At 56.5% G+C, this 140,201-nt stretch overlaps 1 protein-coding gene across 1 annotated transcript; it reads left to right on the top strand.

Moving 5' to 3' along the window:
* The first annotated feature begins 21,911 nt into the window (after positions 1 to 21,911).
* Positions 21,912 to 96,648, top strand: SORL1 (sortilin related receptor 1). Its single transcript, XM_056108188.1, has 49 exons — positions 21,912 to 21,950; positions 22,044 to 22,232; positions 38,803 to 38,919; positions 41,716 to 41,841; positions 44,972 to 45,133; positions 45,387 to 45,454; positions 47,034 to 47,214; positions 49,006 to 49,107; positions 49,757 to 49,926; positions 50,723 to 50,915; positions 51,910 to 52,027; positions 52,117 to 52,190; positions 54,920 to 55,008; positions 59,093 to 59,271; positions 59,599 to 59,785; positions 60,535 to 60,663; positions 60,892 to 60,977; positions 63,832 to 64,004; positions 65,109 to 65,240; positions 65,494 to 65,585; positions 66,514 to 66,760; positions 67,363 to 67,501; positions 71,943 to 72,116; positions 73,169 to 73,282; positions 74,277 to 74,399; positions 75,629 to 75,748; positions 76,023 to 76,148; positions 76,359 to 76,466; positions 76,895 to 77,026; positions 77,119 to 77,250; positions 77,433 to 77,567; positions 77,941 to 78,093; positions 78,974 to 79,123; positions 80,436 to 80,567; positions 81,958 to 82,084; positions 82,173 to 82,342; positions 83,995 to 84,107; positions 84,214 to 84,318; positions 84,776 to 84,848; positions 85,556 to 85,638; positions 86,236 to 86,332; positions 87,984 to 88,168; positions 88,958 to 89,077; positions 89,769 to 89,933; positions 90,863 to 91,037; positions 91,414 to 91,520; positions 93,135 to 93,327; positions 95,189 to 95,401; positions 96,432 to 96,648. The coding sequence occupies exons 1-49, from the start codon at positions 21,912 to 21,914 to the stop codon at positions 96,497 to 96,499; spliced, it is 6,585 nt and encodes a 2,194-aa protein (XP_055964163.1). The 3' UTR covers positions 96,500 to 96,648.
* Positions 96,649 to 140,201: the final 43,553 nt, after the last annotated feature.

The following is a 140,201-nucleotide window of genomic DNA, read 5'->3' as shown; positions in this document are numbered from 1 at the left end:
TGCTCCCCACATTGGCCTCCCTGATGCTCATGGCGTCCAGAATCTTTTTCCTGAGGTCCTTGTGAGTCTCTCTTCTCAGTCCACGCCCAGCCCTTCCTGGTTGGCACTGAAACTAGAGGAGGTTCGGTTAAGCATCTGAGACAGGAAATGATGTACCGAGCTCAGAGACACGGCACTTGCCTTGTATGTGTGTGTGAGGGTCCAGGTTTGGTCCCCGACGCATAACCTCAAATAACCACTTAGTCTAGCTCCCCTCCCTAGAAATCCTTGTATGGTAACCCACATTTCTTTCTCTTTCTTTCTTTCTTTCTTTCTTTCTTTCTTTCTTTCTTTCTTTCTTTCTTTCTTTCTGTCACACCTGGAGATGCACAGCAGTTACTCCTGGCTCATGCACTCAGGAATTACTCCCGGCAGTGCTTGGGGGACCATATGGGATGCTGGGAATCGAACCCAGGTTGGCCGTGTGCAAAGCAAACACCCTACCCGCTGTGCTATCACTCCAGCCCGGCAAGCTACCGAGAGTATCCGATATGCCAGACACAGTAACAACAAAGTCTCCAATGGAGACGTTACTGGGCCCGCTCGAGCAAATCGACGATCTTTTTAAACAATTATTTATTTATTTTACTGAATTACAAAGATATTTATGATTGAGTTTCAGGCATATATTATCCCAACACTCATGCCTTCACCAGTGCCCACTACCCTCCATCAATGTCCCCAGTTTCCTGTCACGTGTTCCCTCCATGCGCGCGCTCGTGCACGTGCGCGTGCGCACACACACACACGCACACACACATACGCACACACACAGAGTCTGCCTCTGTGGCAGCACATCCCTCCCCCATTGTCCTGGCATTCCCTTCCCTACCTTACCCCCTCACCCCTGTCCCTGTAGTGAGCTTCCTACTGAAAATCACTTCTCTTGCATTCTGTTTCTGTGGCCACGGGGCCACCACTGATGTCCCCCTCTGTGGTTTCTTTCTAGCCCCCCTGTGACAGAGATCACCCTGTCTGCTCCTCTTCACTCGACTTTCACAGTTGTCTTTTAGTCCCCATTGACTGTGCCCTGGCCAGACGCCCAGGACCCCCCTCAAATTGCTTCATGCCTTTGGCCTTTCTTGGGTTCCTCATAACATGGTGGTGACCCACATTTCTGTGTTGGGCCGCCCCAAACTGTGTGACCCAGTCTTGCCTACCCAACACTCAGCCATTGCCCCTCTCCCTGCTCCCTGGGCTCTAGCTCCGCTGGTTTACACTTTATTTTTTAAATTGGGGGGGCGGGACACCCAGCAGAGCTCAGGGGCTACTTCCTACTCCTGGCAGTGCTTGGGGGACCCTGAGGCGCCGGGGATCAATCTCGGCCTCCTGCAGCCGAGCACATGTGCTGCCTGCCACCCTCTGGGTCACCTTCTACTCCTGCAGCCTGTGGGAGCCCCACGTCCAGTTGTCCAGCCGGGCTGAATTGCTTCCTGCTGCCCCTCTCTGGCTGGCTGGCTGTAAAGATCTCTGAGCTCTGCCGTATGGCGGCAGAGGACCCAGGCTGCTCCATCCCTGATCCTGTCCCACCCAGCAGACTGGCTGTCACACCCACAATTTGCCTCCAGATGCCATCTTAGCGCACCAACAGCCCTGGCCCAGAGACTCCCAGTTGAATTCCCAAGTGGATTAGTGCCATACAGAGATGTCTCTGGAACCCAACCATTTCACGATCACGATCACGACCACCCTGTTGTTCGTCGATTGCCTCGAGCAGGTGCCAGTAACGTCTTCTTCGTCCTAGCCCTGAGATTTTTTTTTTTTAAAGTGCCATAGTCAAGGCTTTTTCAGGGTTAGGAGAATGAGACCCATCATTGTTACTGGTATTTGGCATATTGGGTATACCACGGGGAGTTTGCCAGACTCTGCCGTGTGGGCATGTTACATTTGGTAGCCTGCCAGTTTGACCAAATTAGGAATGAGATGATAAGATGTCGCGCGGCCGTGAATGCGGGAGCTGAGTGTGATAATCTCTGGATCCTGGCCGTTGTTTTACGATCTAAAAATTTACAATTGCAGCCGTGCGAGCTCTCATGATATTCAAAATGAGCAATAAAAGGTAAAAGGTAAAGGCCCTCCCGTTGTTCATCCATTTGCTCGAGCGGGCCCAGTAACGTCTCCATTGGAGACTTTGTTGTTACTGTGTCTGGCATATCGAATACTCTCGGTAGCTTGCCGGGCTCTCCGAGAGGGGCGGAGGAATCGAACTCGGGTCGGCCATGTTGGCTGCGTGCAAGGCAAACGCCCTACCGTTGTGCTATCGCTCCAGCCCAAAATGAGCAATAGAAAAGAAATTATCTAGTGTCTGCCCCTGGCAGGTAGGTTTGAACGGTGGTGGGAAATTTCAAGCAAAAGATAATGCCCCAAATTAGAGAGAGCGTATTGGGGAAATTGTCTACCCATAGAGGCAGGGTGAGGACTGGGATGTGGGTGGTGGAAAATGTGCACTGGTGGAGGGATGCGTGTTCCATCACCGTATGGCTGAATCTCAAACATGAAAGCTTTGTAACTCTATCTCAAATTAAAAAAAAAGTAATGTGGAGTTCATGCCCAATTCAATCAGCTTAATCAATGGCTGAACAAATGGCAGCGCTCCTACATTACTGAAAAAAAAAAGACTCTGAGCTCAGTCTAGACAGGTGCTTCCCCAGACCAGCCCAAAGTCTGAAGTCCTCCTCTCTCTGTGGATTCCCGTACCTCATCATCATCATCAGTTAGTCATCTTCGAGGCAGTCCTGGGATGGGTCAGAGAATTACTTCCTGCATCCTGGTGACCCCTTAGGAAATTGACCTGGCTGGAGAACTTGGACTTTTCTTCCCGCCTCTCTTTCCTGACTCCCATTTTCCCCCTCCACACTCTACGGTGAATGGTGCTGGACCGTCTTCTTCAAATCAAATCTGATATTGGAGGAACTAGTCAATGTCTGTCATGCTTATAGCAGCGAGAGTGGACAAAGTCCAGTGTCCTGCTGGGATCTGATTCATTCCCATGCTGACGTTCCAGAGGTGACCACAGGGTCATGCGGCAGTGGCCACTGAGCACAGAGTGGCTGGGAGTCATCTTACCTAGAGAATGAATGCCTTGAAGGTCGTGGTCACATGCCCACGTTTATTGCGATTTTAATCTCATTTCTAACGTGGCATAAAGGGTTCTGTCTTCTGGAAAATAACTGAAATACCAACAGCAAAGGGAAAGCTATTCATGAACTCGGTAGGATTCACATCACTAAGGAAACACATTTCTAAAGGATCTACAAGCATCCTTAAGTGCTGTTAAGTACATCTTCCCCCACACATACATGTTTTTCTGGGCTTGATTGTTTTGGATTTAGCGCTCTGGGCGTACTCCTTGCTCTGTGCTGAGGGATCACTCCTGGTGATGCTTGGGAGACCATACGGGGTGCTGGGGAACCACCCCAGGCTGGCTGCCCGCTATAGCATCTCTCCAGCTCCATCTTTTTTCCTTGTTCAGTGTCAGGGATTGACATTCATGCAAGGTAGGTGCTCTGCTGCCAACTCACATCTCTGGCCTGCTGAAGACATGTGAGATGGGCACGTAAGTCCTCAAAAATGTATTAATCCTTGTTTCATGTGAGGAAACAAATTTTTTGGAAAAAGAAATGGAGCCTTTTCCCTACAGGACTAGTAAAGAGTTGGGAGTCGGGGCTGTGATGTGACTCCGCCGTAGAGCACTTGTCTGGCACGCCTGGCATAGAGGTGGGGAAAAGCCAGGAAGTGACCACGTTTCTGACGACCTTGCAGAGCCCAGATCTCCTGCAGGCCAGCTACTTCTCGTTTGTCTTTGTAGAAGGCCGTCCTGGGTTGAGACAAGAAGGGAGGAGACACAGCCTTGGGAGAGCCCTGCTCTGTGACACCCTGTACCCACAAAACCTTCTAACCTCTGGGAACGAGCAGTGCTGATCCTACCTGGAACTGGATCCCCAAGGGCAGTGTCCATGATGAGAAAAATATGCACAAGGAGCTCTGGGTGGGGTCAATCAAGGAGGACTTCCTGGAAGGAATAATTTCAGGTGATGGTTTTGATAGCACAGTGCTAGGGCGTTTGCCTTGTGCGCAGCCAGTCCGGCCAAGCTGGGTTTGATTCCTCCGCCCCTCTTGGAGAGCCCAGCAAGCTACCGAGAGTATCTCGCCCGCATGGCAAAGCCTGGCAAGCTACCCGTAACGTATTCGATATGTCAAACACAGTAACAACAAGTCTCACAATGGAGATGTTACTGGGCCCGCTCGAGCAAATCGATGAACAACGGGAGGACAGACAGACAGTGAGGGTTTTGACAGTCTGGATTCTGAGGTCTTTGGTTCTGGATTTTCAGATGGATTGTGTGAATGTGAGAATATGGGGAATGATAGAAAGATACACACACAATCCGTTTCTCTGGAAAAATTTGGTTTTATCAAAGTGGCTGAAACTCAGGGGATGCAGTGTGGGAGTGAAAGGTATTTTTACTTTTTGGTTTTTGGGGGTTGATGGGGGCCCCTGGCGGTGTTCAGGATCACTCCTGGCGGTGTTGAGGCGACCCTATGTGGAGTTGGAAATTGCACTAACTGTCCGCTGTCCCTCCTGTGGCCTCTGGGAGCACAGATGGAGGTGAGGACTAATGGAGATGGGAAGGTAACTGTCCACTTCCTGAGGAAATGCTCCCTCCTGCTTCCTGCCCCCGTCACTCCCTGTCCTTTGACAAGACTCGGTTTGAAGCCAGCCAATAGAGCACTAGCTCCTGGCTCTGAGATGGCCAGGCCAACCTCAGCAGTTAGCCACTGTCCCTCTCTGTGTCCTCACCATCTAAATTCAGAGATGTCTCCCAGGCGGACTGGACTCGCCTTAGCTTTGGTCTCCTTCCGCAGCTGGCCCCACGGGACAGATGCCTAGGGTCCCGCTGAGCCCCGATGCCAGCTGTGTCTACATCTTGACGGGCCTCTGGGGTGGCCTTCTGGCTCGTCCTAGGGTAAGCCTTCCTCAGGAAATTTCACAAGCCCGCTCAGCAGGCACCCCCGAGGGAAGCGTGGCGTGATCACCAGCTGAAGCAACAGCTGGTTTGTTCCGCCTCGCTGCAGAAACTCCCACAGGGATCTGGAGCGTTTAACCAGGCGTCAGGTGGGGAAAGCCTCACCATGTTCGTCCATTCTCCTAATTTTTATTTCTTTGCTCGGGCCACATCCTGGTGGTGCTCTGGGAACCATGCAGTGCCAGGAATGGAACCCGGGACTCCCTCATGCCAACCATGGCTCAACTCTTTGAACATCACTCCCCCGCACCTCTGCACCCTGTACCTCTGTTTCCTTCCTTTATCTATCCTTAAGATGGACAAGGGTCGGAGCCATAGTGCAGTGGAAGGGCATGCGGCTGACCCAGGTTCAATCCAAATGGTCCTCTGAGCCTGCCAGGAGTGATCCCTGAGTGCAGAGCCAGGAATAAGCCCTGAACACCACCAAGTATGTTCCTTCTTCCCACCCCCACCCCCCCAAAAAAGATCCCCTTGGGTTAGCAGGTACAGCCCACAAACAACTGTTCTTTTGCGGCCTTACCTACACATAATCTCATCCGGCACACCTTGATCTTGTCCAGTTATTAACACTTGGCTTAGCTTTGCGCTCCCGGCTCTGCTCTGTTCTCTGCTAAAACGTTTTAATCCCCAGTCTCATTTCTCACCTCTGCTTGAAAAAAAAAAAAAAAACAGGAAGAAAGCAAAAAGACAAACACCTGCCCAGCCAGCCTCTGGGTTCCTTGCTAAGAGCCTTCCCCTCCCCAAGCAGATGTGACCTTTGCCTTGTCACTCTGAGGTTTGAGGTCTAGTTCTTGAGCAAGCCAGAGCCACGTTGGGGGGTTCTCATCACCCTGCTTTTGAAAGCCAGGGTTTCCCCCCATCCTGCAGCCTCATCCGTGCTAAAGAGTGGAAGAGGAGCGGGAGAAACGAGGTCCTCAGAGGTGCTAAATATATTTGACCTGCTTTGAGTGTGCTGGGACCAACGGGCCGGGGGGGGGGGGGGATGTGTGGAGGAGGGGGGGATTGCACAGCTCAGAGTACTGTCACCACCCCTTTCCGGCTCCGGAGCCCTGGCCGGCTACACGGCTTCCTTGCCCATCTCTTGGTACAGCCTCGTGTTACAGTCAGTTCACTGTCTTGCCTCCTGAGGATGACTTCTCTTCCTGCCTCAGGCTTCTTGAATCCCACGGGCCACTTTACGTGACTGCAGACTGCAGTGCCGTGGAGACTGTCCAGCTAGGCCAACAGACAGTGGCCCAGGCCACTGAAGGCTGTGACAGCAGCGAGTCCGCTGCCTGCTGCCGCCACTGAATTTATAAGTATAAATGGATCCTTAAAGGCCTCTGCTGCATTTAAGGGGAAGAGTAGAGAGGAGCTGGGTTAAATACAAAAACCAACCTCCCCCCCACACACACACACGCTTCCCCCACCTCCCTTCCACACCTTCATGTCCACATTGAAGACATTTGACACTAGAACCGGCTACTCAGGACAGTGTCAATTCCTTTCCCCGCCAGGAAACATTAAAGGAGAACGAAGAATGTCCACTCGGGCTGGATTCAAGGATGGGCAAGCCGAGAGAGAAGGCATCGTGCTGTGGGCAGCGCTTTTTCCAGGCCGCATAGGGACTGGCAATTAAGAGCACATGGACTTTGGAGCCAAACAGACGCCACGGCGAGCATCAGCTCCATTGTTCTTGCTCAGTGAGACCCGTGGGCACAGCCCTGCACCTCGACAGAGAGCTCTAATGAGGGTTAAATAAGATGCATGGAAGCGACGTGTTTGGCATGGGAGCTGGCACGGAGAGAGAACTCTGTAAATACCAGCTTCTACATTTAGCCTGGAGTTCTATTCAGACGCTCCTTCCCGTCCCGCCCTCACCCCAGGCCCAGGCACTGTGCGGGTCTCCTCTGGGGCCACCCCACTGAGCTTACTTTTTTCGTGCCCTGGCTCCAAGCTGCAGACCTCCAGCTCGCACGAGGTGGGCAGTCACGGCTGGCACTCAGATCTGTCAGCTGGTACCCTTCTTCCCACCTAACAGAAGTAACGTACATCCTCTTCCTCCTTCAAGCTGGGAGACTGGTGTTCAGAGGGAATCTTTTCTGGCATGGCAAAAACCAAACAAGCAAAACCAAGAATGAGGATCTATGGACCGGAAGGAGCGTTGCCATCTTTGAGTCTGGGGTTTATACTTTGTTCCAGGGCATCTGGACAGGCACAGGCTGAGCTGAGAGGGATGCCTTTGGGGACAATTTACTCTTTAGGATCTGAAGTGAGGGCTGGGGACCTGGAGCGATAGTACAGGGGGGAGGGTGCTTGTCTTGCACACGGCTGACCTGGGTTTGACACCAGCATCCCATGTGGTCCCCAGAGCACCGCCAGGAGTAATTCCTGAGTGCAGACCCAGGAGGAACCCCTGAAGGTGTGCTCCACGCTCCCTCACTCAAAAAAAATCCCCAAAGAACCTGCAGGGGGGGGGGTGAGAGGTTGATAAATTGATTTTGGAAGGAAGCTTGACAGAAGAAATGAGCAAACACCATGAGTTTTAAAATATAGGTGCAGAGATTGGGTAAGGGCGTGGGTAGAAAATCAGTGGAAATAAGGAGAGGTAAAGGATAAGATTAAAAAGAGAAACAAAAAAGATGAACAATGCATTTGGGGAGCCAGGATGTGACTTAGCAATGGAGCACAAACCTCTTCGTGAGAACGTGGCATCTCTGGTGTGGCCAAAACGAAAGTAAAAACGCATTCATGGTTTTGGTAGGGCATTTTCTTGTTTATGTTGACTATTGTAGAGCAAGAGATAAAGACAGCGATTGCCTTTTTTTTTTCCTGAAGCACCTAATTAGTCTAAGATCACATCTATAGAGGCTTGAAAATCGAGGTTTATGTTTTTAATGACTGAACATAATCTGATTCCTGCCCCCAATGTCTTTGATGAGTACTTAGTCTTGCTTAAATACTTTCAGTGCCAAGAAACATAATGCTGAGAGAGGCAACTCCAGCCCGACCTTTTATTTATTTCAATACATTTTAAATGGAAGTATAATTATCTACAGTATAATTGACCAGACCATAAGCATGGAGTTTGATGAGTTTTGGCAAATATACCTAGATGGCCAATGGCTTCTTCAAAATGAAGAACTTGGGGCTGGGGAGACAGTACAGTAAGGTATGCGCTTGCCTTGCATGCAGCTGACGAGTTCGATGCCTGGCACCCCTAAGGTCCCCTCAGCCTGGCCAGGAGTGAGCCTTGCATACAGAGCCAGGAGTAAGCCTTGAGCACTGCCAGATGGGGGGAAAATGTAGAACTTCCCTAGGTTACTTTCAAGTAGACCACCTTCTGCCCACTTCTGCCATGATTCTAACATCTACTCCCATTGAGAAATCCTACCTGTTTCCAAGCTGCCGACTGGTGGAGGAACTGGGTGGACGTGCTCTTGGATGACTGTTTCCATGGAAGGTAGTCTTCTTGAGTGTTCGCTGTATTGCTGCATGATCAACTTCAATTCCTATTTATTGCTGGGCAGCATCCTCTGGATGGCTTGATCTCAGTTTGACCTTGACAAACATTTGATTGGTTTCCAAATCCCCCCTATTAGCAGTAATGCCAGAGTGGTCATTCTTAGATAAGTCTCTTTGTAGGCCTTGAGTTTTTTTTGTTTGTTTATATGTGTTTTGGGTTTTTTTTGGTCTTTTTTGGGTCACACCCAGCGATGCTCAGGGGTTACTCCTGGCTCTGCATTCAGGAATTATTCCTTTTTTGGGGGGGTGGGGAGTCACACCCAGCGATGCACAAGGATGCACAAGGGATTACTCCTGGCTCATGCACTCAGGAATTACTCTTGGCGGTGCTCGGGGGACCATTTGGGATCCTGGGAATCGAACCTGGGTCAGCCACGTGTAAGGCAAACGCCCTACCCGCTGTGCTATTGCTCCAGCCCCAGGAATTATTCCTGACGGTGCTCAGGATTTGCTCGAGCGGGCCCAGTAATGTCTCCATTGGAGACTTTGTTGTTACTGTGTCTGGCATATCGAATACTCTCGGTAGCTTGCCGGGCTCTCCGAGAGGGGCGGAGGAATCAGGAGATCATATGGGATGTGTGGGGGCGGGGGACTATAAACTGGGTCAGCCATATACAAGGCAAATGCCCTACCCATTGTTGTACTATTGTTCCAGCCAAGGCTTCATTTTTTTATGGAACCTTAGGATCATTAGAGAGGCAAATATCTATAAGAAAAATGTCACTTTTCCTGAGCTAGACCATTTTATACTTCACCTGCAACATATATGAGATTCACTTGCTCCCCAGGTCACCCCAGCATTTGGTACTGTTAGAATCAGAAGATTTTTAACTGTTTTAGTGAAGGTGTAATATATATAAAATTATAAATACATACAAAATTATAATCCCACTATAATGTGATTATTAAGAATTAAAATGTATGCTCAATCACTGAATAGATACTGCAAACATCTTTATTTTGTGCTTATTGATCACATACATTCTTTTTTCTCTTACTCGGTTTTTTTGGGGGGGGAGGGGCCGGCACACCCAGCTGTACTCAGGGCTTACTCCTGAATCACTCCTGGTGGTGCTGTGATGCCTGTACGTGATGTCAGGGACTAAACCAGGGTCTCTGTGCGCAAGGCCAGCTCTTTATCCATTATACTATTTCTCTGCTCCCATATCGTTCCTTCTTTTGTGTTTGTCTGACTTTTTTGCCCAGCACACAAAATTATTGTCTTTATTGGGCCAGAGAGATAGGGTAAAGGTATTTGTTTTGCACGAACGTGGATAACTCAACCCAGGTTCTGTTTCCAGTACTTCTTGTTCCTTCAAACATCACTAGGAACAGCCCTGACCATTGCTAGATATGATCCCAAAAAGCAGCAAAAAAGTTTTATTATTATTTGTAATTTGTATGTTTATGAGCCCTTTGTCAGAATTAGGTATTTCTCCCAAATTGAGGCTTGCCTATTCATTTTGTTAATGAAGTCTTTTGATAATCATAAATTTTAATTGTAATTAATTACATCAACCATGTTTTTTCTTTGTTGCCACAGTTTTTATGTTCCGTTTTATTATTTTTTACAATTTTTTTTTTTGTTCTGGGACCACAGCCTGCTATGTTCAGGACTTACTTCTGGCTCTAAGCTCAGGGATCACTCCTAGCAGGCTCGAGGGATCATATGGGAGGGCGGGGCTGGAGATTGAACCTGAATCAACTGTATGCAAGGCAAGTGCCCGACCCTCTGTACTATTGTTTCATCCCTCTGTCCTGGTTTTAAGTCTTTGTTCACTCCTGGCACTGGAGAGATATAACAGTGGGTAAGGTATTTGCCTTGCATTGGCTGACCCGGGTTTGATCCCAGGAATCCCATATGTTCCCCTGAGTAATTCCTGAGCTCAGAGCTCAGAGCCAGGAGTAAGCCCTGAGCACAGCTGGGTGTGGACCAAATGTTTGCATATGTGTATGTGTGTGTGTTTGGGGGGAGAGGGGGCTGGAGTGATAGCACAACGGGTAGGGCGTTTGCCTTGCAAGCAGCCGACCTGGCCAACCCAGGTTCAATTCCTCCACCCCTCTTGGAGAGTCCCGCAAGCTACTGAGAGCATGTCGCCCGAATGGCAAAGCCTGACAAGCTACCCATGACGTATTTGATATGCCAAACACAGTAACAAGTGTACAATGGAGACGTTACTGGGCCCGCTCGAGCAAGTTGGTGAACAACGGGAGGACAGTGACTGTGTGTGTGTGTGTGTGTCCACTCCAATTCTACAAATATATTCTCATATAGAAATCTTTGCCCATTCCAATTCTAGAAATATATTCTCATGCGTTTTCTTCTGGACGCTCTCTTTATAGTTGAGCTTCTTTTACATTTGGGTTCATGATTTACCTCCAATCAACTTTGTATGTGATACAAAGTAGAAGTTCAGATTCACTAATTCCATATAAATATTTGATGATTCAAGTACTACTTCAAAAAACCAAAAGGCTTTCTTTTCCCCCATTGAATTTCTTTGGTGTCTGTCAGAAATCTCTTGCCTTTATCAATGTATTTCTGAACTCTAGGGGCAAGGAAAGGGTGTCTGGGACCTAGGGGTGCATGCTGGCGACTGGAGGGGTGACTGACTGTTTACCTGTGGATATACACACGTTTTCAAGTTTTCTCAACCAGAGCACCACCCCAGATCTGTGCTCTTGCCCCAGAGATAGCAAATACAAGCATTTGGGTTGCTCTAATCTCAATCAATGCAAGTTCTTTTTTTTTCTTTTTAACTAATTAGCATCATCAATGTTAAAAAATGGATTTTAATTAGTGACTTGTTAATTAGCTTAATGAGTACTAGAGATGATCTCTCTGGTAGTGAATTCAGAAGTATTCCAGACATATGGCCCGTCAGAGGTATTTTACGGATGCCCCCATCCATGCCCCAGGCAGCTGGAGGAATACACCTGCTCCAGCCTCAGAGATGGGTGCTGGGCCCCGAGGGTTCTGGAACATTCCTCATGCATCTAGGAACACATTTTTAGTTAGGGTGTGAAGAGAGCATTGCCCAGGAGGGAAGCTGCATTCCCCACTTGTTCATTTCAGTTGGTCACGGGCAACCAGTCCCACTTTGTTTTTTTTTTAATTTTTATTAGTGAAACACCGTGAGGTACAGTTGTAGACTTACAAATTTTTGTGCTTGGGTTTCAATTATACAATGATCAAGTACCCATCCCTCCAGCAGTGCCCATTTTTCATCACCACTGTTCCCAGTATCTCTCCCATCCCCCCAACCCCCCCCCCCCAACCCGCCCTGCCTCTGTGGCAGGGCATTCCCTTTTGTTCTCTCTCTCTTTTTGGGTGCTCTGGTTTGCAAAAGAGGCATTCAGTGGCAATCTTGTTCGGTCTATAGTCTACTTTCAGCATGCATCTCCCATCCTGGGAGGATCCTCCCAACACCCTTTATTTGGTGATCCCTTCTCTATCTGAGCTACCTTTTTCCCTAGCACGTGCAGCTGGCCTCCAAGCCATGGAGTAAACCTCCTGGTACTTATCTCGGCTATTCTTGGGTGTTAGTCTCCTATTTTGTTACTTTATGTTCCCCAGATGAATGCAATCTTTCTATGTCTGTCCCTCTCTTTCGGACTCATTTCGTTTAGCATGATACTTTCCATGTAGTACCACTTGTATGTAAATTTCATAACTTCATCTTTCCTAACAGATGCACAGTATTCCATTGTGTAGATGTACCAAAGTTTCTTTAACCAGTCATCTGTTCTCGGGCACTCAGGTTTTTTCCAAATTCTAGCTAACCAGTCCCACTTTTGAGAGACCTGAGGATTCCCAGAAGTCACCTGTTAACCACAACTAAAGGCACCTTCATTGCTTTGAGTATTCAGGGACCCCCAAGGATTTGAGTCAGACATGGGACAGAGACCAAATAGCCACTTCTCTTTTTCTGAGTCACCATATTGCCCGTGCACCTCTTTCACGGATGCTGGAAGCTCCTCCCCTCTGTGACAGGGGATGCCCAAGCAGGAAGTTGAGGGCCAGTCCCACAGATGCTCGACCATCAACCAGGCCAGATGGTTTAAAGCTCAGGCAGGAGGTCAGGGGTTCGAGAGTGCTTGGAGTCAAACTCGGGTCCTCACCTGCAAGGCCAGAGCCAGGCGCTCTCCCCAGACCTCCGGCTTCCCTTATCTGGAATCACTCATGGTCTAGGAGTGACTGGGTGTGTTGGTTCCGGGGCTGGAAATGAACTTTGACCCGAGCTGGGGCTGCCCCGTCAATCTGGGCAGTCCTCTGCTGACCCACTTGAGAATCATCCTGGCCACAAAGGGCCTTTCCACAAGAACTTGCAGTTTCATTCTCATTCTCGGGATCTGAATCTCCTCTGCTGGGTTTGGGTGGAGTGGCGACTTAAGGGAATTAAAGGCTCACTTTGGGGGCCAGAGTGATAGCACAGTGGGTAGGGAGCTTGCCTTGCACTCAGTCAACCCAGGTTCAATCCCCAGCATCCCGTATATTCCCCTGAGCCGGGTTCGATTCCTCTGCCCCTCTCGGGGAGCCCGGCAAGTACCGAGAGTATCTTGCCCACATGGAAAAACCTGGTAAGCTACCTGTGACATATTCAATATGCCAAACACAGTAACAACAAGTCTCACAATGGGGACGTTACTGGGCCCGCTCGAGCAAATCAATAAACAACAGGACAGTGACAGTGACAGTGACTGCCAGGAGTGATCACTGAGGGTAGAGACAGGAGTAACCCTTGAGCATCCTTAGGTGTGTGACTCCAAAAACCAAAATCAAAACAACAACCCCAAAACCAAACGAACAAAAATTGAAGAAAAAGAGAGAGAGAGAGAGAGAGAGAGAGAGAGAGAGAGAGAGAGAGAGAGAGACTGACTGTTTGGGGCTCATTCCTGGTGTTGCTCAGGGATCGTTCCTGGGGACCATTTGCTGAGCCACGCATAGACCAGGATGGGCCCTCTAGAAGACAAGCACTTTAAGTCCTGTACTAAGTCTCTGGCCCTAGCATAAGGGAATTAGACATCAGTGGTGAAGTCAGTGCCGCTAACCAGGACCAATAACTGCGAAAGGCATTCGGAGACTCTCTCTCTTCCTGCCCCAGGTGTTCATAAAAGGAAACGGTAAATCCATTCCAAGTTGGGGTCAGGGGCGGCGTCACTATGGCTGTCTGAGATCTGGGGTTTTCTTCAAGGGGTTTGGACAGGAGAGAGTGCTGATCCCAGGGCCTTTGCTAACCCTGGGGTTTCTGATTCGGTGGCTAAGAAAAGTCGGAAAAAAAAAAAACAGCCTGAGATTTGCTTTAATAGTAATGTGTCCTGGGGAGGGAGGACAGAGATGCTGACACCCCTGAATGAAATCCTGAACAGTTGCCGAGTGGCCAGACAGATTCAGCAGCATCTAACTCGCCTTTTCCACAGCCCCATGGGCAGCATTTAATGAGAGATTATTCCCGGAGGTGCATCATTTCGTTTCATTTTTTTGTGTTTTGTTTGTTTTGGGTTTGGGGGCTTCCGTTTCCAGTGCTTAGGGGGGCCCTAGATGGTGCCAGGGTTTCGGAGCAGGGCGGGCTGCGTGTGAGGCAAGTGCCCTACCTCCTGGGCGATCTCTCCGGCTTCTTGAAACCCCCAGAAGTTGGATTTTCATTTCACGAAAGATGAAAATCTAGCTCTGAGAAGAGAGGAGAGATGATTTGGTGGGTGGGCTGGGGTCTGGGGGGGTGAATCTAAACCCTGGGGTGCTGAATGCTGGTTCAGCCCAAGCAAACTTGTGTTGGTTTCGAGGGACCTCGGCACGATTAAATCAGATTAAATCAGGAGGTACAAGAAGGCTGGAGGTGCACGCAGCCGACCCGGGTTCGATTCCCAGCATCTCATATGGTCCCCCAAGCACCACCAGGAGTAATTCCTGAGTACGGAGCCAGGAATAACCCCTGAGCATCGCTGGGTGTGACCCCCTCCCCCAAAACCAATAACAACAAAAAAAGAAGGCTGGAGCTCTAATTGCCATGCGAATTAAAAATGAGGTACCCAGAGGATGGCCTGAGCTGGCCTGGGGAGCAGGAACCACACACCTTGCTGTGCCTGGCAGACCATGAAGGATTGGGGCGTCATTATCTCTGAACAACAGCCGCTGAGAATTAAGAATAGTCCTAATTAAGAATCTGCACTTCCTCAGCTGTTTCATTTACATAACGTTAGAACAGAAAATACCTAAACCCACTGTTAATGCAGCCCCCAAGTTCTGGTTTAAATAACTGCAGAAGGGGCGGGTTTTTCACTGAGCCCTCTGGGGACCTGTGGGTCCTGGCCCCGTGTCGCCCCCAAGCCAGGACATCTCTCCCGCTCACCACCAGTTCTGTGGCTCTGCTCTGCGCTCTCACCTGCAGTTCAGTAATTTATTTGGTGTGGAAGATTTCAGAGAATTTGTTTAAGAGTACTGCAGAAATATCTTTTTTTTTTTTTTTAAATGCAGGGCCTCATTAGAGAGGTTTGGAGCTTGGGGCCTGGTGGGAAGGATCATTTTAATAGGGGTTAGTTAATGCGTCCTGTCATTGGGTCCCTTTCCAGCCTGCGTGGACACAGGACAGACGTGTGTCCTGACACTGACCCTCTCCTGGCCCTTTCCTGGAGGCTGAGGTGGGCCAGCAGGAGGACAGTGCACCCTCCCCAGTGAGGGTCCTGTCCATCACTCCCAACTCTCCCTCTGTGTCTGTGTCAATGGCTGGGCTCGCTTCCTGACTCAAGGCTCGCACATGGGGCAGACAGGACCTCAGCTGACCAGGCACCCCTTGGCATGGATGCCAGCTGGGCGGTCCCCTCTCAGAGCAGCCATTTGAACCCCTCCCTCAGAAGCAAGGGCCAATGTGTGATGTAGTCGGTGGGGAATAGTCCAGAGGTTACGGCTTTTGCTGTGCGTGCAGCTGACTCCAGTCTGGTCCCTGGCACCTTCTGTGGGCCTCTGAGTACCATCAGGTCTTACTCCTGAGCACAGAGCCAGGAAAAGCCCCTGAGCCCCATCAGGTACGACTCAAACCCTTTCCTAGCCCAGAGGATACATCTGGGTTCGTGAGTGAACCTAGAGGATACATCTTTTTCGTTTGTTTTTTGGTTTTGTTTTTGTTTGGGGCCACATTTGGTGATGCTCCAGGGTGACTCCTGGCTCTGCACTCAGGAATTACTCCTGGAGGGGTTTGGGGGACCTTATGGGATGACGGGGATCAAACCCAGGTTAGTCACATGAAGGGCAAACGCCCTACCTGCTGAACTATCTCTCTGGCCCCAGGATATCATCTTAAAGTGCAAGATAGGGTTCTAGGGTCCAAAGACATCAGCTAACTTAGAAAAGGAGGCGGGCAGAGAGATGCTACAGGGGTAAGGCATCTGCCTTGCATGTGGCTGACCCACTTGATGCCCCATGGAAAGTGACCCATTTGGGCAGAGATATCGGTCAAGGTGCAAAGGCTTGGGGCTTGTTGTTTGGGGTACCTGGGCAGACTCGAAATTTTAGTTAGTGCCCGTAAAGGGGAGCCGGACAGAACAGGACACTCCCCAAAAGTGCCACTTTGGCATGTGAATTCTTCATAGCTTAAAGCAATCAATTTCCACTTTTACCTCAATGGCCTAAAAGAATTCAGAGGAGTAGAAGAGAGAGTACAGCTGGCAGGGCACTTGCGTTGCCCAGGGTCAATCTGGGTTCGATCTCTGGCATCACATGACCCCCTGCCCCTGCCAGGAGTGAAAGCCTGGAGTAAGCCCTGAGCAATGCTAAGTCTCTCTCTCTCTCTCTCTCTCTCTCCCTCTCCCTTCCCCTCTCCTTCTCTCTCTCTTTATCCCCGTCTCCCCCACTCCACCCCTCCCCTCCCCACCCCTCCCATCCCCTCCTCTCTCTCTCTTTCTCTCTCTCTCTCTCTCTCTCTCTCTCACACACACACACACACACACACACACAGACACACACACATTCAGAGAGGGCTCTGACTCAGAGATTGACTAACAGAGATAAACTTTGGTTTTTGGGCGTCACCCAGCTTACCCGGGAGTGCTTACTTCTGGCTCTCTGCTCAGGGAGCACTCCTGGAGGTAGGGGGACTCAGGGAGCCATAGGGGGTACCAGCCACCTCACCTGGGTCAGCAGCAATGCAAAGCAAGCATCTTATCCATTGTATTATCTCTCTGGCCCCTGGTTTTGGTTTTGAGCAGTTTCTCGGTGGCCTTTGCTATGTGCAACGCCTGCACTCAGCCCTGAGATAACCTTTACATCTGACAGCTAAGCTGAACGGCTAGAGAATCCTCCCATCTGTGATCCGGCCCCCTCCCCAATCTCGTTCTTCAGACCAGGGGTGCATGAGTCTCAGCTGCCCTGCTTTTTCTGAGTCTTGGGTCTCTGAGCGACCCTGTGTAATGATATTGGATTCTCTCCCATTCTGTCTCACGTCCAAAGAACCTCAAAGGGAAGAAGGAAGTTTCTCTCTCTGCACAGGGAAATGAAAAAATGAAGTTCCAGGTTCCTGGTGGGACCGGAGCAGTGGAGGGGGGCCCTCCACATCCGGGTGGGCATCTCCTCACGTGCCCAGAGTCCCAGCGGGCTTCAAGGCACTTGGGGAACCAAACCATCGAACACTTCAACTGAAGGAGGCCCGGTTGCCCCCCCCCCCCAACACACATACAGACCCACCCCCAGGGGCTAAACACTGATGTTCGTTCCATTATGAAGACTCAAAGGGAAGGTGAGAACCCGCCTTTGATATGTAACTCTTCCATTTCCAAAGACTCTTCAGCTCCAGCACCCTGGCAGGCCTGGCAGGAGCCACGGAGAGCCCAGTGCTTCCAGACTCCCAGGGAAGAAGACTTCCCCACCTTGGCTTTTACATCCTGTATGTCACAGTCCTTTTTCCTCCACACACTCCGCCAGGCTGCGTCTTGTCTTTTCTTGTTACAAAAATTTAAGACGCAAATTCAGGCAGGACCCCCGCAGGTGCCAAAGGGAAAGGCTGCCTTCCTTCCCAAGGGGTCCTGAACCCAAGTCCCTGTGGGGGGATGGGGGTGTCCCCTGGAATGGGGATCCACAGCTCTCTGGAAGGCAAAAGGGGCTCATCAGGGGGACCACGGGGCTCAGGGGGCTAGAGTGCAGAACTACTGGTTTTGCTTCCTGGAGGCCTGGAGTCCCCCAAACTCAGCCTGGAGTGACCCTCCCTGAGCATTGCACCCATGGGTGAGGCCCTGAAACAAACAACCAAAAGGGCTCGGCCGGGTGTGTAGGGTCCACACCTGTCCCACAGCCCTCTCGAAGGACCCGGCTAGCAGGCTGAGTGAGGTCCCAGCTCTGCAGCAGGCCCCTGGGGACTGAGCAGCGAGATAGGGGGAACCCCCCAAAAGCTGCTCCTGGCGTGCCCTGACCGCACCCACAGGATCCCCCCTGCCCTTTGCTCCTTCTAAGAGACAGACGCAGAAGTCAGCCTAGCGCCATGCAAATGTAGCTCAGAGCCCAGCACAGCTTACTATTTCCAGGATCTCTTTTTATTTTGAAGTTAATTTATTCAAGAGTGAGAATATAAGTTCCTTAGTCTCTATTCTGGGAGCAATTGTGTTTTGAACCTCATGCATTATCCTGGGCTTTGTCCTTTCCCCTTTGATTTGGGGCTAACTCCTGCTTGGCCCACAGGAGGACATGTGACCCATGCAAAGCAAGTGTTCAACCCTTCCACCCTCTCCCTAACCCTTTTTTTGTTTTTTCCATTTTTCATTTGCTTGGTTGGTGCAGGGATGGACTCCAGGGCCTCCCGCATGCAAGGCATGAGATTTACCTCTGAACCTCTTCCTCCGGGCTTTGTCTTTGATCATCCGCGGGAGATAGTTTTGTTGTTTTTTTTCTTCTTTCCTTGGAGGATGGAGGGTATTTCTGTTGCAGGGCAGCAAAATTTTCCATCCTCAAATATGTCTCTTTAGCATAAGGATTATTTTGAGATGGTTATTTGTGAGCAATAGCAGACAGAGGAAAAGCTCTGAAAACTCAGGGTTTTTTTTTTTTTGGTTTTTTTTTTGGTCGGAGATGTCTCCCTGTTGGAGAAAGCCTCCACTTGGAAGCACGCATCACCCCAGCGCCTCGTACCCACGGTCACCGGCCTCCACCACTCCTACACCTTTTCTCCTTAGCCGAAGGAGGGAGTTGAAGCCATTTCATTCAGTTGTCTCCTTTTCCTGGGCCTCTGCTCTGCCTACAAGAAGTATAGGTGTCACAAACATTTGATTGGTTTTCTCCTGCTTTTCTGACTCAATATTAAAATTTTGTTTTCATCCCCTACACTCTTTTCTGTAGGTGGTGAGGTAGATGGTAATTATTTTGGTTAAAATGGTGAGGGAAGAATGTCCCCCACTGCCGACACATATGTGTGAGTGGGGGGCGGTGAGAGGGGAGCGCAGCACCCTGGGGGTCTGGCTTGGATGCAGAGGTCAGCTTTAGGACAATGCAGTGTGATGGGCAGAGGCTGGCAGGACCTTTCGGGATGCCCTTAGCCAGTCCCAATGCTCAGCACAAAGCCCAGATGGGTGGCACCCCTCCATCCCTACACTGCTTTCCTTAACAACCCCCCCACACACCCGGCGGCTTCCAGGTACCCACTTATCCTGGGCCCTGGGGCAGAGATCAAAGCAGGACAACTGTGTTTTGCGCTCCTGTTGCTTGTAGTTTTAAGAGGAAGTGGTTAGATATATAATGTGCTCAGAGAGGAAGCATCAGCGTCTGCCCAGAAACAGAGCCCCAGAGCCAGCCTGTCGGTTTGGGGGTTGCTGAGGACCCTTGTGTGTACCAGGAGGGTGAAGAGAACAACCCAGCCAGGCCTGGGCTGGGGGCCGGGGGCATATCGGGGCCATGGGAAGGACCTTGCGGGGGGGGGGGGTGTGGTTGGAGAAACTCCAGCTGGGCTTTGAGGCTTCTCTGGCCCCCTCCCTGCCCCTTCCTCCTCCTCTTTTCTCCTCTCTCCCCTCCCACTTCACCTCCTTCTTGCTCTGTGGTGCTGGGTGCATCTTAGGCAATCTTGTTCACGGGAGCTGTATGCGGGACTGTGAGCCTCGCCCGTTCTGTTCTTGGTTGCACTTGTTGCTCTGTGTGTGTGTGTGTGTGTGTGTGTGTGTGTGTGTGTGTGTGCATGCTCATTATGGGGGATCAAACCCAGAGCCTGCTCCCTGAGTCGCCCACTCCATTGCTGAGTCCCCCTGCTGCTGTTCTAACTGTGACTCTCTCTGCATAGGCCTGGGCAGTGTTTTCCTGCAGCTCCCCAGGACAGGGGTAGGAGACGCAGGAGGAAGTTTGCCGTCTGACCACAGGTCCCTGGCTTCTTCCTGCAGAGCCTGGCACCCAGCGGCCCGTGCCCAGTGGTTCTCACTAGCACATCAGAGCGAGGCCACACCAGTGGAGGGGCGCTGCCGGGCTCTGCCCGCGTGCCCACCCCAATGTGGCTGCTAGTTGGAGCCAGGGAGGAAGTGGCCGGTTGTTTACAACCCAGATCCGGCGATGAGTTTAGGAAAAAAACCCCTCCTTGCACAATTCAGTCCGGGGCCCTGGCTCGGGCGACTGGCTTCTGGAGACTCTCTTCCCAGACCCTGGGTGGGCTGGGTCACTTGGACCTGACTTGGGCCACCAGGTCTCCTTGCATTTCATCAAAGAAGAAGCCAAAGCCCAGGGTGCCCACGGGCTGGACCCAACTCGAACGGGAGCTGGGTTGCAGAGTTGGGACTTGGAGTCTGAGCCCAGCGCTCGGCACCCACCGTGAGGCTCTGAGCCAAGGCCTGTGCATCAGTTGGTTCTTTGATCTACAGGGTCTCATCTGAGATAAATAGATATCCTCGTGTCTAGGGGAAGCTCAGACAGGACATTTGGCCAAGCTCCCACAGTCATCAAGGAGGTCTTCAACCCCCAATTCTGCATGCTCTCCACCCTGCCCACGGTGCGGGGGACGCATGGGGTCTGGGGGTCACTGATTACCCACCTGGGAATGGCTGGGGTGTAGAAAATGACCCCAGAGGAGGGCTTTCAAGGGGTCCATGAGGCACATTTGAGCATTCTAGAAAGTTTTCCAGCATCCAAGTTGAAAGCAAAACCAAGGTCAAGAGGCTGGTCCTTCCCAGCTGACCCCCATTTGAGGAACTGGGGCCATGGGAATTTGCTGTGGTAACTCTGACGTTTGCTATTGTACAAGAGTTTCCCATGACCTACGCCTGAGAGCTACGGGAATTGAACTACTGTCTGCAGTCACTGGGCCTCGGTTCCCCTGGGTGGGGGGCTTAGACGGGGCAGAGACAGGCCAGAGAGTGGGCTAGAGGCTGGAGCAGAGACTTTGCACATCTGGGTTCCCTGCCTCCACCCCAACCCTCTGAGCTCCAGCACCTCTAATGCCACCCCAAACAAAAATCAAACGAGTGGTGATGGGGGAATGTCAGAATGTCCCTGCAGCTGGTCTCCTGAGGTCACATCGGAGGTGTCTGTTCTGGCTCCTCAGGGTGGCAGCCCGCTGTGACGCAAAGTGACAAGAAGCTACCTGGAAAGGGCCCGGCTGTTCCCATAGCCCGGATAAGGTACTGCCTACCTTGGGTGGCCTCGGCAGCCGGCCAGCCAGCAGCCACTGGCCACTGGATCAGATTCAAAGCCAGCAGGGACCTGCCAGCCCAGAGGAAGGTTAAAATGTGTCCTGGCCCCTCTTAAGTCTGCCCCTGCAGGAACGCCATCCTGGCCCCTCTTAAGTCTGCCCCTGCAGGAACGCCAGCCCAGAGGAAGGTTAAAATGTGTCCTGGCCCCTCTTAAGTCTGCCCCTGCAAACTTGCCATCACGTAAGGGTGGGGGGCCACAGACGCAGGATAGATGCCCATTTTGCAGGAGAGTCGGGCCAGCGCCGCTGCCCCTGCCGCCAGGTCCCTTGGCAGGGTCACGAGCAGGCCACTGTTCTGGGGAGGGGGGTTTTCTGTGTCCCCGACCCGGGTGCTCCGGGAGGTCAGGGCTGCATCCTCCTCTACCTGTGTGATGGCCCAGGTGCGCGGGGTCCAAGGGGGTCCTGGGGACTGGACCAGTAAGTGCGTGTGCGTGTGCGTGTGCGTGTGCGTGGGTAGGGGGGACTGACTCCGCAGGTGTGTGTGTGCGTGGGGGGGACAGCGCATCCGGGTGCCGGGACCCGCTGCCCCCTCCCACCCGCCGCTACCCCCGCGCGCCCGCGACCCGGCGGGGCTGGGGGGCGCGGGGCGGGGCGCGCCGGGCGCGCACGTGACGGCCCGGGCCCCGGGAGCGGCGCGCGCGCTGCACATTCTGTCCTGGCGGCGGCGCCACCACCTGCGGCCGCGCTCGGCCCGAACATGGCGACACGGAGCAGCAGGAGGGAGTCGCGGCTCCGCGTCCGGGGGGCCCGGGGGGCGCCGCCGCGGCCGCCGCTGCTGCCGCCGCTGCCGCCGCTGCTGCCGCTGCTGCTGCTGCTGCTGCTGCTGGAGCTGCCCGCGCCGGGCGCTGCGGGCAGCGGGGGCCGCGCGCCCACACTGGCCGGCGGCCACGCGCCCCGGCCCCAGGACCGCGGCTTCCGCGTGCTGCGTGGAGACCCGCGCGGGGACAGTCGCGCCGCGCCGCTGCGGAGCCGCCGGAGCGCTGCCCTGCCGCCGCAGCCCATCCAGGTGTACGGACAGGTGAGCCCGCGCCGCAGCCCGCGCGCCCCGACGCTTGTTGTCGTGCTCCTGCGCCGCCCGCCCGCCCGCGCGCGCCACCTCCTCCCGGCTGGCACCGTCCTGCCCTGCCCTCCTGCCCGGCCGAGCCCGCGCCTTGCAGGTGACCGGCCGGCGGCCGGGCGCAGCGCGAGCAACCCCGCAGCCCCCCGCAGCCCCCTTTTCCTCCCCGCGGCGCGTGCCTGCGCCCCCGGCCCCGGGCCCCGCAGGTACCAGCCGCCCTCCCGCGAGCGGCGCGGCAGCTTCTTGGTTTTCACGTGCGGTTCAACGAACGGGCTTTATTTCCCTCCTGCGAGAACAGCCGTAGCACCGGCGGGGCGGGCACGGGAGGGGCTTTCCACGCGCAGCGTGTTTTAAACCCCAGTTCAGGTGGGCAGACTTGGCATCTGTTCGGAGCAAGGTGTGTGCCGTGCGTGTGTGTTGTGTGTGTGCGCGCGCGCGCGCGCACACATGCGCGGGCACTGGATTGTTTTTTGGTGCGTGTGTGTGTGTGTGTGTGTGTGTGTGTGTGTGTAGGGGGGGAGATGGTGCAGGTGTGAGATTCCATCCGTTGCCCCCCACCCCCTCCAAGATACGGACTTTATTTTGGACGGGAATTATTCCTCATGGCACCTGGGGATCCGGAAGCCTGCAGGAATCTGGTGGGCAATATTATTCAGCCAGTGATTTATTTCTACCCAGGCAATGGGGTTTATTAGATCATAAGTAACATGGATTTCACTTTTATGGCCAGACTTACTGCTCTGAAATTGCAAAACCGAGTTTGTGGCTTAGTATCAGCCTTGGCAAAATTAATTTGACGGTGATACCGCCTCGTGAGACTTCCAGCCCTGCAGTTCAGATTGGCATCAGCAAAACTGGAAGGTCGGGGGTGGGGAGGGGGGGACGACACCAGGACACCGGCAGGCCCGGGATACACTCCGTTCTGGAGTCCCAATGCTCCCGCTGCAAGCAGGGAGGATGGATCCAAGTTCTGCTTCTTTCCCCTGATTTTCCTCTGACCCTTTCTTCAGGAAATAAGTAAGAATTCGACGCTGACCCCGCGGAGCCAGGAAGGGCCCTATAAACCATCTCGCCCCATTGTGTGCTTGGCTGATGAGCAGAACAGAAGCGGGCAGGGGAGACAGAGCTGCCCAGAGTCACTGTGTGGCGCCGAGTGCCTGCCCTTTCCCGGCCATCTGCAGTGTCCTGGTGACCTTTGGGTGTTCGCAGGACTGTCCCGTCTTGAGATAAAACCTCTTCAGTGATGCTCAGTGACAGTAAATCATATCGATGGCCATCAAGCGGGCTGGGAGACTTTGTCTTCCTCCCGCCCCTGGACCCTGGGCACGAAACTCTCGGAGACCATGGCCTGTTGGGGTTCCCGTGGGGGGTGCTCCCCAAGCCTCATCGGTGACTTCGCTTTTGTATTGTGGACAGGAGCCCGTGAGGGTCCGCCTGTGAGCGCACAGTAGTCTACTAGAATGCTGGGTGAGGGTGGAGTGGGTGAGTGGGGGGAAGAACAGGAGACCCCTCCCGCCTTCTCCATCAGCTGTGGCCCTGAACCCCTCTCTGTGGGCTGGGGGTAGGGAGGGGTAGAGTTGCCTCTCAGCAGGCCTTGGTTCCCAGGAACGGCCTCCTGGTCTCTGTTATGGCCTTTTCTTCCTCAGGGTGCAGAGCGTACCTGGAGTTTTGGTGCATGTTAGACAACCTGCGTTCTCTCTGGGGGGGCCCCCTCACCCTCAATGCCTCCAGCTTTTACTCCAGGAAACCAGTCAGGCCGAGTCTAGTGCAGTAGGAGGCTGGAGAACTAACAGCAGAGCCCACCATGAGGTCTGACACCCCCAGCACCTCCCCCAAAGTGGGGGTGTAGAGCTCTTGGAGGCAGCTCTGAATTGCTAAGGATTTGAGTGGGGGGAGAAGAAAGAACTTCCTGGCGGGGGCGGAGGATAGCACAGCAGGGAGGGTGCTTGCCTTGCACACGGTCAACCCAAGTTCCATCTCCGGCGTCCCAGAGGGTCCCCCCGAGCACCACCAGGAGTGATTCCTGAGTGCAGGGCCAGGAGTAATCTCTGAGCATGGCTGGGTGTGACCCCAAACCATCCTCTGTTAAAAAAAAAAAGAAGAACTTCTTGGCACAGGGCGTTTTGTTCTCTGCCCCTTGGCACTGCAGGGATCGGTAGCCGGGAGCACTCCTGTAAGTCCTCGCTGTGTGGGTCACCTTGGAGCACAGGACCATTAGTCTCTGTCCCGGGTCAGCCCTGGCTGAGACGGCCCCGCTGGGTCCGAGCAGCGCTGCCTGCTATCCACAGTGTGAGCGCGCCCTCTCCGTCCATCCTCCGTCCATCCTCCGTCTGTTCTGCTCACGACCCTGAGCCTGGTTTCACTCTGCGTGCCTCCCTCTTGAACTGTGTAACGTTCTTACCAAGAGCGCCTTAGTTGGAGTGTGGTTCCCCTTGGAGAGGGGTGTGCAGGTGGGAGGGGAGAAGAGTTCAGCGCCCCCCCCCCCTTTTCTGACAGTTTGCTCTTTTCATACAGAAAAACAAGTAAAAAAGTATTGGAAACCCCCTTCTGGCAGTGCTTGGGGACCGTCAGGGCCACAGCCAGAGAGACTGGGGGTGGGAATCCCACACACCCCATGCTCTCAGGAGGGGCTGAAGTTCACAGTGGGAGACCAGGACTGCAAAGTGCTCAGGACCCCCTCACGGAAGCTGGGAAGCATGGGAGGCAATAAACCAGCCGGGCGGCCAGCGGAGATGGGTGATAAGGGGCGAGCAGCTCTCTGTCCCTCCCTCCCTGCCCTCTGCTCTGTGAGCTTGCGGGGGGTAGCTGGCAGTGTGGATGCGGTGCCTGGCTCCGGAGCACTGGGTCCCCGTCTGCTGGGCCTCTCTGCCCTATCACGCAGGCCCACCCACCCGAGCTCCAGTGTGGGGGCCTGGTTCCCACCACGGTTCCCGAGGGTTCTGATCAAGAGCGTGAAATGGGACGTTGGTGGTCACCGCTGTTGGCTGTCCACCTCGGGACTTTGCTGCTTTCATTCCAGCTTTAGAAGTTCAAGGCTCCCCGCCCCAGTCCTCATGTGCCAGACCCACCCGTGCCTCTGCCCACCCTTTCTCTGGACTCATTGCCTCTTTGCCTGGAAAATTCTCCTTTCTCTGTCTCCAGCTGGTCAGGAGCCCACCTGCTGTCCAGTTTGATGTCCTGGCCAGGGGGAGGATCTCCCACCCTGTGCCAGGGCTGTCTCTGCCCCCTTTCCTCCCCAAGGCCCGGATCTTCGTCCTGGCCACTGCGGACGTGGAGTTGGTGGTCAGGCCCACACTTTAGAGGAGAGACCTTCGTTCCTTCTCTCTGAGGGTCCCTGCACTGTTTGGGGCTACTCTCGCTCCTGGACATGCTGGGGCTCGAACCTGGACCTCTCGCATGCAAAGCCTGCTGAGCTCTTGTCGACCTCTGGTTTTTAACTAAATATTTCTTGTTTTTAAACTTTTGGCCTGTACACACTCAGGGGCTACGCCTGGCTCTGTATTTGGGGATATTCCCAGGGCTACTTAGGGACCCCAGCAGTGCCAGGATCCGAACCAGGGTCCCGGCCTGCAAGAGAGGCAGGTGCCTTAACCTTGCTGTCTCCAGCACCCCCTGGGGTCACTGTGAATGAGGGCCAGGGATTCTGTTGGACAGGATTCTCTCTCTTTCATTTTTCATTTTTATTTCTCGGAGTGCTAGGATTGAACCCAGGACCCCTCCCAAGCAAGGCAGGGGCCCTCCAGCTGAGCCGCCTCCCGGGCCACCCCAGGACTCTCCCTTTTCGACCCCATGATAATGCTGACAGCATTGTTCGGGGGAGAAAAAAAATCCTCTGGAACGAAGCTCAAAGCCTAACAGGACAGACAGGTTATTTTCCTGCCAGTGAACTCCCTATTCATAACGCCGCTGTTTTCAGAGACCTGGGAGTATTCAGTGTCCTGATTTGAGGCTGAAAATAAAGTGTCTGTTACAACACAGGCCTCCCCTCTGGGGAGCTTGGGGGGGGTTGGCGGGGGGAGCAGACCATTCTCCCATCTGGAGAGCCGGACAGAGCCCGTTTGACTCCAGACTCTGGCTTGGCAGAGCCAGAGTGAGTGAGGGCAGACGCTGGAGTCTGGCGGTTTCCAGCAGGTAGGATGGCCAAGCATCTCTGCGTCCCTCTTGGCGTCCCGTCGGGGACTCATGGTCTGCATGCTGTATTGGGTGCTCTGACTGCGAGTCGGAAAAACTTGCAGGTGTCACTCAGCCTCTGTGACAATGAGCAAAGTCGGCTCTTTGCTCAGTCGGACACTCTTTCAGCCTGGTCAGTGCCCGTGTGTGTGTCTGGAGAAGGCCAGAGGGAAAAAGGAGGCAGGAGAAAGACAGGGATGTGAGGAGATGCCAGCTGTCCTCTGGTTGGCTTACCCTCGGGGGTGGAGGGAGGCGTGGGGGAGAAGAACGTTTGAAAAAACATTTGCAGGGCTGGAGAGATAGTTCAGGGGTTAAGGCGCTTGCCTTGCGTGTGGCCGACCCTGTTCAGTACCCTGCCTGCAACCCCCCCAGATGGTCTCCCCCACATCCCCAAGCACAGCCAGGAGTCATTCCTGAGCACTGCCAGATGTTGCCCACCTCACCTCCCAAAACAGAAATAATGTTTGCACAAAGGAGTGGAGAGTGAGAAGAAATATCGCTACCCCCCTCTTCATTCTCCTGTTCTCCCAGGGTCCCTTCCCTGTCAGGGTCCACCTCCCCCCCCCTTTTTTTTTAAAAAATGCTTCCAGAAACTTCCTGAAACTTGAAATGAGTGGCTTTCTGTTACCCAGCACTCCAGATATCCTGAATAATGAGATTAGCTCCGAGACACACGCGTAGGACATTAGGACTCAGGAGGAGGGGAGGGAGAGAAGTGTCTGGGTATCAAAGAAATTGGGAGTCAAGGATGTGTCCCCACTGAGAGATCCACACTCCCACGTGGTCTGTCGGGAGGCCCGGGGTTGGCCCTGGGCACTTGGCTGGCCCCGCGGCACCCAAGAATGGGGCCAGGCCCCTCAAGCTCCTGTGTGTGGCCCCCACACAATGACAAGAAAAAAACAATAAGAAGAAAAGGTACTTCTCCTGCACACCAGTGGAAGAAAATTGGATTTCAGAGCTTCTTGGTGGGCTTGGAGGGCTGCATGGGGCGGGGTGGGGGGGCTCGAGCGAGCAGGGTTCTGTAGCATGCCTGGCATCGGGGAACGGGCCAGGGAGCAGCTTCGGGACTTGGAGAGACCAGATGGGGCCCAGAGCAAGGGGTGAGGCACCGGAAGTAGCTGATGCTTTACAGTTCCACGATGTAGACTCTACCCTCTATTCCATCCAAAAGAAAGGGGGAGGCTGGAGTGACCATCTTTTATGTAGGGTGCTTGCCCTGCACCTGGCTGACCCCGGTTTAATCCTCAGCACCACATACGGTCCCCTGAGCACCGCCAGGAGTGCTCCTTGAGCGCGGAGCCAGGAGTTGGCCCTGGGCACTGCCCGGTGTGGCCCATCTCCTCCACCCGCTAGGGAGAGCGGAGAGACGGTGGGTCTGGGTTTTAACTCGCCTTCTTCTGAGACTGCTGTCTTGATGGTCTGTGAGAGGGAGTTAATGGCATGCTTAATAAATTGCTTTGAGATCTAGAATCCAGTCGGCAGATCTTACGGCAGCTGACACCCGAAAGCAGAGGATGGAGCTTGCAGGAACAGTTCCCCGCGTTTGGGTCTGTTCCTCCTCCTCCTCCTCCTCCTCCGACAGCCATCTTTGTCATGTCATTGTTCACGGCCAGGACAGAGATGGACGGTGCCTGGCTCTGCACTGGGCACGCTCACGGCCAGGCAGGAGGACACGCTCAGCCGCTGGAGAGCAGGTGATTTAAAAACCAACCTGTTTTATATTTAGCCCGCCTTTTTTTTTTTAATTTTCGAAAGTGTCAGTTTACCTTCCGAATTAAATTTTCTTAGGCAAATATTAAAATGAGTTTGCATTCTTTGAGCAGCTGGTATGTGAAATGACTGGCATAAATGTGTTCAGGGAAAGCCAGCTTGGAGCTGAGAAATTTTGACACGAATTCCGAGGTAGGAAGTTGGGAATGGTCCGCAAGCAGGAACCTTCTGCCTGGGCCCTTTTTGCTCAGGCTTGGTTGGGATGGGGACCTGGCGGTCACTCCTTAGCCGTGGGGGTATTGGAAGGTGGTCACGCTGCAGGGCTGGGCTTTCTCTTTGTTGACCAGCAGACCCTTTCCCTGGGCTGCCCGAGGTAGGTGGGGTCCCGTGAGCCTGGGCTTTGTCAGTCTGGCCACGTAGATGCAAAAATCAATTTCCCCCAGTTTAAGATGAACCGCAGTTAATTTCGACCTAATTTATTGGTTTATCGACCTGTGAACCTTGGGCCTTCGAAGAAGTGGCTGATGCGGCTATAAATCAGGGGGGCCCTCTGGGTGCAGCTGCAGCTCTGGTGAGACCCCACCCCCTGAAGGGGGATCTTACTGCCCCATGGACACCGCCCTGAGCTCCGTGCTGCGGTCCCCAGGAACGCTGGGTCTCCGAAGAGCCCTGATGCAGAAAGGATGCCAGAAAGACAACATATTGCCCCCTATTGGTTCCTGGCGTGTGATCATCAATTCCATGACAGGGGCGCGGGGGTGGACTTGGCAGGTGTCAGGACCTGAGTTCCAGCCCAGCCCCCACCCCCATTACGGCTCCCTCCCACCCCCCTGCAACCCAGGACTGTAAGGTGGCCCTTGTGAACCCCAGCTCTGGGCCAGAGCATGGACCTACTGATCTGGCCCAGTAGTGTCACTGGGAGTAGTTCCGGGTCCCTTCAGAAGCAACCACAACCCCCGATTCCCCTAAAGGAACAACTGAGACACACACCCCTCCCCCCCACAACTGTCTGACTCTTCAGAAAGGGCCTGTTTGTCTGGCCTGGCCACGGGTCGTCTCACACGCCTTCCCCCTGCTGCCATGCGGCCCTTGGCTGCTGTCCAAGGGAGCACTGTGACTCTCCTGGCTTGGGGACCCTCCTTCCCCCAGGGGTCACAGCCCCGCAACCCCAGGAGAGGAGTCACAGCGCAGATGCCTGGCTCTAGGTTCACGCCGGGCGGGAGCTCGGGAGGAGCCCTGTGATGAAATCCCCATGGTTTAGTTTTGTTTTGGGGGCCACACCGGGCAGGCTCAGGGCTTCCTCCCGGCTCTGTGCTCAAGGACTCTTCCATCAGGGTTCAGGGTGCCAGGGATCGAACTGGGGCTGACCGTGGGCCAGCCGGTTTCTTCCTGCAGTGAGAAAACAGGGGCTCCTTGCAGGGTCCCCTTCGGAGGACGCTGGGCTCCATCTCTCAGTGCTCGGGGCTAGAGGCTGGCGGACCCCGATGGCGGACCTTGGAGAGGCCCATGGAGGTGCCGGTGGACCCTCCCCTGCCCACCCTCCCTGCCATGTCCTCCAGGGAGTGCCTCTGCTTTTCCTCCCGGCCACCCGAGACGGCCTGAGGACAGGCCCCTGGGGCGTGTGGCCGGCCTTGCCTGCCCTCCCTTCTGGGCAGCCCTATAGCTTAGCATGCCTTTGCTGCCTGCTCTTGGCTGGGGCCGCCCGGTCCCTTCAGGATGATTTATCTGCAGTCCCCTGAATTAGATTAAAAACACGCTCTGTGCTCTCGGGAAGGCTGGCTGATGTGATCGTGTCCGACTCTGAGTGGCAGACAAGGGCACGAGGGCCATGTCGGGGTGACCAGCGGGGGTCAGAGCTGGGGAGGGGCCAGTTCATTCTTCCTCCCGACCCTCCCCAGTGATATGAAAAATAGAAAGGAGGTAACGAGAATCGATTCCTTTCTTCAGGAAGCCGCTCTCTGCTTGGGTTGTTTTGTGTTTGCTAGGCTCAGGGCTCATTCCTGACTCTGTGCTCGGGGCTCACTCCTGGTTCTGTGCTCAGGGCACTCTCTTGGCAGTGCTCGGGGGACCCTGTGGGGTGTTGGAGATGGGACCCAGGTTGGGCGTGAGCAAGGGAAGTGTCTTACCCCCCCGCCCCCGACCTGCTCGTTGAGTAGAAAGCGGGTCCCTAGTCTCCAGACTGAAGGGGACCTGGGTGCAGGTCCTTGAGGTGAGGGTGGTTTGCAGGTTTGCTGGGGGAATGGGGGGGGGACTCCCGGATTTGTAATGTTAGTGGGCACAGAGGTCAGATCCCTCCTTCTTGGATGTGTTGGGAGCTAGATACGGTCCTGCTGAAAATTGAAGTGAAAAGAGCAGCTTTCTGGTGCAGTCCTTGACTTGCGGGTCCGGCTTAGCGTGGCTCTGTGAAAAGGCTCCCTGGTGCCCTCCGCCCAGCACCAGCACCTCGATTCCAAGATCAACGCCGTCCTAGCACCAGAAAGCACCTCTGTCTGTTCTCTCCTGCCGGGGATGCCCTGGCTTTGCATGGGGCCGAGGAGTTAGTTCCTTTATTCTTCATGGGTGCTCAGGGCTGGCTCTGCCTTGAGGGGTCCCTTCCGGTGGTGCTGGGGGACCGCATGGGGTGCCAGGGATCGAGCTGCAGAGGCCATGGGCAAGGCAAGGCCATGCCCTGCCCGCTGTCCTTTTCTCCAGCTCCTGCTTTTTTTTTTTTTTTGCTCGTTAATTTACTTTACAATCCACCTAGGAGGGAAACAGTGGGCGATTGTCTTTCCCTTCCTGGCTTGTGTTGCTGAGCTTGGTCACCGTGGGGACTCTCCATTTGCGCCCCAGGGCCTGGTGTGGTCTTAATCTCATGACGGAGAAGCATCCTGTGGCACGCACACCCCAGGGCTTCCTCCTCTCAGCCGGGGATGAGCGTCTTGGGTCATGCCCTCCTTGCACGCAGAGGTGCAGAATCCTTTCGAATCCATGTTTTCATGTCCTTCAGACGAGTGTCTTGGGACTGTGATGGGAATTGTTTGGGGGTGGGAGCTCACACCCAGAGGTTCTCGGGGACGATGCCCAGCGGTACTGGGCACCGTGGTGGGGGGGGATCCCAGCACAGACCCTGCTGGCTAGTCTTGCACTCATCTCCCCAGATGGGGAGACATTTTCACCCTGAGGAAGTATCTTGCCCAGAAAGGATCTGGGAGGTGGGGTACCGGCTCCTTTCTGGGGAGACTCAGGTGCTGCTGCATGCTGGAGCCGTCTCTGGGGCGGGGGTCTCCCCTCTACTGACCCCTAGGATGCTCTCAGGACAGTTCCTTCCAGGGGCGGGGCTGGCCCCCTGGCTGGGGAGAGAGACCGGGTCTGGGGGGTTGTCTCAGCAGGCAAAGTAGCAGGAGGTGGGGACAGAGGGAAGGAAGGAGTGGGGGGATCGTGCCCCGGACACCAGAGTGTGTGAATGTGGGAAGCCAGAGTCGAGCCAGCCTGGAAACAGGAGCTGGTGCCCCTAGCCCTTAGCCCACCCATCTCTCTCACCCGATGGCGCCAGGACAGATTTGCTCCTAGCCAGTCGGGCCACGTGCCTGTGGGATTTGGCAACGGGAGTGTGCAGGGGCGGTGGTGAGGGAAGGGTTACTGCAGAAACTGGGCCTGGACTTTTTTTTTTTCTCTTTTTTTGGGTTTTGGGCCCTACTTGGCAGTGCTCGAGGGCACTTTTCGGTTCAGTGCTTGGGGGTTGCTCCTGGCAGTGCTTAGGGGACGCTGTGGGGCTGGAGAGTGAAGAAACTGTGTTGCACCAGCTCCCTGGCCCCGCAGTCTTTTATTATAATAATAATTATTAGTGTTATCATCATTGTTGTCGTCATCATCTTGGTGTGCGCCTCCCCCGGCCCCCCCCTTTCCAAGATCTGATTCAGGTCTGGAGTGTACCATGGGGAGAGCGCTGGCCTTGGCACGCGGCCAAGCCAGTTTGGGTTCCATCCCCAGCACCCCATCTGGTCCCCCGGACACTGCCAGGAGTGGTCCCTGAGCACAGAGCCAGGAGTCAGCCCTGCCTGTAACTGTGGGGTGTGGAGTTCAAATGAAAACAAAAACTCCACAAAACAAGAAACAAAAAAAGCAACCAACCCTACATCTGCACAATGGGGTACTATGTAGCTGTTAGAAAAGACAAAGTCACGGAAATTCACATGCAAGTGGTACTACATGGAAAGTATCATGTTAAGCGAAATGAGTCAGAAAGAAAGGGGTAGACATAGAAAGATTGCATTCATCTGGGGAACATAAAGTAACAAAATAGGAGACTAACACCCAAGAATGGCCGAGATTAGTACCAGGAGGTTTACTCCATGGCTTGGAGGCCAACCACACATACTAGGAGAAAAGGGAGCTCAGATAGAGAAGGGAACACCCAATAAAGGTGTTGGGCGGATCCTCCCAGGATGGGAGAAGCATGCTGAAAGTAGACTATAGACCAAACATGATTGTTACCCTTTGCCTCTTTTGCAAACCACAACACCCAATAAGAGAGAGAGAGAACAAAAGGGAATGCCCTGCCACAGAGGCAGGGTGGGTTGGGGGGTTGGGGGGGTGGGACAGATACTGGGATCCGTGGTGGTGGGAAATGGGCACTAGTAGAGGAATGGGTATTTGATCATTGTATAATTGAAACCCAAGCACAAAAATGTCTAAGTCTACAACTGTACCTCATGATGTCTCACTAATAAAAACTAAAAAAAAAAAAAAAAAGCAACCAACCCCAAGGCTGATCTCACCCAGGACTCCTGTGCGTTGCCACTAAGCCCAGCTCTTTGCCTCAAATCTTTAGAGGAGAGAAAATGAGGGGTGGAGCTTGGATTGGGGAGGGCAGGGTGGGGGAAGGAGCTGGGGGGGGGCACAGTGCCCTGTGCCCGGGTAGCACAGGGGGCATCATCTCATTCCTGAGTTCACGCAGCTCCGGGGGCAGGTCCCGTACTCTCTCCCCCCCTGAATTGCCTTTGGGCTTGGCTTGTGGTGCCCAAGCTCAGACTCAGCAGCTGAGCCTTGGGGAGTGAGGCTGGGCCTCCTTGGGCTCGGGGACCAGAGCTCAGCCTTGCGTTCTCCCCGTTGGCAAGGCGTGCCACCGCCTGGTTTTACAGCCGGTGTCTCTTCACGGGGGCCCGTTGTGTGAACAGCGGCTTAGCCGGGTAGAGAGCCATTTGGCGATAACCGACGGAAACCGCGAGGGACCGCGCTCACTGAAGGCTTAAGAGGGAAGCAGGGTGCCCATGTTGGGTGAATGGGTCTTTCTAACCGCGGGGGGATGGCGAGATGGACCAATGGTTTCCTGCTACCGGAGAGTATCTTGGGGCTCAGAAAGGTGACGTGAGGGGTCCAGAGCTGCGCAGTGAGGAGATCATGGCAGCCAAGATTCAAACCAATGCTGACACCTCTCAGAAGAAGGGCTGTGCCCCGTTTGCCTTTGGTGAAAGTCTGGTGTGCTTGCATGCGTGTGTGTGTGTGTGTGTGTGTGTGTGTGTGTGTGTTGGTGGTGGGGGTGGGGTTCCTGGCTATACTGCCCCCTGAATTCTCTCCTTACCCCACCTCCACACCTACTGACTTCCTGTACAGCTGACCTTGAACAACAGGAATTTGAACTGCCTGGGGCCACTAATCTTCATAAAGATTGTCTTGTAAACAGACGCCCTTTGGGTGCTGGAAAGATATTACTGCGGGGAGGGCTGTTGCCTTGCCCTTGGCCCAGGTGCGTTTGGTCCCTGGCACCCCATAGCGTCCCCTGAGTCCTGCCAAGTGTGATCCCTAATCAGCCCTGAGCACTCTGGGTGTGCCCCCCACAGACTGTAGCACTGCCTTCCCGTTGTTCATCGATTTGCTCGAGCGGGCACCACTAATGTCTCACAACAAATTATGAGAACTTGTTAGTGTTTTTGACATATCGAATATATCACGGGTAGCTTGCCAGGCTTTGCCATGCGGGCGAGATACTCCCAGTAGCTTGCCGGGCTCTCCGAGAGGGGTGGAGGAATCGAACTCAGATCGGCAGCATGCAAGGCAAAAGCCCTACCCATAGTGCTATTGAAAGTTGAAGATGTATAAATTTCCAAAATCTACCGTTAATTTACATTACCAATGAGTCGTTGGCATAGAATAAGAGTGTGCTGTTACTCTTAGGGTTTTTTTTCTGTTTCATTTTTACTTTTGTGTCACATCCGGCTATGCTCAAGGTTCAGTTCCAGCTTGGTGCTGGACTTGATCACTCCTGGCTGCACTTGGGGGACTAAATGCAGTGCTGAGCATCCACCCGGTGCCAGCCACATGCAAGGGCCCCCACAAACAACATCAAATAAATAAGCAGGTGCCGTTTTCAGTGTCAGGTACGATGGAGACAGACATCCCGGTGGAATGAAACGGTTTCATCTCTTCCCTTTAGTGTTTTGTTTAGCTGGGTCTACGGCAAGAGCACGACACAGAATACACAGAACATACAGAGAACATAGAACATACATGTTACCCGGCTGTGTCTTCAGTAAGGCTTAGTAGTAACAGCTACTTCTGTTCTCAAGTTGGTTTCCCAGGCTACACGGAACGCTTGGCGGGAGCTTTCCCAGTGGCCGTCAGGGCACCCACCGGCACGCCAAAGGCATTATGCAGTGCCAGGCATGGTGGTCCCCTCTCCCTCCCCCCATGCTGCAGTCTCCCCGGGCCACCTCTACTTTTCCGACTTATTCCAGTGGGACTAGCCCCAAGCCCCTTCTGTCCCCTGGCCCTATCTGACCCTCCTGCATCCCTTCCCCCTAGTCCCTCCTAATCCCATCCCTTTCCCCTAATTTTGCCTCTGTGGGTTTACTCCCCACCCCATGAGCTGGTCGTTTAGCTTCTCTTGGTGGAATTCGTGGATCCCTGTTGGGAGACAGTGCAGTGGTCAGGGCATGCTCAGCACACACCTGACCTGGGCTCCACTCCTTCCCCCTCTCATAGCCCGGAGGTGCCCGAAAGGCCTGGGCTGCAATAGTGCCACCTCCTGGGGTCCCTGCATGGAGCTACCCACTGGCCTGGTTGGCTGCGAGTCACTAGTGGAGCCCACAGGCTTCCTAAGCCCCACTTAGGGACCTCCTCCTCCACCCCACCCACCCCTAAAGAAAGATGATGCCAGGACCTCAGATCTCTAGGGGGCTGCTCTTTCTCCTCCCCCACCGCAGCCCCCCCCCCCCACACACACCTGGCATTGTGCTGCCCTAAGTGCTCATGTTGTTCATTAGAAGGCCGAGAGGGGGCGCTGTTCCTCATGACCCGGCAGAGCCACAGACCGGGACCTTGAAATGGGCTAGCCTGAGACCCTCCCCAGGACCTCACCGTCCTGGCTTGGCTGTGCTGTGGCCGGTCCACCTTAGTGTGTTCTGCCTGCACGCGGCCCCGGCCCCCGCCCTGGCTTGACCGCACTGGACGCCATGTCTGAGTCTCCCTCGGGGCTCTGCCTCCTTGCAGGACGCGGGCATGGGTTCAGCGGGCCTGCGGTCCCTCCTCTTCCCGCTGTCCCTTCTGCCTCTTACCCTCCAACCAGCAGAGTCGGGTGATGACATTCCCCCAGGGAGCTCCTGGAACAGCCAGGCCTGCAGTCTGCTCCACGACAACCCGGGGTGCCCCCCCGGGGAGGGGTGCGTTGGAGTTGCCGGGACCCACCAAAAGGGAAGCTGAGGGTGCGAGCTGACACAAGCTGGCGTTAGCCAGGGGAAGGAGGATGTCGTCACCCTCGTGGTGAAGAGAAAAAGTGTGTGAAACGCGCCCCTTTCCGTCCCCGGGTCACATTCCCTCTGTGTTCTGTTCTGTGAAATGGGCAGGTGGGAGTGTGTTGCCGAGTCCTGGCCGGGTTCTGTGGCTGCAGCCTCTTGAGCTTCAGGAGAAGTCCGAGTTGAACAAGTTCAGAGCAGGGGGGCTTCTTTCTTTCTTTCTTTCTTTCTTTCTTTTTTTTTTTTGCTTTTTGGGTCACACCTGGCGTTGCTCAGGGGTTACTCCTGGCTCTGCACTCAGGAGTTACTCCTGGCGGTGCGCAGGGGACCATATGGGATGCTGGGAATTGAACCCGGTTCGGCCACGTGCAAGGCAAACGCCCTACCCACTGTGCTATCTCTCCAGCCCCCAGTGGGGGGCTTATTTCTTTCTATTTATCTTTTTTAGGGGGTTGGAGGTCACACCTGCTGGTGCTCAGGGATCATCCCTAGTGGTGCTGGGGGGGGACCCCATAGGGTGCTGGGGAATGAATCCAGATCAGCTGCAAGGCAAGTGCCCTCCCCGCTGTAGGATGGTCCTGGCCCCCCCCGCCCACCCCCGCCCCCCGCAGGGATCGTCGACATTTCTCCTCCTCCCCGCAGCCCCTCCTCCCCCACCCCGGGGAGCGCCCAGGGACAGCGATCTTTCTTCGAGTACCCGAGGGCAGGAAACGGCCCGCAGGGTGACCTAATGCCGAGTGTGAGTGTGTGTGGGTTCCTGCACGCGGATGTTTTGGGGGAACCTTGTTATTCTTGGACCTGGGCATCTGTCTTGGTTTTCCACAGGCCGGTCGTGACACCCGGGGATTTAGCGGTCACCCCCGTCCCTGCACTTGAAGGACAGAATATTTGTTTTAAACTTCATGGCAGAGTTTTAAAAATGCTTCTTTGTATTTCGCTGCCAGCGCGGCCGAGAGAGGAAGCAGGCTGCCTTATTTGTCCTGCTGTGTGGGTCCCCAAAGAGGCTGGGGCCGGGGCTGCCCGGAGAACTCAGTTCTCTGCGTGTCAGGACGGCCTGATCTTTGGGTCTGGCCTGTCTTTCTTTGGGGGGGGGTTGGTTTTTCCCTTAGGGGGCCACACCCGATGGTGTTCATGGTTTACTCCCGGCTCTGCACTCAGGGATCACCCCTGGAGGGCTCGGGGGGACCATGTGGGGTGCCAGGGATTGAACCCGGGTCAGCCCTGTGTGAGGCAAATGCCCTACCCACTGTGCTATTGCTCTGGCTTCAGGTCTTTTTATTTTTTTTGAGGGGTGGTCTGGGAGGAGGGGTGAGTTCTAGTGGGGATTCCTGGGGCACTTGTGCTAGTGGCCCCTGGCTGTCCCCGGTACCCCCAGGCCCAGGCTGGATGGAGTAAGGGGAGGCCCTTTGCTACTTCCACTCTGGCTTGCTGGCTCTGTTCCTGTCTCGCCGGGAAAGAGGGGCATTTAGAAATGGTGGGGCTGGAGCTATAGCACAGCGGTAGGGTGTTTGCCTTGCACACGGCCAACTTGGCCGACCTGAGTTCGATTCCTCCGCCCCTCTCGGAGAGCCCAGCAAGCTACCGAGAGTATGTGGCCCGCACGGCAAAGCCTGGCAAGCTACCCGTGACGTATTTGATATGCCAAGCACAGTAACAACAAGTCTTACAACGGAGACATTACTGGGCCCGCTCGAGCAAATCGATGAACAACAGGAGGACAGTGCTACAGTGTTAGCAAAAGCAGGGGCCAGAGCAATAGGACAGCGGGTAGGACACTTGCCTTGCACGTAGCTGACGGGGTTTAATCCCGACACCTTGTATAGTCCCCAGAACCCTTCCCCAAGGAATGCTCCCTGAGCACAGAGCCAGGAGTAACCCCTGAGCATCGCCAGGTGTGGCCCCAAAACCTCAACAAACAAACAAAAGCAGGGGCTGGAGTGATAGTACGGTGGGTAGGATGCTTGCCTGGCATGCGGCTGACCCAGGTTCGATATCCAGCACCCCTGGACAAGCCAGGAGTCATCCCAGAGCACCATCAGGCGTGGGCATCCTCCCCCGCCCCCCGCTCCTCCAAAAAAAACCCACAATAAACAAAAGCAAAAAGGGGTCTGGAGAGATAGTAAGTGGGCAGGGCGCTTGCCTTGTATGCGGCTGACCTGGGTTCGAAACCTGGTACCCCAAAGGGTCCTCCAGACCCTATTAGGAGTGAGCCCTGAGCACTGCTGGGTGTGGTTCCTAAACCAAGACCCACGAAAACCAGAAGCAAGATGAGAGACCGGGGTGCTTTACAGGGCGCTTCCTTTCAAGTGCGTTCTGAGTTTGGGGCTCGCGTGTAATGAGACGCAGGTGTGGGGGCGGAGCAGCAGCGAGCGCTCCCCGCCTTGTCCTCAGCCGCCAGGGGAGCCCCCCTCCTTTCTTGAGGAGCCCGTGGGGAGCTGGGGTAGGGCGCGGCAGGGAGGGGGAGGTGAGGGGCTTTTTCTGAGCCCCCGTGCTTGGCTTTGGGCGTGCCGGGGAGGGCGTTGCAAGCCTTCTGCTCTAACTCTTCTTCATCCTCAGTCTGTCCTGCCCAAGTGTTGGGGGGTTGAAGTGCCCTGAGGGTCTGTTGGGGGTCCTGGGCGGTGTGGCCCCCGCATCCCTGCCAGGAGAGGTTCTCCCCGAGTGTGGCTGAGCGCCCTCCGTGGAGTCTGCAGCCTCTGAGGGCAGTGTGGCCTGACCCGCTTCCCCACAGCGTCCGGCGCTGATGGGACCCCAGAGGCTTTGCTTGTGCCGCGTTTCCGGCTGCAGTGGTTGAACGTTCGCTCCAGAGAACCAGAGGTGGTGGGACGTTCTGTGGCAGGGATGGGGCGCTCACCCCCCACACCCTGATCCCGAGCAGAGAGCCTTGATTGAGGAGGGGGAGAGCGGCTGCGACCCGCGCCCTCAGCCCTGCCCGTCTCTTCCAGGTGAGCCTGAATGACTCCCACAACCAGATGGTGGTCCACTGGGCCGGGGAGAAGAGCAACGTCATCGTGGCCTTGGCCCGGGACAGTCTGGCCTTGGCGCGGCCCAAGAGCAGCGACGTAAGTATCTGCGGTGACTCTATCGCCCTTTTCTCAGCTGTGGGGACTTTCATGCCAGAGAAAATATGGGGTCCTGGGGAGCAGGTGGGGAGCATGATCCAGTAGAGAAGAGGACCTCCCCGCCCCGCCCCTGCCATGGTCTCTCCCCTCTCTGACTGGACACAGGCATGTGGTCCCAGGAGTGGGGGCGGGGTGGGCTCCCGCTCCTATGTCTGCCCCACAGAACGCTGGCAGGGTGCCCTTGGCTGAGCCCGACAGGGGCTCCTTGCCCGCCCCAGGCTGCCCGGCAGACCTGGGTGGTTGAATTGGATTTTCTGGACTTTGTTCCCACGGGGGGATTTTCATGATGTTTCTTCACTGAGGTCCGATGGGGGCAGCATTGCTGGGTCACCCGTGGTGGTGACAGACGTGCCTCCCGGCTCACAGCACTCTCAGCTGGCAAGACACGTGTGGATTCGCACACATCAGACTTACTCCACATATGCACAAACACGTGTATGTGTAACTCAATCCATGTGCACACACAAGCGCACTTGAGCACAAATGTACACGTGAACGTACAGAGAAGCACACACATGAACACATGAGTACATGTGCATGTACACACGAGCACACATGCATGTGCACAGGAGCACACGTGCGCACAAACACATGTATACACATAAAACCACATGCACGCACACAAAAGAACACACGAACATGCCACATGCGTACGCACGAGCACACATGCATGCGTACACACGCATGCGACCGTCAGCACACACGAGCACACACCATGTACCCATGCACACACATGCACTCTGCGCACAACACAATCTCTCCCCTCTTTCTCGGAGCGGGCGGCCCTGTGGGACGTGGTGTCTTGGCTCGGGGTAGAGCTCACGGGGTCACCTGGGTTTAATTTGAACCTGGTGACTGATGCTTGTGTCTGAGAGAAGCTAGGAGGCCGGGGTTCAGTGTGACCGTCCCCCACGCCAGGACCGCTCTGCACCCCCATTCTGGGGCCATCTGGGATGGTCGGTCACTCAGAACTGAGGGACAGTGGGGGAGCATCTCAGGAACAAACTGGTGGACGCTGGCAGTGAGAGGCGGGCCTGGGAAGGAAGATCAGCACTGAAATGAAGACAGTTGGGGCCCGGGGATCATCCCTCGGGGCCTGAGCTGGCCTGTCTGGCTGCGCTTGGGAAGGAATTGACGATGAACCCTGAGCTGTTATGATGGGAAATGAAGGATGACTCAGAGGCGGGAGGGGTGGCTGGAGTGGCAAGGACCGAGCAGGGAAGGGACGAGAGGAAGGAACGGCTCGTAGGGGAGCCGTAGGAGCTGAGCGCTGGGGACCAGGGATGGAAAGGGGCCCGGTGTGGAAGCAGCGGCCCCAGCAGGCTCGCACTCACAGGCAGAACCACACACACAAAAGTATCCTGCTGGCCTGGCCCTCACAATCAGCTCCTGCCACCTCTCTCTCTCTCTCTCTCTCTCTCTCTCTCTCTCTCTCTCTCTCTCTCTCTCTCTCTCGCGGAGGTGACAGGCACCCCCCCCTCCCGACTGCTCTCACCTACCTGGGGGCATCCCGGGGTCAGAGGGGCCTGCAGAGGCGCCCCAGGCAGGTCCAGCCACTAGACAGGTATGGGGCTGGGGACACAGCTGGGGATGTCTGCGGAGCAGCCCTGGGCTCCTGACGGGGGCTCGGAGTGAGCTCGGGCTCTGGCACCAGAATGCCTGGCTGTGTCCATTCTGCATCTCTGGGGGCAGTTTGAGCCGGGCCCTGCCACTGGCCGGCCGTGAGCTGGGAGCCCCATTCTCTGGGTGGGGGAGCCCCTGAGACCTGCAGAGTCTGCCCTCGCCAAGTGTCCTGCAGGGTGACCTGTAGGTGAGTCATCGAGTGTGGGGGATGGGCGCACAGCAGGTCACATGCGGGATGAGTCTTCCACGTCCTCCCCCTCCTCCTCTCCTTCCTCCCCATCCTCCCCTCCCTCCTCCTCCTCTCCCTCGTCCTCTTGTCCTCTTCTCTCTCTCTTCTTCCCCTCCCCTCTACCTCTCCACCTCCCCTCCTGCTCTCTCCCTCCCCCCCTCCTCACCCCACTGTGGTTTTGGAGCCTTGGGGACAGGCTTTAGAGCTGTACCGGTCTCAGGCCTCTTTATCGGTTAAGACCATGATCCAGGAAGCGGCTCTCGAGGCTCAGTACCACCCCCCTGCCCCCCAGCCCCCTCATGTTCTTTGCAGGGAGGGAGTCGGTGTCACGGTGAGGTCAGGGAGGCTGATGGGGCAGAAAAACAAAGTGTTCCGGCTGGGTAGGGAGCCAGGTGTGTGTGTGGTCCCCGGGGCCCTACGGCATGTCTGTCTCTCGGCAGGGAACCAGCCCTGAGTCTGAGTGTGTCTGCCTGCATGGTGCTGGCGTGTGCCCCTGTGCACGCGTGTGCTTCCTGGGGCAGGAGGGAAGGGAGCCGTGCCCTACCTGCCCTTCCCAAAAGCAGGGTTCCCCGGGGCCACTTGGCGAGGGTGGGAGGAGGGAGGGGTGGGGGGGGCTCTGCCCTCTCACCCCCGCGGGGACCCTCACCACTGCCCATCGCTGGACCCCAGGCTCCCCTCTGGGCTGCTCCTGGAAGTCCCACGAGGGTCCCTGCCTTCCTCTGGGATGTGAGAACAGAACGAGACTCAGGTGACCCGGGGACATTCCTGCCTTCTCCCAGTGCGTCCACACTCTTCCGCTCCTGCCCCCGGGACTGCTCGGCCTGTGTCCCCTCCTGCCCCTGGGGGTGAGGGGTGGACGCACACTTACCTGCGTGTCCCTGCAGGTGTACGTGTCGTATGACTACGGAAGGTCCTTCGGGAAGATCTCGGAGAAGCTGAACTTTGGTCCAGGCAACAGCAGCGAGGCCGTCATTGCCCAGTTCTACCACAGCCCCGCGGACAACCGGCGTGTGAGAGGGCTTGGGGGGACATGTGGGGATGGGGTGCCCGGGACCCCGGAAGCTCTGAGTCTCTTGGAGTCTGGTGGCTGAGCCCTGCAATGGGGGGCTTGGTGATGGCTCTGTTCTCTGCGGGCACGAGAGTGAGGCCGTGGGCAGCTGAAGGTCGAAGGTCGGGGCCAGAGCGCAGTGGGCAGGGCGGGTGCCTTCCTCATGGCCGGCTTGGTTTGATCCCGGCACCCCTGATGGTCCCCCAGACTTAAGTACACCTGCTGCTTTCAAATGCCCCAGGTGGCAAACTCCCTCACCCGGCCCCATGGGACCAACACAGGGTCCATCAACTCTTCCAGCAGACCCTGATCATTCAGTTTAGCAGCCAGCTGGTGCGTGTGCTGGTCTGTGTGAGCACGTGTGTGCTGGTGTGTTTGCAAGTGCATGTGCTGATGTTTGCATGTGTAGGCTGATGTGTGTGTGCATTCGTGTGTGCTGTCCTGTGTGCATGTGCTTGTGTGCTGGGCTGTGTGTGCACCCGTGTACGCTGGTGTGTGAACACAAGTGCCGGCCCACGCGCATGCGTGTGTACATGAGTGTGTGTGTGCACACGTGTGCTGGTGTGTGCATGTGCGTGTGTGGATATATGTGCGTTTGTGTATGCTGGCATGCGTGTTGTCTTGTGTGTGCACATGGGTGTGCTGGTGTGAGCATGCGTGTGTGCTGGCCTGTGTGTGGCTTGTGTGTGTGCATCACGTGTGCACAAGACGTATGCGTCCACGGAAGAAAAGCCAGACTTCAGCGGCTGCTGAGCCTCCTGGCTTGTTTTCCCAGCTGGAAACTCAGCCGAGAGGTTGGCTCTGGACTTGAGACCAGAGGGGTGGGAGTTTGAGGGCTCGTTGGGGCCCATCCTCCTGGAGGGTTTCTGGGAGCAGCAGCTTCTGAGGGGAGATCTGTGTACCCTGCTTACCCCTTATCAAGGCTCATAGCGCATAGGGCTACGATGATGCCGTGCGGCCCCTTGGGCAGCTTCTCTGACCTGGCAGCAGGGAGGGCTCTCGCCCTGCACATGGCTGACCCGGGTTTGATCTCCCGCACCCCAAAGGGCTCCCCCAAGCGTTGCCACGAGTGATCCCAGAGTACAGAGCCGGGAGTAAGTCCTGATCACTCATAGATGCCCCCCGCCCCCCCTCCATGGGGATAAAAGATCCAATAAAGTAAAAAATCAGGCTGTTTAGTGAAAAGATGAGAACTTTCATTTTTGGAGGTTCCTGGGTTAGAAGCAGACAGACCCCGGTCTTTCTTCTCCCTGTTCTGGGTTCTAACCCAAAATCTGGAAGTAAGAGTTAGGAGGCAAAATCTGGAAGTAAGAGTTGGGAGACAGTTTTGGGTGTTTGGTTTGGTTTTGGCCTGCCGGGCAGAGATTCAAAGGCTTGTTTTGCAGGCTTGGCAAGTGCCTGAGCATTGTACTATCTCTCTGGCCCGAGGGCATTTGAGCCCTAAGTGAATTTCCCACTTCTTGGCTGAGCTGAAAAATAATGCACTTGAACTGTGACATGTTACCTGGGGCTGGTGATGCAAATGAAGAGGTGGAAAGGGCTGTTTTCCTCTGCACGCAGTTGGCCTCAGGGCCCAGATTTTATTTCCCCAGACACCGCTTTCAGCCCTGAGAGGAAGGGCCTCTGGGACAGAAGCGCTTGCAAAGATTGCTGGGGAGATGGAATATTCCAGAATGCACTTGAAAGCACGCGCGCGCGCGCGCGCGCGCGCACGCGTGTGTGTGTGTGTGTGTGTGTGTGTGTGTGTGTGTGTTACTCAGTGGTACTCGGGGGCTCCCCTTGGCACAGTGCTTGGAGGACTCTCCCTGCTGGGCTCTGGGTACCCTGTGCTATTGAAACTGGGCCTATTGCCTGTGAAGCTCACTGAAGTGCCCTCAGCCCTCTGGTTCTGCAGAAGCACCGTGCAAGCACCGTGCAGGTCAGCTCTGTTGGCCCCAGGCCCTGCCGCCTTTGGGAGGGGTGTGATGTACCTACCCAGCAGCGTCCAGCCCAGAAGGAAGCACAGTGGGGTGGGGCCAGAGTGTGAAGGGGGGACCCTACTGGGGGACTGGCGTGCGGAGAGGGAGCTTCTGGGGGTCTAACTTCAGAGGTGACTTGGTAGCTTTGCGTTCCGCAGGGGCGGGGAGCATGGGGGAGGGGCCAAGGGAGAGGCCTTGAGCCCCCAGGATCTGAGAAGGCAGGAAGCCAGGATTCTAGCGAACGAGAAACCCCGGAAAGTGCTCGGCCGAAGATGAGGATGAGATGGTGAGGCCCACGTGCTATGGGGCTCCACACTCAGGCCCGCTGCTCCCTGGGGGGGCTGGATCAGCCCCAGAATCAGCTCTAGCAGTGATCAGCCACAGAGCTCTGGGTGGGGGCGGGTGGCCGCTCGGGCACATAGTGGTGCCGTGTGCACGCGCCCAGCTGCGGAGCATGACACTGGACCCCAGACGGCAGAGTGGCTGGGACCAGGCCCAGGGAACACACCGGGCATCGGACTTGCAGCCAACACTTGCCAGGCAGATGGCTCCTGGTCCCGGAGTCATCCCTCAAGTGCTTGTTCCTAGAAGTACCAGTTGGAGCCCAGTGGAAGGATAAACTAGTCTTTGGCTGTTACTGGTGTGTGTGTGTGTGTGTGTGTGTGTGTGTGTGTGTGTGGTGTATGTGTTTGTATGAGCCTCTAGGCATTGCTGGTGTGTGTGTGTGTATGTGTGTGTGTGTGGTTGTGAAATGTATGTCTTAGTATGAGCCTCTTGGCATTGCTGGGGTGTGTGTGTGTGTGTGTGTGTGTGTGGTTGTGAGATGTATGTCTTAGTATGAACCTCTTGGCATTGCTGGGGTGTGTGTGTGTGTGTGTGTGTGTGTGTGTGTGTGTGTGTATGTGTTCCTATGAGCCTCTAGGCATTGCTGGTGTGTGTGTGTGTGTGTGTGTGTGTTTGTGAGATGTATGTCTTAGTATGAGCCTCTTGGCATTGCTGGTGTGTGTGTGTCTGTGTGTATTTGTGTGTGTCTGCCCTTTCACACCCCAGAACCCTCTGTCTGTGCTTGTGGCCCCGGGGGCCGCGCCCCGGCCAGCCCTGGCTCTCAGCAGCCCCCTTCTTTCTCTCCTGCAGTACATCTTTGCCGACGCGTATGCGCAGTACCTCTGGGTGACGTTTGACTTCTGCCGCACCATCCAAGGCTTCTCCATCCCCTTCCGGGCCGCCGACCTGCTGCTACACAGCAAAGCCTCCAACCTGCTCCTGGGCTACGACAGGTCCCACCCCAACAAGCAGGCGAGTGGGAGTCCCACCCCATGTTTTCTCCTCTGCCTCCGTGGCTGAGCTGTGGGGTTGCCCCTCAAACATCGACACAGAACTGAACGGGTGTCAGGGATGGACCCAGCTGGCAAACCCTCGGGGGCACCCAGCTGGCCCAGCCGCTCTGCTCTTGGGGCTGGCCTCCTTCACGACCCGTCATTGGTGCCGGTGGGTCTGTCCACCTGGGTGTACGCTCACGAGCATGTCTCTTCCTTTTGGGCTCTTGCAGCTCTGGAAGTCGGATGACTTCGGCCAGACATGGGTCATGATCCAGGAGCACGTCAAGTCTTTCTCTTGGTGAGTTCTGCTTCTGCTGCACCCACCACCTCGTCTCCTCGCCCCACTGCTGGTGACTTCACGGGCTCCTCTCAGCCCCCACCCCACCCTTCTCTACTCTTGCCCCCAGCGCACAGTTCAGAAAACACGTTGTTTGCAATCACCTGGTGGGGGGTGTTTTTTGGAGGGCCACTCCTGGTGGTGTTCGGGGCTCTACGCTCAGGGATCACGCCTGGCGGGGCTTGAGGGACCATGTGGGATGCCGGGGATTGAACCTGGGCAGACTGCATGAAAGGCAAGTGCCCTCCCCGCTGTACTATCGCTCCGGCTCTCTTTTCTCTCTCACTTTCTGTTTGCTCTGGTGGGGATTAGTTCTCCAAAGAAGCTGTCTCTGCAGGAACGGAGAGTCTGTTAGTGCAGGAGAGGGGGACTGATCTGCCCTGGGGACATCCCTGCCCCCTGGCTCTGCTGCCCTTTCTCTGGTGCTGCCTGTCACGGTTTTTGCCTGCTGGCTGGGCTGCCTTGTCCCCGGTTTTTGTGTTAGGAAACCCAGCTGTGGTCTGGGGGATCACCTCCACCGAGTCTCACCCCGAGGTTCTTTGCCCCTGTCTGTCAACGGCTTTCCGTGCCATAAAGCCTTTGTAATAGCATCCACAGGGCCCAAGCAAGAGGGCGCCAATCAGCGTGGAACCCTGCCAGATAGACAAGACGGAAAGACAGACAGGCAAGATGCCGCCATCCAGGGCATCTTTCCTCTCTTGAGGCAGCTCAACCCAGCGCAGTCTGGGAGAACAGGATACTAGAGTGCGCCAGAGCCCCGGTCCACTCCGCCCACGGTGTTTGAAACTTGGGGAGAGAGGGAGAAGAGGCCTGGAGCTGAGTGTGGCGGAGAAGCCTGTGGAGTGTCTCGGGGGTGGGTCCGGGCTGGGGGACCTTGCATTGGAGATCCAGGGTGAGGGGCCGCTGGCCTTGCAGTTGGGCTCCTGGCCCAGGCAAGGACAGAGGGGAGCGAGCAGCCGCCCGCGTGTTTGCAGGAAAGCATTTGTGAGAGATGGAATTTGTGGGTCGGTCAGATGGATCCACGGGGGCTGGTTGGAGACGACAGCCTGGGAGAGACAGAAAGGCCAGCGCTCGGCTGCCACAGAAACGTGGCAGCACGTGGCAGGTCCTCCCCATGGACCCCTCAGACTCGAGCCGGGAACCATGCTGGGTACTGCTGGCTGCGTTTTCCTTTCCCTTCTCTTAAGCCAACCCCGTTTGCCCCAGGGTCTTTGAAAACAAGGGTCACAACATCAGACACAAACGGCGATTCTTGGTACTAGGGCCATAGTGCAGCGGGGAGGGCATTTGTCTTGCACGTGCCGATGTGGGTTAGACCCCCGGCATCCCTTCCTGAGCACTGCCAGGAGTGCTGCCTGAGCGCAGAGCCAGGAGCAACCCCTGAGCATCGCCGGGTGTGACCCACAAAGCCCGGGGACAGGTGGGAAAACCTGAGGGTGTTATTGGAGGTTTTGTTCCCATTGGGTGGCCGCGTGAGCGGGACTCCGTGTCCCCAGTGGGGAATTGTGGGAATAATATCTGCTGTCCCCGCCCCCCGCAGGGGCATTGATCCCTATGACAAGCCCAACACCATCTACATTGAACGGCATGAGCCCTCGGGCTACTCCACCGTGTTCCGGAGCTCCGACTTCTTCCAGTCCCGCGAGAACCTGGAGGTGGTCCTGGAGGAAGTGAGAGACTTCCAGATCCGTGACAAGTACCTGTTCGCCACCACAGCCGTGGTGAGTCGCAGGCGCTAAGAGGGCTTACCCGGCTCAAGTGCTGCGATCCAGCAGTGAGATCCGCCGTCTCTCGGGGAGCACACAACACCCCCCAGTTGTACAAGACCACAATTGCCCCTCTTGCTCTCCAGCGCCCCCTGGGGGTGGTGTTGCCACTGGGAAACCAGTCTGTGTCATTTCCACCAGCCTTGGGTTCGGGTACAGTTAACGTTTGTCGAGAAGTGATGTCTCACCATGGTTCTATTTTTTTTTTTTTTTGGTTTCGGATGGCCACACTCAGCAATGCTCAGAGCTCCTGGCTCTGTGCTCAGGGATCACTCCTGGTCGCCTCCGGGGACCCTATGGGATGCTGGGGATCAAACCAGGGTCTGTTCACTTTTCTGGGCCAGTTTTAGCTGGACTGTCTTTTCATGTTTAATACATGGCCAGGCCTCTCTCTAATGTTAGGGCTTGTCTTTTTGCTTCCTGGATGGTGTCCGGTTCAACCCAGAAGCCTTAACATTTTGATCAAGTCCAATTTATCTCATTTTCCCCTTCGTTAGTGATGCCAAGAAGCCAGAGAGATTTACTCCTGAGCTCTGAGAATCAGGCTCACGGCTTCATTTGCGATTATGGTTGGACTCTGCTGTGAGGCAGACATCTGGCTTCATTCCTTCACTCACAGTTACTCGGTGGTGTAGGGAGCACTTGTTGAAAAGACTTTGTTCCTTGTGAACCCCTGACACCTTGTGAATATCAACTTGCCGTAAATATAAGGGACTTCACCGGGTACTTTCATAGGACCCTCAGCGATTTCAGCTGAGGTTTCCTCTCTGTAAGATGCAGTGTGATGTGCGCTGCATCTCGGGCTCCAGGCTCTACCAATATTATTGTTAATATTGCTATAATTTTTTTGGGGGGTTAGGCCACTCCTGGGGATGCTCAGGGGTGACTCCTTGCTCCACACTCAGGCATCACTCCAAGTGGTGCTTGGGGCACTGTATAGGTTGCCGGGGATAGAACCTGGGTGGGCCTCGTGCAAGGCAAATGCCTTACCTACCGTCCTATCACTCTAACCCATGACTGGTTTTTTGGCGATGCTGGGGAATCCAGGGCCTCTCAGATGCAAGGCAAAATCTCTACCCCTGAATTACACCATACACCGGGGCCCCAGAAAAATATATTCTCTCTATATTTTGCTTTTGGACCACACACAGCAGTGCTCAAGGATCTCCCGGCAGGGCTCAGGGACCCTATGGGGTACCTGGGGATTGAACCCAGCTTGAGTTCATCCAAGGCAAGCACCATGACCCCTGTACTATCTCTCCGGCCCCAGAAAACATATTGTTGCAAAAGACCTACATAAGCAGTATATCGTGTAGAAAAGAGAATGGATAAAAATATCACCAACTATCAGTGCAAATTTGACGATCCCTGTAACCCCAAGATATTTTGTTTGCACGGGTGTGTGGGGGTCTCTGGCTTCCATCTCCCCCGGACCCAGCGCTCTGGCCTCACCCCTTACTGCTCGTCTCCTGCCGGTGTCCTGCCTCCTCCCTTCCCTCCCCGGCCCGGCCTTTCCCATCAGACCTAGTCCGTCTCCGCTGACATAGCGTGACGCCCACTGAAGGCTTCAGGGTCTTGCAGGCCCTACCCCGGAGAAGCCAGTGAAGGCGGACGCCGCGTGCGGGGGCCTTTGCCACACCCTCTCCTTCCTGGGGCCTCTGAGGCTGTGGCCGCCCTGCTGCCCGCGGGCTTGTGTTGGGTGGCATCAACTGGGCACTGCTGTTGACTTCTCTCCCCTCTCAGCAGAACCTTCTGGGCAGCGAGCAGCAGTCTTCTGTCCAGCTCTGGGTCTCCTTTGGCCGGAAGCCCATGCGGGCGGCCCAGTTTGTCACCAGACATCCTATTACTGTGAGTGCCGGGGTCGGGGACTGGTGTCTGGAGGGCCCCTCTGTGCTCCGTCCGGGTTCACCTCCCGTCCTCACTGCTGGGCGCAGAACTGCCCGGGAGCATCCCTGGGCTCCCTGTGGAAGGGCTGGACAGAGAGACTGGCCAGGGTGCCTGTAGTAAGGAGCAGGAGGTGAGGGGCCCCAGCGCCGGCTCAAGGGTCCCAGGAGGCTGCAGGTGCTACGATGTCTCACCGTCTAGAAACAGGCAGGAGGGAGAGCCTGGGCGGGTGGACAGGCAGGCCGGGGCAGGCGGTCCCGACCTGTGACCAGGTCACTGACCGTGGCATTGAAGACACAGCTGCATCCTCCAGGAGGGATGTGGTGGAGGGCGGGTGTGAGCCTGGCATGGCAGCTGGTGGCCACCAGGGGGCGCTGCCTGCCCCGTGCCCCTGTGTGCTTTCCTCTCTCTGGGCTTGGATGGGTTGGGGGGTTGGGGGGGTGGGAGGCAGTGCTGGGAGGGAAGGAGATCAGCATTAGGGTCCGTAGCACTAGAACACTAGGCATGTTCCCCCTCACCCACTGTGGGGCAGCCTCGGAGGGGGGCTGAGGGATGCTGGGGGTTCCCGTGGGTCCTGACGGGGCGGCCGTCGCCCGGCCTCTGGGGCCCGCAGGAGTATTACATCGCCGACGCATCGGAGGACCAAGTGTTCGTGTGCGTCAGCCACAGCAACAACCGCACCAACCTGTACATCTCCGAGGCCGAGGGGCTGCGCTTCTCCCTGTCCCTGGAGAACGTGCTCTACTACAGCCCCGGCGGGGCAGGGAGCGACACCCTGGTCAGGTAGGGGGCCCCCGCCACCCCCTGCTTCTTGCCCTCTGCTCCCAGGGGGGACCACCCGGAGGGAGGAGACTGGGGAAGGAGACGGGAAGAGAGGGGCCCAGAGGGGAGCAAGCTGTGACCAGAAGGGCCGGCCAGGGGTCCATGGGGGAGACCGGGGTGGGCTGGGGCCAGGCCCAGGGTGACCGGAAGGCCGGCCAGGGGGCCATGGGGGAGGCCGGGGTGGGCTGGGGCCAGACCCAGGGTGACCAGAAGGGCTGGCCAGGGGGCCACAGGGGGAGGCCGGGGTGTGCTGGGGCCAGGCCCAGGATGACCGGAAGGGCTGGCCAGGGGCCATGGGGGTGGCTGGGGTGGGCTGGGGCCAGGCCCAGGGTGACCGGAAAGGCTGGCCAGGGGGCCACGGGGGGAGGCCGGGGTGGGCTGGGGCCAGGCCCAGGATGACCGGAAGGATGGCCAGGGGCCATGGGGGTGGCTGGGGTGGGCTGGGGCCAGGCCCAGGCCAGGCTCGCGGGAAGCTTGGGAATCAGCAGCTCCAGCCTGAGGAGAATAACGGGGGTGAAACGGGGTTGTTGGCTGGAGGGAGAGGCGAGCCTTGCACGCAGCCCACGGGGCTTCCATCTCCGGCACCACCTATGGACGGGCCTGACCCCTGAGCACTGTGCCAGGAGCCAGCCCCGAGCACTGCTGGGAGTAGCCTCAACCGACTGACTCCAACCAAGAAAAAAAAAAGTCGCATTTTCTGGTACACAGAAAACCCGCCCACCTCAGCTCAGGGTCTGTTCGCGCCCCCGAACCTCAGGTACTTCGCCAACGAGCCGTTTGCCGACTTCCACCGGGTGGAGGGGCTGCAGGGGGTCTACATCGCCACCCTCATCAACGGCTCCATGAACGAGGAGAACATGAGGTCCGTCATCACCTTCGACAAAGGGGGCACCTGGGAGTTCCTGCGGGCTCCGGCCTTCACGGGCTACGGGGAGAAGATCGACTGTGAGGTACGGCTGCCGCGGCCATGCTGGGCCGGCCCGGGGGGGCCGTGGACGGTGGGCAGCGTTGTTCCCTCCCCGCTCTCAGGGCCGCAGGCTCGGTTCCAGAACGGCGGCAGTGTGGACTGAGGGAGGGAGGGGGTTGAGTGACTGGGGGTCTTGTCCCTCCCTCCGGGACTCCCGAGACCTGGAACAGGCGTCTCTGTGCGTCCCTGTTTTCACCAGCAAAGCTGTCTGCCTCCTGATTCTTTTTTCTTTTTTTCTTTTTGGGTCACACCAGGCGATGCACAGGGGTCACTCCTGGCTCATGCACTCAGGAATTACTCCTGGAGATGCTCAGGGGACCATATGGGATGCGGGGAATCAAACCCGGGTCGGCCACGTGCAAGGCAAACGCCCTACCCGCTGTGCTATTGCTCCATCCCCTGCCTCCTGATTCTTGATTTCCTTCTCACCAGATTCTGTGACTCCCCTTGGGGTCTTTCCAAACAGGCCCAAGAGGTCCATTTGTTTCTCGTCGGCTCCGAGAAGCCCCAGGAAAGCCCCCTACCCATGGTGTCCCTGGAGGTGACGCAGGATTATGACTGTTTTATTTCTCCTTTGTTGTTGTTTTTTTTTTTTCTTTTTGGGTCTCACCCTGCAATGCTCAGGCGTTACTCCTGGCTCTGCACTCAGGAATTACTCCCGGTGGTGCTTGGGGGACACTCAGGGGATGCTGGGGATCAAACCCGGGTCACCTGCGTGCAAGGCAGACGCCCTCCCCACTGTACTATCGCTCCGGCCCCATCACTGCTTTATTTCTGTGCAGTTATTTCTGGGGGGATCACCTCAGGAGGGGATTGCCTCTGGTCTCCCTTCCACGAGAGGCTCTGGGAGCTGGTGCTCTTGGGGCTGGAACTGGTTCCTGGAGGCTGCGGTCCCCACCAGGGCGCCTCACCACTGTGGCCTCACCCCACCTTGGGGGGCATCCCATGTGCTGAACTGCCCGGGTCTTTGTCCGCAGCTCGCCCAAGGCTGCTCCCTGCACCTGGCCCAGCGTCTCAGCCAGCTGCTGAACCTGCAGCTCCGCAGGATGCCCATCCTGTCCAAGGAGTCCGCGCCCGGCCTCATCATCGCCACCGGTCAGTCCCGGGCTCATGCGCCACCCCCAGTCTCTGGCTGGCGGTGACTTGAGGTCACAGCGCAACGCTGTTCTCCCGCCGTGTCTTAGGTTCAGTGGGGAAGAGCCTGGCCAGCAAGACCAACGTGTACATCTCCAGCAGCGCCGGTGCCCGGTGGCAAGAGGTGAGGACCCGCCAGTGGCCACGGGGCGAGAGGTGCCCAGCGCCACGCCAGACAGCCGGCCATCCTGGCCGTTTCATAGCTTGTCACGTGGGCTCCTGGTGTTGCCCCGAGTGCCACTCTGAACCAAATGCAGATGTTTGTTCTTCCTTTGCTTCTCTTTTTATTTTTGCTTTTTGGGTCACACCCGGTGATGCACAGGGGTTACTCCTGGCTCTGCACTCAGGAGTCACTCCTGGTGGTGCTTGGGGGACCATATGGGATGCTGGGAATCGAACCCGGGTCGGCCGCGTGCAAGGCAAACGCCCTCCCCACTGTGCTATCGCTCCAGCCTCCCTTCCTTTGCTTCTGTCTGTGTGGCTTGGTGCCACTCCTGGCATATCTGGGCGGGGGGCACAGTGCATGAGTGTTGTCTTCCTGGGGGTCCCTCTCGAAGAGCAACTGTTCTGAGTTGGGGGCGCATCTGTGTTTTCCCTGTTGCTCTGTGCTGTGTCCTGGGAAAAGCGCGTCCCTCCCCCGGTCACAGACACCACCCCCTGGGCCTCCTCTGACGCCCTCTATACTTTGGGCCCGTGTTTAGATTTAGGGTCTGCTCTGAGCCCCCTTTTTCTGTCGCTGTCAGGGTCAGGCTGACACTCCTGCATCTCACAGGGCCACACATGCAATTGTGTTGGGTAGGGCCAGAAGCCGCCTCCGGCCACTGCAGCCGGGTTCCCCGGGGGTCCCGGCAGTGCCTGGGATTGAACTCGGGGTCCGGCAGCTCTCTGCATGGGCTTTATCCACTTGCCCTGTTCCTAAGTGCCTTAGCCCCTGGAGACCACGTCCCTGGCCCCTGAATTGTGTCTTTCAAGACATTTGTCTGTTCATCTGAGTTACTGGCTGTGTTGGTCTAAGTTGGTGGGAGGCGTTTTCTTGCTGCTTTCTAAGTGACAGGAGGATCCACGGTGGGAACCCGTTTCCGAGCTCTCTGACCCTCAGTGTTTAATTTTCTTTCCATTGTTGTGGGCTTGTTAGTGGCTGGACAATGGGATGGATCTTTTCAAAGAACTTGCCTTTGGCTCTGATTTTCCCCCGTTGCCTTGTTTTCCGTTGTGTTGATTTCTGCTCTTCGGCATCGGAATTGCCGTGGGAATTTAGTCTCTAGCGCCTCACGCTCGCGGCTTTAGCTCCTTTTCAAGGAAAACGTGGAAAGCTTATGCTTTCCTCAGAATGCTGCTTTAACTTAGATGTTGTTTATTCTTGTTGTCGTGCTGTTCAGAATATTTAGAAACGCCCCCTTTGAAAATCGAGATGCCGTTTGCCCCTCCTGGAAAGCGTGCGGGCTGGTTGTTTCAGTCTCTTATAGGAGATTCCCGTGCAGCAGCCCCGTCTTATTCCGGAACCTTCTTTTCACCTCAGAATGTCCCTTTGGGATTCGCTTTTATCAGGGTTGATGTTCCCCCCTCTTCCTTGAGCAGGTCCAGCTCCCTGAGCTCTGGGGCTGCCCAAGCCCTGGTCGCAGCTGCCCGGTTCCCTGCCCCTCTGACAACTGCCTGGGTGCTCTGGCTTCCTGGCACGTTGGGTGGCTGAGCTTGGTGCAGGGCCTCGTCACCGAGAGCAGCAGGGCGGGGGATGTGGGGGCTGACTGCTGGGCCACAGCTGGGCCCTGGGTGCTGTGGGCCAGGGGAAGAGGGGAGGTGTGTGTTCTGGATGGAGATGCTGTAGTCCAGTGGCTGGCGCTGCTGCTTCTGCTGCAGGGAGTTGGGGGGGGTAGGGGATGGGAGGGGACAGGGTTCCATCCCTGTCACTCTGTGTGTATGTGTGTGTGTGTTACATGGTTCTTTCCCTGTCACTGTGTGTGTGTTATGTTTCCTTCCCTGTCACTGGGTATGTGTTACACAGTTCCTTTCCTATCACTATGTGTGTGTGTTGGGGGGTACATGGTTCCTTTCCTGTTGTGTGTGTTTATATGAATGTGTATGTGTGTTACACAGTTCCTTCTCTGTCACTGTGTGTGTGTGTGGAGGGGGTACACAATTTCTTACCTGTCACTGTGTGTGTGTGTGTGTGTGTGTGGAGTACATGATTCCTTCCCTCTCACTGTGTGTGTGTCTGTGTGTGTGTGTGTGTGTGTACATGGTTTCTTCCCTGTCACTGTATATGTGGTACACAATTCCTTCCCTGTCACTGTATGTGTGGGGGGGAGGTACATGGTTCCTTCCCTATCACTGTGTGTGTGGGGGGGGGTCACGGTTCCTTTCTTGTCACTACGTGTGTATGTGTGTGTGTGTGAAGTACATGTTCCTTCCCTGTCACTATGTGTGTGTGTGTGTGTGGTACACAGTTTCTTCCCTGTCATTGTGTGTGGGGGGGACTACACAGTTCCTTCCCTGTCACTATGTGTGTGTGTGTATGTGTGTGTGTGGTACACAGTTTCTTCCCTGTCACTGTGTGTGTGGGGGGGAGTACACAGTTCCTTCCCTGTCACTATGTGTGTGTGTGTGGGGGGGGGGACAAGTTCCTTCCCTGTCACTATATGTGTGTGTATGGCAGGGTACATGGTTCCTTCTCTGTCACTGTGTGTGGGGGGGGGTAGAGGGGGGTACACGGTTCCTTCCCTGTCACTGTCTTTATGTGTGGGGAGGTGTGGTACATGGTTCCTTCCATGTCACCATGTGTGGTGTGTGTGTGTGTGGGGGGGGCGCACAGTTGCTGTCCTGGCAGTAGCTTCATCCCTGCCTCCTCCTTCCCAGGCACTCCCTGGGCCCCACTACTACACTTGGGGCGACCACGGCGGCATCATCATGGCCATTGCGCAGGGCACAGAGACCAACGAGCTGAAGTAAGTGTCAGTGACGCCTGCACTGTGGGCTGCCGGTCGGGGATCTGAAGTGCGTGTCCTCACTCAGCACGGTTGGTGACCTGGAGAAGTCACTGCCAGGGCTTTGCCCATGCAGCGGGCATCAGGCCCTGCAGGTGAAGTCGAGGCGTTGCTGTGAGGAGCGGCTCAGCCGCAGGGCCTGAGCAGTGGGGGTGGGGGTGGAGGAGGGGCGGCCGCCGTCTCCCAAGGCCAGAACTGGATTGACGCTTTAAGGAGCTCCAGTTTGGGTTGGCGGGACTGGGGCGGGGGGCGGGTTACAGCAGGAGGGTCGCTTGCCCTGACACCCCAGATGGGACCTTGAGCCCTGCCAGGAGTGATCCCTGAGTGCAGGAGTAAGTCCTGAGCCCCACCAGCCCCACACCACCACCACCACCACCACCACCGGCTGTGTTCTGGTTGTTGGATGGGAGGGAACAGGGTCCTTGGGATAGGCTGCCTGAGGAGCCTGACAGGTCCGGGCTGCACGCCCCTCTCTGGAGGCTTGAGCCAATGGCAGCTGCCTGTGTGGTGCCGCTCACGTCAGCATGCCCAGTTGGCGCCTGGCCATGCCGAGCAGGACTCCGGTCCTCTGAGGCCATCTGTTGGTGCCCGCGCTGCCCGGGACACAGCCGCAAACAGGAGCGAGACGTGCAGGGTAGAACCAGCCTCGCCCAGACCACCGCCCCTCTCCTGCATGCCTCCGCCTGGGTGCGCCCTTGGGGGCCTCTGCATGGGAATCCCAGTCATGTCAAGATCACACCAGCCTCCCAGGCAGCTGTCTGTCACCGTGCCTGTCCAGGCTTGCTCCCACCTGTGTGGTCAGCGCCTGGCATGCCCACGGCTGGCAGCCCACAGGGCCGGGTGGTTTGTCCCCTCCCTGGGCTGTGCTCAGAGCTGCCACCGTCTCCTCTCCCACAAGGAGGGGAGCAGACTGGTGTGCACGTGGTTCCTTTTCAGGCCCTTTCTACGTGTGCACACACACATACATGCATGTACACACAGGCACACACTCATGCACACTCGTGTACACGTGAGTGTGCATGTGTGTACTATGTGCATGCATGCACATCACGCACGCACTCATACATGTACACATGTATGTGCACATACACACACGTGAACGCTTGCATATATCTGCGTGTGTGTACATGCGCACATCCCTGCGCACATGCACACACAGACACTTGCATGCACTCACATATACACACGCACATTTGCATGCACACTTGTGCTTGCACATGCAGACACATCACATACCCTCATGCATGTCTATGCACACACGTACACATTGTGCACACACTCACACGTACACACACGCACACGTACACAAAAACATAAGCACACGCACACATGTGCATTCGTGTGCACACGCACACAGACACACACACAGACACACACGTTCCTGTGAGTTCCCCTCACAGCCTTCACGTAGCACCTGCCTCACCAATTCAGTTTCCTTCATACACTGGCCGCGGTTTTGCCACTGTTTCATTATGGCCTCAATCCTCGGCTGGTTTGCAAGGTCACCGGAGGCAAGAATTTCTGTGCCGGCAATTAGGAGCTGTCGGGTCGCTGAGTAACTGGGCCATGCTCAGTCTCCTCAGGCCGCCCTTGTGTGCTCGTTTCCGAAACGGGAAGGGCTGCTGGGCTCCAGGGAGGTGATGAATGCTGGCGCTCAGACGTTGAGTGGGGGTGCCCAGGAGACCCCTGGCCCTCCTTGGGGTCCCGGCTGGACACGAGGCATCATTTCCCGTGGGCATACCAGCCTTCCTGTGCGCCCACCACGGATGCAGAGGTGGGCGCATTCCAGGTCTCTCTGGTCTGCTTGGGAGGCGGCGGGCGGAGGCGAGGGACGGGCTTGTTTCTGATGGAAGTTTGTCTTTGGTTTGGGGGCCACACCTAGCCACTTTCAGGGCTTACTCCTGGCCCTGCACTCAGGGATCACTCCTGGTGGGGACAATATGGGGCGCTGGGGATGGAACCTCGGTTGTCCAGTGCAAAGCCAGCGCCCTGCCCACTGTGCTCTCTCTCTGGCCCTCCTGAGGAGAGCTTCCTGCAGGAGGACAGCCAAGTAGAGGAACGTCAGCAGCGCCTCTAGCACTGTGGGGGCTGAGTGGCGGGGGGGGGGGGGGGGAGGGGGTGGAGGAGGGAGTCACTGCTCCAATCAGGGGCAGGCGGTGGATTCTGGTTTGGCTCGGCTCACGTCATGCCCGGCTGCTCTCACCAGAATCACTGTTGCCTTCTCACCCGTTGCTGGTAGTGTGACTGCACCTCGCTGGCAGTTCTGAAATAGCCCGGTTCCCTAAATATGAGGACTGTGCCCGGGGACCTCGTGCCTGGCCCCCCACGCCTCAGCGTCATTCACATCTTCCTGGCAGCTGCCTCCGGGAGCTTTGGGGAGCAGCAATGTTGATTCATGTTCAGAAGTTCTTGTTCTTTTTCCCTTTTTTGCTTTTTGCGTCACACCCAGTGATGCACAGGGGTTACTCCTGGCTCATGCACTCAGGAATTACTCCTGGCAGTGCTCGGGGGACCATCTGGGATGTTGGGAATCGAACCCGGGTCGACCGCATGCAAGGCAAACAAACACCCGACTCGCTGTGCTATTGCTCCAGCCCCAATGTTTAGAAGTTCTGAGGTTCGAGGAGCTCATAATGCATAGAATTAATGAGGCAGTATGGGAGTAGAGAGACTTCCAGAATTCTCCAGAGCAGGCAGCTCACGCCTGTCCTGTCTGGGTAAGAGGCCTCTGTTGGATCCAGGAGATGGACGATGACGCAGGAGAGTTCGCTTCTCCCCCCTTCCCCAACCCCGTCGGTATCAAAATTAGCGTCATCTCAATGCCTGCGTGAGCCATGGGGAATTCCTCCTCTTCCCAAGATCCGTTGCTGTCCCCGAGTCCCCTATGACTGCCCGTGATGTCACTTGTAACCTCTGAGCCATCAGCCCCAGAAACATCTCCAACATGCCCTGAAAGAGTTGATTCCATTTTTAAGTCTAAGCTCAGGGCCACGGGAAAGGAAGTGAGGTCACTGGCTTAGGGTCAAGCATGTGGCAGGTTGGGGTCTTTATGTGGGCCTGGCCTGATCCCCAAGACCACATATGGTTCCCTGAGCAGTGCTGAGCACTGCTGAGCACCAACTGGGAGTACTGCCCTGACACTGTCAGGTGTGGCCCAAACAACACCCCCACCATCGAACTAAAAAAAAGGGGGGGGGGAACAAAGGTGAATTTGTCGATACTTCGGGCTGATGGCTTCGCCTCAGTTGCCCTCTGTAACAATTTAGAGCTGCTTTCTTCCTAAAGTCGAGGGTCCAGGAAGCTGTTTCTTTTCCCGGTGGCACTCGGTGCTGATATGCACGGGTTAAACTCAGTCTCTGAGGAGGCTTCTGCCTATTTTGGTTTTTGTGGTATTGATTCTCTTTTTGAAGGCTGCAGCCCCGGGCCCGGGGGTTAGGGCCTGGGCCCAGCCAAGCAGAGGGGCTGCGCCATGCTCTGTCTGTGCTTGGTCCAGGCGGCTCCTGTCTCAAGGTGAGGGACTCTGGTTTGCAGGCTGAGAGTCTCAGGTCGTCCGCATGAGGCATCTGCCTTGCTGGCCGCACGCACCATGTGGTGGGAACGGGGGAGGTCAGTGTGTGTGTGTGTGTGTGTGTGTGTGTGTGTGTGTGTGTGTGTGTCCTGCCTTGTACCCAGAAGTTTTCACATCTGACTTGTGACTGTCGCGAGCGTTAGGGAACAGGCATTGCTCTCTCCCAGTCTGCCGTGATTTCCAACATTTCTTAGGCCTGTTCTGAGGGGAGTGGGGAGCTTCCCTGCTCCCCTCTCTCTCCCTCTTAGCATCACAGCGAGAGCTTGACTCTGTTTTCATTCCGTGGAGAATCCCTACCAGCACCTGCTGGCCAATCAGGGCCCTCCGGAGCTGGCTGCAGGTGCCACTTCCACTAGCCGGGCGCTTTAGACCCCAGCATGCCTGCGTGAGTCTCAGTGGTGCCCGGCTGATTATCAGGAAGCCCAGCCCTGGCCTGGCCATGCTAGCCCCGTGGGCCTCCCCCTTGTGTCCGGGCAGGTACAGCACCAACGAGGGCGAGACCTGGAAGACCTCGGTGTTCTCCGAGCAGCCGGTGTTCGTGTACGGGCTGCTCACGGAGCCCGGGGAGAAGAGCGCCGTCTTCACAGTCTTCGGCTCCAACAAGGAGAACGCCCACAGCTGGCTCATCCTCCAGATCAACGCCACGGACGCTTTGGGTGAGTGCCCACCGCCCCGAGGCCCGCGTGCTCCCTGCGTGCCTATTGGCATGCGTGGGAATGTGTGCATGAAAAGCGTTTTTCTGAATCCGTTGTTCCAACCCCCAAAACAGAAAGGGGGTACAGTGCTGCGGAGGTGGGGGGCACCCAGAGCTGCCGAAGATCTCAGCGTGACCCCCAGTCAGCTCTAGACCCCCCAGATGTCCATGTCTTGGTGCCACTCTCCCCTCCTGCCCACTGAGGAGTCCAGCCCCATATGCCCTTTGCAGAAAGTGGAGGGACAGGGCCGGTCACTTGGTCACAAGTCCCGCGGTCTCCGCCCTGCAGGGGTCCCCTGCACCGAGAACGACTACAAGCTGTGGTCCCCCTCCGATGAGCGGGGCAACGAGTGTTTGCTGGGGCACAAGACGGTCTTCAAGCGCCGCACCCCACACGCCACGTGCTTCAACGGCGAAGACTTTGATCGGCCCGTGGTGGTGGCCAACTGCTCCTGCACCCGTGAGGACTATGAGTGGTGGGTTCTGTGGGGTTCTGCCTGGGCTATGGGGGCACCAGGAGCGGCCATGGCCCCATGAAGGGACAGTGGGTCAGGTAGCCTGAGATGCGTGGGGCATCTGTGCTCCCGTTAGTTCTTAGAGCTGTGGGTGGGGGCGGGGCTGGGACTCTGGAGTTGGAGGTCACGACTCAGGACCAGAGAGGTCTGGGTTCCGGACAGCGCGGGCAGCAGGAGCCCGGCGAGGGGGCCCTTGTGTGTGAGGCTTTGTTCTAGAAGGACTTTGTTTCTCCAGTGGGAAAAGACTTATAGGCGTCTGCTGGGCTCACGTCCCAAACGGAAGAAGCGCAGGCCTTGGGCCCGGGGGGATCTGGGTGGTGGGTAGACATGGCCCAATCGTGGACATGGCCGATGGTGGACACGGAGCAAGAGAGCAAGGCGTCGAGGAGATTTGTGTTGGCTTCTCCCATCACTTTGCGGGTCCGAGCCATCCCTAATGCGACTCTGCCCGTTGGCTGATCCCATGGCCCAGGGAGGGGCAGATGGAGGGTCTTGGGGTGGGGTCATGGCCTTGCTGGCTGGAATGTTCCGGTTTGGAGCACGGGCAGGTGATGCGGGCCTTCTGCCTTGGGAAGCCTGAGGACAGGAGCTAGCGGGCCGGAATGATCATGGGCATTCTGCACATACGGGGCCTGGGGGAGGGGCTGGGGTATGGGAAGTGAGGATCCCCCTCATCTCGTGCCCCACTCACACCCCTTTGTTCTCTGCAGTGACTTCGGCTTTAAGATGAGCGGAGACTTGTCCCTGGAGGTCTGTGTTCCAGACCCTGAGTTCTCCGCGAAGGCCTCGTCCCCACCCGTGCCTTGCCCCGTGGGCTCCACCTACAAGAGGACCAGAGGGTACATCTCATGGGGTCCCCGTGTCGAGGCCGGAGGGGTCAGCCGGGGCCTTTCCCGGGTGGGTGTCGGGGCGCCGGTGGACTCTGAGCCCACTTGCCCGAGTCTCGCTGCTCCTGGTGTGAAGCTGACACGGGTGAGGCCTCGGCTCGGGTAGGCTGGGACACGCTTACCCGGGACGTGCCCCCCGGTGACCCTGCTTCTGCCCTCTGGCCCTCGGTGGGGCGGCAGGTACCGGAAGATCTCTGGGGACACCTGCAGTGGAGGAGATGTGGAAGCACGCCTGGAGGGCGAGGTGGTCCCGTGCCCCCTGGCAGGTAGGAGCAGACGCCTCCCACCCAGGTCACCGCGAGGGCCTCCCCCACGGCGCCCAGGAGTTGGCCCTGGCCCCCGGGGGAGAGGCAGGTGGACAGTGAGGCACCACTCTGCTCCCTGCCCAGCTCCAGGAGGGGCCGCCCGTGGCCGCTAGGGGGCGCGTGCTGGGTGGGCCCAACTCAGGACAGTCCTGGGGGCTGGATCCCCCTCCCCCGCCACCGGTCATAGCCAGCCTGACTGTGTATGGCCTAGAGATGGGGGGCACTGCTGGGGTTTGGCAGGGCGGGGTGGCACCAGGGCTGGACTGTGCCCAGGTGATGTGGGGGCCTGTACACACGAGCATCTCTCTGGGCCTAGGAGCTCTGTTCCTGGCCTCTGTAGAGCACTGTTTGGGGGGAGTGGGTCCTCTCAAGTGGTTCTCAGGGGTCACTCAGGCTCATGGGCGGGGGGTACCCTGGGAGATCCAATGACCTGGTCCCACACTCACACTTGCTCACCTGCTTTTCTCCCGCACTCTTTGCACAGTACTTTTTGTTTATTTGTTTTTGTGTGTTTTATTGGCGGTGGGGAGGGGCACACCCAAGCAGTGTGAGGGGTCACTCCTGGCTCTGCACTCAGGACTCACTCCTGGCGGTGCTCAGGGTCCCACACGGGCCTTTGGAGGAGTAAAGTCACTGTCCTTCCTCTGTGATCCCCGGGATATCCCGACTCCTGCGTGGTGCCCCATAGGGCTGGGCTGAGAACTGTGTGCCTGTGCCAAGGATGGCACCGAGAGCCACCACGTGCCACCTGACCCTCAACTTAAGGTGGGCGCCGCTCTGGCCCCGGGCTGCTGGGTGAAGCCCTTTGTTGGCTGGAAGTGACCGGAGCAGCGGAAGGAGGCTGAGATGCTGGGGAGAAGGGCTTGTTCTGCCTGTGTCTCTGCAGAGACACGCCCTGGTCACTCCCACTGCCCCCCTCACCCCCCCATTGCTGGGGATTGCCATGGGAAGCTTCTGGAAAAACTCAGAGGGAGGCAAGCTTCACTGTTATGTGGTGCTTTCTTGGGTAATTTTGACCTGAGGTGAAACCAAAGAAATGGATGTCAAGCTGACTGCGATTTAAAGTTATAGGTGGGGCCAGAGAGCTAGTACGGTGGGTAAGTGTGGACCTTACGTGCTACCTGGGTTTCATCCCCCGCACCCCATAGGGTCCCCCCCGCCGGCCTCACCAAGAGGGATCCCTGAGCTCAGAGCCAGGAGTCAGCCCTGAGCAACACTGGGTGGGGCCTCCTCAGCACCAGCCCTTTGAGTCCCCCCCACCCCCGCCACCCCCAAATACAGTTGAGGCCAGAAAGATAGTGCAGAGGTTAAGGGACTGGGATGTGGTTGACTCCAGTTCAGTTCCCTGGCACTGCACATGTCCTCTGGGTACCACCAGGAGTGATCCCTGGGCACGGTAGAGCCGGGAATCAGCCCTGAGCATCTTCAATGTAGCCCAACAACAACAACAAGAATAACAACAACAAAATCAAAAAAAGAAAAGACAAAGATAAAACACCTCCCCTAACTTATGCAACTGGTCACAGAAAAAGGGGTTAAGGTGCTCCCTTTGCATGCAGCTGGCCCCAGAAAAGTCCCCCAAACGCCACAGGAATATCCCTAGGGCCCAGAGCCGGGAGTACCGCTAGTACCATGTGATGTCACCCCCAGACCTCCCTCCCAAAGTGCAGTTATCTGGGGTGCTCCCTAGAAATCAGGAGGCTGGTGCAGGTCATTCACGAGGCATTGGAAAGGTCCGTTCTGCAGGTGTGTGGCCTCGGGGGCCCCTTCTCTGGGGGATTCAGCTGCCAGCAGGGGCTCCCTCTTGCCTTCAGCAGAGTCAGCGCTCTGGGGTCCAAGGGGTCTCCTCAGCCCGGGACCCTGAAAGTCCACAGCCTCCATGTCTCAGTCAGCACAGGCAGTTCAGGATAACGGGAAAACGCGTGCAGTGGTTCGGGCAGCCTGAGTCTGGAACCTTGCTGCCACCACTGCCCCCCGTGACCCCGGGTGCATCCCTGCCTGCCCCATTTGTGTGATTAGGTTCCTCGTGGTTCTCCATGGCCCGTGGCGTGAGTCCGTGCCAGCCCTTAGGATGCTGGCATGGATCTGTGGCTTGGTGGTTCCACTGGAACATTTTGTACGCAGTCGAGAACGTGTGTGTGGGGCTGGAGTGGGTAAGGTGGTTGCCTGGTTTGGGGCCGAGCTGGGTTTGATTCCTGGAACCCTGCATCATCCCTCGAGCCCCATCAGGAGGGGTCCCTGAGCACAGAGCCAGGAGTGAGCCCTTTGGGGGCCAGAGAGAGTGAGAGCACAGCGGTCGGACACTTGGCCATGCGTGCAGCTAACTCGGGTTTGGCTCCTGGCGTCCCATAGGGTCCCCGGGGCCCCTCTTGGAGTGGCCCCTGAGCACAGAGCCAGGAGTCAGCCATGAGCAGCGCCAATCTCAACCCCCCAAAAGAAGTAAACCTCGGCAACCTCATCCGGGTGTGGCCCCCAACAAAACTCAAACCCCAAAGAACGCAGCTATGGGGCAGCGGTCACTGTGTCCTCACTTGCTGCAAGTGCCGGGCAGTGGGTGGGGAAAGGGATTCGGACCCTTGGGGACCAGCCTGCAGGGACAGTGGTTTCGTGGGCTGGCTAGTGGCAGTCTGCTCAGATGCTCCAGGACTGTTGGCTGCACGGACAAGGACAGGACTTCAGGCATCACTCCAGGGGGTGGGGAGGGGGGGACGAGAGAGAAGAGAGTGGCCGATCAGCCAAGGCCGCCTGGGGTGCTGTGGGGAAGTCTCTGGGAATCGGGGTCCCCGCCGCCAGTACAGCCTTGTGCGTCTTGCAGAGGAGAACGAGTTCATCCTGTACGCCACGCGCAAGTCCATCCACCGCTACGACCTGGCCTCGGGCGCCACAGAGCAGCTGCCGCTGACTGGGCTGCGGGCCGCCGTGGCCCTGGACTTCGACTACGAGCGCAACTGCCTGTACTGGTCTGACTTGGCCCTGGACCTCATCCAGGTGGGGCTCTGGGGGCTGGGACACCCCCCTGCCCCCCAACGTCATCCCACCTTCTCAGGCGTCCAGGCCTGCGTCGGGTGGAGGGTGGGTCATGGAGTCATTGGGTGAGCTTCTCTGCTCCTGCTGGTCTTGCTGCCGCCCAGAGGGCCAAGGGGGCTGTAGAGGGGGTCTCCTCGCCCGCCGGAAAGATGGGAGACGCAGGTACCCGGAGCAGTTCCTGCTTCCTGCCGTGTCCGTGGTCACTTTGCATCCCTACCCCTGAGGGGGATCCAGCGAGGCTTGCCTTCTCCAGGCTCCTATGGTGATCCACTTTGTGGGTCTCATCCCGGTAGCCCAGTCAAAAGCCACGAAGTGAGTCGATTCCCGCGCGGCCCGCAAGCTGCATACACGGAACCCCCAACCCGTGTGTTTGAGAGCGGAACTGTGAGGGGGCAGCGAGGGCTGGGAACATACTGTGCAGGTGGCGGGAGTGTGGGTCCTGGTTCCACCCCCAGCACCGCCAGGCACAGCCCCCGAGCACGGAGCTGGGCAGAGTCTCTGAGCACTGCAGGTGTGGCCCCCGGAAATGAATACTGGGCAGCTGTTGGTACTTTCCCCATGGTCCATCGCATTCATTTAGGGAAGCAGAGGCGACAAGTGGTTCTTCTTTGGGGGGGGGGGGGCGGGTCATACCCATCGGTGCACAGGAGACCATCCGGTGTCTCCAGAGGGATGGAACTGGGGTCTGCACCATGTGAGCCGAAGTGCCTTCCTTGCTGCACTATCTCCGTCCTCCAAGCACCACATGAACTCGACAGAGACTCTACCGTCTGGGTGTGTGAGGGAGGGGGTGACGTCAAGGCCACTGTCCCCACAGGCACCAGTAGCCAAGTGCTTGGAGCATCTGTCTCTGAAGAGGAGAGACTGGAATGGGCAGAACCCGGGGCTAAGAACAGCTAGTTTCATTCACACCGGAAGCCTGGGCTGGGGTGTCCTGTCGGGGTGTGATGCTGTAACTGGTGTCCCTGGGGGTCTTGTTGAGTTGCAGACAGGACTGAGCTGCTTGGGCACCTCAGAAATGAGTCCAGGGACACCCACTGCTCCCTCCCCTCTACCTCCTCCCAGCGCCTGTGCTTGAATGGGAGCTCAGGACAGGAAGTTATCATCAGCTCCGGCCTGGAGACCGTTGAGGCACTGGCCTTGGACCCTCTCAGCCAGCTGCTGTACTGGGTGGACGCGGGCTTTAAGAAGATCGAGGTGCGTGGTCTCTCGCCCTGTCCTGGGTCTGGGGGCAGCAGGGTAGTGGGCGTGGACCCGGCACGTCCGAGTTTTCTGGGGAGTTCCCGAGGGGGGAGAGGCTGGAGAAGGAAGGAGGTGAGGGGGTGGGTCTCAGCGCCATTGCCCAGGGGCCACTGGGGGAGGTCAGCCCTGCCAGGTCTGTGAGCTGTGCGGGTGAGGGGAGCCTTTCATGGGCTCACCATCATGGGCACCCCCTGCCCCTCCATCTCAGGTGGCCAATCCGGATGGTGACTTCCGGCTCACGCTGCTCAATGCCTCCGTGCTCGACCGGCCCCGGGCGCTTGTGCTGCTGCCGGGCGAGGGGTGAGTGTCACAGCGGACCCCTCGGCTGGACCGGAAATGGGCTGAGAGTCTGTGCTTTCCTAGACACAGTGCCCAACTGAGGTCACTCCTCCCCACACTCCTGGTGGCCCCTCCAGCCCCACCCGCCCCCATCGTCTGCACCCTGAAGTCCTTACTGAAGCCTAGGATTGTGCTGGGTCTGGCTGGCTCTGCACTTGGGGAGACTAGGTGGTGCTGTGACTGGAAATCGGGGCTCCAAGAGGGCCGCCTGGGCCCCCACAGCCCTGCTCCTGTTGCTTTTGAACAATGTCGCGTGTGTTGAAGATCATTTCCCGGGAGCACACGTGGCTGTTTGGCTTCCTCCTACTGTTCTATATGTTCCCTGTGGCGCCCTGGCCCTGTGGGTTGCTGTTTGTGTGCATGTGTGCATGTGTGCATGTGCACGTGTGTGTATGCCTGTGTGTGCACGTGTGCATGTGTGTGTAAATGCATGTGAGTGCATGCATGTACGTGTGCCTTTGTGCGCAGATGTGCATGCGTGCATGTGTGTGAGTGCATGTGTATGCATGCATGTGTATGCATGCATGTGTGTGCACATGTGCGCAGATGTGCATGCGTGCATGTGTGTGAGTGCATGTGTATGCATGCATGTGTATGCATGCATGTGTGTGCACATGTGTGCATGCATGTGCGGGTGTATGTATGCACATGCACGTGTGTGTGTGTGTGTGTGTGCGTGCGCGTGCATGTGCCTTGGGATGAGTGTCCTGGGCTCATAAGCAGTGTGTATTCTGGTGCTCTGCCCGGCCGGGTCACAGACTCGTGGGGTTCACAGCCACAGATGCAGTCCCAGGCCCTCCCCCTGCCTGTAGCTGGCTGTGGTCATTCCTGGGGGTGTCCCAGTGCAGGGTGGCGGGCTGACAGACGCGTGTTCTGGCCCTCTGAGCAGAATCATGTTCTGGACCGACTGGGGCGATGTGAGGCCGGGCATCTACCGCAGCCACATGGACGGCTCCGGCGTGTTCCGGCTGGTGTCTGAGGATGTCAAGTGGCCCAACGGCATCACAGTGGACGACCAGTGGGTCTACTGGACTGACGCCTACCTGGACTGCATCGAGCGGGTGGCTTTCAGCGGCCAGCAGCGCTCCGTCATCCTGGACAATCTCCCGCACCCTTACGCCATTGCCGTCTTCAAGGTGGGTGCCCTGGACCCTTGCTGGGCCACTTCTGCACCTGCGTCTCTGGAGACGCATGTCCAATTTCTAAAAAATCGGCTGGTCTCTGAATTCAAGACAATCTTTTCGGCCCATGTGGGGTGCCTAGCAAAGGGTCCGGGGTGCACCCCAGGGTGTTCGGGTCCAGGGGACTTCCCATGAGAAGTCCTATGCGTCCCTGAGCATCAGGACCTTCCTGCCTCTTGTCATGGTCTCTTGTGGGATTCCTCGTGCTTTTCCTGGGAGGTAAGGTGAGCCCCCCCGGCCCCGTCCTGTGTTCCCAAGGGAGCAGGGTCAACCTTGAATATGTGTGGGATTAACCTTGAACTCCATCACATGGTTGACCTTGAACCTGCCTTACTTGGTCGGCCTTGAATGCATGCCACATGGTTGGCCTTGAGGTCCCACTGCGTGGTTTCTTATGGGTGATTCCTCAAGTGTGGCCATTGGGGAAGGTTTGGGACAAAAGTCCCGACCACCGCATCCAAGAGGGACACTGACTGGGCCGCTCCTGGGGCACCGACACTTGCTCTGGCCTGTGTGTGTGGCGGCTGTCAGCTTGACGCCAGGGCTTTGTTTTCCAGAACGAAATCTACTGGGACGACTGGTCCCAGCTCAGCATCTTCCGTGCCTCCAAGTACAGCGGGTCAGAGACGGCAGTGCTGGCTGGGCAGCTCACGGGGCTCATGGACATGAAGATCTTCTACAAGGGCAAGACCCGCGGTAAGCCTGGGGGCGGCCTCTGCTCCTCGCGGGAGCTGGCAGTCTGCGCCCTCATTGCCACGACAACACGCACATTATTTAATTTCTTCCTAATGACATCTTAATTTCCTTTCTAATGACACACAAGCAGCTGGCAGGCGACGTGAGCGTGCCTGCTGCCGAGTGCCGCACGCCGGTGGCTGATTCCACCCCGCTCCTGCCCTCCGCCCCTTCCTCATGGGTGGTCTGGTGTGGGCCAGCTTTCGGGAGTGGACTGCACCTGCTGCCAGCCCCGGGTCTGTCTCTGCTTGTCTCCGGGACTCGTGACCTGTATAGCATCCTCCTCTCCCGGTGCCGTGAAGGATCCAGTCACTGAGCTGAATGTGGGAGCCACACAGGGAGACGTCCCCCTCCGCTCTCGGCGGCTGGGCCTTGTTTTCCCTCCCTCTGTGATCTCCATGGCTTGCCCATGTCCTGGGGTGTCGTGTGGGGGCTGCAGTGCCAGGCAGATGCTCTCACGGCTGCTCGCGTGTGCCAGGAGGTACTCACAGCGCATCTGGGGAGAATCACTGGCGGGTGTAGATGGGAGCTGCTTCAAGGATTGTTGGCAGAGGGGTCAGGAGGTGGAAGGCTCTGGGCTCCAGGCCCTGGTTCGATCTCAGCCCGGAGAGGCCTGCAGGACAGAGTCGGCCCACTGACTTACTGACCTCCCCCCTGCAGACAGATGTTCTCATCCCTGCTGGGTTAAATAGCACCCTGGGCCTGCAGACGCTGCTGTTGACAATCACCAAGTTCCAGCATGGAGCCGGAGAGCTCAGGGTTGGGAATTGGGGCTGGCCGTGGAACCCGGTGCTCGGATGCCCTGCAGCCTGGGTTAGACTCAGGCAGCTAGGGAGCCGACCAGAACGTCAGTAGGACCCCAGACCCAGTGGAACGGGGCATCTGAACGGTTCCTGTCCAGACACGGCCTTGTTCCCAGGCCCAGCTGTTAGTCTGAAACTCTTGGTTGTGTACAGGTGCGTTCCTTACTCTTGTACCTGGCTGGTTTTCCCATAGTGGCATGGGAACGGATTCTTCATAAAGAATTTATTTTTTCCTTTATTTTTTTTTGGTTTTATTTTTGGGTCACAGCACCCGGCAGTGCTTAGGGGTTGCTCCTGGCTCTGTCCTGAGGATTCTCTTCTGGCGGTGCTCAGGGAAACAATATGGGATGCCGGGGATCTAGCTCAGCCCCAAGAACATTTTTCCTTGATAGAGGGTTGCTTGGCATGGCTGATGCTTGACTCAGCTGATCCCGAGAAGGATTAAGCTATTTCGGAGCTCTTGGGGTTCCCTTTCAACACCCGCTGTAAGCACGTGTTTGCGCATTTGTAATAATAGCAGACACCTTCATACATGCATCATATGGCATGGATTGATTTTGCTACTTGTCAAGGGGATAGATACTGAAGCGAGATAACGGCTGTTTGGCGCCTTCCCTAGTTCTGGAGGAGTTTTCCAAAGAGGGGAGCAGGGTCTGTCCTGCGTGATCCTGGGTCTGTCCCTCCCCGAGGGGCCGCCCTTGGAGACGGCTTCTGGCTCTGTGCTTCTCCGGAGTGGTGATCGCTGCATGCAGGCCAGTTCCCGGGACACGGGCTGTGGTCCTGTCCTGGGCCTGGACTTGCTGGGGGCTCCTGGGAGCCCTTCCAGGTTCTCGGGACCTGACACCCCCTCCTTCCACGTTGTGACTTCGAGGCAGTCTGGATACCCCTGCTCTGCCCTGGGACTGTGTCTCAGGGGTCCGGGTCCTGAGACACCCCTCATCTGCTGTGCAACACTTCGTTTGGGGTTCTGATCCGTGGGGCGCCTGGGTAGGCGGCAGCGTTTGCTCCACTGGTGAGGCTGGCAGTGCAGTCCTGTTATCTCACTGATGTTATTTAAAGTTTTAAAAATTTATTTACTTTTTTTACGGGCTGGAGCGATAGCACAGCGGGTAGGGCGTCTGCCTTGCACGCAGCCAACATGGCCGACCCGAGTTCGATTCCTCCGCCCCTCTCGGAGAGCCCGGCAAGCTACCGAGAGTATTGGATATGCCAGACACAGTAACAACAAAGTCTCCAATGGAGACGTTACTGGGCCCGCTCGAGCAAATCGACGATCAACGGGAGGGCCTTTACCTTATTATTTTTTTTATTTCTTTATTGAATCACTGTGGGAAAGGTTACAAAGCTTTCAGGTTTAGGTCTCAGTCATGCAAATATCAAACACATTTCCCTTTACCAAAACTTATTTTTTACCATGAAGAACCCCAATAAAACCCCACCCCCCACCCCTCCCCGTCCCTGTGAGGCAGATGAATTCTAGTTAACACTCTATCTGTTTTGATTAGATTCATTGTTTCAATAAAAGATTCACCACTATTATTTAGAGTTTACCCCCCCCCCCCCCCAATCAGACATGCTGAAAAAGCATTGTGAAGTGATTTGCTTTCTACAGCTGGGTTCAAGAATTAAATGTTGGTTTTGGATTTCTGCTATTTTACTTATTGACCCTGGAAGTATTTCTACTGAAAGTCAGATAGTTAAGAAATTGGTTTCTGTGCACTGGAGACGTGGCCATGCTGGAGAGCCGCTAGTGGGGGGCAACTGGTGGCCTCGGTAGGGCGTGAAGGGCGGACCGAAACGCCCCCCTTCCCATGAGGTTTTAGTCGCCCCCAGTCCCCCGGCTCATACCTGCTGTCCACAAGGCTCCCATGCGGCCGCCATCTTTCTTTCCAGAGAGGAGAAGGCGACTGGGGCAACACCCTTTCCCCTCCGGACAGACCTGATGGCCTGGATTAACGCATAGTCCGTTCACTTTTCTGCTCCAAGCAGCCGGGTTCTGCATTAAGTCCTTGTGCTTCTGGGGCCGTGGCTGTGCTGGAGAGCCGCTCGCGGGGGGCAACTGAAACTATGTTTTTTTATATTCCACAAATGAGTGTTATCATTCTATGCCTGTCTCTCTCCACTCCGCGTGATACTCTCCATGACCATCCACGTATCAGCAAACTTCATGACTTCATTTTCCCCTAATGGCTGTGTAGTATTCCGTTGTGAAGTTGTGCCATAGAACATCTGTGTCCCATGCTGCAGTGAACATAGGTGTGCAGATGGCATTTCTGCTGTGTTGCTGGACCCCTGGGGGGTATATTCCTGGAAGTGGCGGCAATATCACTGACGGTATTTTATTTCAAGAGCTGCCCCGAGCTGGGTGCTTTGGAAACGGTCTGTCATGGTCCCGTTTCTGGGCACGCTGGGTGCTAAGCTGCACTTTGAGTTCCAAGCACATATTTGGGCCTTCGGGGATGTCTCTCCTCAGTGATGGTTCCAGGTCCCCCAGAGCCTCGTTCCGGACATGATGAAGCAGCCTCTGCTCACTGCACACAGCGGGCTGAAGTGCCATTTCTGCTGCCCATCCCTGGGGTTTTGTTTTGTTTTTGTTATTGTTGTTTTCCGTGTGGTGATTCGGCTTTTAGGGGGTAATCAGGCTCTTCCCTGCCTACCCGGACCTCCCCATCACTCGCTTTGCTCTGCTCCTTTGTACCATAGGGGGTTAATTTATTATTTAAAGCTAAGAAAGGCACTTTTCATCTTAATGTTTTGGGGGCCACAGGCAGTGGTACTCAGGGCTTACTCCTAGCTCTGCACTCCTGGTGGGGCTCAGGGAACCGCAGGCATCACTGGGGAATGAACCCGTGTAGGCTGCGTGTAAGGCGAGCGCCCTCTGCTGTTGGCTGTGTGTAAGGCACGCGCCCTCCGCTGGACTCTCTCAGGCCTCTGGAGTTCTTTTTCTGCCCGTGGCAACTGTACATGGCAAGGTGCCAGCACACCCAGAGCTGGTGGCCACTCTGTCACCTCACTCATTAAGAGTGTTTCCCCCTCCCCCCCATCCCGTAGTCAGGATGAGGGTGGAGGGGGTGTGACCAGGATACTCAGGGCTGCCTGGCATAGCCCCAGCATAGAGAAAACACCCACTGCACAGCCCTGAGTCTTCCATGCCCAAGGGCGATGCTAGACTTCTGGCTGTGGCAGGCAGGTTCATGTCCCCTCTCCCGTGTCCATCCCAGAAAGACATGGGGCCAAGAGATCCCCCCATCACTGCCATCCACAGAGATTCTTTCCCAAGAGTTGGCTCAGGGATGTCGAACTATCTTTGGAGAGCCAGATCAAAAGGACAGGCTGGAGAGTGGCCAGCATTTACCCACCAGCAGGGGGCGGTGTTTCTCTTCCTTTGCACACCAGCGGGGAGGGGGGGGGTGGCGGTGAAGCCTCTCTGTCCTCGCCCACCAGCAGGGACGATGTCTCTACCTTCACTCACCAGTAGGGGGCGGTGTCCCTACCGTCACTCACCAGAAGGGGGTGCTGTCTCTCTATCGTCACTGGCCAGCACGGGGTGCTGTCTCTACTGTCACTGACCAGCAGGGGGCGCCGTCTCTCCCCTGCAGGGAGCAATGCCTGTGTGTCCAGGCCCTGTAGCCTGCTGTGCCTGCCCAAGGCCAACCAGAGCTGGAGCTGCAGGTGCCCGGATGGGGTGTCTGGCCGCGTCCTCCCGTCGGGGGAGCTGCTGTGTGACTGCCCACGGGGCTACCAGCTGAGCAACAACACCTGCGTCAAGGAAGGTGAGTCCCCTCCCCGGCTGTCCCCGCCCTGCAGCTCGGCAGGCCACCTGCCCACTCCTTTGTGGACATCGTCCTCCCTCGGGCAACCCAGACCTGGGCCTGTGCCCTCTCTGCTCCCCTCCCCAAGTTCCGTGGTCACACCAGCCTGACCTAGGGGGAGGCCAGGCCCCCCTCTGGGTTTCTCTGGACAGACCCTTCCCTTCTCTCCCCATGTCCCCGCGCTGGCCAGGGACTGTGGTGGGCTTTGCACTTACCCTGGATCTGAGCTGCCCAGTTTCTTCTCTGCTCCTCCGCACCTTTTCCTGTCCAGGGTGCCCTGACCCCAGCCCAGCCCCCAGCTCCTGTTCTCTCTCTCGGAGCCTCTAGGAAGGGGCCTTTCTGCAAGGAAGACCCCGGGGGGCTGCCTCCACCCCCCTGGAGTCCTAGGCGGGGCTTCAGGTCCCAGCTCGTGAGACCTGGGCTCGGTGTCCCCACTGCATGCCTCCCTAAGCAGAGCCCAGTACGGACCTGGTAACCCCAGTGCCTCCCGTCAAAAAGAGAAGAGGGGCCGGAGTGAGAGTCCAGCGGGCAGGGCGTTTGCCTTGCACCCGGCTGACCTGAGTTCGATCCCTGGCATCCCATAGGGTCCCCTGAGTACCGGCAGGAGTAATTCCTGAGTGCAGGGCCAGGAGGAACCCCCAAGTATCACCAGGTGTGATCCACAAAGAAAAAATAAAATAAAATAAGGAGAGAAGAAATAGACGCGTCTGTCCTCAGATCTGGGCGCTCGCTCTCCCAGGTTCTGCACCACTGTGGCCTCTCGTGTCCTGACCCTGTCCCCAGGAACGCGTGCTTCCCTGGGGCAGAAGCCTCAGGCTATGGAAGGAGAGTTTTGGCTAGAAGACCATGCCGTGTGTCTGTCTACACCCATGGTTGTGTAGATGGTGCCTAAGGTTGCCGTGGGGATCTCAACCGGCCTTGTTCCCGTGGCCAGCCCTTCCCCTGCCCTCTGGCTGTCTCGGGGCGGGCTGCCAGTCCTGGCAGCGCTGCTGAGTGCCCATTTCTGCGCCCAGACGATGCGTGTCTGCGGAACCAGTACCGCTGTGGCAATGGGAAGTGCATCAACGCCATCTGGCAGTGCGACTCCGACAATGACTGCGGGGACATGAGTGACGAGAGGAACTGCCGTGAGTGCTAGCTGCGCCCCGGGGCCCTTGCATGGCTGGACACACATACTGTGCCTGGAGAGGGGGCAGATGCAGATCCTGGGAACGAGCCTGTGTCAGAGAGGGTGGGGAGGGGGTTTTGGGGTTCCCCTTGGCTTGCAGGGTCACCCAAGCACCCCTGGGGGTGACCCCCAAGCGGAATCCCCCATCCCCAAACCACTACCTAAGGCCCCTGGTCTGTGCCAGGAGGATAGGACAGAGTGATGGCGGATCCCCCGTGCCTCTGGTGGGGGACAGTGGCCGCTTGTCTGCGGCCTGCGCCAAGTTCCCCCATTAAGCCGCCTCAGCTGGGACCTCACTCCAGGTCTCAGTGGTCATGCTGCCCCCTAGTGCCCACTGGAGGTATTTCCTCCACCTTCCCTTAGGGGTGCTGGGCTCTGGGGCAAGGCGTGTCCCCCAGACCAGACCAGTTGGGCCACTTCCTGTCTCGTCCTTTCTCTGGGACGGAGTGACCCCAGGGCCACGAGAGACTGAGTTTGGACTCAAGGTCACTTCTGTTGCGACCGTTTCTTCACTTGGGTTTGGGGCCTGGTGGACGGTGCCCGGTGTTTACTCCTGGCTCCGGCTCAGGGGCTGTAAGTGGTGCTGGGGATTGCGCCCAGGCCAGCCGCATGCCAGGCCAGTGCCCTCCCCACTGGGCTGTCACTCCGGCCTCTTTCCCAATCGTTTCAGCTGGCGCCAGGGATGACTGAGTGTGGGGCTCAGCCCTGGGACGTCTTCTGGGGTCTTTCCCCCTTCCCCCCCTTTTCTTCATTCGGTTTTCGGGCCACTGCTGGTTCAGTGCTCAGGGATCACTCCTGGCAGTGCCAGGAATCCAACCCAGGTTGGCCACGGTCGAGGGAAGCACCATGCTCCGTACCACCTCCACAGCCCCGCTTTTCCCCACTGTCCAGAGTGGGCCATTTGTGTTGGGGGTGGTCACTCTTAGGAGCTGCCATCCCCCCTGCCTCTGCAGCCACTACCGTGTGCGACCTGGACACCCAGTTCCGCTGCCGAGACTCGGGCACGTGCATCCCGCTCTCCTACAAGTGCGACCTGGAGGACGACTGTGGGGACAACAGTGATGAGAGCCGCTGTGGTAAGGGCCGGGGGCTGTCGCCTGTTGGGGCCATGTCTGACCTGGTCCCTGTTGTCCGGCTCCTACACACTCGTGCCTCTCGCGCCTTTGTGTGCTCCCCCCATCCTCTCTCTCTCTCTCTCTCTCTCTCTCTCTCTCCCCCTCCTTCTCTCCCCGTTCTTCTCTCTCCCTACTCTCTCTCTCTCTCTTTCTCTCTCTCTCTCTTTCTCTCTCTCTCTCTCTTTCTCTCTCTCTCTCTCTCCCTTCTCTGCCTCAGTTCTTTGACTTTCCGCTTGAAGTCCCCAGAGGTCAAGGCCCTTCTTAAGGACACCGATGTCAGGTGGGAGGGATGCCCCATCACTGCATCTCAGCCAGAGGCTGCTCAGGTCACAGATGGTGCAGACGTGGGGAGACACGGAACCTGGGTTCAGAGTCAGGTGGGAAGTGAGAATAGCAGGACACAGACCCAGACCTGGAGGCTCAGGGTCACCCCACTGGTGCCCGTCTGAGCCGGCCAGACTCCCACTGGGTGCTTCTTCCTACAGACCCTGGTGGAGGAAATGCTTTGGAATGGGCACACCACAAGTGCACCCCAGCACTGACAGGGCCACCTCAACCCCACCATCCCCCACTGACAGGACCACCTCAGCCCTCTCCCACCTCAGCACTGACAGGACTATCTCAGTTTCCCTAAACCTCAGCACTGACAAGACCACCTCAGCTTCCCCCCACCTCAGAAATGACAGGACCACCTCAACCCCACCATCCCTCACTGACAAGACCACTTTAGCCCTCCATCTCAGCACTGACAGGACCACCTCAGCACTGACAGGACCACCTCAACCACCTTCATCCCCCCACTGACAGGACCACCTCAGCTTCCCCCACCTCAGCACTGACAGAATCACCTCAGCTCCCCCATCCCCACTGACCTCAGCTCCCCTCTACCTCAGCACTGACTGGGCCACCTCAGCTTCCCCCTTCTTAGCATACAAACATGCAGGCTCCACAGTATGTGGGTTTCCATGAACCCAGCTGCTCCAGAATGGGTGGGGGGGCGGGCTTGGCGCCCCGGGGTCTATGACTGTCCTCTGGGCTGGGCCTGGAGGACCTTATGTCCTGGTGGGATCCACTGCCCCCGTGGGCTTTGGCGAAGCCATGATGAGGGACTGGAGACAGGAATGGAGACAATGACAGGGCCAGGATGGGGGTGGGGACGGGAGCCCCCTCACGCCCGTGTGTCTCCACAGAGGTGCACCAGTGCCGCAGTGACGAGTTCAACTGCAGCTCGGGGATGTGCATCCGCGCGTCCTGGGTGTGTGACGGCGACAATGACTGCAGGGACTGGTCGGACGAAGCCTTGTGCACTGGTCAGTACCCCACCCCTCTGGAGGGCTGGAGTCAGCGGAACCACTGCCCCCTGAAAGGGGGGGTCTTTCCACTCAGAACCCCCTTTCCCCAGAGAAACGCAACCTGCATTCACCACGCGGCTGAGCCAGAATCGGTTATTTGTGGCTGTGTGCTCAGAACCTTTGATTGTTGCTCCGAAAGCCCCCGGTCCTGACCTGTGAGCCATCACGTGGCATTTATGTGGACTGGGTCTCTTCCCTGTGGGGCTGATGGGGGTCTCTTCTCTGCGCGCAGCCATCTCTCACACCTGTGAGGCCTCCAACTTCCAGTGCCGCAATGGCCACTGCATCCCCCAGCGATGGGCGTGTGACGGGGACATGGACTGCCAGGACGGCTCTGACGAGGACCCCGTCAACTGTGGTACGTGCACACGCTCTGACCTCGTCAGTGTCGGCGGCCGTGGCCAAGGCCCGGAGGCTGGGGGTCCCGTCGTGTGTCCCGGGGCGGTTCCCAGACTCCCACCCACGGGCCAGCTCCGGGTTCTGTGCGCCGTGCGGGGGGGCTTGGTCCCCGATGGGTGCTCGCCCCCCCTGGCGCCCCATCACGGGCCCTGGCCGCGTCACCTTGCAGAGAAGAAATGCAACGGCTTCCGCTGCCCCAACGGCACGTGCATCCCGTCCAGCAAGCACTGCGACGGCCTCCGGGACTGCTCCGACGGCTCCGACGAGCAGCACTGCGGTGAGGCCCGCCCCGAGGCCCCGCCCCCGCCCACTAGGCCCCTCCCACCCCGGCCAGGCCCCGCCCCTCGACCACGCCCCCGCAACCAGGCCCGCCCCTCGGCCCTGCCGTGCCCCTAGACCTTGCCCCGGCCTGGCCACGCCCAACGAGGCCACGCCCACCCAGCCCGGCCTTCGGCCCCGCCCCTGGGGCCCCGCCCCTTGGCCACGCCCCTCAACTAAGCCACACCCCTCAACCAGGCCCCGCCCTGCGCCAGGCCAGCCCTGGCCCCGCCCCTTGGCCACGCCCCTCAACTAAGCCACACCCCTCAACCAGGCCACGCCCTGTGCCTGGCCAGCCCTGGCCCCGCTCAGCGGCTCCCCTCGCCCCTGCTGATGCTGGTGGGTGACCCGTGGCCTTTCCCCCCTCCCCCCCCCCCCACCTTGCAGAGCCGCTGTGCACACGCTTCATGGACTTCGTGTGCAAGAACCGCCAGCAATGCCTCTTCCACTCCATGGTGTGCGACGGCGTCGTGCAGTGCCGGGACGGCTCGGACGAGGACCCGGTGTTTGCTGGCTGCTGTGAGTGCGGTGGGCACGGCCTCTGCTGTGCGGGGGTCGGCTCAGGAGCCAGTGCCCCCGCCGGGCCTCACGGCAGCGCCTCCCCCCTGCAGCCCAGGACCCCGAGTTCCACAAGGTGTGCGACGTGCTCAGCTTCCAGTGCCAGAACGGCGTGTGCGTCAGCCTCATCTGGAAGTGTGACGGCATGGACGACTGCGGGGACTACTCAGATGAGGCCAACTGCGGTAGGGCCACGTGGGTGGGGCGGTGGGGGGCACCCCGGTGCCCTAAGCCACAGACCCTGGAGCTGAGCAGGCTGGTCTGCGATGGGCCAGAGCCACGCGACCTCACCCCTGGCGGCTCCGTGTCCTGTGGCCCCTGGGCCTGCGCAGTTCCAAGTGACCTGCGGGGTGCTTGGTCTTTGCAGAAAACCCCACGGACGCGCCCAACTGCTCCCACTATTCCCAGTTCCGGTGTGCAAATGGCCGCTGTGTGCCCAGCAGGTGGAAGTGTGACCTCGAGAATGACTGCGGAGACTGGTCGGATGAGGCTGACTGTGGGGGTGAGCAGGTCGGGTGCGGTGGGACTGGGCAGGGGGCAGCCTGTCAGCCCTCGATTGCTGGGAGGCTGGTTGTGCGGGATTCAGGCCTGTGCCTGACCAGACCAGGGGCGCCTGATGTGCAGCGTGGAGGGCGTGCCTGCTCTTTGCTCTTGCGGGGGGTTGTCTTCAGCCCTGGATCGGTCTCTGGGTGCCTGCAGTTGGCTGACCCCTGACCGCCTCTGCTTCCTGCCTTGGAAGCCACATGAGAGAGGCCAGGTCATGGGGACAGTGGCCCAGAGCCAGGTTGGGCACTCGGGGAGAAACGGCACCCCCGTGCTGGCGACTTCCAGGGCCCCCTGTGACATGGGGGTCTCCTCCCTGGTGTGTGCCGCAGAGTCCCACCTCCCCGTGCCCACCCACGGGCCCTCCACCTGTCCACCCAACTACTTCCGCTGCAGCCTCGGCTCGTGCGTGATGGACAGCTGGGTGTGTGACGGCTACCAGGATTGCGCTGACGGCTCGGATGAGGAAGCCTGCCCCCTGCCGGGTGAGTGCAGCCCCCAGGGCTGCTGGCTCCTCAGAGATGAGGGGCTGCCCCACCCTGTCCACCTCCAATCCTCCAGTGGGCTCTGGACCACCTTGGTTTCCTTCTCCCTGGGTGGGAGCAGGCCAGGCCAGTGGGCAGGGCACCGGCCTTATGGCAGCTGACCCGGCTTTGATCCCTGGCACCCCAGGGGGTGCCTCTCAGCTGTGCCAGGAGTGATCCATGAGAACAGAGCCAGGAGGCCCCCCACCCCCGGGTGTGATCCCGAAACGAAACCAAACAAGATTCCAGAGTTGGCGGGGAGACACGTGTTTGCATGTATGTGTGTGTGTGTGCATGTGGGTGTGCGTGTGTGTGTGTGTGTGTGTGTGTCTGCACGTGTGCGCATTAACCAGGAAAGCCCAATTTTCCTCCTCTTACTAAAAGGAGGGTAAACAGTGCCATCTGGTGGCTGAACAGGGAGTGGCAGGTGAAGGCCCATATGGGGCCTAAGTGATAGGACAGTGGGGAGGGTGTCCGCCTTGCACTGTTCCCGACACCCCCATATGCCTCCAGAGCCCCGCCCAGGAGTGGTCCCTGAGCACAGCGCCAGGAACAACCTCTAAGCATCACTGGGCATCACCCCAAACCATAACCAAAAGCTGGTTCTGACCAGAGGGACCTGCCCCCCCATCTTGCCTGTTTTCAGGCTCACAGCCCAGGCTGGGACTCTGGCTCTTCAGCGGGTCGGATCCAGCCCCTTTGCCCCCCATTATCTCTGCTTCAGTGGACAGCTCTGTGGGGTCCTGCCAGAGTGAGGCAGGACGCTGTGTCCAGCGGGTGGGCCTGTAGCTAGAGTCCCACTTCCGGGCTGGGGGAACTGACCCAGGTTCCTCCTCACCAGCAAACGCCACGGCGGCCTCCACCCCCTCCCGGCCGGGGCGATGCGACCGGTTCGAATTCGAGTGCCGGCAACCCCGGAAGTGTATCCCCAACTGGAAGCGCTGTGATGGCCACCGGGACTGCGCGGACGGCCAGGACGAGGCCAACTGCCGTGAGTGCCCAGAGGGCAGGGGCCAGAAACACCACGGCTGAAGGGGGTCACCGCGTGCCTGGGACTGGCTCTCCCGCTTTTCCGAGAAAGGCCTGTTAGGGTGGGGTAAGCCGGCCCAGCTCTAAGGGATTGAAACGGGGTGAGTGTCAAGGCCTGCACCCACCTGTAACAAGAAACGATACACTCTGGGGGTGAAATACAGAACAGTGAGTGGGTGTTAAGGGGCTGGGGTCAGAGTTCAGCATGGACGGCGCTTGCCTGCCTCGCAGTTGACCTAGCATCCCTGGACACAACCCCACCAGAATAAGCCCTGAACACTGCTGGGTGTGGCAAACACCACACCCCTCTCCCATTCCTCCCCCCCCCCCAAAAAAAAAGACAGTGGATTTTTCCTGAAAATAGCAGAGACATCTGACCCCTAGAAGCAAGTACTAGCCCAGTGAAACAAGTTCAAAATGACACAGCAACCCGGGCTGCCCTCCTGGGCGAGACTGGCCAGTCCACTGGGCCTCGAAGCATGTTCCCTAGCCTGCTTCAAGCCGGTCTCATCCACAAGGGGGGCGATATTAGGGGCTTTAAGACCAGAGGTGTGATCGCCGATCGCCCCACCGATGAGTCGGGGAACATCACGGGAAAAGGAAAAGAGGGGGCGTGTCCCGCCGCAGCCTTCTCCAAAGAAACTGGGCGCCGGCCACCTCCTCTCCCATATCTGGCGGTCACTATCTCCTCTCCCTTCCCCGTGGTCACCACCTTCTTTCCTGGCCTCAGCGGTCACCATCCTCTCTCCTCCAAGATGCATCTGTGTGATCGTCTGTTTTCAGGATTTTCAGATCACTTGCCACCTCATTTCCAAGACCTCACCCCACTTCCCCCCCACTTTCTTGGGAGACCCCACCTGGAGAGTCCAGCGGGGGTGGGTGTGGGGGGCGCACGCCTGGGTTTTGTCCCGGCCTCACATAGGGTCCCCGGAGCTCTGCCAGTGGTGATCCCCGAACCAGGGCCAGAAATAAGCCCTGAGCATCACTGGGTGCGACCCTCTCAGAAAGCGTCTCCTGAAAGGAAACTAAAAGGAAGCGGTTTTACTTCCGTCTGTCTTTGTTTGGGGGTAGCACGGGCAGTGCCGGGACTGAACCCGAGCCCTGAGCTTCTACCATGTCCGTGGGCGGCTGAGCCGAGGGGAGCCCGGGAGTCTGCTCAGGACCCCCGCCAGGGGAGGGGGGTGGAGCTCCTGGACGCTTGTTCCGGCCGCACACTCACTCTCACCCTGAGCCCAGGTGCCCGGGTTGGTAAGATGCGGCTCTTTGTATCCCAGCCACTCGCAGCAGCCTGGCCTGCAGGAGCTGGGAGTTCCAGTGTGCCGACGGCGAGGCCTGCGTGGCGCTGTCCGAGCGCTGTGACGGCTTCCTGGACTGCTCCGACGAGAGTGACGAGCGGGCGTGCAGCGGTGAGAGGGTGGGGTCCTCGGGACCGTCTGTGAGTGGGGGTGACCGGGGTCTGAGTGGGGGTGACCCGGCCGTGAGTGGGGGTGACCGACACCCTGAGGGGGGTGACCTGGCCATGAGTGGAGGTGACCAGGATCCTGATTGGGGGTGACCAGGAACTCTGAGTGGGGCCATGAGTTGGGGAGACCTGGACCCTAAGTGGGCGTGACCGGGCCCCTGAGTGGGGTTGCCCCGGACCCTGAGTGGGGGTGACCCGGACCCTGAGTGGGGGTGACCCAGCTGTGAGTGGAGGGGTGACCTGGACCCTGAGTGCAGGTGACTGGGACCCTGAATGGGGGTGACCTGGCCATGAGTGGGGGAGATCTGGACCCTAAGTGGGCGTGACCGGGCCCCTGAGCGGGGGTGCCCCGGACCTTGAGTGGGGGTGACTCGGCTGTGAGTGGGGAGTGACCTGGACCCTGAGTGCAGGTGACTGCGACCCTGAGTGGGGGTGACCTGGCCATGAGTGGGGGAGACCTGGACTCTAAGTGGGCGTGACCGGGCCCCTGAATGGGGTTGCCCCAGACCCTGAGTGGGGGTGACTCGACCGTGAGTGGGGGTGACCTGGACCTTGAGTGCAAGTGACTGGGACCCTGATGTGGGTTACCTGGCTGTGAGTGGGGGTGATCCAGCTATGAGTGGGGGTGACCTGGACCCTAAGTGGGGGATGACCGGGCCCCTGAGTGGGGTTGCCCCGGGCCCTGAGCGGGGGTGACCCAGACCCTGAGTGCAGGTGACCCGGCCGTGAGTAGGGGTGACCTGGGTCGCGGCTGCCTCTGCCTGAGCTTCCAGCTCACGTGGCCTGTGTGTGGGGGTGGCCGCGACCCTACCCCAGGCCTCAGGGGGATGTTCTCCCCTTGCTCTTCCTCCTGGCTGTGTTCCATCCTGTCAGTCCTGTTGGGGGTCTGCACTCCTTGGACAGGGCGTGGGCCCCCACAGGGATCTGCCAAGGCCGCTCGCCCTGCTCGCAAGGCTGGCGTCTGGCCTTGCATGGCACCAGGGGCCAGACCTCCCTGCATACCCCTCCTTCCGGCCCCCCACTGGCCAGGTCGCAGCCTGGGGGGCCTGAGGGGCTGCGGAGGCAGGATGGTAGCAGCTGTGACCCTGTCTCAGGCTCCAGCCTTTGGGAGCAGATGATGGCTGGGCTGGGTTCTGACCCTCTTTCCGGGATGTCTCTGATGCTGGCCACAGCCCCACGGCTCTGAGGAGTCCCTGGGGCCACTTCGTCCCATCCTACCCCTTCTCTGGCAATGCCCAGGTGCCACTCCGGGCTGTGCTGGGGCCCACGCAGTGCAGGAATAGGCCCCAGGCTCCTGGGTGCAAACTGGGCGCTATCGCCCCGTCTCTCCCTAGAGGAGCTGACGGTCTACAAGGTCCAGAACCTGCAGTGGACAACGGACTTCTCTGGGGATGTGACACTGACGTGGACACGGCCCAAGAAGATGCCAGCATCCACGTGTGTGTATGACGTCTACTACAGGTGGGTGTGCCCGCCCCGCCCCGCTCCTGCCCGCCCCCGGATGCAGCCCTGTGCCCACTGCCTAACGCACTTCGTCCCTGCTTGCCAGGACGGTGGGCGAGAGCATCTGGAAGGTCCTGGAGACCCACAGCAACAAGACCAGCACGGTGCTGCATGTGCTGAAGCCTGATACCACGTACCAGGCCAAGGTGCAGGTGCAGTGCTTGAGCAAGGCCCACAACACCAACGACTTCGTGACGCTGCGGACGCCCGAAGGATGTGAGTCTGGGCTGACACGGGGCCTCGCTGGCAGGGCTGCGGCCCGTGGGCGGACGGACGCGGTGCATCTCCTGAGCACTGGGGCAGGCAGATACTTCATCCTCCGGGGCTAGGGCCCGTGTCCAGCTCTCCCGCGGGGGCCTTCCCTGCGTTCCTTTCCCTGGGGGATCTTGGTCACTCATGCAAGAGCCCCGAGGCGAGAGCTCCCTGCTCCCCACCTTTGTCTTCCCCTCGGGTTCCGGGTCGGGGGCGGGGGGCTGTGGGCTGATCCTCGCATCTGTTTCCGGACTCCCGTGGCCTCTTGACTCCCAGCTGTGAACCTGTTTATGAGTCTGTGGCTCGATGATACTTGCTCACGATGGTGCGTCGAGGGCCCACGAGGGGCGTGAGAGGAAGGGAGGGGGCGACATGGGTGGGCAGAGAGTTTTGGAGTTCCCGACTAGGGTCACCGCCGTGCACTGAAAGCAGAGAGTGGGGCCGCAGGAAGCGTGTAGGGAGGCACTTCAGGACCTGCATTTGGTGGTGGCGTGTGCGCCAGAGAGCAAGGAAAGGTGCCATAGCACCGTGAGGAGCTTAGCTAAGCCCGCGGCACTGTGGCCTAGTCTCTGCCAGCCTCCAGCCCCCACCCAGGTGGCTCAGGATAGACTGGCACCTGCTCCGGCCCTGGGGTGTGGTGCAGGTCTCTGAAAAAACACCACACATGGGCCACTTGCCACGGAAACGTGTTTCCTCCTGGGCCACGGTCAGGACATTATTGGGCGGTTACTCCTGTGGCTTCTCCTGTGGCCCGTGGCATGTCCTCTTTTCGTGGCCTTCCCTCTGTGCCTGTGCTCAGGACACAAGCCAGCTGGGTCAAGGGCCTGCCCATGACTGACTGTGTCCTCACTGTCCCCTTGGCCTCCTCTCCATGGACACCGCCGGGCAGGGCAGAGAGTCCTGCTTGCTCCTTGCCCCACAAGGTGGAGCTGGACCAGGAAGTTGTGAGACTGGATCGACGAGTGGCTTCTACCCTGGCTCAGAACAAAGTTTCAGAAGATTTTTTTTTTAATAACTGACATATATTTATTTATTTATTTATTTTGGTTTTGGGGTCACACCCGGCGATGCACAGGGGCTACTCCTGGCTCATGCACTCAGGAATTACTCCTGGCGGTGCTTGGGGGACCATATGGGATGCTGGGAATCGAACCCCGGGTCGGCTGCGTGCAAGTGAAACCACCCTACCCACTCTGCTATTGCTCCAGCCCCCGACATATTTTTTTTTAAATACTTTTGTCATTTTGGGATCAGACTCAGTGATGCTCAGGGAACACTGGGGTGTCGTGGCAGGATCAAGCCTAGATGCAAAGTGTGCCCTGCCCACTGAGCCATCTTTCTGGCCCTTCCAAAGTGTCTCCAAGAAGCCACCTCTAGAGCTGGCTGGCAGCCTGGCAAACCCTGGGGGAGGGCGCTGTGAGGAAGGCAGACCTGCTACACACTCTCAGTCCTCCACAGAAAGACCCTGCACTGGGGCCAAGCCAGGCCAGGCGGGGTCCAGCTGGTCTTGAGGCTGTTCCCTGCTCCCAACTTCCAGGCGGCTCCTAGTGCTTCCCTGCCCCGGCCGGGCACTGGGGTCCCCTGGTGGCCTCAACACCATGGGGATTCTTTTCCAGTGCCGGACGCCCCCCGAGATCTCCAGCTGTCTCTGCACAGGGAGGAGGAAGGTGTGATCCTCGGCCACTGGATGCCCCCCACCCACAGCCATGGCCTCATCCGAGAGTACATCGTGAGTGCCCGGGGACCGCAGGGCCGGAGTGGACGTGGCCTCTCGCTTTCTCCTGCCCAGGGAGGGTGCTGGGTGGGTGCCCTGGGTGACGATCCTGGTCCCGCAGGTGGAGCACAGCAGGAGCGGCTCCAAGGTGTGGGCGTCCCAGCGCGCTGCCAGCAACTTCACCGAGATCCGGGACCTGCTGGTGAACACTCAGTACACCGTCCGGGTGAGTGCCCGCTGGCCCCGGGGGTCCTTTCCCTCAGCAGCGCCAGAGGCCCTTGTGTGACCGGGGCTAGGGGGGATGCCGCTCTCCCTGCCAGCTTGGTGCACGGCGGCCCCGTGGTGGCCGCCTTCTTCCTGCGTGGGCAGCTGCCGCCTGCAGCCCCGTGCCCCTCGTGAGTCCCCCGCCACGGCGTGCAATGGGCGAGATGACACAAGCTCACTTTTGCCATCTCGCACGTTTGGGGGTGCTGGGACCACACATCCATGTGCACTCCCCCTCGCACCCCTGCCTTGAGGTGCTCTAAACATCATCCCGGCGGCCGACCGTGTCAAGTCACCGCCTGGCCCCCTGTCTCAGCCCCGGGGCCTCGGCTGCCCCGCGCCCCCCTGCAGGGACTCAGCCCACCCGGCCTCCTGCTGTCTGGCCTGATCTCCGGCTAACACGCCCCTGGTGTGCACAGGTGGCCGCAGTGACCAGCCGTGGGATAGGGAACTGGAGTGACTCGAAATCCATCACCACCACGAAAGGAAAAGGTACCGACTCGGGCGGGCAGGGGGTGTGGGCGATGGGTGGGGCTGGCGTCCCAGGGAGGGGGATGGAGGCCCCAGGGCTCCTGGCCGTGCTGTGGAGAGTCAATGGAGCCCGGCCGTGTCCCCATTGCTCCGTCCCCCCTCCAGTGTGGAGCTGAGGAAACGCTGACTGGGTCCGGCCCCGGTCTGGCCTCCGATGCCTTCCCCGACGTGCTCCCCTCCTCTGTGGCTCCTAGGGGCCATGGGCCTGCGTGCCCGCTCTGCGGGGTCCAGCAGCCTCTCCCCTGTGGGGACCCGTCAGTCATCCCAGGCCCAAGAGTTGTCTAGGGTCTGGCAGGAACTTGAGCTTGTGCTGGCTGCACTCCCAGAAATTGCAGGTCACCCTTATGGCTTAAATCTCACCTGCCCCATCCGGGGTCTCGGCGCTGCCCACAGGGCATGCCGCTGCAGAGCTGCTTTGGGGGCACCGATGTCACGGAACTTTCCTGCCCACTGAGAGGCCAGGAAGGCCAGCTGGCCGGGGCAGTTCTGCGTTCACCAGGCGACCATGGCCTGGACCACGGTTCTGGACCCCCAGGGGAGAACAGCTTGAGGGATGCCCCTCCCTTGCCCGTGGAAAGGAGGCTTAATGCCCTCGGGTCAGCATCCCGGGCCTTTCCGGCCTCACTTCTGCCCGTGGTCACTGGCTGACTGCTCGCTTCTGTTCACAGTGATCCCCCCACCCCAGATTCACATTGATGGCTACAGTGAGAATTCACTCAGCTTCACCCTGACCATGGCTGGGACCGTCAAGGTAACATGGGTGGCTACGGCTGGGCACGGGGGGAGGGCCTTTGCTGCGCAGGGCGACCCCGGTTCAATCCCTGAGCCCAGAGCCAGGAGAGAGCCCTGAGCACCGCCGGGTGTGGCCCCCAAAATGAAATAAACCAAAGGTAGCATGGAGATTCAGTGGGGGTATCTGGGAGGGTCGGGGAGAAGAAATGGCTTGGCCTGGAGAAGCTGACCGACCCAGGAGGTAGGTCTCTCACCCACCGGGATAGAACGGAGCCTCGTGTGTAATTACCCGTCTCAGCCTGGTGCCTTGTGTGTGTGGTTTTCCCCCCTTTTTTAAAACCGTATAATTAAGTGGTTCACAGCTACAGCACAAATAAAGAGTCGGCGTTAACAGGATCCAAGCCCTGTGATTTTCAGCTTTATTGGATTTCCTGGTGCCAAGTGCTAAAGTCGAGGTTCCCCCAGAGGGACGCACCCGGGACCCCCAGTCCCCAGTCTCCGTCCTGCATTTGTGTCTGGGGGGGAGCGCGGGGAGCGGCCGGGTCGCTCTGGAGTCGCTCTGGAGGCCTGTGGCCCCTCTGCAGGACGCGCCGTTGTCACTCTTGGTCCTTGGCAGGTCACTGGCTACGTGGTCAACCTGTTCTGGGCTTTTGACAGCCACAAGCAAGAGAAGAGAACCTTGAACTTCCGGGGCAGCTCACTGTCCCACAAGGGTGAGCATGGGGAGGGCGGGGGGCAGGGGTGGGCCGGAGGGGCACGGGGTCAAGGCTGAGTGAGCGGCGTCTGGGTCCGGGCGAGGGTCCCAGTGGTGGTGGGTCTCCCACCTCAGTGCCACTCGGACAGCTCCAGATTGTAGTGGACACTAGCTAAGGGGGGAGTGGGGGGGTGCAGTGAATCCTGCACACAGGAGGGCCTGGATTTACTTCCCACCCTCCCTCCCTGCCCTCCTCGGCCTGGCTCACGCCTTTGTTCACAAGAGGCAGTCCCGGACCTGGTACATCCAGTGAAAGTACAAATGATGGCAGGACAGGGTCCACCCCTCTCCTGCGTAAGGGGCGAGTCTCCCAGGACATGCTGAGAACGGGCCACAGGGTTCCGCTCATGCCTTCCTCCCTCTCCTCTGAGCCGAGCGAAGCTCTGTCCAGCCCGCTCGTACTCCCAGGCCTGGGTCTTTACCCTGACGCTCATTCTGAACCCTGAGCCCGCCCACGAGTGAGAGCCACGCGGGCCCCGGGCTGTGGCCACACTCACTCACTCCTCAGGGGAGAAAATGAGTCTCAGAGACAGAGATGGAGGGGCTGGGATCAAACCTGGATCTGCTTTTATTCCGGAAACTGTGACCCCGCCGGTCCCAAGCGGCTCATTCGGAGCGAATGGAACAAAAAGCTTTCTTGGCTGCGGCCTGAGCTAGGTGAAGGGTGAGCTCATGGCCGGCCCCATGCCGAGCACTTCCCGAAGATTCCTTTCTCGGTCCACACAATGACTCTAACCGCTGTGATCTTTTGATACATCTTACAAGCTAGGGAGTGAGTCGAGGGGGTCTGAATCCTTTGCCCTGGCGGCACCGCCGAGCACAGGCTGGCCTTGAGCCACTCCTGGTGGCCCTCAGGGCTCCCTGCTGATGTGTCCTCCTGGCTCTTTGGTCTTTAATAATGTTCCCCGTCATTAGAGAGGGGATGTGTAGTCACTGCAGAAAGTCTGGAAAATGTCTTTTCCCTTCATCTCATCTCCCAGGGGGAACCTTTTGCCCTTCCGTTTCAGAGACCCCTTGTCAATATCTCTTTCTCTTCATTGGTCTCTTTATCGTCTCAAAAATCAAATGTAGGGGCTAGAGCCATAGTCCAGTGGGGACGGTGTTTGCCTTTCATGCAGCCGACCTGGGTTCGATCCCCAGCATCACCCTACGCCAGGAGTAATTCCTGAGTGCAGAACCAGGAGTAACCCCTGAGCATCACTGGGTGTGACCCAGAAAGCCAAAAGAAATCAAATTAGAGGGGCTTGAGAGATAGTGTAAGTGGGTAGAACACCTGCCTCCAATCAGCACAGAAGTAGGAGTAAGCCCCGAGCACTGCCGGCTGTGACCCACCCCCAAACAAAGACGCTTGATGTCTTTTATTTCAGTGTCCTTTCTGTGACACAGAATGAAAGGTCCCTGTGGACACACACAGAGGTCGGGGCCGGCACGTGTAGCTGTTGCCCCTGTGTTGGCCTGTGTACGGGGGTAGGAGATGCTTTTCCAGCTCCTCGGTCACTACCCCATGCCCACATGCGTCAGCAGGGAGTGTGGGAGCTAGAGCCCAGGCCCACCGCGAGCCCCGTCCCAGCCTATGTGTGTGACCGGCGCCCTCATCCCTGCCTCCACAGTGGGCAACCTGACCGCCCAGACGGCCTATGAGATTTCCGCCTGGGCCAAGACAGAGCTGGGTGACAGCCCGCTGGCCTTCGAACACGTCACCACCAAAGGCGTCCGCCCGCCGGCCCCGAGCCTCAAGGCCAAGGCCACCAACCAGACCGCTGTGGAATGCACCTGGACGGGCCCCAGGAACGTGGTAGGTCCCCGGCGGTGTCCACTGTCCTTTCTCCCCACGCACAGTCTCTTCCAGCCACCACTGCCTGGCGTCGGTACCCCAAGGACAGTGACGAGGGCCCGGGGCTGAGTGGTCCACGGCAGTGACGAGTGTTGCGTGGAAGGACCACCCCCCGCCCTGTCCAGCCCCTTCCTCCTGCCACAGTTAGGCTGGGTTTGGAGTCTCTGTCCCCTCCCAGCTGTGACTCTGTCCCCCACCTCCCCGCCTCCTCCTTCCTCCCTGTCCAGCCCCAGTGTCTCCCCTCACAATGCCCAGCATCTCCGGGCACTTGGCAGAGCCCCTGATGTCCCCCTCAGGGTTCCTGATGTCCCCTGCATATTTCCTGCTGCACCCCTCCTCCCTGCCCTTTTGTAAGTGCCTTGAGGGGAAAAACATGACTTTCTGGGATTTCCACAAGGAGAAGCGGCAACACGAACTCTGCTAGCACCGCGGCTTGGTGACTCTCAGGGCCCAGATGGGGACAGAGACAAGGACGAGGGACACGGATGGGTGTGGGGGAGGGGTGGCGTGAATGAGAGCTAAGGGGAGAGACGGAGCAGTCAGGTTCACGGAGCCCCCTGTGTGCAGGCGCCCTGCGGTCAGTTCTGGTGGGGGTGGGGGGACGACCCCCATCACGCACCCTGAGAATCAGAGAAGTCCCCGGCGTTCCGGGGTGCAGGCAGAGCCAACAGTTGGCCCAGGGTTGCAGCCTCTGCTCTTTCACCTTCTGGAAGGTGCTGGCGCGTGGCCCACTTTTCCTTCTCGTCCCAGGTTTATGGGGTTTTCTATGCTACGTCCTTCCTCGACCTGTACCGGAACCCGCGCAGCCTGACCACGACCCTCCACAACAGCACCGTGATCGTCAGCCCCGACGAGCAGTACCTGTTCCTGGTGAGCTGCCCAGAGAGCCCCACGCGCCCACAGGCTGAAGTTCCGTCATTTTTGGGGGATGGCAGGGGTGGGGCGTTGCTGAGGTGCTGCTTCTCCACCTCTAGCAGGCTCTGGGCACCGGGCTGGGCTCTTGAGACACAGCGAATAGCCCCTGAGCCAACTGGCGCCACCGTGGAAACTCGCCAGCTTGGCACCTGGGTCCCAGGAAGAGCCGAAAGCTCTCCTCGGATTCCGTTTCCAGGAATTTATCCTCCGAACCTTTATGCGTGTGCCAAGGTGTTTGGGGGGAAATAAAGATCGGAAACCAGCACCCACCACCTGGGGTTAGGCCTGTGATCGCGATGGGACCCGGGATCCCCCAGATCTGGGGAGAGAGAGAACGCCCATGGGGCACCGCAGGGTGGGGTGGGGCCTGGCTCTCACGGTGAGCAGGAGGCATGAGAAGCATGTTCATGCATGCACTCGCGTTGCACATGTGTGGATAGCGTGTCCCACCTGCATCCCGGCTCTGCCCGAGTCCCACAGGGCAGAAGCTTCTGAGAGGAAACCCAACAGGACTCAGGCCTGGGGTGGGTGGGCCGTGGCTCCACGTGTGGCTCCTTGATGGCCTTGGAGCCGTGGCCGAGGATGGGGGTGGGGGGGTGGTCTCTGGTTCTGTGGCGATCGTAAACGCTCGGGGGGCTTGTTCTAGGTCCGGGTGGTGGCGCCCTACCAGGGCCCGTCCTCCGACTGCGTGGTGGTTCGGATGATTCCCGACAGCCGGCTGCCACCCCGGCGCCTGCATGTGGTGCGCACGGGCAAGACGTCCGCCGTGGTCAAGTGGGAACCCCCGTACGACGCCCCCGAGCAAGACTTGGTGAGCTGCAAGAGGACGGGACACCTGGGCCTGCTGGGGGGGGGGGCTGCCACTGCCCCCGTCCTCTGCAGTGGGTTAGCAAACAGTGGCCTCTGGGCCACGAACCTCATCAGCCGTTTCTGTGACAAAGTGGAACTGAGGTCAAGTGCTCGGCACGCATTCACAGACTAGCACTGTCGGCCTACTGTGCAGCCGACAGCAGTCAGGAGGCTGTGGTACTTAGAGCCCCTGACGGTGCCCAGCCCTAGGAAAGCCTGCTGGTGAGGCTGGAGAGAGCGTGGTTCTAGAAGAACTCCATTCCCCCTGCCCCCCAATCCCATCCCAGAACACTGGGCGTTAATGTTTAGCTACTTAAAGCTTTTTCTCAATTCAATTTTTTTTTGGGGGGGAGGCCACACCTGGCGGTGCTTAGGGTCTACTTCTGGCTCTGTGCTCAGGGAGCATTCCTGGTGGGGAGTGGGGGACCTTTTGGGGTGCTGGGGATGATGCAAGGTGGGCACCCTCCCCTCTTGCTATTGCTCCGGCCCATCCTTCCAAGTGTCTTAGTTACCGAGGTAACGTGTGATGGCGTCGTCGGGGGTTATCCATAGGCGCTGGCCCTCGGCCACTGTCTTCGGGTTCTTTCTCCCCGAGGCGACTAAGTTTCCCATAGTCATCCCCCCTCTTGTGTCCCTTCACGCGCTAGACAGCCTCAGCCGGGTTCCTGATCCTCCCGAGCCGGGATTGGACAGGATCGCCCGGCTCCGAGGACACGAGGTAGTGACGGCCACCCAGTCGAACCCTGAGTGGGAAAAAACGTTTCTCGCCTGCTCTGAGCGGCTGCCTGCTGCTGCCTCTGCTTCTGCGGCCGCAGGGTCTGGGGAGTGAGCACTGGGTTCCCGTGCACTGAGCAGCTGCCCCCCCTCCACCCCACCCGCTGCTGCCCCCAGCTCTACGTCATCACCGTGAAGGACCTGGTGCGGAGGAGCGACCGCAGCTACAAAGTGACGTCCCGCAACAGCACCGTGGAGTTCGCGCTCAGCAGGCTGGAGCCGGGCGGCAAGTACCACGTCATCGTGCAGCTGGGCAACATGAGCAAAGAGGCCGCCCTCAAGCTGACCACGGGTGAGCCGGCCCTCGGATGCAGTCTCCTCTCCCCGGGAGCCAGGGCCTGGCCCGAGAGGCCGGCTCCAGTTCTCGAAGGAAGACACAGGGTGTGCTGGACACCAGGGGACACTCCTGAGAGCTATAGACCTTGAAACCAAGACCCCTCTCTCCTTCCCCTCCCCCCCCCCCCCACAGTCCTATCCTGGTCTTCCCTTCTCACCTCCAGCCATGGACATTTACTATCCATATACCTGAGCAGACTGCCCGCCCCGTGGCAGGTCCCCCGGGCAGCAGTGCCCGGGCTGACCTTTGGCCCATCTCTCTTTTAACAAAGAACCAGAGGTTCCGACTCCCACCCAGACACTCACCCCATCCTATTCCCTTTGCTTTCCAGTTTCGTTATCAGCACCGGATGCCTTAAAGATCTTAACGGAAAACGACCACGTCCTTTTGTTTTGGAAAAGTCTCGCGCTGAAGGAGAAACATTTTAATGAAAGCCGGGTAAGTGCCGGGTCCCTCCTTCTCGGCGGCCCTGGAAATGTAATTGAAACACGATTTTAGAGAGATGAGCTCGTTAACAGCACGCTGGCAGAGATGGAAGAAGAAGAAAGAGGGCAGAGGAAGAGCTGGAGAATTAAAGGGCCATTTTCTGTGGAATGGCTAATTAGTGGGATGTCTCTGCTGCCCATTAAGGAGGAGAATCCCTGCGCTAAGCGTTTTTTTTTTTTTCTCCAGTTCTGAACTTGCCTTTCCTTGAAGGCAGGCTGCAGCCTTGCTGGCCCTCCTGCGGCTGGTCTCGGCCTCACGTGGGAACTGACAGCCTGAGCATCTGACTCCACTGGCTTCTCCTCCCTTTGTTTCCCTCTGAAATCCCAGGGGGAGCGGGAAGGGCTCGCTGCTGTACCAAGGCCCTTTTTTGTTTGCTTTGGTCAGGTTCAAGAGAGACTCAGTCCCCTCCGTCCCCCACGGCCCCACAAAGTGTCTTGAGGGCAAAGACCCCAGATACCACTCCAATCCTAGAGCAGTGCCAAAAGCAAGGCCGTGTCCAGACTGGAGATTTCTCATCAACTGTGACATCTTCGATGGCGACTAGCCTCAAAATATCAAGGGAGCTTGGGAACCAACCAGAACAGAAATAGTCTCATTTTGAAAGAAGGTGCAGATTTCAAAGTTAAAAACCAAGAAACTCCAGCACAATCAGCCAGAACTAGCAACGTCTCTTCCTCGCCAATCCCGTGGGCTGCAGAGACAGAATTTCCAGGGGAGAGAGGAACAGCCGGGTGGGTGGGCCGTGTGAACGAAGCGGGTTGCTTCATCGGGCTGGTGCACTGGACCGCGCATTACCAAAGACAGCCCGGCGGCGGGCGTACCCAGCGTTCCCTGTAGGAGTTCAGAGTTCATGCACATCTGAGGTCTTCAGGAGGGTGTCTGCTGGGATAACAAAATAGTGACGCCCCATTCAAATATTTTTTTCTTGGCGCCTTATGTTATTCTACAAATGTGCCACATGTCTCAGCGGGTGGACAGGAGCTCGTGGGACGGGGATTCCCGGTGATGGTGTTGGGAGGTCCTGTGTGGAAACCAGTTGTCATTAGTGGGGGACTCGGGTGCAGGACAGGGGTGGGAAATCTGGGAACCTTCAGTATATGAGGAGGGGGCAGAGTCTCCCTGAGCCTGGGGACCTTCGTGTATTATGGGGAGGGGGTGCAGTCTCCCTGAGCCAGCCCAGGAGGGTTCCCTAGCGAATGGGCACCCAAGTCCGTAGAAATGCTTCTTGGGGTGCTGGGCTGGACTAGAGCTGAGATCTGTTCAGAAGTGCTAGCAAACAGGGTGACAGGAAGTGAGCGGAGGGCGGTGGTGATACCTTCCCGTTGTTTGAAGGGGAAGAGTTTTCTTCTAAGGCAAACTCCTTCCCCTTAGCCCTGTGGAAAGCCACTGGGCTCAAGGTGGAGCAGTGAACAGAGCCCAGTCTGTGGACTGCACTGCATGGGACTGTACCTTCAGCTGGTGACAGGTAGCTCCTAGGTGGGCATGGCAGTCAGGGAAAGGGGGCCGGGGAGAAGCCCACCTGATGAGCTTATCACCCACCTACCCCCTCTCCCTGTGTGCTCCCAGGGCTATGAGATCCACATGTTCGACAGTGCCATGAACATCAGCGCTTACCTGGGGAACACGACGGACAACTTCTTCAAGATCTCCAACCTGAAACTGGGTCACAATTACACCTTCACCGTCCAAGCGAGGTGTCTCGTCGGGAGCCAGATTTGCGGGGAGCCCGCCGTCTTGCTGTACGACGAGTTGGGCTCCGGTAAGTCCCATGCACCCAGGGTTTGCCCGGAGAACTAAATCAGGCAGAGGGTGGGTGGGTGGGTGGGTGGGTGGATGGGTGGGGGCTGTGTTCAGGATGCAGCAGCTCAGAATGAAATGCGGGTGTCCTGATCTCCCCTGGCCCCCTGCGCTCTGTGGACACTCCCGGCAGCCGTGCAGGGGCCCATGGATGGTGGCAGAGAAATCCTGCCACTGCGGGAGTGAAGCCTGGCTGGGAGTGCAGCCAACACTGTGCTTCCGGTGAGGCAGCGGGCAGGCCACGGCTGTGTGCTGACTTGGAGGTCTCTTCTCGTGGGATCTGGTGAGACAGTGCTCCGTGGCATCTCCAGAAGCCTCCTCCCTGCAGGACAGGAACAATTCCCAAAGGTTCCCAGTCACAACCACGATTCCAGGGGCACCTTACAGGATGCCCCCTGCCTGCACTCCTGCCCGCCAAGCCCTTTGCTGTTCGTTTGGGTGCTGGGGGTCTAACCCAGGGCCTCGTGCATGGGAAGCACATGCCCCGCTGCCGAGCTTCTAAAGGGAAACCAGTCGGCCGTTCTAGAGGTTGACTTGGTGAGGAGCACAGAGGCTCGCAAGCAGGATGTGACTGATCAGACATCTGGGGGTATGCCCAGTCCCCCCAGAGACCCCCCTCACTACTGAAGAGTACTCTCCCCCATTTATCAGGTGGGCTTAGGTTTGGACGTAGGAGGGAGAGGTTAAGGGTTCTCCCTGCCCAAATCCCTCATCCCAAGCAAATAAGGAAAGGACTGGAAATAAAAGCCTAATCATCAACTTGTTAGGTTAGAGCTGTGAGCAGCGGTGTTGCCCAGCCCAATCATTCATCAGGATGAGTCCTGGGAACCCTTTACTGCATCCCCTCCTAGCAGAGAACTGCCCCCTACCCTGACCAGGCTCCTCCCAGGACTCAGGGGGCTTTTTTGCTTCAGTATAAAAACGAGCTCCTGGGACCGGAGCGATAGTACAGCGGGGAGGGTGTTTGCCTTGCAGGCGCTGACCTGGGTTCAATCCCCGGCATCCCATATGGTACCCTGAGTACCGCCAGGAGTGATTCCTGAGTGCAGAGCCAGGAGGAACCCCTGAGCATCGCTCTGGGTGACCCAAAAAGCCAAAAATAAATGGGCTCCTAAGTTCCGTCTTCCTGCCTCCAGCTCAGGCTTCCCCCAGGATTTCTGACAGTAACAGGCTCCACTGTTATCATACGTGTATCATACACCATATTGTACATCATCGTCCTCATCACCAGCCCGTGCCTCAGAAGGCAATGGGAAGGGGCACCGCAGTTAGGTGAGAATCACCTGCGTGACTTTATGGAGCGCTTCAGGAAACGTGTACGGAAAAGCTGCCTTTCCCCGTCTTTTATTTAAGTTTAAAGGGGGGGAAAAGCCTCATAAAACTTCATGAGCTGTTAAGTCAGTGTTGTAGTAAAGGAATCTTGTTTGTGTCACTTAATGGACCTTCAGGTAACTGCAATTCAGAGCGACTTCGGTGCCAAGTAGGGGGAAATAATTGCAATCTCGTTAATTAGTGGTCTGATTTCACATCCTCTTATGCAAGGCAAGCAAGTGGTCTTAAGTAATAATGCTAATGAAATCAATGTTGATACCCCAACAAAGGTCTCCCTTCCAAGAGATTATCTAAATAACCAACAAGGCAGTGATTAGGGGCCTAATGTAATTACCGTATTTGCATGCACAAGGCCCCGCTCGTGGCACGGAGCAGCGCTCAGGCACCACGTGCAGGGCCCTCCTGCCAGGCGGGCGCTGAGCCGTGTGGGGTGCCGAGGGGCTGCCGGGGCAGCACCGGGCGCCTCACGGGGGCGGCCTCTTGCCCTGCAGCGGCCGATACGTCGGAGGTGCAGGTGCCCAGGTCTCCTGACGTGGCAGCCGTGGTGGTGCCCATCTTGTTCCTGATCCTGCTGAGCCTGGGGGTCGGCTTTGCCGTCCTCTACGCCAAACACCGCCGGCTACAGAGCAGCTTTACCGCCTTTGCCAACAGCCACTACAGCTCCCGGCTGGGCTCGGCCATCTTCTCCTCGGGGGATGACCTGGGTAAGTGGGGGCCGCAGCACGCCAGCCGGGGGTGGGGTGGGCTGGAGGAGCTGCCGAGGGGGTCCTCCTGCCTCGTCCAGGATGAGCCCCGGGCTTTAGCAGCTTCCCTGGTACTAACAAACACTTTGCTCACGAGTTTCCCAGCCTTTAACCTCTTGCTTCCCAGAGCCTCGAGGTCGGACGTCTCGGGGACCCCCGGCAGGGTCGGGGAAGGCCTTGTCTTCCTGCGGGCTTTTGTCAGTTTTCACTGGGAACATATGGCACGGGGAGGAAAGGAAGGCGTTACCCTCCTCACCGACATCTCTAAGTGCTAAGAGCATGCAGGAGACCATGAAGTTCGTGCGTCTGGGGCCGGTCCGGCGTTCAGTGTGGAAAAGGGCTCCTGTGGAGCCCTGACGTTTCTCTGTCGACGAGTTCTCGCTTTTGTTGGGTTGATGCAAGCAGGGTGGATTCCCACCCAATGCCCGCCTCTTTTTCTTTTTCTTTTTTTTCTTTTTGGGTCACACCCGGCGATGCATAAGAGTTACTCCTGGCTCTTGCACTCAGGAATCACTCCTGGCGGTGCTCGGGGGACCATATGGGATGCTGGGAATCGAACCCTGGTCGACCGCATGCAAGGCAAACGTCCTACCTGCTAGGCTATTGCTCCAGCCCCATGTTCCTTTTCTTACCTGATATAAAGGCCAAGTCCGCCTGGCACGGGCGCGGGTGGCTTGGTCACTCCTGTCTCTGTAACTCCCGGCGTGGGCAACTGGGGTGCAACATATTCTTCCCCACGGGTCAGTGAGGAGTGTGGGACATTCCCCTCATGTACACACTCTCCTCTGAGACCCCTTCCCACAGGGGAGAAGAGTGCTTGTGGTTCCCCCGTGGCCGGGAGGTGCCAGGGTGCCAGCTCTCCGTCTTGAAGACTCACTGCCTCTTTCACCGCTGGAGAAAGCCCAGCTGGTCACTGAGGGTTGGGGAGGGGATGTCATGCCTGACTGGCATAGCTGCTCCAACTCACCTCGGTGCCGCTTTTTCCCTTCAGGGGAGGATGATGAAGACGCTCCCATGATCACTGGATTCTCAGATGACGTCCCCATGGTGATCGCCTGAAAGCGCTTTCCTCACTTAGAAACCAAATGGTGTAAATATTTTATTTGATAAAGATAGTCGATGGTTTATTTTAAAAGATGCACTTTGAGTTGCAATATGTTATTTTTATATGGGCCAGGAAAAAAAAACAAAAGCAAAAAAAAAAAGAAGGAAGAAACTTTTTAGTAATCAACTGTGAACTTCAAATCAGGTTGATTTCCATAACCAAACTGCTTTGACATGAACGTGGCCCCACAGGGCTATATGCTCGCTGGACACGCTTCTACGTCTGTGAGGTCACTGCGGCTCAGTCCATTGGCCATTCTCTTTATTTTTCTAAGACACAGAAATGTATCTGATAAAGCTTCGTGCGAGTGTGGGCTGGGGTCACTCAGTGAGCTGCACGCTCTGTGTGGGCGTCTGAAATAAGGTCTCCCGTGTGTCTCTCTGTTGACTGATCGGACACGCTGTGACGCAGGGCTCATCAGGGCACCCCGGGGGCCTGGCTTGGAGCCTGCCGCCACCCCTGGGGCCCCCCTGCCTGTGGGAGAGAGTTCCAGACCCGCGCCATGACCCCTTACATACTGGCAGAGAGTCTCTCTGTGTGTCCCGTGTTTGACGTGTGGTGTCTGACTTGTCGTTTTTCACGTTTTTTCACGTACCACTGAAGAAGCTTGAATGTAGAACTCTGTGCTGAGGTGGTGGCGAGCGGTCGTGAGGAGAGCCGCTCGGACCAGCGCATCTCCTGGGCATCGCCCCGCACGGGGCTGGCGCCTCCTCCTCTCTCTCTCTCCTCCCTCCCACTGCTCTCACCTGTGCCCCTGCCCCCACAGAAAAAGAGAAAGTGCCACGCATGGAAATGCCGGCCGGACCCTGTACTCGGATCCCGGCCACCTGGCAGGTGTGTGGAGCATCCCCGCCCCCGCCCCCTCCAGCATCAGCACCAATGTCTGGTCCAGCCTTGCTCCTCCTGGATTGTGTCTGCTGGGAGCACGGTGGCCTGCGACCCCCGAGGGATCCCTCAAGTCCCTACCCCCCTTCGGCGCAAGGCACCTCCTCCAAGTATTTGCTTCCTTTCAACCAAAAGTATCACCCTCGGGTGGGAGTATTGTTTGCGCCTCCATAGCCATTATTTGGAAAACACAGAGCCAGTCATTTTTTAAATTTTTTCATTTTAATTTTTTTTTGGGGGGAGGGGCACACCCGGAAGTGCCCAGGGGTTCCTCCTGGCTCTGCACTCAGGAATCACTCCTGGCAGTCCTCTGGGGATGGTATAGGATGCTGGGGATCGAACCCTGGTCGGCTGCGTGCAAGGCAAATGCCTTCCCCTTTGTCCTCTCGTTGTGGCCCCTTTTTTCCCATTTTTAGAATGTTGTTTCGGGGCAGGAGGCACATGTTCAGCTGCTGCGTCCGCCTGTCATGTCGGCAGAACTCTGTTTTATTTTAACCCGTGCTGGTGGCGAGGGTTCCCCTCCCAGCACTCTTCCTCTTCTCTCTCTCCGTCTCTGAAGTTTTTTATTATTATTATTGTTATTGTTATTTTAAGCCCAGACTTGCTTCAGCTTTACCTTGTCTTGGAGCAGGGCCGTTTGGCGCCAAACTCTAAGCCCTAACCACCTCCTCATCACGGAGCGTAAGGCTTCTAAGAGGCTGGCAAGAGGCAGGTCGCTGATCTGAACCTGTAGAAAGTCTGTTCTCTCCTTTCCTTTCTCTGCCGACCTCCTGGTGGCGCTTGTGAGCCGTTTCCAGGGGCCGCTCCCCTGCCTCCCATGCTCTGCACCCCGTCCTGTAGGGTGGCCAGCACCCTCTCCCTGCAGGGTGGCACCATGCTGCTGGGGGAACAGTAGCTCTTAGGCCTAGAGTATTTTCTGGCAGCGGGAGTGCCCCGTTCTGTAGCCTGAGCTAGGTAGATGCAGCCCCGTGTAAATTGTCTCTTTTTAAGAACCTTCCTTCCGACCATGCACTCTTCCCCCCCTCTGCAGACCTTTGTGGGTCCTGCCGTGTCTGGGCCGCCTCTGTGGGTGGGCCACCGCTGTCTTCACTGTGACTGTCACAGCCCCTGGGGCCAAGGGGGCTTTTGGACCTTGGTTGCGCCTCAGTCGACTGCACTGTACAGGGAAAAGGTTCTGTCGTGTCCTGGGTTCGTGTCGGGGGAGGGGGTTGGCGCAGGAGGGAGGGCAGGCACGCAAGGATTGATTCTCTCGGGAAGGTGGACGTGGTCCCTGTCTCTCCGGGTTCTGGGGTGTCAGATGGCCTCAGGGTTCCAGGGAGAAGCTGTGTCTGGGGTTTGGAAGCTGAAGACCGGAAGTGGGGCTTGAGTTTCAGATGGGGGGGCTCTGTGCTGCACCCCATCTAACAAAGGAGACCCTTCACAGACTAGGGACTGTTCTGAAGTGGGAGATCCTCCAAGATGAGTCACTCACAGCTTCTCCATGCTGCGCCCGGTCTTGATGTCCCCACACGGTGGGCGCCCCCTCTCTCCCATGTACAACTCCAGGTAAGAGCCTGGGGAGATGGTTCTCGTCCTTAGGCAGAGAGTTGGGGACTGGGGGTGGAGGGCCGCACCGTGAGAGAAGCCAATGGACATCATCCTGCCTTTAGGGATGGAACCCCAAACTGCAGAATCTTCTACCCTTTTTGAGGACGATATCTTGACGCCCTCTATTAAGTTTGTTTTGTTTTTGTTTTTAACTGGAGTGTGTGCTACCTTTCAGGTACAACTTTTGTGAAATAAAAGCCAGTGAATTAAGTTTATATAGACTACTTTCTATGCAAGACTGAGAGATGGGATGGATAGAAGAGAGGCATACGGTTGGGTTACAGAGGTAAAGAAGCTGTTTCCAGGAGGGGTCCCACTGGACGTGGCTTGAGGGAGGTCACACATGTTTCTGTCCAGAGCCAAGAAACCCAAGAACGGTATCAGTTTCACGTGGGACACCTCCCAAAGCTGAGGTGGGACATTATTCTCGGATATTCCATGTCATTTCTCATTTAAAGACTCTTGTTACAAATTATTAGGAACTTTAGGCGAAATCAAAAGTATTGGCAGCAACATAAAGGCCTTTTCTGCTCTTAAAGTGGACACTGTATACTAGTTTCCCTCCAAAGCCACCTTAGGTATTTATGGTTTCAATTGCCTTGATACGTTTCCAAATCGTTGGTTTATGCAGAAAATTTTACTATATTGTTGCACAATTTAAAGATGATTTTGTCTCAATGTCAACTTTTTTCACTGAATAAAAATTTAACCGGGTCAAGCAAGCACCTGCTTGAAAACCTGCTTCGTGCGCGTGTCTGGAGTCGTTCTTTGGGGTACGGGAAAGAGGGCTAAGAGACCCCCTCTCTGATCACCTGTCAGCAAAGGATGCTTCGTTTCCTGACCTGAGAACACAAAGGCCTGCAGGATTCTGTTGTTTGCTGAGGGGACTGTATTTGCTGAGAGACAATGTTCAGATCTGAGAGGAGCAGAGCAGCCAGGGAGCATTTCCAGAAGGTTCTGGAGGCTGCATTTCCCACCTCCACCCTTCTTCGCTGGCTGATGGGCGGACAGGTCAGGAGATTGTGGGGCTGCCCCCCCCCCGAAGGGGTTTTTATTGAATGCATGTAGGGTGATGCTTTGGTTTAAACAGCCCCAAAGGAAAGGAGACTGGGAGAGAGCTCAGGTGCTCAGGGGGAGCTGGGGGTGCAGATGGTACTCCCAGCCCTCCCAGGCCTGATCCCAGACCCTGGAGGAACCTCATGGGACACCCAGACCCGGTGGAGCGGGTCTGGGCCTTCAGCTTACAGAACTGGTATTGTCCACATCAACGTAAGCTCTGCTCCCGTGAGCGAACACACCTGAGCCAAGCTTGGGAGACAAAGCCCATTTACGAAACCCCCGCATAGGAAGTGGTCCTGGGACTGTATACACACACACACACACACGCACGCACACACACGCACACACTAACACGGTGCTTCCATTTGGCCTCTGGCAGGACCCAGGCCACCAGTCTTAAGGAGGGGGTAGAGATGGCTTGCCTGTCCCCCTCATAAAGCTGGGTTTGGGGGAGGCTCCACACAAGAGCAGTGTTTGCCCAATGAGTAGGGAGTGAACTAATGATTGACACATCACTAGAGGAACAGTCTCCTCCTGAATCGAGTGACACCTTCAAGTTGCAACCCCTTATTTCCATCCAATTCCCATTTGCCAGTGGTCGGAGCTAGGGCATTGCTAGTACTTCCCACCAGCTGGGCCCCAGCTGCCCCCTGACCCCCTAATTAATGTTAGTGCGCTCAGCCTGGCAGACAGTAAAACCACAAAGATGGGCTGGTGAGCTACTACATCAGGTCAGGCGCTGGCCTTGCATGCAGCTGGCCCGGGTTCAATTCCCCAGCACCTCAGGGCACCCCAAGCCCCGCCAGGAGTGATCCCTGAGTGTAGAGCCAGAACAACCCCTAAGCACCACCAGGTGTGGCCCCCAACCACCACCCACTCCCTCCCAGCCCAAACAAAAAACCACTTTCATACTACTCCAAAATCCTGGGTGCACCTCTTTAATATCTGGTTCTCCAATCACAGCAATTGAAAGTAGAAACTGCTCAAGGCAGACAGATACCCAAGCATATTAGATGCCAGACAATCCCATATTAGGGGTGCACCTGGAAACTCACCGGACCCCTTAAGCAGTGCTCCTTTGGGGGTCTGAAGGGATGGTGACGATTCTCTTGGAGCTGCCAGCTGTCCTGCTAAACCCTTTTGTAATTAACCCTAAAAGTGGGCCTGTGACTTAGATATTAGTCTGCTTTCAAGAGATGAGAGACTTCAGGTTTCCGAGCACAGGAATCATCTCCAATATCTGCCATACAGTAAGGAGGCAAGTCTGGATTCCAAGCTAAATTCATTGCATTTGTAAATTTGTGCTATTTACCAGATCCTGTCCTTTCGAGAGAGCATCAGAGGTCTGTGGCAGTAATACTGTGTAGGGAATTCAAGGGCACAGGTAACACACAGTTTTTAAAGGATTCCCACCGGAAAGATTAATAACAGCACTTGGAGACATAAAGAATCATACTTAAACTTCTTTCCAAAGTCACTTATGTGGAACACAATATTCCCCACTGATGGTAGATCAATGAAGCCTTTTCTTGTTTAATTAGAAAACGTTTCCACGAAGAACTCAGTAATTAGGAACGTGGAGGATCCTTTTGCTTTGTGACAACCCAGTGAGATTTTTATCAAGATCCTTTGTATCTCAGGGAGGGGATGGTCTGTGCACATTTTATCCCCGCTCGTTTTCATACATGGTGGGGTTGGTAGGCAAGTAACTTCACTAGCGAGAGACTATCAGCATGCTGGGATGCCAAAGGAAGTGGTTTTTCTTCAGCCCTCGCTGGTTTGGATGCCTGTGCCCCATTACTTTTTTCCTTTTTTTTTCCTTTCAAGATTGTGTGTAGGGTAATTTGAGCCTGCAACAATTTGCAGAAGAACAATGAGGTTAAGCTTTTAAAAATGCTAATGTTATCATTGTAATGTCACAACCCTGTTTAATCCCCAAATGACAACTGGTAACATTTGGGAATATTTGTATAAAAACAATGACATTTCATATTTCAAAGTTGGCATCTGAAAATTTGGGGGAAGAAAAAGAGGCTTAGATTTAAATGTAAATCAGCCTTTTGTAAAATTGCCCTCTGAGTGTACCTAGTCTACAGAGTCTTCAAGATCCATTGAAGGAAGAGGCCTCATAATGAGAACTTAAGTTTCAGTCTCTCTCTAGCAGAAGCAGAACCTAGGGGCTTGTCTGGAGATTGACTAAGCCCTAGACTGGGTTGAACTGGGTCTGAGAGATAGTACAGCGGGCAGCTGACCTGGGTTCGATCACCAGCACCGCATATGGTCCGCTAAGCCCCGTCAGGCTTGTTCCCTGAGTGTAGAGTTAGGAGTAAGCCCTGAGCCCCATGGGGTGTGGCTCTCAAACAAAAAATAAAAATAAAATCAAGAGTTGTTTGCTGAAGTGTTTTGCTGCAGAGAGAGAGAGAGAGAGAGAGAGAGAGAGAGAGAGAGAGGACAAGGAGAGAGGGAGGGAGGAATAGGAAGATGAGAGAGGGAGGAGGAGGGAGAGATGTAGAGGGGGGAGGGAGGGAAAGAAAGGGAGAAAGAAGGAAGGGAGAGAGGATATAAGCCAAGTCTCTCCTGGATCCCTAGAAGCTTCTAGAAGTGTCTAGGAGGAAGAGGAGAGAATTTCTGGGGATTGGGTACTTCCTGAAGAAATAATTGGTCACTGCCACGTGTCCAGCCCTAGGCTGGGAAGATTCAAAACTCCCCTAGGCCAAAGCAATAGTACAGGTGGGAGGGCACTTGCCTTGCACATGGCTGACTTGGGTTCCATCTGTGGAATGGAGTGATTCCTGCCAGGAGTGTTCCCTGAGCACAGAGCCAGGAGTAAGCCCTGAGCACTGCTGGGCGCCCTAAAACAAAAGCCTCAGTGGGGCTTCAGGTTCATTGGCCCCAGCCCAGCAGTGCTCCCTGAGTGCTCCGTGAGCACTTCCTGTACTGTGGGCCCTGGGTCAGCCCCCCTGCAGGAGTGCTGCAGAAAACCTGGGAGCCAGCGCCCCCTGGAGGCCGTGGCACCACCAACACCGTTCTACGGCCCCTGGCCTGACATGAGCGAACAGCCCAGCTCTTGCCCACCTGCTGACCGGTGGCCGGGCACTGCCCCCTCGCCTCAACCACAAGGACAGGAGCGAGGACAGGGAAGATCACCTCGGAATCAAAGCCCAGAGACAGGGAGGTGGGGACGCAGAGGCCCTCTGAGTCTTTGTGGACTGGGTGATGAATGAGCCTGTGAGGGAGGAAGAGAGACCACGGTTGCTCCGTGGCCTGCGGAAAGCCCTGTGGGGCACAAGACAGGCTCAACTCGGAGTCTAGCGCGAAGCCCGTGTGAGCGGGGGTGTGGTCACTCTGGGAAGTGGCGGGCCGTTTCGCGTCTGTGCTGGCTGGCTGGTGGTTTGGGACTGCACGTGGCAATCCTCAGGGGGCAGCTTCGGTCTCAGTGGCTCCTGATGGTGCCAGCAGCTCAGGCATTGCTGGGCAGCAAACCGGGGCCTTCCGCACTCAAGACCATGTGCACCACCCTCTGGTCTGTCTCTCGGCCCCAACCATTTCCTCCTGACCTCCACGACCCAAAACGCAGCCCGCAGCCAGTCTTGGAAACAAATGGGCCGACTGTGTCTCATCCACGCCCTGGCCCCTGCCGGTGGGATGCCTGGGCCTCGCTGCCCCGTGCAACACTGTTTGCCTCACCTGCAGCCTGAGTCTCTCCTGGATCCCTAGAAGCCTCTAGAAGTCTCTAGGAGGTCTCGTGGAGTGGCTGGAGGCTGCTCATTCCTGCCGAGCCACGGTCTTGCCACTGCATACAGGTCTGCTTGTCTGCATGCGTGTGACCACTCCCACCCGGGGGGGGGGGCGTGCAGCAGGAGGACAGATGCTGCTCCCGGGGTAGGGGTGCTCCCTCCTTCTGTGGTGGGGTGCTCCCCGCTTCTGTGACAGGGACGCACCTGGCCTGAGGCCGTCCCCAGGGTAGGGTGGCATTATGACAGAAGACTCAGTAGACCTTCCCAGTAAAAGTCCCTGTAACTTGGAACAATGAGAGAGAACTTGCCTTGCACGCCGCTGACCGGGGTTTGATCCCTGGCAGCCCGTAGGCTCCCTTGAACCCCACCAGGAGTCAGCCCTGAGCCCAGAGCCAGGAGTTAGCCCTGAGCACTGTTAGGTGTGGCCCCAACACAAAAGTCTCCATAACTCCTCAGAAACGGGCCCTGGCCCTCCCTCGCACGGGTCTCCTGAACACGAGGTTCTTTTGGTAAAAAGACAGGTGCACGGTCACCCAGCATCCACCCCTTGACTGGGAGCCCACAAGATGCCAAGCATTCGGGTCCTTTCCCTGACCTTCAAAGGCCTCCTGGGGGAGAGGTGAGACCCAGTTTCAAAGGGTTGAGGCCGGCTGGGTAACCCTGCCCCCCAAGCCCACATCTCTCCTCCTGCGAACACTAGCAGGTCCACGTGTGCTGGGGGGCAGAGACCGGCACCACCAGTCTCCCAAGATCCCTGGCCTAGGGGCTTGGACCCGACAGAGGGGTCGCTGGAGGCAGCCTGAAGGCTGCTGCGTGGGCAGAGGCTAAATGCTGAGGGGCCCAGAGCACCCGCTCGAGAGGGGGCTTGCGGGGCAGCTGCAGGGGAACCTGGCCTCTGCCCTGAGGCTTGTGGGGTGACAGAGTTCCAGGGAGAAAGGAGAGTCAGCTGGGAAGCTCTGGGGGAGGATTTCACGCCTCTCCCCCTCCTCCCTCTGCAGTGCTCTCAGGAAGTGAAGGTGATCACGACAGGACGGGGAGGCCTGGGACCTCAGTCTCTGGTGTAGAGGACTCCCCATCCCCACTGCCCACCAACACACACCCCAGGAGCGCCCAGGACTGGACTGGATTGGACACCCCCCCCAGGGAACCTAGAAGTCTCTGCAGGGGCAAGGCAGGACGGGCCCATCTGCCTCTCCTCACCCCCCCCCCCCCCAGGACTCTGAACTTCCCCTAACCCACTGTCCTCCCCTCTCTCCTGCACCCACAGCATGGAAGGGGGGGTCCGAGAGTGGCCGGGAAAGGCAAGGAGTGTGGGTGGGTTCGGGGAGAGGCACCATTCGGTGCCTCACGTGCAGTCGGGGGGGGGGGGATTTGTGTGTCAATCTTTTTTATTTTTTTCTCCCCTAAATTCAATAGAATCTCGCAGAAATTAGGGGGAGTTGTCATTTAATGGAGTTCAAACCTGCCTCTTCCGATCAAGCAAAGGGCCCTTTTGTCATGCAAATCTCCCTCCCCTCCAGGAGCTGAGTCTGGGTTTGGGCCCCCACCTCTGGGGGGGGGGGCGGACTGGGGGGCTCCCAGGCCAGGCCCCAGCCTGTGTCTTTGTTGTAACGGTGCCGCCGGGGCTGTGCTTTGTCTGTGGCAGGTGCGCTTTCGGCCACTGGAGGGCCCCCCAGATAGGGAGAGACCAGGATCCCCGGGAGCGTGGAGCCAGTTCTGCCGCTCCTGCGGGTCCCTGCAGGCCGCTTCCGGCAGGCGATTCGAACGGGGGAGGCCAGGGCCTGCCGCCACCGAGGTTTCTTTCACTGGGGGGGAGTTTTGGCAGCCAAGCAAGCTCATTAAAGGGCAGCTTCTGGCTTTGGTTTTAGTCATTCGGAGGAGCTGGCCAGGGGGTGCCAGGGGCCGTTCGTCCTACCCGCGTGGAGAGGGAGCTGGCAGGACCCAGCCCAGCAGAAGGGAGCAGGGCTAGGAACAAAGGTGCCCTCCCAGCGTGGAGACACCCACGCCCAGATGTGCAGGGCCACGAGATTGATTTGGCGGATGGGGGTTGGATGGATGAGGCTGTGGTCCAGAGAAGGTTCTGGAAGGCCTGCAGCTTCCCGGGAAAACCCAGACCTGTACCTTTGTTTTCAAGCCCCACCCTTTCTCCTGCAGCTTCTCCATGTTACTGTCTGGCTCCTGTTGGGAGGTTCAGTCAGGTCTGAAGTGGACACAAAACGCCTGATGTTCTGAACTCCCAGTCCGGAGTCCGGTCCCAGTGGGCCCAAACACAGGCCGGCTGCAGAACCAGGCGGCAATGAGAACCAGGTGTCAAGAAAAGAGTTTAGCAAAGACGCCCTGGGCAGGGCACGGGCTCCGTGGTGGTTTTCTAACAACGCAAAGGAGGTTCATGGAAACTCGCCAGGGCACACGCGCACCAGCCAGACCCACGCCCAATCTCTGATTCTGACCTTGACAGCAGGCTCTGCTGGGGAATGGACCCACCCACTGGGTCCCTGGACTGATCATTTTCCTGCTCCAAAGTGGCAGGGTGCGGGTGGGCTTGCAGGCAGTGATGTGGGGGAAGTTCTTCAAAGTCAAAACTCGAGTTTGGGGGGCTGGGGTGATAGTACAGCAGGGAGGGCGTTTGCCTTGCACGCAGCCAACATGGGTTGGATCTTGGGCATCCCACATGGTCCCCAGAGCATCGCCAGGAGTGATTCCTAAGTGCAGAGCCAGGAGTAACCCCTGAGCATCACCAGGTGTGATCCAAAAAGCAGCCCCCCCCTCCAAAAAAAAAATACCGAACAAAATATCTTGAATTCTGCAGAAACAGAGGGGGCCCACTGGGGACAGCAACTAGTTCAGGCAGTGATCTGGGGAATTGGGGTCATTCTCACACTGTTTGTCCAGCTGTACAGAGGGGGTGATGTGGGGGCCCGGGAGATGGCTCAGTGGTCAGTGCTTTGCTTGGGCCAGGTCTGGGTTGCATCCCGGGGGTGACACCTGAGCCTGGTCCAGAATGGCCCCCATGCACCTTTAGTGTCTACTAATCTCGTGTGACACTGAAGACTGAATATCTGGACCCCAGCCCTGGGCTCTGGTTCCTGTTGGGCTTGAGCGTTTAGAGGGAAGATGGGTAGGGAAGAGCGAGGGTGGGTCTGACTTCACTGGGGGTGGGCACAAGTGCCCTTTGAACTCCCCAAAGCGGACAGCAGAGAGATGAAGAGTGGGCAGAGGGAGAAGGGCCCCCCTGAGACCTCCCTGGGGCTGGCCTACACTTCTGACCAGAGTTCCTGGGGGTCCTGCCAGGGTCCCAGCCGCCTGCTTATGTGATCTGGAGAGAGTGAGCACTGCCCAGAGGGTGGCAGCTGGGATTTTGCTCTGGCACAGGGGCACTGCCTGGGAATGGGGGTGAGACACACCAGTTTCCAGCCCCACTGAATGGGGTGGGACCCAGGCAGTTCCCCCAACAGCGTCCACTCTCTAACTGGACAGAGGGAACAGGAAGCGCCATGAGCTGTGTGGGGCTCTGGAGGAGGAGGAGGAGGGATTTATGAATTTAGGGGAGCAGAGGGCAGGCTCCTGTAAGTGAATTAAAGTCAATTATGGGCGTGGGGGGCTTAGACTCTGCAGGGGGGCCCAGTGCATGGGGCAGGCTTCTCAGAATCGCCCCCCAGACACCGAGCAGAGATGGACCCCGACCCTGAAACCTTCTCATTGTCTCTAGGGTCCGGAGTCCTCACCTGACAGGAAGTCTGCCTGTGCCTGGGATGTTTCTGATTGTTAAGCGGTATGACAGACAGTCCTGAGGCTGGCAGATAGCGGTGAATGTTTGCTGAGGTCTGAAGCTCTGAAAGGGTGCGGAGGCTGGGGTGGGGGTATGGGTGGGGTGTGGGTGTGGGTGGGGGGTCCATGGACAGGGGCTGGTCTGGCCCTGCCGGGGCAGCGCGGCTGTCCGGCAGCCTGGGTGAAAGTGGGCAGAGCAAGAAGAGGCGCTTTCCTGGAGCCGAGCGGTTCCTTTGTTCTGCAGATCTCAGCCAGAAGGAACAGCCCATTTCACCGTCTGCAAACCACCACCCCAGTGCCTCCGCCTCCCCCGTCCCCCCCTTCCCAACCTGGGGATTCATTTGCTGCTTCTCCCTCCTCCCTCCTCCTCCTCTTCCCTCCTCCTCCTCCTCCTCCTTCCCCTCACCTCCTCCTCGCCCCGGAGCTGTCCCCCGGGGACAAAGCTCTTTGTTGCTAACACTCCACGACAATGCGGACTCGCACAGTCCCCTGGGCACAATCAGGGCTGTCCTCCTAGGAGTGATCGCCGGGGCGAGAGAGACCCCCACCTGTTGATGCTCCCCCCACTCCCCCCCCCATCAACCCCAGCATCCCGGGGTGATGGACAGCCCGCATTGTGCTCGGGACGCGCGCGCTGGCCCCGCAGGCCCCGCAGGTGGCGCTCGCGAGCAGCGCCCGCCGCCCCTCCCCCGCCCCGCGCCGCCGCCCGGAGCCTCCCCCGGCTCCGAAGCGAAAACAGATGTTTTCATCATTTCTGGCTCGGGCATGTGACTCGCAGTTCAGCGGTGTGCCGACAGGACCCAGGGCTGCATTCCACCCCCCCCTCCACCCCCACCTCGCCCCGTCCTTGGCGAGATGAAGATCCGTCCTGGAAGGCGGCTCCCACCTAAGGGTGCCATCCCCGCACCCCGGCTGGATGCGCACGGGCGCACGGGGCGCGCTCCGCCCGCAACGCCTTTGTGGCCAGCCCGGCTGGTCCCCAGGCCCGTCCTCCCGCCCCCCGCCCCCCACCCCACCCGCGAGCGCCTGAACCAGCTCCCCTTCCACCCGCGAGGGGCGCCAGCTTTGCACAATAGCCCCGCTCCGTGGGCCGGGCGCGGGGCTGGTGGGTCCCCGAGGGATGCGACCAAGCCCGGGGGTGGCCCCTGCTTCCCCGCGCCCTCGGCAGGTGGCAGCATCGGCCCGGCCTGGCTCTTGCCGCCGCCGCCGCCGCCGCCGCCGGCCAGCCCCGCGGCGCGGCCCTCCTTTTACTTTCGGTGGCCTCCAAATTATTAGTTCCAGATGAGTTCTTGCAATTGTAATATTTGGTTTAACCCAATCTGCCCGATTGCGTCAGCACATGCTCAAATGCAGCCGTCTGCAGGCGCACCAGACATCAGAGGCAGCCTCGGGGGTGTCCACATTCCTTACCCTTTGGGGGAATTGAAAATAAAATATATAATAATAATAAGAAAGGAGGGTTGATTTATCCCCAGATCGAAAGGAGGTTGAGAGCCGGGCTGGGCGGCAGGGGGAAGAGTGGGTGGAGAGAGGGGAACCTCAGGGCCCCGGACAATGGGACTTGGAGGCTGAGCCCGCTGGAGTGGAACCGGGTTTGTTTGTGGAACTCGGAAGGGACCTCTGGGTCCTTTGAAGGTTAGAGCAAATAAGCAAAACTGGGGGGGCATTTGGCCTTTCTAAGCGACGACCTCTTCTCGCAGGCACGGAGCTAGCTGCCATTGTCAGAAGCCCGCCAGCCAAACACTGGGTCTGGCTGCCGGGAAGGGGCACCCCAGCTCCCAGGCTCAGGGTTCTGATGCCGGGCCTGGAGGGCACAGACAGAGGCCTGGAGGCCCAGTGATAAGCTTCCTGCAGGGCAATAAAGCACGAGAGGCCCCCAGGACCCTGGAAACTGTGCCCCCACCTCCCCCCAACCCAGGCAGCACCCAGGGGGCCCAGGCACCCACCCAAGTGGTCCCAGGTTTTTGTCAGTCAAGGCTAAGGGACCCCCCGCCCCCCATCCAGGGAATTGGGGCCAAGTGTGCAAAGGCAGTGGGGCAGGGGAGTGGGGGTCCCTGCTGGAAGCCAGACAAGGAGGGGGGTCTGTATTCTCTCCCCTGGGGCAAGACCCCTCCCGGGCGGGAACCACCTCACCGCAGCCTCCCTGCCCGCCCAGGCCTCGCTCACATTCTCCAGGCAGCTCTCTGGAGGCTGCGGAAAGATTCCTGCCGCCACCTGCAGGGCGCTGGCCCTTCCCCGCGGGGCACTGGCTCGACACGGCTCTGATCAAAAGGCCGCCGGCTGCCAGCCGCCTGGGCCCTGCGCGGAGCTGGTGGCTGTGGCCGGTCGGGGCTGTGGCCCCGAGCTTGGGCCGCCTTCTGCCTGTCCTGCGGCCTGCAAGGCACCCGGGGAAGGGGGACACGGGCCGGCTCCCTCCTGCACCAAGGGATCAACTTCCTACTACTTTTCTTCCAGTCTGGAGATACCCCCTTCCCGCCCTCCTCTCCAGGTCCCCCGCAGCTGAGGGGGGGGGGCTCTGCCCAGCAGGGGGGACAGTGCTGCTCGCTCCACTGGAGCCATAGCCAGGGGGAGATGATCATTTTTTTGGGGGGGAGGGTCACACCCAGCGACGCTCAGGGGTTACTGCTGGCTCTGCATTCAGGAATTACTCCTGGCTGTGCTCAGGGAGCCTATTAGATGCCCGGGATTGAACCTGGGTTAGCCCTGTGCAAGGCAAATGCCCTCCCCACTGGACCATCGCTTCGGCCCCAAGGGGAATGTTGTTTTCTCCGGAGAATTGCTTTGGAGGTCCTCGAGTCCAGAGGCCCCAGCCCTGACTGCTTGAGCATCGCTGGTCCACCCCCACCCCCAAGCTATGAAATCAGAAAGGGGTCACAGTGGGCAGTAAGGGCAATAACTTGCAAACCACAGTGCCCCCACCCACCCGTGGCCATCACCTGCCCCCAGCAGGGACTAGAAGTCACCGCGAGTCTAACCCAGCCTTCCTCAGCAGACAGACAGCATTCCTAAGAATGAAGAGTCCAGCCAAGGTAGGGCACACCTGGTCAATTCTGCGCCTGGCGTTTCTGTGCGAGACCCGGGCTCCCCAGTGACAAGGACCAGGGTGTCCTCTCTCCACTGTCCCCTTCTCCAAGCTCAGTCATTCCTCCAGTGACCACGGCCCGGAGCCTGCTAGGTCCTGGGAGAAGCAAAGGCTCTAACCACCCTGCAAGGGGCTTTAGATCTCACAGTGTCAAAACACACTTCCATGCAGAGAGGAGGAAGAGCCTGCCCCTTGCCACACGCACCTGAGGTCCCTCCTTTGGGATGTTTCCAGAAGGGACCCCACCTGCAGGGGCCAGGGTGGTGCTGCTCTTATGGGTGTGCAAGGCCCTAAGAGGTCAGGGACTTGGTGGGGTTGAGTGGATGGATGAGATGACCTTGGATGAAGCTGCCTCTCGCCTTGAGATGCTGTGGGCCAGGGCGGGGGCTCAATTGCTTCCCTGCCGGGGGGTAGCGAACACCCTCCAACATGGACCCCACTATGCACAGCCAAGTCTGGCTCAGCCTCTGAGAGGACGGAAAATGGGTCCGTTCTGAGACCGGATCTCTGAGATCTCTGAGGACTGCAGGAGGAGGCAGTTGGCAGAAGAGACTGGAACAAAGCGAGACACACCTCCCAGGGGCTGTCTCGGTGGCCGGGTGACGAGAGGGAACCCCGGAACCAGTCAGCCCAGGGCCTTGGAGTGAAGGAGCAACTGGGGTTCCTGTTTGGGGCAGGCTCGCCTTGGCATACCCCAAGGTGGCGGGCAGGGCCCTGCTCTCTTGCCACCATCAGTCACTGTGAAGCCTCTGATGCAGGGGACAGTGAGGTACCTTCCCTCAGGTTGCTCCGACAAGCAGCACCAGAAAGACAAAAACTTGGGGGGCCCGAGGTTGACGCTGTCGCCGGACTGCCTTCTCTACAGGCCCTCCTGGAGAATTCCATCTCTCCTTGACGGAGTCACCCAGGGTTTGACCATCACTGGGGCTCCCTTGGCCACCCTCACGTTTCTCCTCTTCTACAACATTTACTAAGCATCTCCTGTGTTGGGGGCTGGAGCGATAGCACAGCGAGTAGGGCGTTTGCCTTGCACGCAGCCCACCCGGCTGAGCTGGGTTTGATTCCTCCGCCCCTCTCGGAGAGCCCGGTAAGCTACTGAGAGTATCTTGCCCAACATGGCAAAGCCTGGCACGCTACCCATGATGTATTCGATATGCCAAACACAGTAACAACAAGTCTCAAAATGGAGACGTTACTGGGCCTGCTCGAGCAAATTGATGAACAGCAGGAGGACCGTGACTGTGACTCCTGTGTTGGACAGAAAGAAGAGAAGGGGCATCTGAGCCCAGGGCAGACCTGACTTGCAGATTTAAAGAGAGGAAATGACATTATACCTAATATTATACCAAATGCATGCGATGAACATGGACTAGACACTAGGTCCAAGGAGGAAGAAGATATCAAACAAAATCAAGGGGGTGGGGGGTTGGGTTTTTAATCCACACCTGGAACTGCTCTGGGAAACGAGCTACCCCTCACTTTCCCCCAGCTTGCTCTCCGCCCTTTTGGGGGACAACTTGGGGGGATCTGGGTGTTGACAATGTGATGGGCTCACTGGTGGTTTGGCAGCTGTGACAATGGCCCTGCAGGTTTATAGAAGGGTCTTATCATGAGCGGCGCCTGGAAGCATTTATGGGCCCATGTTATGGGATTTGCAACCTCCCTTTAGAGGACACAGAGAAACAAAAAAGCAAGTTTGTAATAATATGAGCACCTGCAGAGCCTGGAAGGTATTGGAGACTCACTGTCAAGGAGAAATTCAGCTTCTCTGTGGATTGAAATCCTTTCAAACTAATAAAGGCAAGACCAAAAAACACCCCCCCCCAAAAAAAAAAACCGCCTCGCATCACTTCCTTCCTCTCTGCTCAGCTGGACCCAGCCTGAGGCCATGAGCAGCCTAAAGCAGGACAGATAGCATGGGAGTGACCCAGAGTTAGCGGGGTCTGGCGAGAGGCCCATGGTGTGTGCTTCGCGGAATGATGAATGGAGACGTATCTGTAGGTCTTGGTGGCACAGAACAAGGAGTAATTCCTTTGTCCTGGGCACTCTGGGACAGTGAGGGAGCTGGGACAGCCACTGACTTAGGAGAACAAAGCTGTCTCTAGGGCCTAGGAGAGGACGCAGTGGGAGCACCAAACTAGGAGTAGCCTCTAAACTTCTTAGCCCCAAGTAGGGAAAAATCTCTTGATCACTTGACATCCATTACTCATTGATTTGTTTGAGCGGGCACCAGTAACGTCTCCATTCGTCCCTGTCGCGTGCTAGTGTAGCCCAATGGTGTCTGCTCGTTCTAAGAACATGAAGAGCCTCAAACCGATCGTCCAGGGTCTTGACGAAGAAGTCTGACCATCTCGTAGGTGGGCGGACATGCGATCTTTTTTTTTTGGGGGGGGGTCATACCCAGCGATGCTCAGGGGTTACTCCTGGCTCATGCACTCAGGAATTACTCCTGGTGGTGCTCAGGGGACCATATGGGATGCTGGGAATCGAACCCGTGTCGGCCATGTTGGCTGCGTGCAAGGCAAACGCCCTACCCGCTGTGCTATCGCTCCAGCCCTGGGCATGCGATCTTTTGATGTCCTGTGGAATCCAATCGGTAACGGCTCTAGGAATAGCCCCAAATGGCTCTAGTCCAGCGGTCGTCTCCAAACCGTATTAGATGTCCAGCCCATCTGATTTTCGACGCCTTGGCAAACGAGACAGCGTCCCTGATTCTTGACCGTCGATGGAGGTCGGAACTCCAGATTCTTTCTCTCATTTGAGTGAAGCGGGTTACTCCAAGCATAGCTCTTTCGATTCCTCTTTGGGAGACCCGAATAGCATTCTCATCCTGTTTTCGTAGGGTCCAAGGCTCTGAAGGGAAAAATAAATAAAAGAAAAAAGATGAGAAAGGGTAAGGCAGAGAGCAAGAGCTGGAGGGACATACAAGCCACGGCTGGACCGGAATCCTATGGGTGGCCATCTGAAAATAAAACACTCTGGTCTTCTGCCATGACACGGACCCATGTTTCTCTGGTTTGCCGGGGATCTGTTACTACAGCTTTGGGTACAGCTGTGTGACCAACCCGGACCCATTTTTTCCCTAAGCACATGTTCCTCCTCTGTTAGCCCTTGCCCAGTTCTGCCAGGAGACGGCTCTTCTCTGGCTTTCCTGTCCTGATCTTGAAACTCCCTCACTATTGTGTGCCATGGAGCCTATCTGGACCACGGCCGGTGCTGACATCTTTTTTTGGGGGGGCGCGTCACACCCGGCAATGCATGGGGGATATTCCTGGCTCTGCACTCAGGAATTACTCCTGGTGGTGCTCGGGGGACCATATGGGATGCTGGGAATCGAACCTGGGTCAGCCGCATGCAAATGTCCTACCCGCTGTGCTATCGCTCCAGCCCCTGCTGACATCTTCTTGCTCTGGAAGGAACTCTCACGACAGAATTCTCAGCCTTTAGGAATTTCTGATCCATTTTTTTGTGGCTCATGTCCCCACATTGGCCTCTTCCCCGTGTGCAGGGGTGAGGAGGCAAAGTTCACGGTTTCCTGGGTTCTCCATGCTGGATGGGTTTGCTGGCTGCAGGCATCGGGGTGCAGGAAAGGAAATGGCTATGATTGGGCTCACGCCAAGCCCCCAGATGGGTCACATGGACGTCTGGGCAGGGGGGTGGGTCACCAGTGTGAAAAATAAGAACGTTCCTGTTTTCTGTTCCCAGCATAGTTCTGGGTGCCTAGAGTACTTAATTACTCTCCTGTGCGGGCAGTCTCATCTTTGTCCGCTCCTCCTACTCAACCTACTTGATTGAATTCTGCAGGGCAAATGTCCTGTCTTTTTTTTTTTCTTTTTGGGTCACACCCAGCAATGCACAGGTGTTACTCCTGGCTCTGCACTTAGGAATTACTCCTGGCAGTGCTCAGGGGACCATATGGGCTGTTGGGAACCGAACCTGGGTCGGCCGCATGCCAGGCAAATGCCCTACCCGCTGTGCTATCGCTCCAGCCCAAGTGTCCTGTCTTAACTGGCTTTGAATCTCTGGTGCTTGCCACATTTCTGGTACTTAGTACCTGTTCAATAAATGCTTACTGAGAGCGTCAGAGGAGTAATGAGTGGACAGAGAGAGGAGTTACTTTTCACTGGTGTCCACTTGGGTTTCTGCCCCATTAGTCCCTCGTTAGAGGGCATAATTGAGAATCGACTCTGCGTGTGGGAAGTAACAGTTAAAGATGGGTCACGGCGAGTGTGTTGGTCTCTGCTCATCTGGGTCAGCATTTTCTACAAGGCTCCCGAACCCAGGGTGGAGCTTCCTCAGGGAAGCCGTTTTACCGACTGGCCTGTGTTGCCAGGACCCAGCGGGCTTCCAGAAGGTTGACTCAGCACCGAGCTGGGGAAAGAGTGGAGTCTGAACTCTCAGGAGCCAGACTTTGCTCCCCATGTGTGTCTTTCACTGCAGTCCAAGCCAGAAGTGAACGGGAGTTACATCACCAGACTACTGAGTCCTGTTCCCATTCCCCGTCATCCCATCAGCAGGGAAATGCATCCCTACATCCACAGGAGCCGTGACCGTTTCACTTCGGTTTCAGACACCAGGCAACCAAATGCAGAAGACGGCGCAGTGGACACAAAGAGCCCGGGCCAGCAATCGTGGGGCCTGATCTGATCACTAACTAACCATCCTTGGTCCACAGAACAGATGGCGGGTAATTGTGTTGGCTTGTGTGTTCTCTCCTGCAGCACTCTCTTGATTACAGTTTTCAAACTGTTCTCTGTCCCAGGCCCCCTCCCCAGCCCCTGCCAGGACGCACTCTCTGAAGGGTGGGAAAGAGTCTTCAGTTGTCTTCATACCTTGGGACTGAGCTCGCCCTCTCTGTGGGATTCTGCCAGGAAATAAAGGCATCAGGCTAGACCAGAGAAGGGTTGAGATTCCACTGAAGGGGCTCTGAGGGGCAGTTCCACTGACCGACTTCGAATGGACACCCCACAATCTGAGTCGGGGTCTGACCCTGCGGTGGAGAGAGCTTTTCTTCGCTTCATTCTACTTCTGAAGCCAGAAGCCAAATCTCCTTCTCTCTAGAGGTCCACTTGGTGGAAGAACCACACTATACAGCATTTGTGGAAAGACATGTGATCAGCCCTGGGGACTCTGGCCCTCAGGGGCCATTGCCAAGCCACTCAGCCACGGGGCACGCATTATGTGTCAGACGTGGAATCTCAGGCCTCTGGGCTCTCTGCCGTTGCTCTGCCCCACCTTCTTGGAAGTCTGCACAACTGCCCCCCACAGATTCTATTGGATGCATTGGTGCAGAGGAGGGAGCCTGTCGGAAGCAGGGTCTTGGGGAGGCTTGGGGAGGAGATGAGTATCCCTGCATGCAGTAAAATGGATACGCTCATCTGCTTATACACTGAGTGTTTCGGATTCCCCCTGCTCTGGAGACGATCTAGGAATTCTTTGGCTTCCAAATGGCCACACTTCTGCCTGACTCCCATTTCCGGGACTAATACCAAGAGGCTCTTAGTGGTTCTGCTTCTTTTAATTTTAGACCTTTCTTTGGACTTTAGTCCCAAGGCCCACACCCATCTGAATGTCCTCAGAAGTAGGGGTACTGGGTAGATATGATACAAAGCAGGCCAGATGGAACAAGGGTTAGAGCATGTGCCTTGTATGCAGCCAACTCTGGCTTCGTCCCTGGCACTGCGGGGCTGGTGGGGGGGAGGAGGGGTTGGGCCTCTTGGGCACCATAAGGTCTGCGCAGGAATGCATCTTTGGACCCTTTGCATTGAGCTGCTGGCCTGTTGGCAGAGAGTGGCTGGGAGGGGCTCTCCAGGTCTCTTAAGTGCACACACACACACACACACACACACACACACACACACATGCATATACACACACCCCAAATCAAAACCCAAACCCCAAACCAAGACTGCTGAGAGAGAGGCAGGGCAGAATTTTCAAAGTGACTAAAGGCGAATGCTCTCCATGGGGGCCCATCCCCACCTAGACACTGAGTTTGAGCAGGGGTCTCCTCTGGAGTCACTGTGATGTGGTTCGGGGTATCTGTGTTGTGGACTCCTCACAATTTCTCCTTTCCTGATGCCCCCACCGCACAAGTGTCCTGGTTCCGGGGCCAGGAGTCCAGCACTGCTGACTCTGCCTGTCAGGGGCCCACCGGGCTCATCACTCTGAACTCTCCTGAGCCTGTTTCTATCCCTGCCAAGCGGTGAGCTCCAGCAGTCTCACGGCATTTCAGTCTAAGAATAAACACCACGTTTGTCGGACAAACCTAGGTACTTGGCAGAGGCTCAAATAACCCGAGTATCCTTCTCCTTCCATTTTAAAAAATTCTGAGTCTTCTCATTGCAAAATGTAAACAGAACACCTCTCTTACTGGGCGGGGTACGCAAGAGCACACACAGTTTCTGAAGCTCTTACCTGCATGAACCGTTATTATTATGGTTACTCCCAAAGAGCAGATGGTCAGCTGGGCGCCCAGGATGCACGCATGTGGGACATTCACAGACGGAACCTGACCAGGCACCCCCACGTCCCCGTACCCTATGAGGGACCTGAATGTACCCAATCCCATCCTCCAGCAGGAAAGCAAAGCCACCAAGGAGGCTGACCCATGCTCTTTGGTGGTTTGATGGGTTCTCAAAGGTGCCAAATCATTCTGCCCGCCAACCGGTCAAAGGCATTGCAGGGGTGAGGAGGCAAAGACAGATAGATGCCTAGCTCGGCCTCTCCTGCCCTGCTGCCGAGTGAGATCGCCTGACTTTCCAACAAGCCCCTCTGGTCTTCTTCCACAACTTCTGCATCTTTGGGGGGTGGCGTACCAGACCCTGAAGCTGTAACTGGATTCCCATTCTGTCTAGTCATGTGTCGCTCACACATTCCCTCTGACAGTCAGGACAGGACGTCACATATGGTACGTGTTCAGTACATATTTATTGGATGAATGGTCACTTTTTCTCTTCCATATCATATTTAAAAAGATTTAATTAAGGGATTAGCTGTGAACAGTACTGTGCCAAGCACCCCACTGAGATAATTACATGAAGGATTCCTGTCCCTAAGTAGCTTAACATCTAAAACTGTTAAATGGATATAAACATGCATCGATAGCAGCCAATAGCCCGGGCTCGGAACCTGGAATCTATGGATAGTCTCTGCCTACCAGAACCCCCTGAAATGACACAAGAAATGTGACGTGTGGGACCCCAGCCCTTCGCCACTCTGGGAGACGCAGGAAAGAGGTGGTGAGAAGCAGCTGCAGGTTCTGGGTGATTTTATTCAGTAGATGGAAAGAGGAACGTGACAGTTGAGACAGAACCAGGATGACCCTTGGGCTTTCTATTTGCGCCTTCATTTGGCTGCCCGGCCACGTTCTACAGGGCTAAGAGTTTGGTGGTCCAGGCGGGAGCTGATGTAGGGGACACGGAACTGAGAAGCCCGCCCGAGGCTTCTCCTGTGTCGCCAGCACAGATGCCGGGAACAGCGGGAGTATGAAGTCAGGCTGGAGAAGAGAGTGTCTGGGATGGAGCTAGACATGAGGGAACCATTGATGTGTACAGGAGAGCTCAAGCCTTTGGCTGAGGTACCAGTGCGCCCGTGAGGGTGTCCTGCGTTTTTGGGGGGCAGGGAGGGGTAGGAGGAGGAGGAGGAGGCGGCCCCAGAGGGAGAGGCCAGTCTTAGGAAGAAATTCAGATGAGTGCAGGCCCCTTGAAGTCTAGGAGGGGTGCCCAGAAGTGATATGTCAAGTTTTGCTTCAAGAAATGGCCCCACCCACTCCCGCCTTCTCTGAGCCCCTGATGCGTCTCCAGGAGGTCAGGCATTGTCCCTCAATGATCTTAGTGTCTCAAATGCTTAGCACAAAGCCGGGCACAAAACCAGCACTTGCCCATTGGCTAAAGAACTGGAGGGGCCAAGGAGGGGGAAGAGAGTCCTCTAGGGCGGAGATGGTGGTGGGCGAGAGGTGGCTATGTCAGCACACATTGGGGTGGGGGTCGGGGGATGAGGCCAGGTGAAGGGGCTGCCTGTCCCCCTGCGGCAGGAAGCAGGACAGCTGAAGCCCTGAGTAGCACAGCCCATATTGTCATCTGCGCACAGGGGCACTTGGCTGTGGGGTGACGGCACTCCCACCCCCACCATCTGCTCTCTTGACTCCCAGCCCACTGGCTCCAACATCACTTACCTCTTAATTACTGGCCCGGGCTCCAGCCTGGCACCAGAGACCAGCTTCACGCCCCTGGTGCCTTTTAAGCAGTGACCGGATGAAGCCCACCCCTCCTGGCGGAGAGTCCTCTCGGTGACTCCAGCCAACCCTTCCCTTCTGTGATGTCCCGAATCTGCCCACTTAGCGGCTCAGAGCAGCTGGGTACCCCTGGCAGTTCTGAGCTGGTTGTGTCCACTCAGGACAATGCCCCACCGGACAAACTGGCATCTAGGGGCCTCTGAGAGGAGCTGGCACAGGATAGAACCAATTAAGGGGACAGTTGGGAGAGGCCGGGAATGCATGGTTCAAGCTGCCACCGGTGCAGTTTCTAAGCTATGGTGGCCACGGCTGGAAACCCAGATAGAAGGTTCCGCTATGCTACCCGGGAGCTCGGGGAGACAGATTCGTCTTCCTCTGGTGACAAGTTGTTCTGGAGCTGCCCTCCCTCCAACGCTGCTCAGCCTCCCACACCCCAGCTCCAGGCAGTCGATGCTATAATTGTATTTTACTTTTCTCATTGATGCATAGCTGGCTTACAATTTGAGGAGGTCTCAGGGAGTCTCTGTGTAAGTGGTACTAAACCTACCTTCACAAGTAGCCTCAGCTCATTCCTCCCATCCCTCCCCATGCCCTCTGCTGGTCACCAGTGCCCGCTGCCTCTGGGAGGTAGGTGGTGGCTTCTACCTGCCTAGTTCACTTTCATTAGTCAATCCTATACCACACAGGAACAAAGAACAACAATGACGGAAACCCCACGTCTGAGTGAGACCATCCGCGACTATCTTTCATGTCCCCTCCTTTCACTCAGTTCCAGAATCCCTTCAGTTCCATCCATTTCGCCCCCAACAGCACAGCTTCACCTTTGTCATCGCTGAGTAATATTTCACTGTGCACACAGACCACTGCTGTTTCAATCAGGAAGCAGAGAAAAACCTTCTCTTCCTTCCTCTTGAACAGACGGTAACCCAGATGGAGTGATGACGCACCTCTAGGTGGATCTGAAGCAACGCAGTGGTTCTGCAGATTCTTCTCTGACAGCAAGAGGAGTCTTACCTTGTCATCCTTCCAGCACGACGAAGGAGGAGGTCACACCCACAGGAAGCAGAAGGATCTGTCCCTGGGCACATCTAAAGAGTGGGCAAAAGGAGAGAGAGAGAAAGAAAGCATTTTTTCATGTTTAGAAAAAATATTAAATAATAATAACCCATTTAGCAAAAGCCCTAATAAAATCTGAATTTTGTTTTCTGTTTTTGGACCACACCTCGAAATACTCAGTGGCTATGCCTGGCTCCGAGTTCAGGAATCACTCCTGGTGGTACTCAAGGGATTGAACTTGGGACAGCCTCGTGCAAGGCCAGCTCCCTCCCTGCTGTACTGGCCCCTAATGAAATCTTAACTAATTGGACTATCAACAAAAAAAGTGTTTTAAAAAAGGGTCCTCTCAACTAAAGAACTGAGGTCTCTGAAGCTGAGTGCCAGCCCATCCCCTCCTAGGGGCACTGGGCAGGAATAACAATGGAGGGGGTCAGTCTTTTTTTTTTTTTGAGTCACACCTGGTGATGCACAGGGGTTCCTCCTGGCTCTGCCCTCAGGAATTACTCCTGGTGGTGCTTGGGGGACCATATAGGATGCTGGGAATCGAACTCAGGTTGACCGCGTGCAAGGCAAACTCCCTTCCTATTGAGCTATCGCTCCAGCCCCCCTGAGGGGTCAGTCTTGTCTCTGACTCTGACCATGAGTCCCTGGCACCATTTAGCACTGGCTCCGGTTTTCAGAGAGGAGTGAGCACCCAGCAACCCCCATGCTGGACCCTTGTTCTGAAGGCAGTGGAGCAGCCGAAGCTTTTAGGTCGTTTAATTCTGAAAGGGGGACATGGGGATTACTCCTGGCTCTGCACTCAGGGATCACTCCTCAAGGGCTGGAGGGCTCATAGGAGATGCCAGGGATCGAACCCAGCTTGGCTGTGTGCAAGGCAAACACCCTAGCGCCTGTAACTATTGCTCTGGTCCCCATCAGTGAATTATTTTAGGGCTGTGGACAGGTGAGCAGATGGAGGCACACAAGGGCCAAGCCATGGAAGTTTCCGGAGCAAGGTGAGTGCTGGGAGAGGGGCGTGCCTTCAGCTCATGGGCAGTCTAGGTCCTGGGTGCAAGAGCAGAGGCTCAGCAGAGAAAGGAACACTGGGTTGTCTTCTGAGGTGGGGCGGTAGGGCCCAATCCCAGAGAAGAGAACATTCCAGGCGGGGGTAGGGCTGCTGGGAGGGCGGGGGCAGAGGGCAGAAAGAGGGTCTGGGACAGGGTGAAGGAAGGGACACGCCTTGACCGGGAGCTGTTCTGCGGGGAGACGGGCCAGACTGCGGTGGAGGATCTTAAAGTCAGGCCAAGGACTTGGACTCAGAGGAAGGAGAGAGACTTCAGGGCTTTGAAGGAGCAGCTGAGGAATGTGTTCAGAGCTTCTCTGCCCTCCACTGTCCCCAGCCTGCCTGTCGCAGGCGCCGTCACACCTGGCATTTCAAAGCCGGGAGCGTTTTTCAAAGTGCACCGAAAAGCTCCTTGTCATTCTTTCAGGAGATCTCCTCTGCCCGCCAAGCAGTAAAATCACTGAAGTCAGGTTGCTGTTGTTTCTCTCTCTCCTTTTCTTTTCTTTTCTTTTTTTTTTTTACAAGCGCCATTATGAAGGTGTGAAATATTAGACACTCGCGCATCTGGGAATAAGATTGGAGGCGAAAACGGGTGAGTTTCCCATCTCAGCTAACGAACCGGAATATGGTCTTTATTTGTTGAGCGGCAAAAATGTTTCGAGGTTTTGGTCATCCCTACAGAAGACTTTTTTATTTTTAATAATTCAGTGTGGTGTAATTACTTTAATTAATCACTTTCTTTTCAGGGAGGCCAGAGGGCTTCATTCCTTTCTTGTTACTAAAGGTAATTTCTGGGAGTTTTTTTTTTTTTTTAAGATTTCATTGGGAGGCGGGGGCCCGGGGGCAGGGAGAGAGAGAGAGAGAGAGAGAGAGAGAGAGAGAGAGAGAGAGAGAGAGAGAGAGAGAGAGCACGCTTCTCCAGAGATGGAGGGAGTACCTGCACAATCTCAGCATTAGAATATGGAAGCATGAAACTGCACAGCTCAAGTGGGGAGATGCGGATGACACATGTGCTCGGGTATCACATGTGCTTGGCCAAATGGGCACAGGCAGCACATGGGCTTGGGCAGCATATGCGTCAACTGTCAACTTCTGGGAGTTTTAAGGAGATAGAAGGAGGTAGGTAAGTAGGAACCCAGTTAACTCTTTCACGAGCCCTGAGAAGTGTTTTCTTTCCTTAGTGCTCTACCATCTCCATCTCTCTGCCTGGGTTTAGACAGACACACCACCATCCCTTCCCTCTCATTCCCTCTTTAGGACTGTCAACAAAATGATCTCTGACCATTCTGCGCCCTCAAAACCGTTATCTGGAGTCAAAAAGTAAAATGCTATTTAGAGCAAGTCAATATTTTTGCATCTTTCTGAGTCATGATGAATATACTGGGAATGACAATAGCTTTCATAGCTTTTATTGTACAATCAATATAATTTGCTTCCCGTGCAGGGAAATATAATGAGCTGAAAGTTCACGTGGTGGCACCGAAAAAGTGGTCCCTTCTCAAGTTTGTGGGTGGAAGGTCCTTTCCTGATCAGAGCTGGGGTCTGGGGAGGGGGCATGGCCCCCTCCTGGCTCCTGACCTAGCAGACCGCCCTTACGCATCTCTCTTAATTTGTGGGGCCTTTGCTGGCCTTTGGCACCCAGGTAATGACAATGCTTTTATTTTTATTTTGTTTTCTTGGGTCACACTGGCGGTGCTCAGGGCTTACTCCTGGCTCTACCCAGGAATTACTGCTTCTCATGCAGATCAGGGGACGATGTCAGGTGCCAGGGATCAAACAGATTTGCCGCAAGCACCCTGACCACTGTGGTCTTTCTCTGGCCCCCACAATGCTTTTAGACAGAGTTAATAATACATAAATATGTGGGGAATTTAGTGGCTTGCTTTGGCCTGGCATGGGTTATAACCTGTTTTACCTGAATGACATAGTTCTCTGTCCACTGACCCTGAACCTTCTCTCTCTTGCTGCAGGAATAGGAGAGCACAGATCCTTCAATTTACCCCAAACTATAAAAGGACCTCAGAGGGACGAATGCATTGAATTAGAAGGAGACACACCCTGGAAACCCCATCTTTTGGGTGACCCTCTCTCTCCCAGAGTCTGCTTGGCTTCCTCTCCAGGGGGAGCAGTGGACAAACCCCTCCTTCCTGGGCGGCCACCCTCCCTGGCACTGGTCTCTAGGTGAGTGATCTGAGGCTTCCTGGGAGTTGGGAACAAAGCGAGGACCAAGAGGTGGCCTTGACCCAGGTGCATCTCCCAGATGTCCCGGGAGAGGCTGCCTGGGGTCTCCCATTCGGGGTTCCAGGCTGAGCGCTTTTATTTTGAAACATGGACGGTCTGAGATCAGGTTTACTCAACCCTGACTCTGGCTTTGAACTGAACTACAAATGCTACCTGTCACCTGAAGGGTACAATTAGGGTCCCTGCTTTGAGCTGTGTTTTCAATTAGAGCTGGGGACAGCCATGGGCAAAGCCTGGGATGTATTTGGCTGAAAGAGAAAGAAGGGTCTATTGATACATTTCCATTTTTGTTTGATCTCCTCCCCTTTTCTGCACGTGTACGGGCACACGTGTGCGCACGCGCGCGCGCTCACACACACACACACACACACACACACACACACACACACACACACACCTTCAGCCTGGGAAGTCACAGAAATCCGCAAGAAAAAAATCAATAATCAGATCAATTCCTACCATAGATCCAATAAAGCCGTGTGGCTGAATGCCCCCCTCCTTCCCCCCACCCCCTGCCCCCCTCCGCCCCGTCTGCCTGCATCCCCTAAAATGTTCTACTGCAATCAGAGAAGCTAATTGGTTGGAGCTGCCTGTGGTTTTAGGAAGTGCTCCGATTACAAAGAAAAATCCTTTTATGTTGCTGGATTCCAGCCACAGAATCTCTGAAGTCAGGAATCTGGCAGAGGTTGAACCCCCTCCGGGGTGTAAATAAACTGGCCAGGTCTATAACCCAAGAAGAAGCCAATTGTGTGTGTGTGTGTGTGTGTGTGTGTGTGGTGTGTATGTGTGCGCGTGCATGTGTGTGTGCGTGCGTATGCACGTGTGTGCATGCATGTGTGTGCATGTGTGTGTGTGCGCATGTGCGTGCATGTGTGTGTGTGCATATGCATGTGTGTGCATGCATGTGTGTGCATGTGTGTGCGTGTACGTGTGTGTGTGTGTGTGTGTGTGTGTGTGTGTGTGTTTCAAGTCACTCAGCTGAAACCTGAATATTTATTCAAGTCAAGATGTGGGTTACAGTCAGAGCTCAGACAATGGGATTTGGGGAAGGAGGTGAATGGAGGGGAAGAAGGGGCCCCTGTAGGGATCCAAGCTTCCTTCCGACCCAGGTTTGCAAGGAGCTGCCTAGAATCCAGGAACTGAGCATGACTGGCAGACAGCAACTTCCTTCTCTGCCTGCGGGAGGCTGTGATTCAAACAGCTCAAGAGGAGGAACACTTTCCAGCCCTGGTCTGGGAACGTCAGCGACATGCTTGGCCACACCGTGCCCACATGTGTTTGTTATCAGAAGAGGGGCATTTGTGGGGCCCGAGCTTACTGGGACCCAGTGAGGTGCTATCCTGGGAGGGGCCCTGGGGGGCCCAAATGTGTGTGTTTCTGAAGAGCTGTTTCTCGTATGCTGCCAATGGCCGTTTGGGGGTTCAGCTTATTGTGAGCAAGACTCGGGGCAGAACCCCAAACCTCTCTCGCCTCCTCGTGCTGGGGCATAACTGAGAGGGATGGGAGGCTCCTGGAGTGACAAGTGGACAAGTGCCCCATCTCTTCCGCATGCTGCTCCAGCCCTGCCCGACAGCCAGTGGAAGGCAAAACCCAGGCCATGGAAAAAACTGCCTTGGAATCGCCCGTTCTTCTTTGAGTCCATCGGATGTCACTAGCCCGTGTCATGAAACACACACACACAGACCACGGGCCAGTCCCCAGTAAAGCCACGGACCCCTGCTTTAACCTACCCAACATAATAACAGTCCAGCTCCGGAGCCCTTTTTTGGGGGTAGGGTGGGGGGGGGCTGGTAAGGCACGCTAGCTCCCCCCACCTCCATCTCCTTCCTTCCCATTGGCTCCTGCCAAGTCCCAAGAACCAATAGGATTCCGCTTCTCCATTCATGTCCTAGCAACAAGCCCCGTTCCAATCTTTCTCTGCCAAACTCACACCTGAAAAATTACATCATGAAAAATGGCGAAAGCAGCAAGGGCCGGAGAAGGGCCTTTTATTTATTTATTTATTTACTTATTTATTTATTTATTTCTTCCTCTGTCTGCTGCGGAGTTCATTTAAGGTGTTTTAGTCTAGATTTTTAAAGTGACCATGTCCTAGTAGGTTTCTGCTGGCTTTGTCGGTGCTGGCTGGCATCTAAAACGTGAAATGCACAGTTAGGGACCGAGAGAGGTGAAGGAAGAGGAGGAGGGGAGGAGCGGGTGGGGGGTGGCACATCTTGGTTATTGTGCATCCGGAGTAACTCTCTTTATGCAGGGGAGTGGAGAAACGGGTTGTTCAGACTGTGTGTGCCCTGGGGAATGACGGAAACCCCAAGCCTCAGCGGCTTACAAAGCCTGCCCGCTTTTCCTTACGAAAACACACAATCGTTCCCCAGCCGGTCTCCTGCTCTGGCGAATCCCCCCCCCCCCAAATCTCCCCAGCCCTTCTGGTCCTGCTGGCGAAGAAAGGGTCCGTTTTGTGTGGGGTGACCTGGACCCAGGAAGGAGTGGCCCTGTGGAGCCGGGAGGGTGGTGGCGTGGTTGCTGCGAGGGGCCACGTGTGTGGCTGTGCACGCGCCCGGCTGCAGAGGCAGACAGGCAGCTGGGGAAACGCAAGAACAACGAGCCCCAGATGACCAGGAGGGAGGGGGGCCAGTGGGGGCGCCAGGAGGGGGAGGTGGGGCCCTCAGGAATGGGGTGTGGGTGGGGGGCGGGGAGGGGAAGGCGCTCCCAGACCTCTCTTTCCAAATGTGCAAGGGTTTCCAATGAAAACATCCACCCTTCTAGGCATTTTTCAAGCTCCAGACGTTGATTTGCTGCTTCCGGCTCCCCCCGCCCCCCAGTCTAGCGCAGACAGCTAGCCCAGACTCAGACACAAAGAAACGCTGGCCGGCGCCCGAGGGAGCAGGAGCGCGGCCGGAGCACCTGCTCAGGCCCACGTGTCTGGTCCAGGACCCCCAGCCCGTCCCGGGCACCCAGTCCCAGACTCCGGCATCCTGGTGTCTGTGGAAGCGTGTGCATGTGTGTACGTGCGTGCATGTGTGTGTGTGTATGTGTGTGTGTGTGTGTGTGTGTGTGTGTGTGTGATGGAGGGGGGTAGCCATGCCCATGGCACCACCCGGGAAGCCCCTCAGGGCCTCGTGGGCCGTCTGGGTGCCTGTCAGGAAATAGATGCTATTGTGGTGGCTCTGTGGCGGGTTCACAGCTCACCTTAGCCAGCGCCTTGGCAGTGGCGTGGTCTGAGGTGCTTGGAAGGCGCGGGGCTCTATAAGGCCTGGCAAACCAAGGGAAGGCATGGCCGGGGAGGGGAGAGGCGTGTGGGAGCCTGCGACTGGGCCTGACCCCCCACGGCCTTCCAGATGAACGCTCCTACAGAAGGCTGGTGACCAACCATGGTGGTAGCCACTAATTGTGTGTGTGTGTGTGTGTGTGTGTGTGTGTGTGTGTGTGTCGGGGTGGGGGAACTCGGGGGATGCAGCTGCCCCAGGGATCCACAGCCCAAGAAGCTCGCTCAGGGTGCGCCAGGAAGGAGCCGATGTGCAGTATTGTCCACTGCAGGGGTCAGAGACTTTGGAGGGCTCCCTGGAAGGGACGGTGTGAGGAAGGAGCATTGTGGAAGGAGCTGGAAGTCCTGGTGCAGTAGTTGCCCCGGAGGGAGACCCTGAGTGGCTCTGAAACCACTGGTCCCTTGCCACGGCGGCAAGCACCACCCTGGGAAGGGCACAAGATGGGGACTGCTGCCTGGGAAGGGGACGGTCCACACAAGGTCACATGCATCTGGGGCTCATGGCAGATGGACGCCTCCCCCACTGCAGCCCTGGGCACTGCCCTCTGCCTAACACATCTGGGCACCCACTGGTGAAAACTGCTTCTTTCCCCCGGCCTTAGAGGCTGGTTCTCTGCCCTGCTCTCCCCCTCACACCCCTGCTTCTGCCACCTCAAACTCCCAAATTTGGATTATTCCTCTGGCCCGGGGGTCCACCCCAGGCCTCCCAAAACTTCAGCTTTGGGGATCCAGGAGCCCAGATACCCCCATCTGTGCCCCACAGGGAGCTTAGATTTGGGGATTCTCCCTCCCCACACCCCATTTGCTCCCACACCTCTGGAAGTCACATCAGTCACCACTTCTAGTCCCCTCGAACCTGCTCCTCGTCTGCACCCCATCTCCTCCTTCTGCTCCCACATCCAGTTGTTTATCAAGAACCATCTCTGTTTCCCAACTGCGTGGCTGTTCTATTGGCATCTCCTTGGCACAAGGTAACTGAGTCTCCCCCACTCCTGCCCACAACGCTTGCAGGGCACGCCCTGTGCTCAGGATCCCGAGATGATTCTACTGGGTCACCCTGTCTCTTCTCTCGGTTGTGCAACCCTCCCAGCAAAACTGACCTTCCTTCCACTCTTTCAAAATGCCCCTTTTTCCTTATGGGCCCTCCGTAAGGCACAACACACCCCTCCATAAGGAAAATCCAATCCACACAGAGCTTCAGCTGCCAGCTGGATAACCGCTCTCTTGGGGAACCCTCCCCGTCCCCCAAGACTGAAAATGGCACATTACACCCACCCAATTAACACCCACCTTCCTCGGGAGACTGTGGAAGCAAGATCTCAGCTGCTCTCTTCCTTCACCTTTAGAGCCTTTGGCGCATAGTAGGTGCGTGAGCATTATTTGTTGGCTGGGGAGAAAGGACAGGAGTGGAGGTGCCTACTTTAGTGTGGCTGATCCCAGTTTGATCCCTGGCACTGCACACAGACAGACCCTTAGCACCACCAAATAGAGAACATTCTCCCTGTGATCACTGTCACTGTCACTATCCTCCCGTTGTTCATCGATTTGCTCGAGCGGGCTCAGTAATGTCTCCATTGTGACAATTGTTACTGTATATGGCATATGGAATACGTCATGGGTAGCTTGCCAGGCTTTGCTGTGTGGGCGAGATACTCTTGCCGGGCTTTCCGAGTGGGGCAGAGGAATCGAACTCGGGTCAACCATGTTGGCCGCTTGCAAGGCAAGCTCCCTACCTGCTGTGCTATCACTCCAGCCCACACTGTGATCATTGTTTTTTTTTTTTTGCTATATTAGAACATATAGCACAGCGGTAGGGCATTTGCCTTGCATGCGGCCGGCCCCATCGGCCCAGGTTCGATTCCTCCGCCCCTCTTGGAGAGCCCAGCAAGCTACCAAGAGTATCTCACCCGCACAGCAGAGTCTGGCAACCTACCCATGACGTATTCGATTTGCCAAACACTGTAACAGCAAGTCTCACAATGGAGACGTTACTGGGCCCGCTCGAGCAAATCGATGAACAACGGGAGGACAGTGCTACAGTGCATATTAGAACATAGGGTTGGGCAAAGCTAAGGGAAACACAATTTATTTTAATCCAATCTGGATCATTTGGGGGGTGGTTTCAAGCTAGCGTTATTGGTGGTTTCAAGGTAGCACTGTTCTTCCATTGTTCATCAATTTGCTCCAGGCACCAGTAATGTATCCATTGTGAGACTTGTTGTTACTGTTTTTGGCATATCGAATACACCATGGGGAGCTTGCCAGTCTCTACCGTGCGGGTGGGATACTCTCAGTAGCTTGCCGGGCTCTCCAAGATCTCCTGAACGGCTACGTGCAAGGCAAACTCCCTGCCTGCTGTGCTATCACTACAGCTCATTATTGAGGTAGAGTTTGCATATATGTGACACAAATTTGCCCATTATTGAGATAGAGTTTGTTGTGACACAACCTTGCCTGCACAGAAACGAAGTGAAAGGAGGCACACAGGTGGTTGGGGTTTCCCAACCCTTCCACGTGTGGCAGCTACGAGGAGCAGGATGCAGAGACGACGCAATCTGGGGGATATTCCACAGCGACTCCACAGCAGTGGAACGAGGGTAAAAATAAAAAGATGGCACATGTTGTAGATGCGTCAGGTACTGATAATGAGAGTGTGCCTTAAAGTTCAGAGATATATTTGGCACCACAATAACAACACCTGTATGGATTGAATTAGGGCTTTGGCTGTGAAGAAAGTAAATGTACCGTAGACTATTGTTATAGAAGTCAGGGTGGGTGAGGGGAAATCATCCACCAAACCGAACTGACCAGGACACGGTGAGAGGAAGAGCTGGGCAGGTGTGGCCACGTGTGGGCAGAGCAAGGCCAACAGGGCCACTGATTGGCCTGGCTTGTCTACTGAAAGAGGAGCAAGAATTTGCCCAACAGATGGAAATAATCAGAGCTGAAGAGAGGGCAGACTAGGCAAATGGAACAATATGTCTAACAACACAGAGGCATAAAACGAACCACACTCACTTTGATCAGTCATTTTATGAACAGTAAGTCCCCACTTAACGTCGTCAATCGTTTCCGAAAAAACTGTGACTTTGAGCCAAACGACACAGGAGGAGGGCAGGTCTTCAAATAAGGTGGCTTCATTCCACAGCAGCTGGGATGGATTTTAACCCCCCACCCCCCATCTCTATCATCATGAAACAATGTCAAGCCCCTAATGTTATGGGGGACTTGCTGTATGTATGTTGCATTGTACCGACCATGCAAATCATAGTTTTCTCTTCCAAAGAGAGTGGGAGTCCATTAGTAATAAGCAACCAGACCACATACAAGTGTGGAAAGGAAATATTGACAATGCATGACAGAGGCCAAGAGGGAACCAGCTCTTGGATACACAAATGGGTGAATCAGCGATGAGTGGGCATTAGGGTATGTAACCCAAGTGATCCATACATACCTAGCCTCCATCAAAGATGGAAGAACAGAAGATGTTTACTTGGAGGATTGGTGATTAGAAATGTCTTGGATGGATAAGCAGGGATTGATGCAAAATCTGAAGGGCATAGGGTAGAGTCTTAGAAGTGGATGGAAGGGTCGAGAAGCATATTGTAAGGTTTGCTTGGGACCAATTGGCTGTCATCTGCTGAGACAGCAACATTCCCAGAATCAAAGATCACCTAGCCCACTTGGTACTGAAGACAGGACTTACCAGCCAGGGCCCATTCCAAGCTGGGAAGCCCTCAGGCTACATCCCATGCTTCCTTAGGAGCGTACCGCCTCAGTACCATCTTACCTGTTGGTCTTTGTTCTCTTTCCCATCTAAGACAACTTTAAAATTCCTGCTCAGAATCTCCTAGGGTGTGGGTCTACCCCAACTTCACCAGAGTCATAGGGTCAGCCTGGGAGCACACCCAATAAACTTCTCCGGTTTCTTCACTTTACTTGTCTCTCTCTGTCTGTGGCAAGTGGTGTCTCAGCATATCACATACAAACTGAAGCAAGCAGGAGAAAAGCCTGCACTGAGACCAGGAAGAGGGAAGGGAGCCCATGAGCTAGGAAGCCAACATTCGATCATGGCGGGCAATGAGTGTCAGGCTGAGTTTGTCTTGTAGTTTGTGGGAGAGTCCAGGCAGAGAGCTGAGAGGGAATCCCTAAAGGATTACGGGCAGAAAGCTGACAGAATACAAACCACCTTAATATTTGTGAACTAAGATGCACTGTAAATATTTCCACACAGTTCTTTGGCACCCAGTGAATGCCACACACAGGGCATAGCAAGCGGTGGGTGGCAAATCTTTCCTTTCTCTTGAGGAACATTAAAAATGGAAGTGGTGGTTGAGAAGCATCAATCTGGCAGTGATGACGATTTATTGGATGGAGGGAGAGACAGAGAGACCAGTAAGAAGCAATTAATTTCAGCATGAGAACCTGGGGATGTGGGATAGGGTGGGGTGGAAGATATGGAAAATGAAGGATGGATCTCTGTGCTCTCAGAGTCAGAAATGTTTACATTTCTCCTTGAGACAAAGGGAACAGACAGGAGGTCAAAGAGGCAGGAGGATGCCAAGCTTTGATGACTTGAATCCATGGTGGCACCAAAGTCAGAAATTCAGAGTAAATTTTACTCATCATCTACTATGTGTCAGACAATGTTATTGCTAGTTAGTTGGTAAGGTGTGAGGATATGGCAGTGGAAAGAAACAAAATCTCCACTCTCATTATGCCTAGGTTTGAGCAGAAGAGAACTTACAATGAACAAACACATGTAAAATCTAACAAGTTGAATAGTGTTAAGTGGGTCAGTGAGGCGGGAGAGAGTAGTGGTGAGATGTATCTGATTTCTATATTGGGACCAGGGACCACCCTGCTCAGCTGGCCTTTAGGGAAAGAAGGTCATCCAACTATCTGGGGATTGAGTAGCAGGCAGCGAGGAGCATGGCAGGTAGACTAGAGTGGGCAAGGGAATGGCCATGAATAAGGGGACAGACAGGCAATGAGGTAGAAGAGGTGGACAGGGATTTGGGGGGATGTCAGGTGGGAGCCAGGGGGTCATGGAAAGTAATCCTGGATTTCTGAGAGAGGTAGATGCCGAAAGATGTGAGCCAAACAGTGCTCTGGGTCACCTGACTTTCAAACTCTCGCTTGTCCTCAGGCCTGGTGGAGAGGCTGTGCTGGGAGATGTGGATGCCGGCAGAGGCCGTTCCACTGATATGCAGGTGAACAGTGTCTGGTATCACAGTGATAAGGCGGAAGTTATGACATTAATGTTGGGCATTGCTTGGAGAAGGGAGTGCTGAGGGGTTTCATCTGAAGGATGGGAGATGGAGAGGTGGGTCAGGTGGCCTCTCACCTTTTTTGCTGGAGCAACTAAAAGGCTTTTGCATTTACTGAGATGGAGACATCTCAGGGCCATGCAAGCTGGCTCTGTGTGTGTGTGTGTGTGTGTGTATGTGTGTGTGTGTGGTGTGTGCATACGCACATGCTGGTATTACTGGAGGTTGGAACAAAAGTGGACAGATTAAGACCAGTTGTATATACTTTTGAACTCTAGAGAGACACTAGCCTGGAAATGTCACCTTTATATTCACAAGACTTGATGAGATCCCCAGGGGAATGAGAAGAGAGAGAAGGAAGGCTGGATGGTTCAAGATTTAGAGACTGGGAAGATGACAAAAGGGCCAATAAAGGAGAGAGAAAGAGAGAGAGAGACAAAGACAGAGATAGACACAGAGAGAGTCACAGAGACACATAGAGAGTGACAGAGAAAGAGGAGAGAGAGGGAGAGAAAGGGGAAGGGAAAGAAGAAGGGAGAGACAGAGTGAGAGAGCAAGTGAATCCAAGGAAGGCAAAATTGTGAAGCCCAAATGACAAGAAGTGTCTCGAGGAGTCATTCCCTCTGTTAAACACAGTTCTTCAATTTCTTCAGTTGAGCAAAGAAGCTATGGGTTCAGACAGCAGAAGGCAACCATAGGTGGCAGTAACCAGAGAGCCTGGTGATTGCTTTAGGTGGTTGCCATTAGGGGGGCAACCTCTGCCAGCACCCACGTCTCCCAGCATAGCCTCTCCTCCGGGCTTCAGAAGATTAAAGTATGATAGTTTGAAGAGGCATGGATTCAAGCCTCTTGCCTGCTGCATGCTCAGCCTCTGAGTTGCTCTCTGGCCCTATGTGACTCAATTTGAAGAGCTCTCTAAGCTTTATTCCAGGAGTTCATCAAATGTTCTTTCTCAGTCCTTACTCTTTTTAGCTAGACATCAGTGTTAACTACTGTTTTTCAACATATATACATACATTTTTGAGCTGGAGCGATAGCACAGCGGGTAGGGCGTCTGCCTTGCACGCGGCCAACATGGCCGACCCGAGTTCGATTCCTCCGCCCCTCTCGGAGAGCCCGGCAAGCTACCGAGAGTATCTCGCCCGCATGGCAGAGCCTGGCAAGCTCCCCGTGACGTATTCGATATGCCAAACACAGTAACAACAAAGTCTGCAATGGAGACGTTACTGGGCCTGCTCGAGCAAATTGACTATCAACGGGAGGGCCTTTACCTTTTACCTTTATAATTTTTAAAGAACTGATTTACAGTTGATAGTTGAGTTCTGGGGCTGGAGCCATAGCACAGCGGGTAGGGTGTTTGCCTTGCACACGGCCGGGTCGGCCGACCCGAGTTCAATTTCTCTGCCTTCAATTCCTCTGCCCCTCTCGGAGAGCCTGGCAAGCTACTGAGAGTATCACGCCCACACAGCAAAGCCTGGCAAGCTACCCGTGATGTATTTGACATGCCAAACACAGTAACAAGTCTCACAATGTTACTGGGCCCGCTCGAGCAAATGGATGAACAACGGAAGGACAGTGACAGTGACAGTTTGAGCACCTCTGCTGTAAATGAAGAAAAATGGGGTGATTTCACATTGCTGGGAGTTCGTTTCGTCCCCTCCCTCCCATCCCATATGAAATAAGATCAAAAATAAGGAAACAAAGACTGCACATGTCCAGCGTGGCTGATCTAGAGGGTGGCATCAAGTCTCCATCCAGTTTTAGAAGCTACGCCCTTAATCACTAGACAACCCAGCTGCTCTTCACCTTGTCAAGACCAGGACCCGTTCCCGAACTTCCATTGGGTGGGAGGTTTAGACAGACCCTGTCCAAGCAGATGCAGACGGGGTGAGCCCTTTGTGCCCAAGTGATTGACAGAGAGTTGTGGGAGGCAGAGACGAGTAGGCAGGGGAGTTCCCTGGCAAAGCCTGGAAGGTGGCACACAGACCTGCGTGGGCAGTGGGGAAGCAGCCCATGTCCTCATCACCAAGAAGAGAGATACACTCTTCTGGAGGGTTCCTGTGGTGTAGAGGGACTTTCTTGAACAGTCTGCTGGGTCCAAATGTCTGATTCCCAAATGCATGTTGGCATCTGATGGCGAGGACCCAAGGGTGCAGCTCAGCTGGCACCCACACACAGAAGTCTCCAGAAGGCATGTGAGGAGGTGCAGAGGTATCCCAGGATTCCTACATACCAAGGGCTGGTGTGTGCTGGGGCCTGTGTATTCAGAGGAAATGCCCCCCAAATTCATTTCTGCTGGGCAATGTCAAGAAATGGTGGTGGTAGTGGGGGCAGTGGTATGGGGTTGGGGGTTGGGGAGGGTGGGTTGCAGGTGAAGTGAAGGGATTTGTCCTACAGCCCGTGCTGGAGGGGAGCATGATGGAATCGGGGAGCCTAACTGAAGTCCACTGTCCCTCACTAGGGACCTGGGTTAACTGGCTTAGTGTCCAGTTCTAGAAAATGGAGATGGATCACACCCATTTTGTCTCATGACAGAGCTGTTGTGTGTGCATGTGTGTGTAAGATTGCAAAGCATCATAGACAGGCAAGAGGAAACAGGAGGCAATTAAACTCAATGGACACGTTTGAATTTCCACCCAAAGGCAGCCTGGATTAACAATAAAACGTGTCTAAGGCGCCTTGCTCTACAGTCAACCAAATGTCCTGCCTGGCTTTCAGAGTCTGCCAGAAGCTCTGTCTGAGAACCATACTGGAAAAAATTTCTAATGACCACACTGAAAATGTGAAAAGAATGACACGAAAGTTTTGCTCTTTTGGTTTGGGTTTTCGGCCCACAGCGGGGGTGTTGGCACTCTCTTTTTTCCACACTAAGACTTGGAGATTTAACGTGCACATAGAAGACATTTCCATTTAGGAAGTTAAATTTCCCAATGGTTAAAGTAAAGTGGTGAAGGTGAAAAAAACCCAAACTGAAGCGTTCAGCTGAGCAGAAAAAGCTTCACATCGGGTTCCTCTGTTGCACCGGGAGGAATCCACAGCACCTCAACTTGCGGCCAGCCCATGCTGGGCAAGTCCTCTGTTCTGCTGGCCTCGTTTCACCATGCCCCAGGAAAATCAAGCTCCTGCATCATCCTGAGCCCAGAGCGCCCTTACGAGGCTGGGCCTCTTATGGAGAGGCTGTGACTGAGAGGGTGAGGAGAAGGTGCCAGCTGGCATAGGCTCCTCTTTCCTGTCCCCACCCCCTTCTACCTGCAGATACTGGATCCATTTCTTCAAGGTGTCCCCTGTTCCTAATAGTCCCAGATCATACTGGGCACTCCTGGGCATTTTTTCCCTGCTCTAGTTTGTCTCCCTAAGTGTGGATGGGGATGCAATTTTGCTATCTGCAACTTAGTCACACGTGTTGGTCTTCTAAAATTAGAAACCTGGGCATTCCAGTTTTCATAGTTCAAAATAAGCGCAGGCACTTACATTTTTTTTTTTTTGCTTTTTGGGTCACACCTGGCGATGCTCAGGGGTTACTCCTGGCTCTGCACTCAGGAATTACCCCTGGCAGTGCTCAGGGGACCACAAGGAATGCTGGGGATTGAACCCAGGTTGGCCACGTGCAAGGCAAACACCCTACCCGCTATGCTATCTGATACTCCAGCCTGCGTTTACATTTTTTCACTGATGACCCAGGGAAAGGACTTTTGGATTAAAAAAAAGGGTGAGGGGAGGATGGTGATGGTAAGGCACTTGCCTGGCTGACCCAGATTTGATCCCAGCACCCCATAATGTCCCCCTAGCACTGCCAGGAGTGATCCCTGAGTGCAGAGTCAGGAGTAAGCCCTGAGCGCAGTCAGGTAAGCCCCCATCCCCCTTATCCCAATAAAATAAAAATCCAAATTCTCCTCCCCACATGTGGTCTGTTATGTGTGGAGGGAAATGCTCTGGGCTCCTGGTCTGGCCCTCAGGCCCCTTGAGTCAGGCAGACTCAGGACCCAGTTCTTAAATTCTTTCTCGTCCACTTGCTCTGTGCACGGAGAGAAGTGCCAGGAGCTTTTCCTTCCTCAGAGTTGAGAGCTGTGATTTGGGAGAACCAGACGGTCCTTCAGCTAACAGACCCCAGGAGAGATCCGGGGGGATGAAGAGACAACAAGGCCACAGGACCGGATGGGCAAGACGGAAGGCTGTTGGCATTTTGCTCCTTTTGTCCTCATCCTTGGCGGTCAGGGCAGAAACAGATGGGCAGCTGGCGCAGTGGACAGAGCGGTCCGATCATATTCCTGAGCTTCAGGGGTACTGGGCGGGGCCATGTGACTCCCTTCTGCCCTGGAGAGCGACTTGTATTTGCTGCTCTCATGACCCAACCCATGCTGGAGCGATAGCACGGTGGGTAGGGCGTTTGTCTTGCAAGCGGCCAACATGGCCAACCCTAGTTCTATTCCTCCGCCTCTCTTGGAGAGCCTGGCAAACTACTAAGAATATCTTGCCCACATGGCAAGGCCTGGCAAGCTACCTGTGGTGTATTCAATTTGCCAAACACAGTAACAACAAGTCTCAAAGTGGAGACGTTACTGGGCCTGCTCAAGCAAATCGATGAACAACGGGAGGACAGTGCTACAGTGATGACCCAATCCATCCACTGTGGTGGCCACGCCGAAGGCCACCGTGAGGATCTGCTGAACCCACAAAGGAGAAAGCAGAGGAAATACGGGGGAAAACGCACTGGCTTGATGGATATTAGCCACAGCCAAGAAGGGGAAAGAGGGAGGAGTGGAGCACTGCCCTCTTCCCTGTCCTTCCTCTCAGGCTGACCCCCAGCACGTGACCCTCGGTTCTGGTGAATTTGCAGGGATGAGGAAGTGAGCGACTGTAGGGAATCAGTCACACACCCTTGCAAAGAAATGCTCTCGTGTTAGTTTATCCTTTAGACTTTGAACTCAGCAGCCAGGGCGTCAGGCCTGAGTGTCAGGAGTGGACGGCCAGCGGGGTCGAGGGGAACCGAGGCTTCTGCACTCACTGTGACCCTCCTTTTGTGAGGAGGAAGGGACAGCCCAGCGTTTGCACTGTGCGAATATCACTGGGTAAGCAGCACCATGCAAGCAGCACCTGAGATGTAGGTGGTAGTGACCCTTGTGTGGCCTTGAGTCCATCTCCTTCCCCCACCCTTCCCTTTCCCTGCCAACTGCTCCTGATCCCAGATAACCCTGATGAGCCCATCAGTCCTTTTCTCTCTCATTTCCTCTGCTCACAGGACCTCTCTCGCTCTCTCTAGCGTTTTCTGGGAGCACTTCCTTTATGTGAGACGTATTTTAATGACACCAAGTAAGGTATTCCTTTCTACATGCCACCTCATGGGATTCCTGCTAGGGTACACAACGGAGCTCCAAATCATTGCTTTGAAATGACTGCATAATATTCCAGATGTGGCTTGGCAGCAGTTCCTGAGCATCCCTGGGGCAACAGGAATTGACTGTGTTTACGGCTCCTTTGATTTGACCTCACGAACACTGTGTGTTCATTATTATTGTTATTTTTGTGTATGGATGTTTCATTTATAGAAGAGAAATTTCCAGGTGAGAGGCTTGGACATCTATTTTCTTTTGAGTGTTATTAGCTATTGTGTCCTTACTCAAAAAGTCCTCAACTTTCACTGGGAAGTTTTGGCCTCTTAGGTGGGAATGTCATTCATGGGACACAGGGACACTGTGGATGAGAACAGGCCCAGGGAAGGGGTCTGTCGTGACGAGGCGTCCCCCAAAGCATAGCACCCCTGCCTGGAGGATGGGAGTTGATGAGGAGTACCCCAAAGCATAGCACCCCTGCCAGCTCAGCTCTGGGCTCCAAGAGAGTGAAGTCAGTGTAGAGAGAGGGGGCCCTCCGATCAGCGCCTCCATCCCCACTTTCCTTCATAAGGGTCTCAGAAGCTACAGATGCTTCCTGGACACTCCTCCCTGACAGGGCTTCTTCCCCCCCCCCCCCATGCCCTCATGTTGGCACAGAGGCTGCTTGCCACCTCCTGTGGCTGTGGGTGGGTGCAGGTGACTGAGCCTCTCTGCGCCAGGTGTCCCATTATTCTATTTTTTTAATTTTATTTTTTTGTGGTTTGTAATAGTTTTGCTCAAGCGGGGCCAGTAACGTCTCCATTGGAGACTTTGTTGTTACTGTGTCTGGCATATCGAATACTCTCGGTAGCTTGCCGGGCTCTCCGAGAGGGGCGGAGGAATCGAACTCGGGTCGGCCATGTTGGCCGCTTGTAAGGCGAACGCCCTACCCGCTGTGCTATCGCTCCAATGAATCACCATGAGGTACAGTTACAGACTTACAAACTTTCGTGCCCACATTTCAGTCATACAATGATCGAGTACCCATCCCTCTACCAGTGCCCATTCTCCACTACCAATGTTCCCAGTATCCCTCCTCTCCCTACCGCCCTCCCTCTCCTCCCTCCCTCTCCTCTGTGGCATGCACATTCCCTTTTTCTCTCTCTCTCCTTTAGGGTGCTGTGGTTTGCAATGCAGGTATTAAGTGGCCATCATGTTCAGTCTATAGTCTACCTTCAGCACACGTCTCCCATCCTGAGCGAGTCCTCCAGTCATCCTTTACTTGGTGGTCCCTTCTCGATCTCAGCTGCCTTTCCCCCCAGCATGTGAGGCCAGCTTCCAAACTGTGAAGTAATCCTCCTGGTCCTTATCTCTACTATCCTCGGGTGCTAGTTTTCCATTCTGTTACTTTATATTCCACAAATGAGTGCAGTTCCTTCTATATCTGTCCCTCTCTTTCTGTTGGAGTCCCGTTATTCTGTGGACTCTGACACGGTGACAGAGCTGAGGCCCTGCTTCGGTTTCTGCTCTATGTTCTTGGGTTTGATCTCACCCAGGCAGAGCAGCCCAGACGGCAGGAAGTGATGCTCTAATGATGCCTTTCCCTCCAGGCCATACTCTTCTTGGGTGCAGGGGACGGGAGAGATTAAATTCTAGGACTGCATTCTCCTCCCCTAACTCAGCCTGCTGAAGAAGAAACTCTTCTTGCCCCAGGAGAAATACAGATTATTTGATGACATATGCTCTTGCCCCTGCCTCCCTGCTCCCCAAACTTTCTTCCCCTGGGCATCTAACCCTCCTGGGCCTGGTTCCATGAAAGCCTTAATAACATCTCCAGGCTTGATGATGCTGGGCACACAATAACGCCCACTGGAGTCCGAGCGGCAGTACTGTGGAAGAGCCACAAACTTCTGGGTCTAGGGGGTGACTACAAGAGCCCTTCTTTTCTGGAGTGTACCACCAGCCCAGGGCTGGACTGTGACGAATATTTGGCCTCAGGCAACGCTGGGGCCTAGGAAATGCTTTAGATGCATGTGTGTTTTCTCACAGAATTATAAAGCCCAGCCGTGCTCGGTGCCAGAGGCGGCCGGGAGTTTCTGTGTTTTTCGACTATTCATTAGTGATTACATACCCCCCTGAACACCTGCAAACGCGGCGCATAAAGCCAGCATTCATGGGCTTTGGCAAGGCCTTCATGGGAACCGCAGAACATGGGCCACGGCCATTGTATCTCCAGATAAAAACATTCTCTTACCAAGGAGGCCCCTGAAAATAGAAGCAGGCCGCAATTTCAGTTCAACACCACGGGGTATTAAAAAGAAAAGTGTTACTTCACCTCGCCTCTTTCTAAAGTCAGCCCTGCGCGGGGCTGCAGAGCCCCTGGACAAATCCTCTTTCAGGGCCTCGGGGGAGCGAGGAGAGGGAAGCGGTGGGCATGGCATTGACTGTGACAGAGGACAGCCTGGCCATCAGCGCCTGGTGGCACGCTCTCCTGCAAGCCACCCTGATTTACAGCAGGATAACAGGAAGTGCAGAGTGTGGGTGGCCTTCTGTGTGATTCTGGGTGACAGATTGCTCCTGCCACGGAGAAAAACGGGGCCACAATTAATCCAGAATTGCCAACGATAATAAATAACCCACGGCGGGGGGTGGGGGGAGCGGATAATGTCTTTATACGAAATACGGGGCTGACTTTGAACACGGTTCCTCTGTACCTTGATTTCTTATCTCGAGGGTTCTTTCTGAAAGAGCTGAATGGCAGGCTCTGAAGATCAGGGCTGGGTCATCCAGAGCTGGGTCAGCAGAGTTTCTCCGGGTCCAAGAAGGATGCAGCACGCCCCTTGACATCTCTGTGGGGGCTGAGGCATCTCTGAGCATCTCCAAACTTAGCTCCTTACATTGACAAAAGTGTTTTCCTATTGGGACAAAACTAATGATGCTCTACTGTCCGATGAAATTGGGCTGCCTGGATAACTTAGCTTAGGGCAGTTCTTGAATATTGTGTACGTGTGTGTGTGTGTGTGTGTGTGCGTGTGTGTGCAAGCATGCACACATGCATGAATGCATGCAGGCATGTGTGTGGGGGGAGGAGAACCCTAGATTACCCTTCTGCTCTGCCT

The sequence above is a fragment of the Sorex fumeus genome, unplaced genomic scaffold (assembly GCF_029834395.1).
Source record: "Sorex fumeus unplaced genomic scaffold, SorFum_2.1 ptg000198l, whole genome shotgun sequence".
In the NCBI taxonomy this organism is placed as follows: domain Eukaryota; kingdom Metazoa; phylum Chordata; class Mammalia; order Eulipotyphla; family Soricidae; genus Sorex; species Sorex fumeus.
Note: the sequence above shows the minus strand (reverse complement) of the source record. Positions and strands in the feature narration are given on the sequence as shown.

Excerpts from the sequence above, each read along its gene's own strand:
- SORL1 (XM_056108188.1), top strand. The coding sequence starts at position 21,912 with ATGGCGACACGGAGCAGCAGGAGGGAGTCGCGGCTCCGC. Across the intron at positions 22,233-38,802 it reads CCATCCAGGTGTACGGACAG|GTGAGCCTGAATGACTCCCA; the intron begins GTGAGCCCGCGC and ends CGTCTCTTCCAG. Across the intron at positions 82,343-83,994 it reads GCTGCGGACGCCCGAAGGAT|TGCCGGACGCCCCCCGAGAT; the intron begins GTGAGTCTGGGC and ends ATTCTTTTCCAG.